This window comes from Myotis daubentonii, chromosome 5, assembly GCF_963259705.1.
Source record: "Myotis daubentonii chromosome 5, mMyoDau2.1, whole genome shotgun sequence".
Lineage (NCBI taxonomy): Eukaryota > Metazoa > Chordata > Mammalia > Chiroptera > Vespertilionidae > Myotis > Myotis daubentonii.
This window is the reverse complement of record NC_081844.1, coordinates 19,731,459-19,861,701: the sequence shown is the minus strand read 5'-3', so window position 1 is coordinate 19,861,701 and position 130,243 is coordinate 19,731,459. Positions and strand designations below refer to the sequence as shown.

Sequence of the window (130,243 nt, the reverse complement as noted above, 5' to 3'; positions counted from 1 at the left end):
AGTATCTCTATTCCTCTGTCTACGTCTCTGTCTCTGCCTCTGTTTTTCTATTTCTTGGTCTCCCTGGGTCTCTCTGTTTCTCTGAATCGTAGTCGCCATGTCTTTCTCCATCATGGTCTCCCTCTGAGCCTCTTTCTGTCGAGTCTCTGTGTCTCTGCCGCGGCCTAAGTCTCCCTCTGTGTGTCTGTTTCACTCTCTTTAAGCCACTCAGCCCGTGGATCTGTGCATACGCTCGGACTGGATCCCATCCTCACTCCCTTATATAACTGGAAAACTCCTATTCATCCATCAGTGGTGAGTTCGAACATACCCTCCACCAGGAAGCCTTCCCTGATTCGCCCAAACTGAGCCTTTACTTTCTGGATGACCCCAGACCCCAGCTTCTCCTGGTTGGGTCCTGTCCCTGGCACAGCTCTGATCACGATCCCTCCCTACACATCTCGCTGGGCAGTTCCATGTAGGTCAGTGCCCCCCGAAAACCTGTTTACTGTGTATTTCCTGTGCCTAGAACAGTGCCAGAGGTCGTGGGTGCAACATGCATTTTTCACTGCCATATAGTACTCATTCGAATAAGTACACCATTGATTATTCACCTATTCTTCAGTTGGTGGACATTAAAATTTCACTTTGGGTTTATTACAACCAAAGATTTTAGGACCATTCTCAGAAATACAGGCTGGTAAACATGGTAAGGGTGGCTGATCATAGGACACCCACATGCGCAGCTTCACAAGATAACATCCAATTGCTTTTCCATGTTGCTCCAGCAGTTTACATCGAACCACCACCATGTAAGCATTCGGTTGCTACACGTTCTTGCGAACACTTTGAATTGTCCAGGTTTTTTAATTGTGCCAAAGTGGGAGGGGTGAAGTGGTACTTCTTTTTGGTTTTGATTTGCTCTCTGATTGTTCATGAGGTGGAACTTTATATGTAATTATTGGTTTCTTCTTAGGGTGAAATAAATGCCTGTCCAAGTATTTCATCCATTTTTAAATTTTGACCCCTTTTCTATTTTTTTATTTATTTTTTGGTGATTCTTTATACATATTAGATACAAATCTTTTGTTGGTTTCATGTGTTGTAAAAATTCTTCAACTTTGGGGCTTTTTTTCATTCTATTAATGGTGTCATTTTCTGAACAGCAGCTCTTAACTTTTTAAAATCCTCACCCAAGGATATGCTTTCTTTTTGTTTTTACAGAGAGAGGGAGGGAGAGAAACATCTGTGTGAAAGAGAAACATTGAGTGATTGCCTCCCATTGGTGTTCCTACCAGGGATCGTACTTCCAACCTAGGTATGTGCCTTGGCCAGGAGTCGAACCTGCAATTTTTTTTGGTGTATGGGACAATGCTCCAGCCAACTGAGCCACCTGGCCAGGGCAGAAGCTCTTCATTTTTTAAAAAGTGATTTTAGCCCTGACCGGTTTGGCTCAGTGGATGGAGTGTCAGCCTGTGGACTGAGGGGTCCCAGGATCGATTCCGGTCAGGGGCATGTACCTTGGTTGCAGACACATCCCCAGTGGGAGGTGTGCAGGAGACAGCTGATTGATGTTTCTCTCTCATAGATGTTTCTAGCTCCCTGTCCCTCTCCCTTCCTCTCTGTAAAAAATCAATAAAATATATTTTTTAAAAAAATAAAAATAGTGATTTTATTGCCCAGCTGGTGTTGCTCAGTGGTTGAGGGTTGACCTATGAACCAGGTTCACTTCCCAGTCAGGGCACATGCCCGGGTTGCAGACTCGATCCTCAGTGTGGGGCATGCAGGAGGCAGCTTATCAATGATACCCCCTCATCATTGATGGTTCTACCTCTATCTTCCCCCTCCCTGCCTCTCTGAAATCAATAAAAACATATTTTAAAATATTTTTATTCATTTTTAGAGAGAGAAGAAGGGAGTGGGATAGAGAGATAGAAACATCAATGACAGAGAAACATCATTGATTGGCTACCTCCTGCACGCTCCCCAATAGGAATCGAGCCTGCAGTCCAGGTATGTGCCCTGACTGGAATCGAACCAGTGATCTCTTGGTTCCTGGGTCGAAGCTCAACCACTGTGCCACACCAGCTGGGCAGAAACTCTTAATTTTTTTTAAAATATATTTTATTGATTTTTTACAGAGAGGGGGGAGAGAGATAGAGAGTTGGAAACATCGATGAGAGAGAAACATCGATCAGCTGCCTCCTGCACATCTACTGGGGATGTGCCCGCAACCCAGGTACATGCCCTTGACCGGAATCGAACCCAGGACCCTTCAGTCCGCAGGCCGACACTCTATCCACTGAGCCAAACCGGTTTCGGCAGCTCTTAATTTTTAAAATAACTTTTTTATTGTGGGGAAAATGTTAGATATACAGAAAAGTTACAGAGTTGCAGAGCTGTAAAGGGATAGAACACTGCTATAAACCTGTCACCAGCTTCCCCTAATGTCAACATCTTACACGGGGGTTATATGTATCTATGTAAAGATGAAAACATTAGCATAGGCACTTATTATTAACTAAATAGCAGATTTTACATTTCACCAGTGTTTCATCTCTCTAGTCCAGGATCCGGTCCAGATCCTACATTGCATTTAGTCATCTTATCTTCTTGTCCCCACCTTGTGTTTCCCTATTTTTCTGTGTTTCCTTCTTTTTCATCCCCTGGACACTTTGAAGATACTGGTCAGGTATTTGTGGGAAGTTCCTTAATCTGGGTTTATCTGTTATCTTTTCATTATTAGACTGAGGTTATAAAGTTTGAGGGGAAGATCACAGAGATGGGGTTCCCTCCTTGTCACATCAAACCAGAGGTCCTGGTGCCCACAGGTGATGTTAACTTTGATCACCTGGGCAAAGTGCTGCCTGCCAGGTTTATCTAACGTAAGTTACTATTTTTTCCCTTGCCCTACCCTGTTCCTTGTTAGCAAATTGCTAAACCCAAGGAGAAGGAATTGTGCTCCACCTCCTAGAGTGGGAGTTTTTACAAAGCTCTTAATTTAATTTTTTTTTAAATATATTCCATTGATTTCCCACAGAGAAGAAGAGAGAGGGACAGAGAGTCAGAAACATCGATGAGAGAGAAACATCGATCAGCTGCCTCCTGCACACTCCCTCCTGGGGATGTGCCCACAACCGAGGTACATGCCCTTGACCGGAATCGAACCTGGGACCCCCTCAGTCCGCAGGCCGACGCTCTATCCACTGAGCCAAACCGGTTTCGGCATTAATTTAATTTTTTTAAGAATTTTTTTTATTATTGATTTCAGAGAGGAAGGGAGAGGGAGAGAGAGACAGAAACATCAATGACGAGAGAGAATCATTGATTGGTTGCCTCCTGCATGCAACCCAGGCATGTACCCTTGACCGGAATCGAACCTGGGACCCTTCAGTTCGCAGGCCGACGCTCTATCCACTGAGCCAAACCTGTTAGGGCTCTTAATTTAATTTTTTATTGCTGTAAAATGCACACAACAAAATTGACCATTTTAACGATTTTATTATTTTTTTAAATCTTTCCCTCTGAGGATATTTTTTCCATTCATTTTTAGAGAGAGTGGAAGGGAGAGAGGAGGTGAGAGAGAGAGAGAGAAACATCGTTGTATCTCACACTTGGCCCAGCTGGGCCTGGGAACGAACCTGCAACCCACGTACATGCCCAGGAATAGAACCCGCGATCTTTCGGTGCTCAGGCCGATGCTCTACCACTGAGCCACACTGACCAGGGCCATTGTAACCATTTTAAAGTATACAATTCAGTGGTATTTAGTACATTTACCAAATTGTGCAACCACCACTTGCATGTAGTACTAAAACATTTCCATCACCCCAGAAGGAAGACCTGTCCCCATGAATAGCCACTCCCCATCCCTTCTCCCCCAGTCCCTGGGCACTGCTAATCTGCTTTCCGTCTCTGGATTTATGTTAAATCTTTTCCTTTGCTGTACTCACACGGTGTCTTGTTCAAGGAATTCTTGTTTGCCCCAACTTCATCAAGATATTCTCATAGCATGTTTAGAGTTTTGTTATTTACAGTCAACTCTTGGCCTCTTAGGGGACTGATTGGGGAGTGTGGAGTGTGATAAAGTCAAATCGCATATTTTTTCCATGTGGACAACCCATCATCCCAATACCTTTAAAGGAAGTTTTCGCACATGCATACTTAATAGTGAACAGACCAGTTGTTAAGTCCACGGGCCAATGCTGTATCCACTGAGCCACGCCAGCTGGGGCACGATTACATTTTTAATCGGTAAGTTGCAGGAGCATAGAATGCAATTGGCTTCAGCATCTAAGAAGCTTTCTCAGTTTTTGTAAATCTGGTACATAATTATATTTGCAGATCCTTTGGGGTTTGCATTGTCTCCAGTGATATCATCTGTAAACAAAAACACTTTCTTTTTCTCTCTCTCTCCAGTCTTGGAACCGCTCATTGTTTTTTTCCTGTCTTCTTGCGCCAGCCAGGGCCATCAGTACGATCCCAGACACCATGACAACAGGCACCCTTGCTTTGTTCCCATCTTAAAAAGAGCATTTCAGTATTCACCGTTACATGTGACATCTGGTGTAGGTTTTAATAGAAAATCAAGTTAAGGAGGTCCACGTCTATTTCTGGTTTGCTAAGATTTTTTTTTCTTTTTTAAAAATATATATTTTATTGATTTTTTTAGAGAGAGAAAGGGAGAGGGATAGAGAGTTAGAAACATCGATGAGAGAGAAACATCGATCAGCTGCCTCCTGCACATCCCCCACTGGGGATATGCCCGCAACCAAGGTACATGCCCTTGACTGGAATCGAACCTGGGACCCTTCAGTCCGCAGGCTGATGCTCTATCCACTGAGCCAAACCGGTTAGGGCCTAAGATTTTCTTTTTCTTTTATCAAACATAAGTGGTGAATTTTAGCAAATGCATTTTCTGCATCGTTGGGACACCTAGATAACATTTCATTTTAATCTGTTAAGGTGAATTACATCTCTCACTATGCTTAACACACATTGGTCTCTGTTATTCTCTGTCTCTCTTATCCACACCTCATCTCCCTCCTGCCAAGGCCCTTGATAAATTGATCACTCAGATCCAATTAATTTTAAGTGCCAGTGCCCCATTTTACTCCTGTCAACAGCTCACCTTATTTCAAAACTATTTATTTGAGCTATCTCGTCTCTCTGCACGATCATGCCATGCTGCCTCGATCTTTCCCTTGCATTCCCTTCTCGTGGGTCCCTCTTTCCCTTGCTCTCCTCACTATGCATCTACATTCATATCTTTAGCAAACTCTCTCAGACTCTCTGACGTCCCATCTCTTTTCTCTCTTGGCTTCTGATGTCTTGCTCTCCCGCCACCATCTTGTTAAATCCACAGAGAAAACATCATTGAAAGATAAGTGATGGGAAATGGTGCACAACGGACGAAAAGTACAACACACATGCAGAGAGAGAGAAATACCACCCCCCCACCCCCCGCACCCCCCACCCCTCCACACACCCCCGCCATCACATGCACAAACTCTCCTCCCAGATGTCTGAGCTCCTGGCCATCCCCGGGGACCACACTCTTATCCAAATTTTCCCATCCGCTGTGCAAGAACAGCTATGGAGACATCTGGGCTTCAGACAAGAAGGTTTCTTTCCACAGCGTCTGCTGAGCTCAGCTTTGTAATGGAGAATGAGCAGAGCTTCGAGAAGTCTCAACACAGGGCAATCCTGCTTGGTCTTCAAGTAAGTTCCCAATCTTTCCTCGTGTGTTTGCTGTTTCTGGCACCGTGCAAGGCTCCGCAGAAGGGACAGACATGAATCAGATGTCCATCAGTTGTTCAGCAAACGTTTGTTGGGGTCAGAGTGTAGACAGAGGGTAAAGGGCCACGGGGCTTCCAGGGCCCAAACCAAGACATCAAACCCAGGGTCCGCCCTCCACGTGTTTGTTCACCCACCCCCGCCCCCAGCTCTAGTTGCTGTTACCCAGCAGCAAGTGATGGTGAGCACAGGGAACAGGATTCAGAGCCCTCGGGAGTGCCATATGCTCTCCTCCTCTTCTGGCCTTCTCCTCCTTGTCAATGGCCTTGCCCTGGATGCTGGGTGGGGTGGGGGTGGGGGAGTACTGAGAGGAAGTAGGACTTGAGGATCTCTGGACTGGACAGGGGAAGAGTGCCGGAAGCCAATTCCAGCTTCCAGCATGACAGCCGGGCTGAATCTGGAGGGGCTGAAGGGCATTTCCCCACACCTGAAAGGGATGCATACATTGATTGTTTGCTGCCAGACAGCTCAGGGCATCTTAATCTACATGTGATTGCCTCCTACTGGCCAAACACCTGAACAGCCTTAGGCTAATTCTTCCATTCTGACAATGGACTCGGTATATGAAACCTGACCCTTTGAAGTGTATATCTCCACCTCGCCTCAGGACAGTTTGTGTTAATGAAAAGCATGGGGCCCTGAGACCAGGAGATCTTCGTTTCTTTAGCTAGGCTCCTCTGACCCCCAAATGCCTTTCAAAATTATGCTTCGTCTCTGGACTCCTTATTAAGTTATGCACAGCCCCTTCTCCAGATTGCCGAACCCTTCTAGACGCTGGAACAAGAACCCCAGCAGAAGAGTACTCATGTGGTTCCTGAAGGCCTACTGTGTGCTTGGCAATGTGCGGAGTGACTGACATGTGCTATCTCCTTTAAACTCAACCTCTAAGGTCAGGGCTGGGGCAAAGGAAAGGAGAGGAACTGGGAGGTGGTGGAGGAGGCTCTGATTGGGATGTTGGGAAAGGATTCCAGGAAGAAAGAAGCTGGAGAGTGAGGAGGTTTGGTAAGCATGGTGGGGCTTGGGGGAAGGGCATTCCTGGCAGAAGGCATGGCAAGGGCAAATGCCACGCTGGCCGTCCTGATCAGCGTAGCTGCTGCCCTCAGGCCCACAGTGACAAAGAGAAAACAGTGAAGACAATCTTGGCTTATTGCCTATAAAGCAGGGATTAAAAAAAATAATTGTTTCCTGGAGAACTAATGGTCCGAGGACAGTGCCGACCCCTTGCAACGTTTGGGACCTGACCTGCAGGCCTGGAGAAAGTAAAGCAGTTGGATTGGCCTGGGGAGGGCTGGTAATAAAAGAGAGCAATTGTATTGGCCAGGAGGATGAGATGGGGCGAGATCTGTGAGAGGGGAGGGGGGCAGGGGGGAGGGGGGATAGGTCCAGAATGATTGGGATAGGAGCTCCCAGGCTCGAAGGTGGGGTCTCAGCCCACAGTCCCCAGAGTGATCAGCAGGGACAGCACTGTGCCAGTGGGTGATCCCATGGCTGGGGATGGCCTGGAGGCAGGGATCCTCCAAGCAAATTAACTCATTTAAAAAATGCCTGTCCTGTGCCAGACCCTGGGCAGAACTCTACAAATATTCACTTGCTTAATCCCCATAATCAATTTTACCTAGGGTGGGATTATCCTGGTATTTTTATTTGTTAATTGTATTCAGAAGTGGATACAACTATAACTCCACTGTTGCACCCACCCTGTAGATAGGGAGATTGAGAATAAAAACATTAAGTCAGGCACCCTAGGCCACACAGGAGGCAAATGTCAGAGCTGAGATTCAAACCCAGGCAGCCCAGCTGGGCCCCTTAACCCCTACATTCTACTGGCTCTGTTATGGGTTAGCTCAGCAAGATAGACCACCGACTCAGAATTTAAATTTTAAGAGCCTTTATTAAGCTGACCAGCTGACTGCCAGCCGTGTCCTTCCCGTAAGAGCCCACAGCTTGCAGTGCAGACCCAGAGTACAGCAAGACCTTTTATCTGCAACACTACAAAGTATTTTTTTAAAAAAAGAAAAAACAAACTGCAAAGCGGTTCATTAGCCGTTCCTGGTACTGGCAGGGTAAAAAGTTTACATAAAATTTATGAGCAGGGTCACACCTGGCTGGGTTCAATCATAACACATTGCTTTTTTAGCGAGATAATTAGCAATTTTTCTCTCCCATGGTCCCTGCCCCTCAGCCTACTTAGTAATTCTTTTTTGTCAGGCCCCTGCCCCTAGCACAGCTCTCATTCTCCCAAATCTCCTAAAATGATAGTTTTAAAAAACAAAAAAGCACGGCCTCCCTTGCAATTATTGAGATCTTGCTATGTACCTTTTATGCCATCTCTCCAAGCAGGTACAGTACAGTCATTTCCACTTTACAAATGAAGAAACTAAGGCACAAAGACATGACACTGGGAGCCAAGGTGGTGCTATATCCAACATGAGAATCCCAGGAGCATGTGAGACTCATCTACCATTAAGCCTGAGCTTACCTCAGGAGGGTGGCCAGTGGGAGCCCCAAGCCTCTGCTCTCTCCGACCTCCAGACCCTTGGTGCCACCACTGCCCCTAGCCAAGCTCCTCAGTGTGCCCCAACTCAGGGCTGCGCCTTCATTCATGCCACCCCTCTGAGTCCTCCTTCATCACCCTAGACCAGTGGTCGGCAAACTGCGGCTCGCGAGCCACATGCGGATCTTTGGCCCCCTTGAGTGTGGCTCTTCCACAAAATACCACGTGCAGGCGCGCATGTACAGAGCGATGGAAACTTCGTGGCCCATGCGCAGAAGTCGGTATTTTGTGGAAGAGCCACACTCAAGGGGCCAAAGAGCCGCGTGTGGCTCGCGAGCCGCAGTTTGCCGACCCCTGCCCTAGACTGACTGGAGATATCATGGACTCACACCCAGCCTGATGAGAGGGCTGAGAACCTTCACACAGGGCCTCCATGATGTTATCTTTGACAGGAGGGAAACCGACAGATCGGAGAAGCCAAGGCATTTGCCCAAACTGAGCAGGCAGTAAGAGGCACAGCTACACTTGAACCGCCTCTCAGGCCTCCAGGAATACCATTAAGTCACTGACAAGCAAGGCTGTGTGAGCCCATTGGTGTCTGGGGATCCCAAGCACCCCAGGGTCTCATAAAAAACGTTTGAGTCCTGACTGGTGCGGTTCAGTTGGTTGAGCATCGTCCTGTGCACCGAAAGGTCACTGGTTCAATTCCTGGTCAGGGCACATACCCAGCTTTTCGGTTCAATCCCAGTTGTGTTTCTCTCTCAATCCCTACCTTTCCTCTCTTTCTAAAATCAATAAAAACATATTTTTTAAAAACACAAACATTTGAGAACCCAAGATGCGTACACACTTTGGCTCCAGAATGCAAAAGGAGAAATGTCCAGGTGAATCCATGTTTAATTACATTCAGGAGCAGGCTGTCAGCTTTGGCGGATTAACACCATTGCATCTAGAAACAGGCCAGACAGCTACTCAAGAGAGTTACCTGTGGCCAGTTGATTTCTAAAACAAAATTATAAATTACAAGAATACCTAACTGGTGAGCAGTTAGTGTTAGGGGCAGAAATAGAATTGTGGGGACTAGCCATAATTATAAGAAACTAGAGGCCCCATGCACGAATTTGTGCACGGGTGGGGTCCGGCAGGCCCGCCCTGATGAAGGCCTATCGGTGCCTGGCTGGCAGGGGTGGGGGGGCAGGGGGGAATGGGGACGGAGGAGGTTGGCCAGCCAGCCCTGCCCCCAGTCATGGGGGGCAGGGGGAGGCGACCTGGGGCAGGTTGGCTGGGGGGGGGTGCGGGGGGGGGGGCGCAGGTGGTTGGAGGTGCCAAGCCATTGATTGGGCCTGATTGGGCTGGTTGGCCACCACAGTGCACGTCATAGCGACCGGTTGTTCAGGTCGCTTGGCTTTTATATATACAGATATTAATCATGCTCTGTTAGCCATGATTTCTGTTCTGATTAGAGGAAGCACATTCTAACCTGGCTGAGCGTTCTACGCCCCAGGACATGGGAGTTAACACCGGAATGCAGTCCATCCTCCTTTTCCAAGAACTGTACAATCTGGTCCTAGAGGTGCCTGCTCTTTGCAACACCCCCCCACCACCCCCACCAAGCTCACATTGCCTGTAACCTGTAACCGTTATACCTCGCCTACTTCCCCGCGCCTGTAATTCCTGCCTTCCCATGTAATCTTTTGTCCTTCTACCCAATACAAGCCGCTGGTTTATGGGGAGGAGTAGAGCAGATTTTTGTGGGTGACCCGCTGCTCTTGCATACTGCTGGCACTATTGGAATAAATGCTCGAATATGAGTCAACCCTGTCTCTGTTTAATTGGCTCAAGTTGTGACAGGCAGCCCGGGCCCAGTGGTTGTCTGGTTTCATTAGCACCTACAGGGGCTAGCTCATGCTCAGCATGCTTTTAATTCGGGTAAACCCCACAGCAACCCTAAGTGGGTGCTGTTCAAGCGATGGAGAAACTGAGGCACTGGGAGATCGCACAGCTCGAGAGAGACCTCAGCTCGGTTTGAACCCCTGTGTAGTCCTTAACCTTGTGTTTTACAGCCGGGACATCAGTGCGATGGGAGATGCGGGTACAGTGGTGACTTCTGGCTTGCTTTTCCGGTTTGGATGTGGGGAAATGGCACTCCCTGAGGCAGTGATGGCGAACCTTTTGAGCTCGGCGTGTCAGCATTTTGAAAAACCCTAACTTAACTCTGGTGCCGTGTCACATATAGAATTTTTTTTTGATATTTGCAACCATAGTAAAACAAAGACTTATATTTTTGATATTTATTTTATATATTTAAATGCCATTTAACAAAGAAAAATCAATCAAAAAAATGAGTTCGCGTGTCACCTCTGACAGGCGTGTCATAGGTTCGCCATCACTGCCCTAAGGGTGCAAATCTGGACGAGGGTGGGAAGCCGGGTTGGGTCGGGATCCATCTGGGTCTCCTCCAATCTCCACCCCAGGCAGGTCGTCTAAAGCTCAGACCCAGGAAGGGATGCAAGTCCTCCTCTGACCACGCCCCCGTGACCGCCTCTGATTGGACCAGCTGGCGGCCAATGAGAAGGCGCCTATCGAAAACTCTGCCCCCAGGGCCTTCTCCGCGGTGGTCGCGCCCTCCCCCTCGCCCCCCACCTTCCTCGCCTCCCTCTCCAGACTAGGCCTCCCTCGGTCTTTAGCTGCCCCGACCCAGCTCTCCAGCTGGCCTTTGCACGCGCTATGCCCACTGCCAGGAACACGCCTTCCTCTCTCTTCTGGACAAAGCTGCTTTCTTTCCTGCTTTCAGCTGAAATGGCCCCTCCTCTGCCCTGGCCGGGTGCTCAGTTGGTGAGATCGGTTCCCAATAAGCCAAGGCTGCGGGTTCATCTCCTGTCGGGGACATACAAGAATCAAACAATGAATGCACAAATAATTGGAACAACAAATCGATGTTTCTTTCTCCCTCTCTCAAAAAAATTTTTTAATTACATCTTTATTGTTGAAAGTATTACATTTGTCCCCTTGCCCCCCATTAACCCTTTCTAGCCCGACACGCCCCCCCCCCCCAGCCTTCACTACCCTATTGTATGTGTCCATGGGTTATGCATATTTGCATACAAGTTCTTTGGTTGATCACTTCCCACCCACCCACTCTCCCTCTGAGATTCCGCAGTCCATTCTGTCTCTGGATCTACTTTTGTTCATCAGTTCATTTTGTTCATTAGATTCCACATATGAGTGAGATCATGTGATACTTGTCTTTCTCTGACTGGCTTATTTTGCTTAGCACAATACTCTCCAGGTTCCTCCATGCTCTCTCAAAGGGTAAGATATCCTTTTTTTATTGTTGCATAGTATTCCATGGTATAAATGTACCACAGCTTTTTAATCCACTCATCTACTGTTGGGCACTTGGGCTGTCTCTAGATCTTAGCTATAATAAATTGTGTTGCTATGAACATAGGGGTGCATACATTCTTTCTGATTGGTGGTTCTGGTTTCTTAGGATATATTCCTAGAAGTGGGATCACCAGGTCAAATGGCAGTTCCATATTTAATTTTTTGAGGAAACTCCATACTGTTTTCCATAGTGGCTGCACCAGTCTGCATCCCCACCAGCAGTGTACTAGGGTTCCCTTTTCTCCACATCCTCTCCAGCACTTGTCATTTGTTGATTTGTTGATGGTATCCATTCTGACAGGTGTGAGGTCGTTTTAACTTGCATCTCTCTGATGATCAGTGACTTTGAGAATTTTTTTCATATATCTCTTGGCCATCTGTATGTCCTCTTTGGAGAAGTGTCTACTTAGGTCCTTTGCCCATTTTTAAATTGGATTGTTTGTCTCCCTTTTGTTAAGTTGTATGAATTCCTTGTATATTTTGGATATTAACCCTTCATCAGAGGTATCATTGCCAAATATGTTTTCCCATACAGTGGCTCCCTTTTCCTTTTTTTTTTTTTTTTTAAATATATTTTATTGATTTTTACAGAGAGGAAGGGAGAGAGATAGAGAGTTAGAAACATCGATGAGAGAGAAACATCAATCAGCTGCCTCCTGCACATCTCCTACTGGGGATATGCCCGCAACCCAGGTACATGCCCTTGACCGGAATCGAACCTGGGACCTTTCAGTCCGCAGGCCGACGCTCTATCCACTGAGCCAAACCGGTTTCGGCTCCCTTTTCCTTTTGTTGATGGTTTCTTTTGCTGTGCAGAAGCTTTTCATTTTGGTGTAGTCCCATTTGTTTATTTTCTCCTTAGTTTCCTTTGCCCTAGGAGATGTGACTGTAAACATATTGCTATGACAGATGTCTGATATTTTGCTGCCTATGGTTTCTTCTGGGATTTCTATGGTTTCACGACTTAACTACTTAACTAAAAAAAAATTTTTTTTAATGGTCCCTCCTCCTGCAAACCTGCCCTGACCTCCCAGGCTGGGTGGAGACCTCCCTCTGGGCCTCAGCGCCCCATGTTGTTGTTGTTGTTGTTGTTGTTGTTGTTGTTGTTGTTGTTCTTCTTCTTCTTCTTCTTCTTCTTCTTCTTCTTCTTCTTCTTCTTCTTCTTCTTCTTCAAAGAGAAAGTTTATTTAGAAAGTCACAGAGGTGGAAGTATGCTATAGAAGAAATGAGCTAATGGGTAAATTTTCTGATAAAAAAAAAAGAAGAAGAAAAGAAATGGGCTCAGGAAACAAGTTACAGAAGCAAAAGAAGGGCCGTTGGAGCTTAGGAGAGAGGAAGGTAAAGGACACACATGGGGGGGGGGGGTGCGAAGGGAAAGGCATGGGCTTGCTCCCCGGAGGGAGAGCGCATCCTGTGTTCTTTTCATACCCGTTTTCTTGTCTGTCTCCCAATCAGGCAGCAAGCTCCTGAGAAGCCATGACGGGGTCTCAGAAAACATTGTCTCCCCTATGCCTGGCACATAGTAAGTGCTCAAGAAATATGTGTGGAGTGGAATAATTCATGAATTTATCTGGTGTCAAAGACTAGAGAACCCTCAGCCCTCTGGAGAGGACTGAGGGCGGACCGACTCGCCGTAGCTGGCCCCACACAGGGTCTGCCACACAATGGCTGCTCTACAGACGAATGTGGAAAGGAGGAGGGAAGGGACGGCGTCATTTCTGAGAATGAGGTGCTCAATGGTGGCTCGTGGCACCACCTAATGGTCCGATGCAGCCCCCAAGGACAGAAACCGCTCTAGCCTGGTACCTCCCTGCCCACTCCGGGCCCATAGGCGGGGTTGGGGCGTGGCCTAAAGAAGAAAAAGGGGCGGGACTTGTGGCCTGAGCCTATTGGGCGTCCACAGTGCTCTTGTCCTATCCTCCCCTGTGGGTGGGACTTGACGGGACCCTGAGCCAGTGGGGGAAGAGGGGAGGGAATCGCCGTTTCTGTGGATGTCTTTGCACTATTTATTTTTATTTTTTTAAATATTTTATTGATTTTTTACAGAGAGGAAAGCAGAGAGATAGAGAGTCAGAAACATCGATGAGAGAGAGACATCGATCAGCTGCCTCCTGCACATCTCCTACTGGGGATGTGCCCGCAACCCAGGTACATGCCCTTGACCGGAATCGAACCTGGGACCCTTGAATCCGCAGGCCGACGCTCTATCCACCGAGCCAAACCGGTTTCGGCAAGAACTGCATTTTATTTTTTTAAAAATATATTTTATTGATTTTTTACAGAGAGGAAGGGAGAGAGATAGATAGCTAGAAACATCGATGAGAGAGAAACATCGATCAGCTGCCTCCTGCACATCTCCTACTGGGGATATGCCCGCAACCCAGGTACATGCCCTCAACCGGAATCGAACCTGGGACCTTTCAGTCCGCAGGCCGACGCTCTATCCACTGAGCCAAACCGGTTTCGGCAAGAACTGCATTTTAAATAAACAAATATAGCCTCACTCCACTCACCCCTCGCACCACATCCTGACGATTTTACTGAATGAACTAATTGCAAGCCGGTGCCCACGCGGGCCAGGCCTCTCCCTCCGCCCTTAAGAGTGATGTTTAGCCCTAACCGGTTTGGCTCAGTGGATAGAGCATCGGCCTGCGGACTGAAGGGTCCCAGGTTCGATTCCGGTCAAGGGCATGAACCTCGGTTGTGGGTGCATCCCCGCTGGGGGCTGTGCAGGAGGCAGCTGGTCAGTGTTTCTCTCTCATCGATGTTTCTAACTCTCTGTGCCTCTCCCTTCCTCTCTGTAAAAAAATCAATAAAATATATTTTTTAAAAAAAGAGTGATGTTTAAGAGCCAAACATCTAACACGGAGAGCATCTGGGTTCAAATCCAGGGTCTGCCTTGTGCTGTATGATCCTGGGCGCAAGACTTACCCTCTGTAGTCCTCAGTTTCCCCACCTGTGCAATAGGATGGGTACTTACCTGTGTTAATCTTGTAAAATGCTTGAAACCAGCTCATCGTAGTATTTGCAATTCAGTGCTCATGCCCTCTCTGCTCCCACACCTCCCATGGCTCCCCATGGCCCTCAGAGCAAAATCCACACCCTTTCCTGTGACCCAGGTGGCCCTGCATGGTCCAGCTCCGACCTCCCTGCATTTTCCCGTCGCACGGTGTAGCCGCTCAGCAGTCTTCTTGTCCTCAACCACGCCCAGCCTGATCTGGCTTCAGGGCCATTGCACACGCTGCTCCCTTCGCAGGTGAAGCTCTTGCTTTTCCAGATGCTCATCCTTGCGCCGTACACAATTCCCCCTCCTCCTCCAGGTCCGACTCAAGTGCTGCTTTCCCTGGAAAGTCCTCCTAGATCCCTCCAGATCTGGTTGGGACGCCCCTATTACATTCCCGGGTCCCTGTTTATTTCAATTGCAAGGACCTCCAGCCACAGGCAACAAATTGAAGTTCTCTATCACCACGCCACCCAGTTATCCTCCCATATATCTCACCCGCGGAAACGGAGGCTCCACTGCTGGGAGGAGGCGTGGGACAGGTCAGTGACAGGACAATGGCATCTTGGCCTCATTTAACCCAAGCAGTGCATTTCAAAGCAAAAACACTCAACATCAGCTCTGTCTGCTCTGGAATAGCAAATTGAAGCCACCTGCTCCTCCCAGGAGACCTCCTTCTGGTTCCCTGAAGATCCCCCCTGTTCCTCCATCCAGGAGCTCTCCAGCCCCTACCTTTCCTTCCATCCCATCCATGGGCCCTCGGAGAGTCTGTGTGTGTTCTCCTAGGGACCAGGTTGGAGTGAGGTTGGCACAGAGAATTTGGTTGGGAGGTGTTTGTCAAGTTAATGAATGCATCATATGCCTACCGAACTACTGTGTACCCTTGGAAAGCCCAACCCCAACATCCCTTTTTAAGGATACCTTCCTTCTCTCCCCAGAGAGACCTCCACTCCCCTACTCCCCATTCCTCCAGCTCCAGGACCCACTCTCTAGCCCAACCCTGACTTCACAGGATGCGTGCGCCTGTGGCCAGCTCTTCTTCCTGCAAGCTGGGCTCTTCTCGGGGCCCAGGACTTGGGTGTACAGGAAGATCGTCAGGAAGTGCTGAGTGAATGGGAATGGAACACCGGAAGTCACATGTCTTGGACTCACATCCTAGCCAAGTGCTAGACACTGAATCTGTCCTCGGACCTCTCTGACCTCACTTGCCCATTTATTAAATGTGTTTGTTCGGGGCCTGGGCCCAAGTTGTAGCAAGGATGAAATGAGTCAAAACACATAAGGCACATGGTTTTAGGGACCTCAGACTCCCTCTTGTCCCACACGGAGAGTGACTCAACCCAGGACCAGCAGCTATGTTCCCTCTCCGGCACCAAGAACTAGAGTGTTATCAACAGCATGTTCCATGAAAGTTGACCAACAGGGTTTGTGAGGCCACTTGGGGAAATAGCCTGGTCATTTCTCACCCATAACCCAGCCATTCCACCCATGAGCATTTACTGGGTGGAAAGGGGATATACTCATTAAAAGAAATGTGCAAAAAGACACAAAAAGCTTTATCCGTGATAGTAAAAACCTGGAAATAACCCAAATGCCCACCAACTGTTGAAATGGACAAATAGTGAATAATTGGTACCCAGTTGTTACAATAAGAAAAAACATACCCAAGTATTTGCAAGGATGTGGAGAGATTGGAACCCTCATACACTGCTGATGGGAATGTAAAATGGTGCAGCCGCTGTGGAAGCGTCTAGCAGTTCTTCAAAAAGCTAAACATGAGCCCTGACATGTGACTCAGTTTGTTGAGCATCGTCCTGTCCCATGCACCAAAACATTGCAGGTTTGAGTCCCAGTTGAGGCACATGCCCAGATTCTCTCTCACATGTATGCTTCTCTCTCTCTAAAAAAAGAAAGATCAATGAAAACATTTTTTTAAAGCTAAACATGTAATTACCACAAGACCCAGCAATTCCACTGCTAGGTATAGATCCAAGAGAATGGAGAGCTGGTACTCAAAGAAACTTATTCAGAGCAGCTCTATTCACAATAGCAAAATGGTGGAAACAACCCAAATATTCACTCATGGATGAATGGATAAACATCCTGTGTGGATAACCATCCATACAAAGGAATGAAATAAGCTACCACATGGATGAACCTTGAAAATATTATGCTACCTGGAGAGCATTATGCTAAGCAAAATAAGCCAGTCAGAGAAAGATAAATATCACATGATCTCACTCATTTGTGGAATATCATGAACAACATAAACTGATGAACAAAAATAGATCCAGAGACATAGAAGCATTGAACAGACCGTCAAACCTCAGAGGGAAGGCAGGGGAGGGTGGGGGGTGGGGGTGGGGGTGGAATAAGAGATTAACCAAAGGACTTGTATACCTGCATATAAGCATAACCAATGAACAGAGACAGTAGAGGGGTGAGGGCATGTGCTGGGGGTGGGAGCGGCCAGGGAGAGGTTAATGGGGGGGAAAAGGAGATATATGTAACACTTTAAACAATAAAGAATTTAAATTTTTTAAAAAAGAAAATATTATGCTGAATGAAGAAAGCCAGATAGAAATGGCCATACATTGCATGAAATGTCCAAGACAGGAAACCCATAGGGACAGAAAGTAGATTAGGGGCTGGAGGGAAGGGGGAGGGGAAGTGACTGCTGATGGGGACGAGGTCTCCTTTTTTCTTTTTTTTTAATCCTTACCCAAGGATATGCTTTTTTAAAAAAATATATTTTATTGAATTTTTTACAGAGAAGAAGGGAGAGGGATAGAGAGTTAGAAACATCGATGAGAGAGATTGATCAGCTGCCTCCTGCACGCCCCCCAGTAGGGATGTGCCCACAACCAAGGTACATGCCCTTGACCGGAATCGAACCTCGGACCCCTCAGTCCGCAGGCCGACGCTCTGCCCACTGAGCCAAACCGGTTCGGCCAAGGATATGCTTTTTAAAAACCTGATTTTAGAAAGAGAGGGAGAAGGAAAGAAAGAGAGAGAGGAACATTGATGTGAGAGAGAAACATCAATTGGTTGCCTCCCAATTGGGGTTCAAACCAATTGAACCCTGTTCTCTGACCAGGAATCAAACCCGGTGCACGGGATGACGCTCCAACCAACCGAGCCACCACCCACCAGGACGAGTCTCCTTTTAAGGGTAGATAAGTGTTATGCAGCTAGATATTCACACAACATTGTGAATGTGCTAAATGTAACTGAATTATACACTTTAAATGGCTAAAATGATGTTATATGCTATATGTAGTTTACCACAATATAAAAATAAAAAATAGTACCCGGGACTATTTTGATACCGGACACAACAGGTGTGAAGCTGCCTGTCGCTCCGTGAGTCAAATTAAGCAGAAGCAGGGTTAAATCATGTCTGAGCATTTATCCCAGTAAGGCCAGCAGCATATGGAGAGCAGTCAGCCAGTGTGGAAGTTCTGCTCTGACATTTCATTTTAAACAAGCTCTTATATAAAAATCTAAAGTTAGTGAGTTCCCCGGGGTCTGCCTCCTTTCATCGTCTTTGCAAAGATCAGCCCCAGAGAGCTGCAAAGATTAGCCGGGAACACCGTCTCCCTTCAGATAGCTTCTGTCCTTGACCTGGGCTTTGGGCTGCCTTATCTCCAGGGCCTGTTCTCCTTCTGGGAACACGTCGTCCAGTTTCCCAGGGTCTGTAAGAAAGTCTCTCATCGTTAGTTAGTGAGCTGAGTAATCATTGAACAATCGTGGTCTTACTCTTATATCGTGCCCTTCCCACCTATCAATTCCACAGCCATGAAAAGGTTCAAACACCTGCTCCTCGCCACAACAGGAGGAGCGAGTGCGACCCCATTTCTGTGAAGTTCAAAACCTGGTAAAATTCACCTGTAGTGACCGAGGTCATGGCAGTGGTCTCCGGAGAGAGAATCAACTGGAGGGTCCAAGCAACTGCCAGGGCTGGGAAATGTCCTAGATCCCACCCTGAGAGCCATCCCCTCACCAAGCCCCACTCCGGACACTGGTGAGCTTGACTAAGCCCATGTTAAAAACAAAAAATTTACCAGGAGGGAAAAATGAGAGTGTCCAGCAGTCATGAGGACCCAGGGTTCCATTTCTTCACAAATGCCATCACCTGACCCCTGGTGACTTTGAAACAGGCATGGAGCTGGGTGGGCATGGACAAAGGTAGGAGGGAAGTGACCTGCATCTGGTTCCTGGGATTTCAGAAATGATCCCCAGATGCCTCTTCATCTCTAGGGAGATGCCACTCCAGAGTCCCCAGCCTGGGAACAGGAAAACCTCAGGGCTCCAGGACGCTAGAAATATCAGAGGTCGCCTGGCTGGTGTGGCCTGGTTGGTTGGGTGTCGGCCCAGGCACCGAAAGGTTGCCCATTCAATTCCCAGTCAAGGCACATGCCCAGATTTTGGGCTCGACCCTTTCCTCTCTCTGTCTCTTTCTTAAAAGAAAAAAAAAAAATTTAAATTAAATATCCTATCTAATAAAAGAGTGATATGCAAATTAACCATCACCCCACAACAAATATGGCAGTGCCCATAGTGGCTGGGGTGGGACGCTGGCGGTGTTGCCCAGGCGACATGAGCCCAGCGTCTGCAACCCTGGCCGCGAGGAGGGAGGGGAGGGGCCTCGGGCCAGAGGCCGGGGTGAGGGACGCTGGCGTCGTTGCAGGCTGGGCTGAGGAACTCCCCCCACCCCCTGCCCTGTGCACAAATTTCATGCACCAGGCATCTAGTCTTAAAAATAAAAAGAATTCCAGAGGTCTGTGGGGGCACTCAGAGTCTCTGGTGGAGACACATCTTGACGACTCAGGGTCCTTTAAGGCCAACTAGCACAAATAACTCACAGTCTTGAGCAAAAGGAGGAATAGAGATTTCATCAGAAAGTCCTGCGTTTGTGTCCTGACCCAATCAATAAACACACATGAAGGAATAAATGAATGAATGATGAATGGTGGGCCAATGGGCTGTTCATCCCTGTCCCACAAGCCTTTCTCATACACTTCCTAGGTGCCCAGCCTTGTCCTGCAAAAGACCAGGGCCCCAGAGAGGCCTCAGCCTCGTCTGGCCTCCAACAAGCGCTCATCCCGGTGAAGAAGACAGAGCCTGACACAGAAAATCCCACTTTCATGATTGCTCAGAGCAATAATAATAATAATAATAATAATAATAATAATAATAATAATAAATCATGAGGGAGGTATCAGAATAGAGGAAGTACGCCAGGGCCAAAAAGAAAGAGAGAGGAAGTAGAGTGCCAGGACGTTAGATGGTATGTGACCAGTGACTGTTACCCACTGACCAGGGAGGAAGTTGGGGTGAACAACTCAAATAACGAAGAGTAAAGGCTGGCTGATCCTGCTTCCCAGGCCTTTTCACTTGATTTCTTTTGTAACCTCCAGAGACGGGAGCTCACTCCCAAGGTAGACAGCATGGCATGCACACCTGTCAGATGTTTAATGCAATGTGATTTTTCAAGTAGTGACCGCCATAGGTAAAAGGGCTGAATGAGATTGTTTGGGGTGTGTGGGTGTGTGTGGGGGGGAGATGCCCTGTGAACTGGGCAGTCAGTCCCTGCCACAGGCTGTATCTGGAATCAGACCCACCTGAGTTTGAATCGCTGACACCTATCGGCCAGATGACTTCATTTCTCCAAGGCTCGGTTTTCTCTTTCCTCTGAAGTGACCCGAACAGCAGCATCGACCCGTCGTGCATGTCCTCAGTGAGCTAACGGAACAAAACGCGGGCACACAGCAGGCGCAGAAGTGTTTTGCTCTGCTCCAGGCCAGAGGGCTCTGGAATGTGTCCCAAACACACTGTGCTTGGCTAACGCTAAAGCGTTGCACGTTCTCACTCCTGCACGTGCTCTTGCCCCGCCACCCACACCTGGCAAACTCGGATACATCCCTCAAAACCCTAGCCACAAGATACCTTTCTTTTTTCTTTCTTTCTTTCTTTCTTTCTTTCTTTCTTTCTTTCTTTCTTTCTTTCTTTCTTTCTTTCTTTCTTTCTTTCTTTCTTTCTTTCTTTCTTTCTTTCTTTCTTTCTTTCTTTCTTTCTTTCTTTCTTTCTTTCTTTCTTTCTTTCTTTCATTTCTTTCCTCTCTTTCTTTCTTTCTCTTTCTTTCTTTTTTTAAACTGTTAACACTATTACAGCTGTCCCCCGTTTCACAAAATACCTTTCTCTTCTCTGCTCAAGCCCAGACCCAGGGAGCCGGGAGCGTCAGGGCGCGGTTCTGATTGGACCTGCGCGGATGTGACTCCCGAGGGCAGAGGCAGGCAAGGGCGGGCGGACAGACTGAGGCATCCGTGCAGACCCAAAAGCCCGCACCAGCTCCCATGACTGCAAGGGGCCAGCAGGGGGCAGCCGTGGGCCGGAGGGGGACTTCCGGCGGGTGGTCAGCATTTCCGGGAAAGCCCCTTTAAGGGGCGGGCCGCGGGGCGGGCTCTGAGCCCAGGGCGGTGCGAAGATGGCGGAGGCGGCAGCGATAGCGGCCGGGCCCCGGGCGGCCGAGGCGCCGAGCTCGCTGCTGCTGGTGGTGGGCGGCGAGTGCAGCTGCCCGGGGCTGCTGAGCTACGTGCTGGGGGAGCTCGAACGAGGTGGGGCGGGGCGGGGCGGGGGGCGGCCAGGCCGGGGTGGGGGCCGCGGGGTGGGGCGGCTGGGGGCGGGAAGGGTTGAACCCGGGGTTTGGGGCCGGGAGCGCGGGGTGGGAGGCGGCAGAATCCCGGGGGCCGGCGGCCGGTGCGGCGAGATCCTCGGGCCGGGGGCTCGGGTCCCTCGGGGTGAGGCGGGCGGCCCGCTGCTCCGCCCCGACCCGACCCGGGTGCAGCCTGGAGGGGACGCGGCCTGGCTTTGCAACCGCGCGATTGGGCAACCCCGGCGGCGGCTCCGCTTCCCGCCCGCCGGGCCTGCCAAGGGGAGGGCGGGGTCGCCTGGAATCCCGGTCGCAGCCGCCGGGATGAGGCCGAGCCGGGAGCCCGGGCCCCGCTTTCCGTAGCTCCAGGGGGAGCTGCTAATGGGGGTGTGGGCGGTGGCGGCTGCCAGTGGGGTTTGGCACCAGCGGAGGTGAGTCATAGGTGCACCTGCAAGGTTCAGTTCACCTGCAGCTACTTGGCACCCTGGCCGGCGTGGTGCGCCCCACCTGTGGTTGGAGGGCGTTCATCTCTCCGAGGCGCAGGGCCGGGGCTCCATCGCCTGTGAAATGGGGCGGCAGCACACGCGGTTCTCATGCTTGGAGAGTGTTCCCCCGCAGGGCGCACGGTGGGGAAGACTGGAGGCTCAGCTCTGCTGTCACAGGGTTGACGGTGTGTGTGTGGGGGGGCGGGGGGGCATGGACCCAAGGTGAGTGAGGAGGAACCAGCTTTAAGCTTGCATGGTGTCAGCACGGTGCAGAAGGATGCAATGGTCCGTGCAGAAGGATGCAATGGGTAGAGGACCTGAGAGGGGGTGGTGCCCAGACAATGGGCACAGCTGGTGCCAAGGCCCAGAGGTGAAGATGGGCCTGGTAGTGGGAAGGAGCAATGAGACGGGTGGGGGTGGGGCAGGTGCTGAGGGAAGGAGGTGACTGAGATGAGCAAGAAGCAGGGGCCGTTGACGGGGGTGCTGACTTCCCCCCTCCCCCCTCCCCCTCCCCCCAGGCCTCCAGTCTTGGGACATTGACCCTGGCATCTGCAGCCTGGATGAGCAGCTCAAGATCTTTGTGTCCCGGCACTCGGCCACCTTCTCCAGCATCGTGAAAGGTGAGGCTGGGGACCCTGTGTGATCGTTGGCAAGTGTTCTCTGAACGCCTCGACCACAGTGACAATACACCCGACCTCCGCTGAGCATGGAGCGGGGGTGGGTCCTGGTCCAGACGTCTCTATACCTCGGTCCTCAACAGCCCACGACGCAGGTACTTGTGCTTCTGTTCCCATTTGACAGATGAAGCAGCTGAGGTGGCGGGGGGGGTGCAGGGAGCCCTCTGACGAGGGGGCTTTAGAGGCGACGCATCTGGGGCTGCTGTGCCGGGTGGAGGGAAGGGCCCTGGCAAAGGGACAAGGCATTTGGACAGTGAGGGGCTGCCGGGCAGGCCTGGAGGATGGTGTGTGGGCTTCGTGCGGCAGAGAATGCGTCTGGTTCGTGCCTGAGACCCCTGCACTGGGTCGGTACATAGTGGGTACCTGGTAGCTGTGGAGCCGATCAAGGAGCAGGGCCCAGGAGGGAGTGGAGATGCTTGAGCAAGACCCACAGCGCCTGTGGCTCCTTGGAGAGCCTGTGGTGATTGCAGGTCAACGGCCCACTGCTGGCGGGCCTGGTGTTGCCGGTAGCTTCCCCACCTCAGCCGGCCCTGCAGCCAGCCCCTTGAGTCACCTCCAGGCTGCTGTGGGAGGGGAAGGAAGTGACTCGCAGTCTCATTGTCCCGGCGGTGCTGGTGCTTCCTGACCCCTCGTGGGAAGGGGGGACTGGAAATCCTGCTGGCCCTGTGCGACCTCAGGGGCCCCTTCCCCTCTCCGTGCCTTGGTTTCCCCGCCTGAATGAGCCAATAGCCACGTGTGTGACCCTGGAGGCTCCTCGCCTCTCTCTCCTCCGGGCCGGGTGCTCCATATTGGAAGCACATCTGGACTCCATGGGGCAGTTTAGGGTTGGGATCCCGGAATTAACCCCACTCCTCTCTCGGCTCATGAGGCTTCTCTGTCCGGCTCCCCGCTGTTGCCCCGCATTCCAGCCCCAATTGCCACTTCCCCGTCCTCCTATAGTCCTGCGTCAGGGTCCATGTTCCCGCATGGCCCTCCCTGGGCTCGGCTCCTTGTCTATAAAATGGGGGTGACGATGGCGTCCCCCACAGCTGACAGCTGGGAATTGGGTGGCCTTGTCCCCGCTGTTTCCAGTGGGAGGCCGGCTGGGGGAGGCTTCCTGTTCTTGCCTCACCCTGACCTGGGGCACCACCACGTAGGCCAGCCCTGCCGGCTGGGATTCCCCGGAAACAGGTCCCGGAGGGACGTGTGGCTGCCTGGGGTCACACAGGGAGGCAGGGTTGACCCCGGACAGCCTGACTCTGCGCACGTGGCCCAGCTCCAAACTCACAGGGTCCAATTCCCACGCAGGCCAGCGCAGCCTGCACCTCCGAGGGGACGCCCTGGATATCCTGGTCCTCGTGAACCCGTCAGACAAGTCCCTGTGTGATGAGGTAGGGACCCGTCAGCTCCTGGGGGCGTGGGCGGCGGGGCTGACACCAGCCCCCATCCTGGCCCCCCGTGTCCTTGACTTCGTGCTGCCTGAAGTCCTCTTCCCAGCACCCAGCAGCAGCGCCCTCGCCCCCCGGAAGCCTTCCCCACCCCCATGGCTCCAGCTCTAATTTATCCTCTCCGCGTGGGCCATGATGGGAGCAGGTGGGATCAGAAAGGCTGGGGTTTGGGAGGAAGGAATGGGATAGGGAGGGTCTGGAGGCGGGGAGTGGGAAGGCAGGGCCTGATTGATGTTTGCACTTCGTGTTCCCTCTGGCTGGGCCCTAGTAGTTGTCTGAGTTGATTTCTTAGTACGTCTAACTCAGTGATGGCGAACCGTTTGAGCTCAGCGTGTCAGCATTTTGAAAAACCCTAACTTAACTCTGGTGCCGTGTCACATATAGAAATTTTTTGATATTTGCAACCATAGTAAAACAAAGACTTATATTTTTGATATTTATTTTATATATTTAAATGCCATTTAACAAAGAAAAATCAACCAAAAAAACGAGTTCGCGTGTCACCTCTGACCCGCGTGTCATAGGTTCGCCATCACTGGTCTAGCTCTTGGGTGTCTGTATCCTTCTCCCCAGTAGCTAGGAGGAGATGCACAAGATAGAGCCCAGGGCACTCCTGTAGAGACCCTCCCACAGGTTGATTCCTCTAATCAAAGATGCTCCCTCTAGGAAACAGCTAGCCCATGGCTTTGGGGCTGGACCATGGGGAGAGGTGGGCTTGAGGGAGCCCCAAAGGTTACAGAGGGCTTCTAGGAGGCGGCGGCACTGGAGCCAGGCTTTGTAGGATGAGCAGGAGTCTGGGGGGTGAGGAGGACATAGATTTAGGGTTGGTGGTCACCCATGGGGAGTGCTGGTTATGTCACTGTGCAGAATAGGGCCTTAACAGTCTCCCCGCTCCCTCAGCTCCGGAACCTTCTCCTAGACCCTGCCCCTCACAAGCTTCTGGTGCTGGCTGGGCCCTGCCTGGAGGAGACAGGAGAGCTGCTGCTCCAGACTGGGGGCTTCTCACCCCGCCACTTCCTCCAGGTTCTGAGGGACAAAGAGGTAAGCTGCCTCCTCCCCACCTTGCCTCCCCCAGCTCTGCATCCTGGCTTGTTCCCATTGGGCTGTGTGGCCCCCGTGACTTGCTGTCTGAAGCTCCATCCCCTCCTCTGGAAGAATGATGGTGACAAGTATCCCGCCTGTTGTCGGGGTGTGGTCCCATCACCCACTACAGTGTGCGGTTCAAGAGGGTGCCTGTGCATGAACAGGCATCCTGGAGGCCTCAAGTGGCACCCAGTTCCCTTCTGGAATCCTTAGTCTGGGTGGGGCATATAAGCAAAAAAACCTCCGAAAACTGTATGTTCACATTGTAGTGAGTGATGTAACCATGGTAAGAGAAGAGCCAGTGAGAGGGCAGGGAAGACCTCCCTGGAGGGAACAGCAAGTGCAAAGGCCCTGAGGCAAGGAGAGGCGGGAGGGATTAGGGGAGCAGGGTGAAAAAGGACTGGGGGAGGCCTGGGTTTTGTCTTGAGGGTGACAGGTGACCCTCACAACCCCAGAGGCAGGACAGTGGTGTCCTTGCTCAGTTTTCCCAAGGTACTGGGTGTTGCCTGGCTCCAGGTGGCCCTTTAACCACTTCCCCCTCTGCAGATCCGGGATCTCCTGGCTTCTGCACCCCCATCTGCAGACCCGCCCAAGCTCACCATCACCTGCCCTACCTTTGGCGACTGGGCCCAGCTGGCACCCGAAGTGCCTGGCCTCCAGGGCGGGCTGCGGCTGCGGCTGAACCCCCCAGTGCAGCGGCCGGCCTCCGAGGGCCTGCGTGAGTTCCTGGAGTATGTGGCCGAGTCGCTGGAGTTGCCGTCCCCCTTTGAGCTGCTGGAGCCACCAGCGTCCGTCGGCTTCCTCAGGCTCGCCCGGCCTTGCTGCTACATCTTCCCTGGCGGCCTCGGGGACGCCGCCTTCTTCGCCGTTAATGGCTTCACTATGTTGGTCAACGGCGGCTCGAACCCCAAGTCGAGCTTCTGGAAGCTGGTGCGGCACCTGGACCGGGTGGACGCGGTGCTGGTGACGCACGCGGGCGCCGACAGCCTTCCGGGCCTCAACAGCCTGCTGCGGCGCAAGCTGGCGGAGCAGGAGGAGGCCGCGACCGGCGGGGGCTCTGGGGACGACCGGCTGCGCAGGCTGGTCTCCCCCAGCCTGGGGGTGGTCTTCCTCAACGCCCGCGGGGCCACCTCCCGGCTGGTGCGCGGCGAGGATGAGGCGGCGGTGGCCCGGGGCCTTCTGGCTCGGCTGGGCATAGAGCCTCTGCCCCTGGGCGGGGGGCTGACGCCGACGGAGCCCACGGTGCTCTTCCAGAAAATGGGCGTCGGCCGGCTGGACATGTACGTGCTGCACCCGCCCTCCGCCGGCGCCGAGCGCACGCTGGCCTCCGTGTGTGCCCTGCTGGTGTGGCATCCCACGGGCCCCACTGAGAAGGTCGTGCGCGTGCTGTTCCCTGGCTGCACGCCTCCTGCTCGCCTCCTGGACGGCCTGGTCCGCCTGCAGCACTTGGGCTTTTTGCGGGAGCCCGTGGTGACCCCCCAAGACCTGACAGGGCCTCGGCGCACCGAGAGCAAGGAAAGTGTGGGCTCCCGGGACAGTGTGAGGAGAGAGGGCCGGACTACGGTGCCTGCCAGGCCTGCCCAGGAGCGCTCTGGGGTGGCCCGGAAGGAGCCACCACGATCCGAGGCCTCTCGCAGGGCTGAGAAGGAAGCGAGGCACCCCAGGGAGGTGAAGAAGGACCCCAAACCCAGTGTCCCCCGGACCCAGCCCAGGGAGTTGTCCCGGGCATCCTCTGCTGTGGTCAGTGGCAAGAAGGCAGGTGCCCAGGCAGCCCCCAAGCCCCGAAGAGCACCGGACAGTGACCGCCCGGCTGTCCCATTGGCGGGGAATGGGCCCCAGAGCCCCCCCACCTTCCGGTGTGGAGAGGCCAGTCCCTCCATAGAGGCCTGCAGCTCTCCTGTCCCCCAGCTGGCGGCCACCCCCACCCAAGGGAGCAGCCTGGAGCTGGTGCTGAGCCCCACAGGGGAGGACAGTAGCAGCCTGAAGACGCAGGAGCACCTGGCAGCCAGTGGCACCCCCCCGCCCTGCACCCCCTCGCCAGCTGGAGCTCCCCAGGGCCCAGCCGAGGGTAGCAGGCAGCTGTCGCTGAGCCCCCTGCGGGGTGGGGAGGCGGGGCCGGATGGCTCCCCCACGGTGACCACGCCTTCCCTGCCGGCTGAGGTGGGCTCCCCGCACTCCACAGAGGTGGACGAGTCGCTGTCCGTCTCCTTTGAGCAGGTGCTGCCACCACCCCCCGTTCCCATGAGCGAGGCAGGGCTCAGCCTCCCACTTCGAGGCCCCCGGGTGCGGCGCTCGGCCTCCCCCCATGACGTGGACCTGTGCCTAGTGTCGCCCTGTGAGTTTGAGCACCGCAAGATGGTGCCCATGGCGCCGGCCCCCACCTCCCCTGGGAGCTCCAATGACAGCAGCGCCCGGTCCCAGGAGCGGGCAGGTGCTCTGGGGGCTGAGGAAACGCCGCCTACATCTGTCAGCGAGTCCCTGCCCACGCTGTCCGACTCGGACCCCCTGCCCACTGCCCCTGGCACTGCAGACTCGGATGAGGACATGGAGGGCTTTGGAGTCCCTCGTCACAACCAGCTGCCCAACCCCCTCAAGGTTCCCCCACCGCTGCCAACCCCACCCAACATCTGCATGGTGGACCCAGAGCTGCTGCCCCCCGAACAGGCCCGGCTGAAAGAGAGCCTCAGCCATACCCGGAAGCCCCTGGCTCGCCCCACCTCCAGCACTGCCACCTCCAAATCCACTCCAGCGATCGCTGCCAAGACCAAGGGGCTGGCTGGTAGGGACCGCGCCAGTCGGCCGCTCAGCGCCCGGAGCGAGCCCAGTGACAAGGGCGGTCGGGCACCCCTGTCCAGAAAGCCCTCCGTCCCCAAGATGACCCCTCGGGGCCCAGCCGGTAAGTACCGGGGAGCTGGAAATCTGCATTGGGTTACCAGCCCAAGTTCTGTTCCTAAAGCTGTGTGGCCTTAGTCACACTTGCCACCCTCTCTGAGCCTGTTTCCTCTATAAAGTAGGGGTGCACTGGTGATCCCAGTTGCTCAGTGGAAACATACAGTGAGCACATACGTCATAGCTTTGCTAGTAGCCACAGTGCCACAGTGAGGGAAAAGAAACAGGTGAAGTTAGTAGTATATTTTACATAACCCTTTGTGTTGAGGTTCTTACGACCAGGCCCAGGTTGATGATTGGCTGGGAGGACACAGCTCGGCCGGCTACAATGTATGAGAGTTCACAGCACACAGAGCGGGAGCTGCAGAGGGAAAAGATGGGTTGGGGGCTGCTCCCCGCTCCCCCCTCCCCCGTCCATCCGCGACGCTGTCCACAGGCTTCCGGAGTCCCTTCCCAGTGGGGTCCCCTACCATGTGCTTAGCTCCCGAGAAGCAAGCTGTGATGACATGGGAGATGTGGCCGCCACTGGGAAGGCCCATCAGACTCAGCCGTGGGGTTTCAGTTGGGGGCTCATCCCATCAGCCTCCTTGTCTGGCTTGTACCGCAGTCCAGACTCCTCAGCCAGGGGAAAGCCAGTGTTCATCTTAAGCCACGTTGCTATAGGAACAGTGTTCGTTTACGGAATGTTGGAGCTCTTCGGAAATCTGTTCCCAGGTGCCAGCCCAGGCCGTCCCAAGGACATAAGTCTCGAGCCTGCTGTGCTAACCTTTTCCAGTTTTCTCTCATTGTGATGAGATACAGAACATGAAACTTCCCACCTTAACCATTTGGAAGTGTCCAGTTCAGTGGCAGTACGTGCATTCACACTGCTGTGCAGCCATCACCACCGTACCTTTCCAGAACTCCACCTTGCGAAACAGACTGTCCCCATTTAACACTAACTCCCCCTTCCCCAGCCCCTACATCCATTGTCCTGTCTGTGTCTGGATCTGACTCCATTAGGGATTTTATAGAAGTGGAATCAGTGTTTATCCTTTTGGTGACTGGCTTATTTCACTTAGCATAATGTCCTCATGGCTCATCCATGGTGTAGTATGTGTCAGAATTTCCTTTCCTTTTTTTGTTACTCTTCATTCAAGGACATTTTTTCCATTGCTTCTTTAGAGAGAGTGGAAGGGAAGGATGAAGGGGGAGGGAGAGAGAGAGAAACAGGATTGAACCCTGTTTCTGCAACTAGGGATGTGCCCTTAACCAGGAATCAAACCCACAGCCCTGTGGTTCTAACCACTGCAAAACATGGGCCAGGGCAGAATTTCCTTCCTTTTTAAGGCTGAGTAATATTCCATCGTACAGATGGACTGACCACATTTTGTTTACTTACCCGTTCATGGACACTTGGGTTGCATCCACTTTTGGCTGCTATAAATAATGCCGCTATGGACATAGATAAACATCTCTTCGAAGACCCTGCTTTAAATTCTTTGAGATAAATACAGAAGTGGAATTGCTGGATCATGTGATGATTCTGTTTAATTTTTTGAGGAACCTCCATATTGGTTTCCATAGAGGCTCCACCATTGTACATTTCCACTAACAGTATACAAGGGAGCCAGTTTCTTTCTTTGTTTTTGAACATATTTGTAAAGGGCCCAGCACAGCAGTTCTGGGCAGATAGCACTCCACAAAAATGCCCTCTTATTGTTTCAGATGGAGAAACATTGATTTGTTGTTCTGCTTATTTATGCATTCATTGGTTGCTTCTTGTATGTGCCCTGACCAGCGTTCAAACCCCCAATCTTGGTTTATTGGGATGACACCCCAACCAACTAAGCTACCCGGCCATGGCCACAAGGGTTCCAATTTTTCCACATTCTTATCAACACTTATTTTCTGCATTTAAGAAAAAAAAATTTTTAACTTGGATTGCACACAGCTCCCAATCGCCCACTGGGCAGGCTCCCTCCCCACAGGCCACTCTTTATTTATTTTTTATAACAATTTATTGTAGGAAGATTGGGTCAGAACGGAAAGTAACCCCACAGTCTGCACAGATAATCTCTGCTGCTAGACCGTTGTTACAGTAAATGTTTATAGTATAACCAAACTACTAATGATGGACAAGACAAAAGGACCATACCTTCTGGTGGTCTTACGATGGATGCTCGTTTACAGTTAACACCAGTTTGATATTTAGCTCGGTTGCTGTGCCATTCTGGCCTTTTGCTGCTGGGAATCTTTATGGTCACATTATATAAGCTTATCAAACTCGGCTGGTCATTAATGGTGAGGCTTTGGTGCTGGCTGAGTCTAGTTTGGTCAGGTTCAAAACATGGAAATTTGAAAAAAATCAGGGGCACACACAAAAATGAAGTCAGCTTTGTTTACATCTACATCTATAAAGATAAAGTTTTGGCCCTGACAGGTTTGGCTCAGTGGATAGAGCGTCGACCTGCGGACTGAGGGGTCCCAGGTTCAATTCTGGTCGGGGGCATGTACCTTGGTTGCGGGCACATCCCCAGTAGGAGGTGTGCAGGATGCAGCTGATCGATGTTTCTCTCTCGTCGATGTTTCTAACTCTCTACCCCTCTCCCTTCCTCTGTAAAAAAGTCAATAAAATATATTTTAAAAAAATAAAGAGAAAGTTTTGGAAGCTGCCTTAGGCACCAAATAGAGGATTTTATCTTTTTTTTTTTATTGATTTTTTACAGAGAGAAAGGGAGAGAGCTAGAGAGTTAGAAACATCGATGAGAGAGAAACATCGATCAGCTGCCTCCTGCACATCCCCCACTGGGGATGTGCCCGCAACCCAGGTACATGCCCTTGACCGGAATCAAACCTGGGACCTTTCAGTCCGCAGGCCGACGCTCTATCCACTGAGCCAAACTGGTTTCAGCCCAAATAGAGGATTTTAAACTCATGATGAAATTAATACAGAATCAGAACAGTTTACAGTCTGTACAATTAATATTTTATCACTTCAAGTAAAGTATAGCTCTACAGCTCTAGATCCTTTTATCCTCCTTTTATAGTATAGTTGAGGGGCCCTCAAACTCCGGCCCACGGGCCACATGCAAATACAAATATCGTATTTGTTCCCGTTTTGTTTTTTTACTTCAAAATAAGATATGTACAGTGTGCATAGGAATTTGTTCATAGTTTTTTTTTTAAACTATAGTCCGGCCCTCCAACGGTCTGAGGGACAGTGAACTGGCCCCCTGTTTAAAAAGTTTGAGGACCCCTGGTATAGTTGTTATATGAACTATGTCCATATGGTACATTGAAAACCTGACCAGATACTGTTACAGTTTTTGCTCTCAATAACATATATTTAAAAGAACTTAATGTTTCTCCTTCATTCCTTAAGTTTTCCTCTGCTATTATTTCCCTTCAGCCTAAAAACTTCCTTGAGCATTTCTCATAGCACAGGTGTGCTAACAGTTCTCTTCATTTCCTTCATCTGAGAATAGACTTTACCTTGCCTTCATCCCTGTGTATAGTTTCTCTAGATCAGCGGTTCTCAACCTGTGGGTCGCGACCCCTTTGGCGGTCGAACGACCCTTTCACAGGGGTCGCCTAAGACCAGCCTGCATATCAGATATTTACATTATGATTCATAACAGTAGCAACATTACAGTTATGAAGTAGCAACGAAAATAATTTTATGGTTGGGTCACAACGTGAGGAACCGTATTTAAAGGGCCAGAAGGTTGAGGACCACTGCTCTAGATGTAGTTATTTTCTTTCGGCACTTTGTTGTTTGTGTTTTGTTTTGTTTTTATAGTAGCCGTCCTGATGGTGTGAAGTGGTATCTCGTGGTTTGGGTTTGCACTTCCCTGATGATTAGCAGTGTTGAGCATCTTTTCATCTCTTGTTGGCTATGTATATATCTTCAGAGAAATGTCTACAAAGTCCTTTGCCCATTTTTTAATAGGGCTGTTTATATTTTTTTATTGGGTTCGGAGAATTCTTTTTGTATTCTTGATATGAATCCCTTATGAGATATGATTTACAATATTTTCTCCCATTCTGTGGGTTGCCTTTTGATTTCAGAGAGGAAGGAAGAGGGAGAGAGAGATAGAAACATCAATGATGAAAGAGAATCATTGCTTGGCTACCTTCTGCATGCCTCCTACTGGGGTTCAAGCCCGCAACCTAGGCTTGTGCCCTGACGGGGACCTGAACAGTGACCTCCTGGTTCATAGGTTGACGCTCAACCACTGAGCCATCATGGCCAGGCCTGTGAGTTGCCTTTTTACTCTGTTGGTAGTGTCCTTTGATGCACAAAAGTTTTTACTTTCTTTCCCTAACATAAAGTATAGTTTGTCTTTTTGTTTGTTGCCTTTGTTTTTGGTGTCAGATCCAAGAACTCATTGCCAAATCCAATGTCAGGAAGCTTTTGCCTTATGTTTTCTTCCAAGAGTTTTATAGTCTTAGCTCTTAAATTATCTATTTGATCAATTTTGAGTTAATTTATTAATTGGTTTTAGAGAGAGAGTGAGAAAGAAAGACATCGATATTTGTTCCTCCACTTATTTATGCATTCACATTGGTTGATTCTTGTATGCGTCCTGACTGGACAATTATCCACCAGGAGGTATGGTAGTTCAGCTATACCATAAAACCAACTGAGCTACCTGGCCAGGGCTGAGTTAATTTTTAAATACTAGTGGCCCGGTGCACGAAATTCGTGCACAGGTACAGTCCCTAGGCCTGGCCTGCCATCAGGGCCATCTTCCCAGGCTGCCGGCAGCTGGCCCCACCCCCTGCCGCCACCCACCCCCAGTTCCCCATTCGCCCTCAGAGGGTCCAAGAGGTTGGCTGTTCCTGCCCGCTTGACAGCCCTGCCGCTGGTGGCCCTCTGTGTGTGGGGCAGGGGCCTTAGCCTGGTGCCACCCACATCCACCACCACCCACCCCTGGTTCCTCGTTCCCCATTCGGCAATCGGACCCTGCCAGCTGGGGGCAGCTCCTGCATGGAGTGTCTGCCCCCTGGTGGTCAGTGCACGTCATAGCAACCGGTCGTTCCGCTGTTTGGTCAATTTGCATATTGGCCTTTTGTTATATAGGATGGTGCTAAACAAGGGTTCAGTTTCATTCTTTTGCATGTGGATATCCATGTTTTCCAGCACCATTTGTTGAAAAGCCTATTCTGTCCCCCCCTGAATAGTCTTGGCACCCTTATCAAAAATCATTTGATTATGCCCATCCGGTGTGACTCAGTGGTTGAACGTCAACCTGTGAACCAAGAGGCCTCTGATTCCCAGTCAGGACACATACCCAGTTGCGGGCTTGATCCCCAGTGGGGGGCATGCAGGAGGCAGCAGATAAATGATTCTCTCTTATCATTGATGTTTCTATCTCTCCCTCTCCCTTTCTGAACTCAATAAAAATAATATATTTTTTAAAAATTATTTGACCATATACGTGAGGGTTCATTATGAGCTGTTTATTCTATTCCATTGATTTTTTAAAAAAATATGTTTTTATTGATTTGAGAAAGGGAGGAGGGGGAGAGAGAGAGTAAAACAGTGTGAGAGAGAAACATCAATTGGTTGCTTCCTGTACACACCCCAACCAGGAATTGAACCCACAACCTGGGTACGTTCAACATACCAGTGACTTTTTGGTGCATGGGACAACACCCAACCAACTGGGCCACACTGGCCAGGGCTCCATTGATTATTTCTTATCTTACTCACTTGAGTCTTCTCTCTCTTTTGTTCTAAGCCCATCTAAAGATTTGTCAAATTTGGTCCTGGCTGGTGTGCTCAGTGGTTAGAGTGTTGGCCCGTGCACTGAAGGATTGTAGGTTCGATTCCTGGTCAACGGCACGTATCTGGGTTGCAGGTTCCATCTCCGGCCCCAGTTGGGGTGCATGCAAGAGGCAACCAATCCATATGTCTCTCTGCATTGGTTTCTCTCTGTCCCTCTTTTTGTTTCCCCCTCCCCCATTCTCTCTAAAAGTCAATGGAGAAATACCCTCAGGTGAGGCTTAACAAACAATTTTTTAAAATAAAGATTTCTCAATTTTTAAAATCTTTTCAGAGAACCAGCTTTTGGTTTCATTGCTTCTGCGTTGTTTTTATATTCTCTATTTTATTGCTCTCTGTTCTAATCTTTATTTTCTTTAGATTTACTTCGTTCTTTTTGTAGTTCTTTACGTTGTAAAGTAAGGTTGTTGATTTGATATGTATTTTTTTAAATATACTTTTTATTGATTTCAGAGAGAGGAAAGGAGAGGGATGGAGAGATAGAAACATCAGTGATGAGAGAGAATCATCACTTGGCTGCCTCCTGCATGCCCCATACTGGGAATCGAGCCTGCAACTTGGGCATGTGACCAGGAATCGAACTGTGACTTCCTGGTTCATAGGTTAATGCTCAACCACTGAGCCATGCCAGCCTTACATATGCCTTCTTTCTCCGTTCCCCACCCCCCCCCCATTGACCCCTTCTAGAGCACCCCCACCCTGAGCCTTCACCACCCTATTGTCTGTGTCCATGGGTTATGCATATATGCATGCAAGTTCTTTGGTTGATATCTTCCCTCCTACCCACCCCTGTCTTCCCTCTGAGAAATGGAGCATTTAATCCATTTACATTTAAGATTATTATTGATAGGTACTTATTTATCACCATTTAAATTCTTTATGCCTGCCCTAACTGGTTTGGCTCAGTGGACAGAGCGTCGGCCTGCGGACTGAAGGGTCCCGGGTGCAATTCCAGTCAAGGGCATGTACCTTGGTTGCGGGCATATCCCCAGTAGGGGGTGTGCAGCAGGCAGCTGATCGATGTTTCTCTCTCATCGATGTTTCTAACTCTCTATCCCTCTCCCTTCCTCTCTGTAAAACATCAATAACATATATTTTAAAAAATAATTCTTTGTGCCTGTTTCTCTATTCTTCTCATTACAACAGTCCTTTAGCATTTCTTGCTGTGCTGTTTTTTTGTGTGTTTTTTTAAATATATGTTATTGATTTTTTTACAGAGAGGAAGGGAGAGGGATAGAGAGTTAGAAACATCAATGAGAGAGAAACATCGACCAGCCGCCTCCTGCACATCCCCTCCTGGGGATGTGCCCGCAACCAAGGTACATGCCCTTGACCGGAATCGAACCTGGGACCCTTCAGTCCGCAGGCTGATGCGCTATCCACTGAGCCAAACCGGTCTGGCTTGCTGTGCTGTTTTGATGGTGATAGGCTCCTTTAGCCTTTTTTTGGCTGGGAAGCTCTTTATTTCACCATCTATTTTGAATGATAGCCTTGCTGGGTATAGTAATCTTGGTTTCAGTTCCTTGCTTATTAATACCTTGAATATTTCATGCCATTCCCTTCTGGCCTATAGAGTTTCTGATGAAGAAAATTAGCTGATAGCCTTATGGGAGCTTCTTTGTAGGTAACATTGCTTTTCTCTTGCTGCCTTTAAGATTCTTTTTTTTGTTTTTAATTTTTGGCATTTTAATTATGATGTGTCTGGGTGGGTCTGTTTGGGTTCTTGCTTGGGATTCTCTGTGCCTCCTGGACTTGTGTGACTTTTTCCTTTACCATTTTAGGGAAGTTTTTTGCCATTATTTCTTCAAACACCTTCTATCCCTTGCTCATTTTTTTCACCTTCTGGTACTCCTATGACAGTGGTTCTCAACCTTCTGGCCCTTTAAATACAGTTCCTCATGTTGTGACCCAACCATAAAATTATTTTCGTTGCTACTTCATAACTGTAATGTTGCTACTGTTATAAATTGTAATATAAATATCTGATATGCAGGATGGTCTTAGGCGACCCCTGTGAAAGGGTCGTTCGACCGTCAAAGGGGTTGCGACCCACAGGTGGAGAACCGCTGTCCTATGATGTGAATATAGTTACATTTCATATTGTCCCACAGCTCCCTTAAGCTGTCCTCCGGTTTTTTAATTTTTTTTTTTCTTTTTGGTTCTCTGATTGATTTTTTTCTACCCTGTCTTCTAATTCACTGATCTGATTCTTAGCTTCCCCTAATCTGCTGTGTATTACTTCCAATGTGTTCTTTATTAGTGCTGTGTCATACTTCATTTTCATCTGGTCCTTTTTCATAGTTACTATATCTTTTCTCACACTGTTGAGCATCCTTGCCATCATTATTCTGAACTCTATATCTGATAAATTTCTTATCTCCATTTCATTTAGTTCCTCTTCTGGAGAATTCTCTTGTTCTTTCACTTGGGGGTTATTTTTTTGTCTTCCCATTTTGGCTGCCTGTTTGGGTTTGTGTCTGTGTAGTAGGTAGATCTGTGAGAACTCCCAGTCTCTAGTGTAGGACAATGTCAGATGCTCTTTGTACCCTGTTTGGAGCTGTCAGCAATCCACAGTGTGTGGCTCCCTCTGCTGGAGCTGGGTGCCTTTGGAAAGGACCAAGATATGCACCAAGGTCTGCTTTTCCTAGCCCCAGGTCCAGAATTAGATCAGGCAAAGACTCAAAGCCTCCAGGGACTCATCTCTGCCTGCATTCTGATTATTATCAGTCTTTTTTTTTTTAATATATTTTATTGATTTTTTTACAGAGAAGAAGGGAGAGGGATAGAGAGTTAGAAACATCAATGTGAGAAGAGAGATCGATCAGCTGCCTCCTGCACACCCCCCAGTGGGGATGTGCCCGCAACCAAGATACATGCCCTTGACCAGAATCGAACCTGGGACCCTTGAGTCCGCAGGCTGATGCTCTATCCACTGAGCCAAACCGGTTCGGCTATTATTAGTCTTGATTAGCCTCAGAGTAGAGTGAGAGGTTTTTCTACATCATGGGGCAATTGCTCCCTCCCCACCGGGAAAAAGCTACCTGGATGATAAAGGTCTGCTGGAGAGAAATGTCCTCTGCAGTATGAGGGAATGACTCAGCACAGGAAACTGGGGCAGCTGCCTTCTGAGCTCAAATCCCAGAGCCCACAACCCTGGATTCTGCTCACACAGCTCTAGTCCACTCTACCCTCCCTCTGTCAGAGCCCAGTGTGAGTGGCTGCACACAAAATTTTGTGTTGGCCCTTTAAGAAGGTACCTGCATTTCCAGCCATCTCTCCTAGGCAGACAACCGTCCTGCTGCTTTTCACAGCCAGGTGCTGTGTAGGCACCTTTCTCAGTTCTCTGCTCTGGGCTGGTGGGCCCAGCTTGGGGTTTAGATCCCAGAGTTCTCAGTGGGAACCACCCACAGCTGAGACATCCCTCGGAACTTCAGGTGCCGTCTGTGGCAGCTCAGCCAGCCCCGTGCACCTCTGCCCTTCCTGCCAGTCTCTATGAGGTCCCACTTCCCATCCTTGGCTACCAGGGTTCTCTCCAGCGAGTCTTCAGCTGATTATTCAGGATGATTTTCTGTATTTTAGTTGTTATTCCATTTTGGTCCTGGGAGCATGTCAGTGTAGCTTCCACTTACTCTGCTGCCATTTTGGAATCTCCGAGATCTTATTTTTCAATACAAGCTTTTGAAATGTAAGATTATAGCTATAAAAGTCCCTTTGAACAGCACTTTCTTTCAGATTCTCTCTCTGTCTTTGCTTTCAAGAGTTTGATCATGTGTCTCAGTGTGGGTCTCTGAGTTCATTAAGCTTCTTGGATGCTTATGTTTGTGTCTTTCATCAAATATGGGAAGTTTTGGGCTATTTCCCCCTATATAATCTTTCTGCCCCTCCCTTCTCTCTCCTCTTTCTGGGAATTCCATCATATATATGTTGTTTCTTTTTTTATTATTATTATTATTATATTTTTTAATGTTTATTTTTATTTTTAGACAGGAAGGAAGAGGGAGAGAGAGAGATAGGAACATCAATGATGAGAGAGAATCATTGATCGGCTGCCTCCTGCACGCCTCACACTGGGGATCGAGCCTGAAACCTGGGCATTTGCCCTGACTGTGAATCAAACCGTGACCTCCTGGTTCATAGGTCGATGCTCAACCACTGAACGAACCATGCTGGCCAGACTATGTTGGTCCTCTTGATGGTGTTCCAGAGGTTTCTTAGACTCTATTCGCTTTCTTGAATCTTTTTTCTTTCTGTTCCTCAGATTTGGTAATTTCCACGGTTCTATCATCAAGATCACTGCTTTATTTATTTATTTATTTATTTATTGCCAGTTCAGATCTTGAACAGAATCCCTCTCATGAAATTTCACTTCAGCTGTTACACTTCTTCTCAGCTGTAGAATTTCTTTTTGGTTTGCTTTTTTGTTTTCTATCTCCTTATTGATTTTCCATTTTGTTCCTACACTGTGTTCTTGATTTTCTCTATGTCTTTAGTTCTTTGAGGATCTTTCACACGGTTGTTTTGAAGTCTTCATCAGTGTTGATTTTTGTTGATTTATTGTTTTTCCTCTAAATGGTCCATACTTTCCTCTTTCTTTGTGTGCCCTCTGATTTTTTTTTTAACTGGATGTTTGAATGTAATAATGCGATAACTCTAGGAATCCAGTGTTTCTCCTTCCTGGGGTTTGCTGTGGCTTTTAGTGGTTTCATTATTGTGGGCTGTCTCTCTGACGGGGATCAGTCTGGGTGTAAAGCACAGTGCTGTCAGGTCTTTTCTCAGCCTCTTCCTTTCTCTGGGCTTGTGTGGCGACTTTCTCAGTTCTCCTGTATATGTAGTTGCTTAAGTGTCTGGCTCCCAGACTGAGGGGGGTGTGGGGCGTTGTGCAGTCCTTTAAAGCCCATGGAAGCCGCTTCAACTTGAGGCTACAATTCGGTTGTCCTCTGGGTGGGAAGAGGAATTCCTGGTGCTTCCTACCGCCCCGTCTTCCTAGAATCCTCCAACTGTGTTAAAACTCTTTCCTGCATAGCACTGTGTAAAGGTGATGCTTCCACGTGTAATCAACCAAATAAGGTATTTGATAGTTCCTCTTCTCTGTTCTACTCTTAAGTTTTGGGAGCCTGGCATACAGTTGGCACTCCCAGCTCGTGTTGGCTCACGCCCGCCACTTTGCAGTACTTGGTAGCCACTGCGTTGGTTAGCACAGGCTAGGTCACCTAGGGAGGTTGGTGAGAGAGCAATGATAGGACAACAGTAATAACTGTAGCTGCGTTTACTGAGCACTTGCTTGTGGGCTGGGCCCCATTCCAGGTGCCTGGGGTCGTCCCCTCCAGGAGCTGAGGGGTGTCCTTGGCTGCTGGACACCCTGGTCTCTTGAGGCTCTTCAGGCCTCAGCACCCACCTGAGCTGTCACCTCTTGTCTTTGGGCAGGTTCCAAGGGAGGCACCTGATGGGCCCTGTGACCTTTGGCAGGTCCGGGGTTCCCGGCACAGGGAGAGGGTGGCCCCCTCCGGTCCGTGGGCACCGAGAGGCTGGGGGTCACCTGGGGCTCTGTCCGCCAGGGCATTTGGCCTCTTTGGGAGGCCACAGTGTTGGCCACTCAGGGTTCTGCCCCTCCATGCTGCGTCAGCAAACAGTGTCTTAAAGGGCCAGAGGGTAAACCTCAGCTTTGCAGACCAGACCATCTCTGTCTCAAACTCAGGGCATCTCAGTCAGTACCTGAACAGATATTCCAGTCAAACCATCTTTATAAAAGAAGATGCCATATTTAGCCTATAGGTCATCGCTTGCCCGGTCCCTCCTCTGTCCCTATCCCCCTGCCTATGATCCCCCTCATCTTCTCCTTGCCCCCCAGCTCTCCTGCGCCTGTCTCCCTTGCGCTTTCCATGGCCACAGCAGCTTTCTCCTCCTAAGGCTCCATGCGGGATCCTCACCACCACAATCCCCAGCTTCGAGTGACAGGTGCCTTTTGCCCAAAGCCAGGAGTTTCATTTATTTGCAACTGCCCTGCAGCCCTTTGGGCCACACCCTGAGCTGCGCAACATTTATGTTCCTGACATCGAGCATCTGGTAGGCTTCCTGTGCCCAAGACCTCAACCGGGTGTTAGAATTCACTCACCCCAAAGCGGCAGCCCTGTCCCCCTTGCACGGCTCCGGGTTCAGGGCCGCGGACAAGGCTCCGAGCACAGCTGCCCCAGTTCCATCCAGGCCTCCCTGTCCTGGGTCTCCTTCTTGCAACACGATCCCTCCCACACCAGCTCTTGCTCTCTGTTGCCCCTGTGGGCAGCGATTTTTGTCTGTCTCGGTCACTGCCATGTCTCCAGGACGTGGGGCCCAGGAGGGCTTGACAAATGTCCCTTGAGTAATTGAACAGATGAATGCAGGAGCAGCAAACCTTCCAGGCATCAGCTGCTTTTAGGGCTCAAGTGCCAAAAGCCTCCTCTTCCAGGAAGCCCTCCACAGTTGCCCCCTCCTTCTGGCCTGAAGAATGTCTATGTCTGGGGACTGGCAAGGGAGGGTCCAGGCACTGAGGAGGCAGCCAGGGATGTTTACAGAGTTCAATGAGTAACTGTCCATGCCAGGGAGGGCTTGTCAACCAACCATAAAACAGAGATCAGGCCTCCTGTTGAGGAGAAGCATTCAGGGAGGTGCACATAGAGCTGGAAGCCTGGTCCCAAGCCCTGAGACTCAGCCCCTTCCCAGGCCCAGAAGCTCATGACTGACGCCATCCTTCCTGCCCACAGGGTCAGCCAGCAGCCGGCCAGGTGGGTTGGAGGCCTCACCTGGCTCCCCTGTCTACCTTGACCTGGCCTACTTGCCCAGCGGGGGCAGCGTCTGCCTGTTAAATGAGGAGTTCTTTCGGCGGGTGCGCTCACTCTGCTATGTCATCAGCGGCCAGGACCAGCACAAGGAAGAGGGCATGCGGGCCGTCCTGGACGCACTGCTGGCCGGCAAGCAGCAGTGGGACCGTGACCTACAGGCGAGTGACCACCCTACGGCCTTAGACAGTCTTGACACAGGGCGAGGTCAGTGCCTCCCAGTATGTTCCTGTTGAACCCACACAGGTGGGACTGGGGCTCAGAGATCCACCTGCATCCCCAAGGCCACAAGCAAAGGAGGCAGGAGCCCTCCCCATCTCTCAGGTTGCTGTTCCTGTCACATCGTTTCCTCATTCCTCTGCTGCAACCTGACTGGGGACGCAGGGCAGGGCTGGTTTGGTCACCTCTCCTGAACCCCAGTTCTTAGCCTCCCCGCTGTCATGAGGCTCTGCCAGGAGGAGCAGGTGGGGCGTGTGGCATCTACACAGTTGAGAAAGAGGACGGGGGTCATCCCCAAAGGAAGCCTTGAAACAGCATTGAAGGGTGGGGCAAGTTTGGGTAGAGGGAGAGCTTAGGTACCTGGCTGCCCACTCAGTATGTGAGTGTGAGACCCCTGACCTTGCACACAGCTTACAAAGCAGCCAGGAGGGAGAGTCTGGGTGAAGGGCACGACATGGGCAAAGGCCTGGAGGTGGGAGTGAGCCAGTTGTGTTCAAGGAGCTGCAGGGAGGCCCGGGTGAGCCTAGATTGGGAGGCACAGAGAGGGGTTCACAGAGCCCTGGCCCAGTCTCCGGGTTGTAAGAGGATCCCGTGGGTGCTGTGGGATCAGAGGGACTTCCGGGACAGGCTGGCTGCTGGGGAGGCGGAGCACATGTGGTCAGAGAAGGGCACCTCAGCTGCCCAGGGGCTGGGACACGAGCAGAGCGCTCTCCCCTTCACTGCTCATCCATTTTTCCTGCCCACAGGTGACCCTGATCCCCACCTTCGACTCAATGGCCATGCACGAGTGGTATGAGGAGACGCATGCCCAGCACCAGGCGCTAGGCATCACGGTGCTGGGCAGTAACAGCACAGTGTCCATGCAGGACGAGGCCTTCCCTGCCTGCAAGGTGGAGTTCTAGTCCTGCCTCACCCCTACACCTACCCCACCCCTCAGCCCAGCTCTGCCACCATCCTGAGAATCACTGCATCAGAAATAAACCAAGTGCCCCGCTCCACTGTGGCCTCGGTTCCTTCTGCCGACGGGTGGCGCCTGGGACAGTCATCGCTACCATGTGGGTCCCCGGGTCAGGCACAGACGGGGCATGGCTCCCCAGTAATGCCTCCCCAGACCCAGTGGCACTCTGTTAACTGCAGCCCTCCAGCCCACCCTGGCCATTTTACAGACAAGGGAGGCAGCCGCTGGAGCCCTGCCATGGAGACCAATCATGGCCGAGGTGAGGTGTGCGCCCCAGTCTCTGCTCCAAAGCCATGAAACAAAAGCTGCCCTCTGTTCCTGGAGAAAACCGGTGCTTGTGCCTGGAGTCACAGCTGCAGGAAGGTCCTAAAGGAGAATCTGAATCCCAAAGGTGCAGACAGCAGCTTCTTGATGAGCCCCTGCCCTTGTCACTGCATGTGCAGAAGCTCCTAGATAAAATCCTATATAATAAAAGACTAATATGCGAATTGTCCCCTTGACCGGGCATTCAACTAGGGGGTGGGGCCAGCCAGCCAACCGCCCAGACCCCCCCCCTCCGCAGCTGCCCCTGCCCCTGATCACCCCCCACCCCCACCCCGATCAGGGCAGGGCCGGCTGGACCCAACCCGTGCATGAATTGATGCACCAGGCCTCTCTAGTTTTAGATAAGACATCATCTGTAACTAGAGCCCGATGCACAAAGATTTGAGCAAGGATAGGCCTTCCTTCCCCTGGCTGCCAGCACTGCCTTCACTCCAGCCAGAGCCGCCTTCCACCTCTCACCTTGTCACGTCAATTTGCATATTCCCTCCTTATTGGCTGTGGGCGCCACCATCTTTGTTGCAAAGTTATGGTCAATTTGCATATTCCATCTGTATTAGATAGGATGGTTGAATGGTGACTCAAAAAAACACGTCAGAATCCTGGCTCTGATACCTGTGAATGTGACTGGATGTGGAAAACGGACTTTGCAGATGTAATTAAGTAAAGGATCTTGAGATGAGATCATCCTAGATTCGGGTCGTTCTAAAGCCAATGACAAGTGTCCTTATCAAGGACAGAGGGAGGCCCGGACCCAGAGGAGGAAACCGAGTGCAGGTGGAAGCAGAGACTGGAGTGACGCAGCCGTAAGCTGAGGACACCAGAGCCCCAGAAGCTGGAAGAGGTGAGGAGGGCTGCTCCCCTGGAACCTCCTGAAGAAAGCAGCCCTCCTCCCATCTGTTTCTTTAAGCCCCCGGTTTGTGATACTTTGTAACAGCAGCCCATGCATTTCTGCCTGAATCGCTGTGTGTGGCTGCGTATTACATGGAACAGATTCCTTCTTGGGGCTGTCTCAGTGTCTCCGTTTGTTCAGGCTCCTATAACGATACCATGGATTGGGCAGTTTAAACAACAGACACAGTTCTCACGGTCCGGAGGCTGGCGGTCAGATCAGGGTGCCAGCATAATGGGGTCCTGGCTTGCAGACAGTTGCCTCCTTGCTGTGTCCTCACATGGCAGAGGAGAGAGCAAATGCTCCTGGGTCCCTTAGAAAGGCGCCAATCCCATCACAAGGGCTCCACCCTCATGGCCTCGTCGAACACTAGTGACCTCCCAAAGGCCCTCCCTCCTAACCATGTCACTGGGGATGTGGGCTACACCATAGGAATTAAGGGGGACACATCGGTCTATAGCAGTCAGGGATCAGAGTCAGGGCGACTGGCAGGTGTTGACAGCTCTACTTTGATTCTATTTTTATTTTCATAAGCTGGGGGGCAGGAGGCATTTGGGCTCTGGCCCTGAATACGTGGTGGGTCTTTCCCTCCTCCCACATTTCTGACGTTGCTGTTTCTCATCACCCTCACTCAGCATCCCAACTTGACAACTTGCACCACCTCCAACATCGGGTGGCGAGACAGGAAGGGTCACATGGCGGTGAGTCGGGACCATCTCCTAAATCAGGGGTCCTCAAACTTTTTAAACAGGGGGCCAGTTCACTGTCCCTCAGACCGTTGGAGGGCCGGACTATAGTTGAAAAAAACACTGAACAAATTCCTATGCACTCAGCGGCGGCAGAAACACCCGGCGGGCCGTAGTTTGAGGACCCCTGTCCTAAAGGCTTGCCCAGGAAGCATTTCATTGACTAAGGCAAGTCACATGACTGCCTAATTCTGGAGCTGAGCGACACTAAGTCCTCCCTTGTACCTGGAAGGAGGAGAATCAGAAATAGTGGGGAAAATCATCTAGTAACCACTACCAAGTCTCCCCTCTCTCCCGCAAAGAGAGTTTTTTGCCCTGGCACTTTCTATAAAAAAAAAAAAAAAAAAAGCCAGGTAGATTTTTGGCATCATGGGCCATACAGTCTGTCCACACCACCCAGCTCTGCTGTTGTAACTGAACAGATGGATATGGCTGCATTCCAATAAAACTTTATTTACACCACAAGGCTGAGGCTGAGAGGTCCAGGGCATAGCTCTGGCCCTTTCCCATCTACATGCTAGAACAGCTTGCACCCTTCTGCATTCTCTCTCCCAATCTCTCCTGACAGCTGTCTGGCTCAGCCCCTGCAGGAGCAGCCACTAAAAATACCCCTGCAGCAGTGAAGCACCTGAGGGTGCCGGGCCTGCGCAGGAGCCAGATGTGTGCTCTTGGCCCAGGCACCCACTGCACCGCCTGCCCACCGGCAGCCCCTCCCTGATACCCTACCCCTCAGCTGCCTGAGCCGAAACCACCCTCCTGGGGTTTCTCGTGTTGCTTCAACAACCAGATCCCGCCTCCAGGCCTTTGCACTTCCCGTGTCCTCTGCTTGGAATGCCACCAGGCAGCCCGTCATCATCCAGCAGATGCTGTCCTCACAGGCCACACAGTATGGAGAGGGGAGCCAGACACGGGATCACCACCCACAGGGGTGGGGTGGAGGGGTGGCATGCCGTGCCCAGAGGAGGCCCCCATGCCGCCCAGGATAAGGATGTAAAGGATCGAGCCACATTAGGGGGAAGGAGCACGCCTGGGGAGGCACCCGCAGAGGCAGAGGAACTGAGAGGAGACTGGTGACACTGAGGGCCCAGAACAAGGGCAGCTGCTGTGGGCCTGCAGCTGCCTGCATGGCCCACTGAGCAGTTGCAAGTTCCCCTTCTTGGGGCTGAGGGCGGGCCAAGCTGGGGAGCAGTGAGAAGACCAGGTTTGGGGCTCACAGATTTGGAGGCACTGAGGAGGAGGGGAGGGCATGGGCTGGGGACCCAGGTCCCTAGTGGGGTGGGATTGAAGCACTTTTCTGGGAAGATGTGAGCTCTTGGGAGACAGTGAGGGAGAAGGGAAGAGAGGATTCTCCTGGGAAAAGCAGCACAATCACCTCTCCTCTTCCAAGCCCCACCTGCTAGGGCCCCTCTTCCAGGAAGCCCTCCCTGCTCTCTCATCCCACCTCCACCTCCACCCCCAGCCCAGGCACCCCTCTGGCTCTACCTGACCTACTCCTTTTTCAATGCCGCCCTGTCCACCCTCTTGTGTTTCCTTCTAGTCCGTAGCCTGGATTGCTGCCGGGACAGGCACCTGCCTACACACAGTAGGTAGCTTCACCTGCCTGGCACGTAGGTGCTCAGGAAGTGGTGGTTATATCCAGCTTGGCAACACTGCTGGGCGATCTGGTGAACGTTATTTAACCTCTCCGGGCACCCCGCCCCCATCTCAGAAATAAAAGCATTGGCCCGTAACCTCCGGCTGAGGTGGTCTTGGGCTGTAGGGGCGTTGACGGGACCTCGAGTGTCCTCCGGCCAGCTTCGCTCCAGGCACCCGACACGGACCTGTCCTGCATCCTGTCCTCATCACCACAGAACCTGCTGGGATCCGAGATCAGGGCAGGTGAGAGCTTTGCCTCTAGTGCTCCTGGATCAAGTCAAACTTCTGACACTCGGGGGCTTCAGAGAGTGTCCTCTTGTCCAGGAGCCAAGGTCTTGCCTGTGAAACAAGAGTTCTCTCCCTCTTCCCTACCTTGCCCCTGGCCCGGGCTTCAGACCCCACCTGGCTGGTGTGGATGGTGCCAGGGCCCCCACGGAGCGCCCCAGCATGTCGGGGGAGAGGGCTGAGCCTGACACAACACCCCAAGTCGGTCCTGGAGTGGGAGGGGGCGTCAGCTTCCAGATAGGATTTCAGAGCTGAGTTACCAGTCAGATGTGGAGCTGGGAGGAGACCACTCCAGGCAGAGGGAACAGCAGGAGCAAAGGTCCTGGGGTCGGGCTGCTTCTGTTCAGACTGCAAAGAGGGGCAAAGCTGGACTGCACAGGCACGCAGGGCTATGGGGAGGGGCTGGAGTTTTGACAGGGTCCTGGGCAGTCAGGAGAGGTTTTTGAACTGGAGAAGCAGATAAAGGGTTTCTATTAAAAAAACAAGTCCTAGCTGGTTTGGCTCAGTGGCTAGAGCATCGGCCTGTGAACTGTAGGGTCCCAGGTTCGATTCTGGTCAAGGGCTCATGCCTGGGTTATGGGCTTGATCCCCAGCGGGTGGCGTGCAGGATGCAGCCGATCAATGATTCTCTCTCATCATTGATCTTTCTATCTCTCCTTCTCCCTTCCTCTCTGAAATCAATAAACATATATTTAAAACAACAACAACAACAACAAAACCCCGAGTCTTGGGGTTAACCTCCTAAAGCCACTCCCTGCACCTGGAATGGAACTATGAAGCAAATGGAGCGGGGAGGGCAGAAGGAGGTTTCTCATTGGAGACATCTACACGAACTCATGTTTATATAGATGCAGGCAGTTACATGTGGAAATACTTACAGGTTTGTGTACACACACAGGTTAGCACACACACATGTATGTCCTGCTCTGTTAGCCGAGCGGGCCTGGAAGCAGTGAACTCCAGGAGCAGTGAGCACCCCTGCAGCCCCGGTCTTGGTTCCTAGCACCATTCTCCAGGTAAGGGCACGAGGGCTGCTCCTCGGAGAAAAGGCGGATTCTCGGCTGGGGCTGGAAACAGAGGAGGTGAGCTTGGAGCACCCTGTAGTGACAGTTAGGAAGGGCTAAGAGAAAAACACCAGGATACACGCGACAGGGACACGAGAGCCAAATGAGCAGGCTCCCCATGGCCGAAGGGGGGACAGTTTGAGCAAGGAAATCAGCAAAGTAGTATTAGATTGTAACCCAACGTGTAAAATAAATATCCACGGGTCCGTGGATTCACTGCATGAATAATTGGACAGATAGATAAAGGGGGGAGGAGAGAGATTTCCCAAGCAGAGGAATCCCAAATAATCTATGCGGATGCTCTGCCCTCAAGGGGAAGCAGGACTCCCCACCCCTGGGTGTGGGCTGTAAATAATTACTTCCTTCCAAGGGATACGGCACGGGAAGGGGGATGAGAGAAGCTTTACAGAGGAGGCACCTAACAGCACCGCCTCAACAAGGTGGTTGAGGTCAACATCACAGTGAAAAGTCATGTTGATGGCATGCGCCCTGGTCTCAGTGTGATGAGACGAGCTCATCTCTTCACACCCGTTCTCCTCCCCACGCGCATCACCCCAGTCCAACCATGAGAAAAACACCACAAATCCCAATGGTGGCAATCATACAGTAATACATGTAAATATCAAATCAACATGTACACCTTAAATTTGCACAATATTGTATGTCAAGTATATTTCAACATATTTAAATATGTTCTTATTGATTTTAGAGAGCAAGGAAAGGAGAGGGAGAGAGAGAGAGAGAGGGAGAGAGAGAGAGAGAGAAACATCAATGTAAGAGCAACATCCATCAATTGCCTCTTGTATGCACCCTGACCAGAGATCAAACCCACAACCTGGACATGTGCCTTAATTGGGAATTGAACCAGCAACTGGTACATGGAATGATGCTCAACCAACTGAGCAACACCAGCCAGGGCCAATCCTATATAATAAAACCCTAATATGCAAATTGACCAAACAGCTGAATGACCGGTCCCTATGATGTGCACTGACCATCAGGGGGCAGACGCTCAATGCAGGAGCTGCCCCGGGTGGTCAGTGCACTCCCACAGGGGGAACGCAGCTCAGCCAGAAGCTGGGCTCACGGCTGGCGAGCGCGGTTGTGGTGGTGGTGGGTGGCAGGGGCAGGGGCCTCTCCCGCCTCAGCAGCAGGGCTAAGGAGCAGCGAGCTGAGTGGTGAGGAGCAGTGAGCAGGTGAGCGGTAAGGAGCAAGGGGTCCCAGATTGCAAGAGGGATCCCAGTCTGTGAGAGGGGGATTGGGCCTAAGCCAGCAAGTTGGACATCCCCCGAAGTGTCCCGGACTGTGAGAGGGCACAGGCCAGGCTGAGGGACTCCCCTACTTCAGTGCACAAATTTTGTGCACTGGGCCTCTAAAATCAATAAAAACATTTAAATTAATAAATTCCCATTAATTTTTAGAGAGAGTGGGAGGGAGGGAGGGAGGGAGATGGAGAGAGAGAGAGAGAGAGAGAAACATCAATGTGAGAGACATTGATTTGGTTGCCTCCCGCACATGCCCTCTTCTTGTGTTTCCTGGGATTAAACTTGCAATCCAGGTACTAGATATGAAACCCAGACACGTGCCCCTGACCGGGAATCAAACCCGTGACCCTTCAGTTTTCGGACCTATGCGCTAACCACGGAGAACACCGGCCAGGACCCAATATATATGTGTTTAAATCAAAACTCCTGACCGGTTCTCAAAACTGTAAAGGTCCTCAAAACCAAGGAAGTCTGAGAAACTGTCTCAGCCCAAAGGAGCCTCAGGAGATGCGGCAACTAAATGTCACATAGGATCCTGGGACAGCAGAAGGACATTAGTGAGAACAGGAAATCTGAGTAAACTATGGGCTTCAGTTAACGTCTCAATGTTGGTTCAGTAATTGTGACAAATGTACTACATTCATGTAAGATGTTAGTAATAGGGAAACTGGGTGTGGGACACACAGGAACTTTCTATACCATCTTCACAATAATACTGTAGATTGAAAACTGCTCAAAACAAAACATTTAATTTTAAAAAAGATAGTTGCTATGGGGAACAGAGGTTGTCTGAGGCAGGGGTGGAGGCAACAAGAGGCCCAGGTAGGAAACGGAGGCAGCATCCAGCCTGGAGAGCACTGGGCCTGGACCGGGGCCACTCCCGGGTACAGGAAAAGCCGAAAGTCCAGCGTTTCAGAGACACAGGGCCGGCAGGACCAATGTGGATGATGAAGGGAGAAGACCCTCAGGGACTCCAGGCCTCTGGGGCTGGCGGAGGAGCAGGCTGGGTTGGTACCAGGTGTGTGTGTGGGGGTGGGGGGGGGGGTGGGGGGAGAGAAGAGATCAGCAGGGTATTGAAGTGGAAGGTTGAATGGGGTACAGGGAGGCACTAAGTCTCATTTTGGGGGGTCCCAGATGAGAGGGGCAGGAGCCTTTCAGATCTGTGACATGACAGCATTCTTGGAGATAGTTTCCCCCACCCGTGGGGCCCACCCGGGGGCAGCCCTCATAATGAGGATCGATAACGTCCCGCTCACAGACTTGTGGGGGCATCGCATGAGCCCTGCTCAGTGCCTGGCACACAGCGGGCGCTCAAATCAATTGGTCGTCCCTTCCCCCTCCCACCGGGTCTCGGATGGGGCGACGCCTGTGGCTTTAAATTATGCAGATGACCTGCAGGTGGTGGAAGGGGTGGGGGGAGATTAAAGGAGCCTGACTCGTCCAATCAGGGCGCGGGCTGGCGGAGCTGGATGCCCACACGGCCCAATGGCTGGCTGCGTGGAGAGCCCGCCCTGCCTCCGGAGCCGGCGCGGCCTCGGGGTACTCTCGTGGCCACGCCCCGGAGGCGGAGCCACCCGGCGGCCCCGCTGCAGCGGCGGAGGGAGGGGCGGGGCGGGCTCGGGTGTCAGAGACCGAGCCGCAGGTGGCGGCGGGCGCGAGGCTCGGCCCGAGCTCGGAGGTGAGTGGATTCCCACCCATGCCCCTGGCCCGCGCGGCCCCGCGAGCGCACGCACCGTGCCCCGCAGTCCCGGTGGCCACGGGGGCGCAAAGGTGCGGCGGGACTTGGAGGGATGGCGAGCAGGGATTCGGGGGGAGGCTGCAGGGTGGGCTCCCTGCCTCCCCCAGGTGATAATCAGGGGCCCACGGAGGGAGACATGGACCTCTGTCCTAATGCCCCGTCTCCTGGCCGAGAACCGGGGCGCACAGGGGAACAGCTATGATGCGAGACCCCTCCTCAAATCCCTTTATTCTAAGCCTGTATCTGGGTCTAGGTTCTGGGGCTGCAAAGATGGGGGCGCCGCCCCCCCTCCAGCCTGGGACCCAGGATAGATGAAGTGGAGACCACCCCCAATTTCCCTCTTCCCATCTGGGACCTGCAGACCCTCCGGGGGCCGAGATAAGGAACCTCCTTCCTTTTTTCTCCGATGGGAATCCAGATCCAGTCCTAGTGGAGGAACTGGGGGTCCTCTGGGCCCCTCCTGTAGATTGTCCTATAGCGGCCCCTGCCACAAGGATGGGGTGGGGGCCTTCCATTGGCATCCTCTTCATGGACCCCGAGGTGGAATTCTGGGGAGTGGGTTGGTGTGGGGTGCCTTGCCTGGCCGGTCAGGCCTGGCCCGGAAGGGCCTGGAGTAGATAGACTTGGGAGTGGTCCCTGCCTTGGTGGGGGTTGGGCAGTGAGCATCTGTTCCTGGGTATTAAAATAAATCGAGGTAAATTGGGATCCTGCTGGAGGCTGACTGTGAGGGGGTGTGGAGGAGGGTGGGTGGCCCCTCCATCTGCCTCGGATCTTAGGAGTCATCTGCCCGAGTCGCAGTGGGGACCAGGAGGCGGCTCTGGATGGACCTGTCTCTGGTGACCTTGGGCAAGTGGCAGCCCTTTCCTGAGCCCCAGTTTTCTCCTTTGAAAATGGGGCGGGGGGCTTCAGAGCCTGTATTCTATAAATTCTGACGCCCCCCGCCCCCCATCTTTTGCCAGATCTTGATCCCACCCTTTTGCTTAAGATGTTGGTGGTTTGGGAGTGAGAGAGCAATGGGTTTGAAGACACACGTACCCCCACCCCTGACATGCCTTGCTGGCCTCTGAGCCTCAGTTTACTGCACTGCAAAATGGGTTGATGGTCACACTGTGGCATTGCTGGAGGGGCTAGTCTGCCATGCAGTACATTATATCACCAGGCTGCAATCACTGGAACAGGAGCTCCACCACCCAGGTTTCACCAGCAGGACCGCCCAGGGCACACCCTGACCCACATACCATCACCCACACCAGGGGCAAGACAGTGCCTGGGCAGGATCCTGGGCAGGAGGAGGTGCCGGGCCTGCCTGTCCCCTTTCCCGTGAAGCTCTGTGCCTGTATGGACATAGGGGTGAGCACTGGGCTGGGAGTCTGATGCCCCCAGGTTCAAATCTGGTTCTTCCGTACATGGCTTTGGCCCTCTGCACCTCAGTGTGTTTTTCTGTGAAATGGGCTGAATCCCTCTTGGAAGATCAAAGGAGACTGTGGGAGGATGGGAGTGCTGTAAATATAGACATGGTCATTATAATACTAATTGCGCTATTACCGATTATAAATGGGGTCACAGCTGACCAGGAGTGGAGAGAAGAGAAGGGAGCCTGCAAGGGTGTTGCCTGCTGTGTCTCCAGCCTGGAGTCAGGTGGAGTTGGGGGCTCAGTGTTTGACCAGAAAGGTGATGAAGGGGGGGGGCCATCAGTGGGGAGGACTGAAAAATTCCTGTGTGAGTTCAGATGCCCACTCAATGGCCCAATCGCTGTGTAACATGGGCCTGTGCCTCAGTTTCCCCATTTGGGGTGATGGCCCGGGTGAGATACTGTCTCTGATGCAATTGTGGGGATGCAGCCGGAGTGTGTAAGTGGCCGCAGCTCTGATGGACGAGCCTGCAGGGAGGAAGCCCTTGACAGCTGGCCATCGACACAGCATGGCCGCGAGGTGGACAGCGAAGAGGAGAGGAAAGCCCTGAACTGGCCCTACTGTGAGCAAACGCACTGAGGGGAGCAAAACGACAGGTCCTGTTTCACAAAGCTCAGGACACCCAGAGAGGTCAGGGGCATCCCAAGGTCGCCCAGCCGGAGGCCAGCAGCCAAAGTCTGACCTTCTTTGCTGACTGGGCTCCGACCTGGGCCCGGCCTCACACCAGGCCAGGCACAGAGCCCCAGGCCTGGGGGAGTTGGTGCTGGGGAGGCAGGATTCATCTCCAGGAGGTGCCAGGGCTCATGTCAGACATCCCCAGGGAGGACTCTGTTCCCTGCTTCTAGCAGCCAGAAGTTGGGGGCATCCCGGTCAGCTGACTACCTGCTGTTTGACCTTGGGCAAGTCCCTGCCTGTCTCTGGGCTTTGCACGGGCATTACCGAGGCCAGGAGACCTGGGTTCCAGCAGATGCCGTGACCACCGTGTCTCTCTCGGGTGTATTACTTTCAGGGGTCCCTGAAGATGTTTTAACTTCTTTTAAAATCAGGAGGGGGAAAAAATAAGCTGTGGGATCAAAGAAAACCTTTAAATATATGATATCAATATATTTGTCTTTATGCCAATGTAGCTGTAAAATACAGTACAAATTATTTTCTTTCTTTAAATTTTTTTTTTTTTTAATTTCAGAGAGGAAAGGAAAGGGAGAAAGAGATAGAAACATCAATGACGAGTGATAATCACTTATGGGCCGCCCCCTGCGTGACCCCTAGGGGTTGGGCCCACAACCTGGGCATGTGCCCTGACCGGGAATCGAACCATGATCGCCTGGTTCATAGGTGCATGCTCAACCACTGAGCCACGCTGGCTGGGCTACATTATTTTCTGAATGGAGCCTGGGGCCCAGGGAGGCAAGATTGCCCCAAGCCTGTGAAAGTCCTAATGAGACCCTGGGTTGAGTCTCTCTCAGCACTGCCATTCGTTAGCTGTGCAAGTTTGGACATGGGGGCTGCCCTCTCTGAGCCTCGGTTTCTCCATCTCTGAGCAGGCGTCACTGGCCCACCTCCGGATGGTGAGCTGTGGAATGCTTAGCCCAGGATCGGTACTCACTTTGTGGGTTCTGTTATTTCACAATCGTCATGATTACGATTTGTTGGTTAATAGCCCTCAGCTGAGGGCTGTAGATCCAGGGGCCTCCGTTTGCCGATCTGTGGCCTGCTCCGGTCCAGAGAGGTCCCAGGGGTGCTGCTCTGGGAGGGGAAGGTGAGGTGGCAGTTGGGCGGCGGGCGGGGCGGGTGCGCTTCCTGTCCCCCACACCCACGGCCTCGGCTTGGCGGAAGTGGCAGGGGCTGCGTGTGTCTGGGGCCTGCCCTGTCTGACTGGAGCCAAGCCCCCTGGCTGCGCTGTCGGGTGAGTCTGAGCCCCGCCGGAGGCCCTGAGACCCCTCTTTACCCCCCTCAGGGACAGAAAGGGCACCCCTCTGCCTCCTGGGTTTCAGAAACAGCAGGTGTCACTTCCTGGGCCTGGCCGAGCCTGCGGGCTGCCTGCTGTTACTGTTCCGAGTGCTGTGGTGGGGGGCCGGGCAGTAGTGGGGACGTGGAGGCCCAGAGCCACCCGTGAGGGTTCTGAACAGGAGCCCTTTGGCAGACAGGCCACGGACAAAATCACCGTGACCTGGGGACAGCGAGTGACCGCTCTGTGCCTCGATTTCCTCCTATGTCGCGCTGGGATTGCACCCCCCGTGGGGTTGCGAAGGTTGAATGAACTGGGACCTGTGAGAGTTGAGCACAGCGTCGCGCACACACTGGCACTCACTGCAGGGGGAGGAATCTAATCGGAGTTGGCAAAACAGTATCGCGACTTTTGGTTTCTGTGGAACTTGGGCCTGGTGGCTCCCGGGATCCTCGAGAACAGCACTCACGGATGTCTCTACCTGTGCCGTCCTACATGGCAGCTGCCAGCCTGTGTGGCTGCTGAGCCCTGGGAGCAAGGCTGGCACAGATGAGGGGATTCATGTAAAAGTTACTTAGTTTAAAATTAAGTGGCTAGCCCTGGCCGGTGCGCTCAGTGGTTCGAGCGTTGGCCTGCACACCACAGGGCTTGGGTTTGATCCTGGTCGGGAGCATATGCCTGGGTTGTAGGTTCTATCCCAGCCCGTTGGGGCATGTGCTAGAGGCAGCCAATTCCTCGGGTAAAGATTAACAACAGCAACAACAAAAGTAAAATGAGGTGGCTACAGCCCTGGCTGGTATGGCTCAGTTGGTTAGAGCATTGTCCTGTACACCAAAGGGTCGTAGGTTCGATTCCTGGCCAGGGCACATACCCAAGTGGGTCAGAGCACATAATGCACAGGAGGCAACTGATCAATGTTTCTCTCTCACATCGGTGTTTCTCTCTCTCTCCCTCTCCGTCCCTCTCTCTCTAGAATCAATGAAAAACACATCCTCTGGTAAGGATTAAAAATAAAAAATAAAAAAGCTGCTACATGAGGCTAGTGGTTCCTATGTCAGTCAGCCTAGCTCTAAGGGATTTAGAGATGCTCAGAGTCTAGATCATGGCCAGAAACTAAGAAATGAGATAGACATTTAAGGCTTTTCCTTTTAGGGATGTCAGCCTAGCGTGACAGGCTGGGTTCCTCAGGGGATGCACTGGGCACTGAAGGTTCTCAAAAGTCCCAGCGTCACAAGGGTGGCGGTTGGGAATGTTTGTTGAATCAGTTGTGTGTGTGTGTGTGTGTGTGTGTGTGTGTGTGCCTGGACTCCTATTCATGCTTTAAAACCCCAGCACCTGCCCAGCTGATGTGACTCGGGTTGAGCATTGACCTATAAAACAGGAGGTCATAGTTGGATTCTGGTCAAGGGCATATGACCTGGTGGCAGGCTTGGTCCTCAGGAAGGGACACGCAGGAGGCAGCCGATCAATGATTCTCTCTCATCATTGATGTTTCTATCTCTCTCTCCCTCTCCCTTCCTCTCTGAAATCAATAAAAATATATATGTTTTTAAAAAACCAACACCCGCCCTAGCTGGTTTGGCTCAGTGGATAGAGCGTCAGACTGCGGACCAAAGGGTGCCAGGTTCGATTCCGGTCAAGGGCACATGCCTGGATTGCGGGCTCTATCCCCAGTTGGGGGTGTGCAGGAGGCCGCTGATCAATGATTCTCTCATCATTGATGTTTCTATCTCTCTCTCCCTCTCCCTTCCTCTCTGAGATCAATAAAAATATATTAAAAAAAACAAACAAACCCAACACCCATGCTTCCCTTCTTCAGTCCAGGCTTCCCCAGTTCTTGTTCCTCCATTTGGCCCAGCGTGGCCCTGCAGGACCAGGTGTCTGTAACCAGTTCTGTTCCCCTAGACTGGGGGGCTCCTCGGGGAGCAGGCCCAGGGCTGAATCATCTCACAGATCCTGGTATTGTCCTGGCCATGTGGGCACAGGGTGGGTGCTGGGTGCAGTCAAGGGGCTGGGGCTAGATGGTAATGGATCAAGCTAAACTCACTTTCAAGATTGGGTAAACTGAGGTCCAGCAAGGGGAAGCCTTGTCCAAGGTCCTTGCTCAGCCCTTTCCTGGTAAGGCCCAGGGAGCGCTCCAGTCCTGCGGTCACCAGCCCCGTCTCTGTTGCCACTGTGCGTGCTGGGCTCCCAGCTGCTGCTGAGCTGCCTTCGGAGTCATGAATTATGAATGGGGCAGCAGGCTCCAGTGACAAGCCCGGCCTGGAGAACATGCCAAGGACACCGAGTGTCCCTCCGTCGCCAGCTGGCCTGACCCACCCCCTCTTCAGGGAGGCCTGGGTCCCCCCGGCAAGACCCCATCTCGGCATTCTCTCTTGTTTTGCAGATGGGGAAACTGAGGCATAGAGCCGGACAGTGACTCAGATACCAGGTGAACACTGGCTTCCGGGGGTAGGGTTAGGACTCCTGGAGGCGCCAATAGCACCTGGGTGAGGGGTGAGCACTCCATTCCAGGAGCATGCGTGACATGGGGGCTGTTGTAGAGGGACTCAGGAGATCCCAAGGGACCCCAACACCCATGCTGCTAATCACAGCCCCAGTGTCCATTTCTCACCAAACCCTTTTCCCGCAGGAGCTGCCCAGTGTGGAGCTGAGTGCTCAGGACTGGACTCGGCGGGCTCAGAGTGCGAATCTATCCATTCCTCACTGTGTGACTTGGGCAAGTGGCTTCCCCTCAGGGATGGGGCCTGTTCCCCCATCGATAAAATGGCCAAAGCCCAGCCAGTGTGGCTCAGGGGTTGAGCATCGACCCAGGAACCAAGAGGTCACTGGTTCAATTCCCGGTCAGGGTACATGTCCAGGCTGTAGACTCGATCCCCGGTAGGGGTGCATGCAGGAGGCAGCCGATCAATGATGTTCCTCTGATCAATATTTCTCTTTCTCTCTCCTCCCTTCCGCTTTTTCTAAAAATCTATTTTAAAGCATATTTAAGCCCTAACTGGTTTGGCTCAGTGGATAGAGCGTCAGCCTGTAGACTGAAAGGTCCCAGGTTCAATTCTGGTCAAGGGCATGTACCTTGGTTGCGGGCACATCCCCAGTAGGGAGTGTGCAGGAGGCAGCTGATCGATGTTTCTCTCTCATTGATGTTTATAACTCTCTATCCATCTCCTTTCCTCTCTGTAAAAAAAATCAATAAAATATATATTTTTTAAAAAACATATTTAAAAATAAAATGGCCAAGAACTTTTCTCCCCAGTCTAGGGCTCATCCAATAACCTTCTCAACAGTGAACTCCTATTTGTGCTTAAGAACCCCAGATCCCTTGCCCCTTCCTCTAGTCTAGGTTCCCCTAGCCCCTAGCCCTCTATCTAACCCCGCAGAACTTGGGGCATCTGTATCCAGCTTTGTCCTCCTAGACTGGGGCTACTTGGCCTAGGACTGAGTCACCTCAGGAGCCCTGGCATGCTCCCAGCTTTTGGTTCCTCCACTGTCTGCTCTCTCTCCTCCACAGGGTGGACAGTTGGAATATCCCCTCCTTGGGCCCAAGACAGCTGTGACTTTGCAGCTCAAACTTGCCTCTCTCTTCAGACAGGCACTAGACAGGAGTCTGCAGGGGTCTCCACAGAAGGCATCAGGATGTCGTATTTTGGAGAGCATTTTTGGGTAAGTATGACCCACTCTTATTTTGGTGGGTTCTCCTAAAAGGGCTTTTATGGAGGTGGGGGGACCTGGCAACTTGTGGGCAGAATCTTGGGCAAGTGGAGAGTCTGTAAGGAATAGAAGTTAAAGGCTGGGCTTGAATCTACACCCCCAGACCAAATAGGCCTTGTGACCTTGGGCAAGTCACAGCTTGAAAAACAGAGAGACTGAGGCTCAGAGTAGAACTCTTTTACCTGAGGTTGCCCAGTGAGAAAGTGCAGGATCAGGGCTCAAACCCAGGGCCAGACAGAACTTCCTGGATCCAGCATTATTCCAACCAGAGGATTTCCCTGTCTTTCCCATCCTGGAGAGTTGGGGCTGGGGGGCAGTTCATGGCCACCCCACCCATTTGCCCTCCAAGCTGGGGACTACTTACTGTAACCCAGGGGGCCAAGTGAAATGGACTTGTTTTCATTTATTCGTTCATTCACACTCTCCATCCTGGCCACCAACATCGCACACCCAGCCAATTCCGGGGAATGCTTCCCCCCAAGAGACTCCACCCCAACTCTGACCCAGGGAGCCCCCAGTCTGGAGGACACAGAGCCAGCCTGACACTTCCAGCCCTATCGTACCTTGGAGGCACCCAGAGGAGGAGCCAGGACAGAGCCATGTTTGCTGTGGGCTTTGAAGGCTGAGATTTTCCAGGCATTCCAGGCACGGGAACAGCCTGGACAAAAGCCCAGAGGTGTGACACTGGCTGGCTAGTAGAGGGCACAGGGCTCCTCCTGCAGGGCCAGGCCCGTGGGGAGCAACAGAGGATGTGTGACCAGGAGAGTCTTGGAAGGACCAGGGCAGAAAGCCCCTTCCCCAGTTGCTGGCCCTGAGCTAGCAGAGAGGAAGTCTGTTGCTAGGCAACTGGTTGCCCCTAGCAACTGGCCCCGCTCCCTTCCTTTCTCCCTCCCCAGTTGGGGCTCTTCTTACTGGCCTTGCTTTCTTAAAGGGGCCACACCCCCTTGCCACCTGTGGGGACCTGACCTGTCCCCCTCCCCAAAGGCCAGTCTCCAGATTTGCCTCTGAAGAGCTGTGTGACCCCCATAGGGGCTGCCTCTCTCTGAGACCCTGTTGGCAACTCTGTGTACGGGTACTGACCGGTTGAGGATCAGTCCTGTTGCCCACGCATTGGAACCCTGACAACGGCACCTACATTTATTTAACATTTCTTTTTAATTGCATGAGGCAGGCAGGCTCCCTGGAAAAAATCAGATCGGCAAAGAGAAAATAGAAGCCACCCCCGACCCCTCCCCCCCACCAAAGGATAGTCTCATGCACAGAGAATAAGCGCTCTGAGTGTGTGATCTGAAGTGGGCTCGGCTGGGAGCTCTTGGCAAGGTGACTTGGCCTCTTGGGGCCTCAGTTTCCCAATCTTTATTCCCAGCGGGGGATGAAATTCCCCCTTCCTGGGACCCAGGAGAGGCTTCTGGGATGTCCGTTTTGCTAAATCTGTTGTTTGTAGTGGTGGCTCTTTGCGGGATGACATTGGGGCTCTGGCTGGCTGGCTGGAAGGAGGCTCCGGTCAGGGGAGATCAAGCCAGACAGGGATGCTGTCGCCCCCCTGGGCCAGAGCAGGGCTGGAGGCCTAGAGGGCACCAGGGAGCCATGGAGGGAGTGTGAGCCGGAAAGGGACATCATTAATCTGTGTTAGAAATACCCTCTGAGACAGCCCCTCCTCAGACGGACCCTCGGCTGCCAGCCCGGCCTGAGGGAGGCAGACACTGCTGGGGGCTTTGCCAGGTCTGGGAAATGGGCCAGCACTTGGCTCCGAGTGAGCCCCAGATGCTGGCCTGGTCAGCGGTGCCTGGTGCAGCCTCACCCGGGGATCCCCTGGCCGGTGCCGGTGGGGCTGTTTGGGCTGTTTGCCGAGCACCCCTACCGGGCAGGGAGCCCTGTGTGCAGCTCTGTACTAACCCCATGTCCCCAAAACTCTTGGCAGGTAGGTGCTGTCGTTGTCCCCATTTGTCAGATGAGGAAACTGAGGCCCAGAGAGGCGAAGTCACTGGCCCAAAGTGAATCAGTGCCTAAAAGGAGCATTTGACTCATGAACCTTGAAAGTACAACTGTAGATGTGGAAAAAGAGGAAACAGATTCCTGGGGAGCTGGAGGGATCAACCGTGAACCTCAGGGAAGTGAGAGTTTGAGGAGGGTCTGAGAAGGTTCTGGAAGGAGGGAGGTCTGGCAGTGATCCTTGAGAGGTGGAAGTTTTGGATGGGTGGAAAGAAATGTAGGCTATGTCCTGACCAGTTTGGCTCAGTGGCTAGAGCGTCGGCCTGTGGACTGAAGAGTCCCAGGTTCGATTCCGGTCAAGGGCATGTACCTTGGTTGCAGGCACATCCCCAGTAGCGGGTGTGCAGGAGGCAGCTGATGGATGTTTCTCTCTCATCGATGTTCCTAACTCTCTATCCCTCTCCCTTCCTCTCTGTAAAAAAATCAATAAAATATATTATAAAATTAAAAAAAAAGAAATGTAGGCTGGTAGCCAGGTGGTGGACTGTGCAATGGCGGGAAGGTGTAGCAGGTCATCGCCTTGTCTGCTGTTTTGCGGGCGAGGCAGAGAGGAAGCTGAGAGGTGAGTGTGGAAGGCAATCCCAGGCCAAGGGCTTTGGGCCACGGCAGCTGGTGGCTAACAGGGCGCCATCAATGGGTCTGAGCAGGGACTGAGAATTGGGCTTGAGCCTGTCCTGGGTCTGCCCCAGTCCTGGCTTCAGTTTCTCCATTTGTGCAGCCAGAGGGCTCATCTGATAGTGACTTCTGGCCTTCAAGCTTCCGGGTAACTAGGAAGGCGAACCCCACAAATTGGAGGAGGAAAGGCCTGTAAAATGCTGCCAAAGGGGTTGCTTTGGTGATTGGTATTGGCAGCGAAATAACATCGGATCCCTCCACAAGCCTCTTCTCTCTGTCGGAATTATAAGCCCCATTTGGTGCTAAAATGTCTCCAGTTCCCTTGGACCCCAGCTGATCTCCCATTTTTACGAGCAGCTCGGTGTTCAGACATGATGCACTGACATGTGCAGGGTCTGGCGGCATAAAAACATAGCTGTTGCCTTATTCTCTCCCCTGTTCCCTTCATTATGGCGTGGGGTCCTGGTTGTCCACTTAGAATAGTGGTAAAAGTTTCCCTTTTCAATAAAAAGTGTGTCTGGAAAAGAAACATGAGCAAAATTAAAGCAAACATTAACTAACGCCTCGCATTAGCAAAACCTAGGGTTGCCTTGGGCGCTGGGGGGCCCTAGTCGTCTTGGTGTTTATTCGTCCTCATTGAGAGGTTGAGGACTCCTGTCCCGTCTTAGGAGGGTCACTACAGAGGGACAGCGATTTGACAGACCACACAGCACAGCCCTGGCCGTCCTCCCCCCCCCCCCGTGGTGACCCCAGAACTGGGACGTAAGGGGTTTTGTTCAGCGCACCGGCAGGCAGCAGGGTGGGAGCTCCGTTCCCACCAGCACCGGCTAACAGAAGAATAGCTCTAGGTTTTGCTAAGTCGAGGCATTAGTCAATGTTTGCTTTAATTTTGCTCACTTGTTCATTTATTTAACAAACTCCAGTGCCCGTCCTGTGTCCCATCCTTAACTGGACACTGCTAGGTGCTGAGAGGGTCAGACCCAGACCTCAGACAAGGAGTTTCCATGATAAAGAGAAAGAAAAGGAACTGCAGTGACTTACAGGGCAGTGGTCGTGTTGGTTCACAAAACTGAAATGCTGGGGGGCAACGAGGCTTTCAGAGCTGGTTTGATCCAGCAACTGGACTCAATACACTTGTTACTGGGACTCTCCGATTCAGCTTTTTTCCAAAGTTCGTGGTTTCCTCTCGGCTTCCAATCTTTCCCGTGCCCACAGAATTCCTCATTTACCGAAAAATGCAGACGGAAAAGCAGGGGGAGAAGAGACGGGTGGAGGCAGAGAGACGGAGGGAGAGATGGAGAAACACCCACAGAAAGATTCAAATAGAGAGAGCCAACCAGTGAATGAGGACGTATCTTCTTCAGCTGTGGGACAAAAAGCCCAAGCTTCTCTCTGATTAGGCCAAGTTAAGGCCCATGCACCAATGCACGCACGTGTGTGTGCGTGTGCGTGCGTGTGCGTGTGCGTGTGCGCGCGGTGTGTGTGCATGTGCATGTGTGCATGTGTGTGTGTGTGCGTGTGCGGTGTGCGTGTGTGTGGTGTGATGTGTGTGCGTGCATGTGTGTGGTGCACGCGTGTGTGCGTGTGCGTGTGCATGTGTGTGTGTGTGTGTGTGTGTGTGTGTGGTGTGATGTGTGTGTGTGTGTGTGTGTGGTGTGTGTAAATGAACCCATCCCTGGAGCCAAGGGGATGGACTCTGCCTGTTGGGTCCTCCGTTTAAGTCCTTGTTGCTGGACAACACTGATATTTTTTCTGCATCCTTTCTCAGTCTCCGCTTCATCTTTGCAGGGCGAGAAGAACCACGGCTTTGAGGTTCTGTACCACAACATGAAGCAGGGACCCATCTCCACCAAGGAGCTGGCAGAATTCATCCGGGAGAGGTGAGGTTCCCACACCCACCTACACACGGCCGTGCCCCACAGTCCACCCAGCCTGGCCTACCTCGTGCCCCCGCCCATCTCGGCTCACAGCCACCCCAGGCCCCGCCCCATCAGGTCCAGATCCCTGTGGGCTCCAGGGACCACACTTGCTTGAAGACCCTCAAAACTAGTCTTCTCAACACTCTCAGCCCCATGATCTGTAAACAACCTTCCCCAGGTGTCTCACGCCTCCTGGAAAGACATATGACCTACCTAAAGGGGAATTTGAAAATGCAATCTTGTGCCCTAAGCATGCTAAAACACATATGATAAAATAGTCTACATTTCCGCATGTAAGTGTTCTGCTGTTAATATCCCAGAAAACACAATAAATCAGATTGCAAAGCAGCTCCCTGGTCACCCAGCAGTGAGTGCCAATTACATGCGGGCAGAGTTCAAAGGATTATAACCAAGCATTTCTCTTCATAGCTGTCAAGTGGGACTTGCCATACAGGACAGAGGCCACTCTCTATTTTGTGGGTCTTCCGCCCTGTGGTACTCCACGGATGCCTCTCTCCTAAGATGCCCCATGGGCAATTGGTTTTAACTGGGCTCATTGCTGCCCCAAACAAAAGTAAGGTTCTATTAATCCAGATGAAAATGTGAGTGGAGCCCTGACTGGGTTGGCTCAGTGGATAGAGCGTCGGCCGGCGGACTGAAGGGTCCCAGGTTCGATTCCGGTCAAGGGCATGTACCTGGGTTGTGGGCACATCCCCAGTGGGGGGGTGTGCAGGAGGCAGCTGATCGATGTTTCTCTCTCATTGATGTTTCTAATTCTCTATCCCTCTCCATTCCTCTCTGTAAAAAATCAATAAAAATATATATATATATTTTTAAAAAATATATATATGGGTTTTTTCTCATTTATATTATTCAGCATTTATAATATGTGCTCAAAAATTTTTTGACCTGCTGCTGCTATTGTTGCTACTACTACCGCTACTATTGTAAAATGTATTATTTAAGGATAAAAACCTCTCCCTTGAATTTCCTGGTACTGTCCTCACTAAGAGCCACTGCTCAGATGTTTGAGGTGGGAAAACTGAGGCTCGGGGGGGCCAGGGTATCTCCCATGGGTGCCCAGAACCTTCCCTAGCTTTTCCCTGTCCTCCTATCCAGGGCCACTATCGAGGAGACCTACTCGAAAGCGATGGCAAAACTTTCCAAGCTGGCCAGCAACGGGACCCCCGTGGGGTGAGTGGGCCATGGGTGGGGTAGGGGTCCCCAAGGTTGTGGGGCCCTGGGGTCATCAGGAGCCTTCCCTGGGGTGGACATCTTTTCACAGGTGTGTTGTGTAGGATAGGGAGTCATACCCCCACTTATGGGGCTAATCAGACAGAGGAAGGTATATCATTCATTCATTCATTCATTCATTCATTCATTCATTCACTATCTCATTCACTCATTTAGCACATACTTACTGTGTGCCTACTGTGTGCCAGGTACTGTTCGAGGCACTAGTAACCCAGTGGCCACCAAGATGGATAAAATCTTCAATTACCTTCAGGCTATGTTCATGCCATGTACATCTAGGATGTGTGACAAGACAGATGTTAACTACAAACATGAACAGTCCTTTCCTGGGGCTAAGAGTGCTAGGAAGGCAATGAAATAAGAGCGTGAGAGGTTGGGCACCTCCTCCGGGGTGGACTCCGGTTCTATGAGCTGAGACCTTAATAATGGGAAGGAGTCAGCCCTGGGAATGAGTGTCTGGGGGACAGAGACCCAGGCCGGCAGTTCGACCGGGTAGAGGCCCTGACGCAGCCAGGAGGAGCAAAGAGGCTGGTATGCTGCAGGGCCTGGGTGAGCGGGAGATGAGACGGGGGGTTGGACACGGGGCCCGACGCACAGGTGACTTTAAACAAGGATGCGATGTGGTCCCACTGACATTTGCAAAGTTCCCCGTGGCTGCTGTGGGGCAAAAGTTCTGTCAGGGGCGGAAATGGAGGCCGAGGGAAGGAAGGCGGGGGAAGCGGGAGGGGAATTCTGCTGAGGCAGGGAGGCCCCGTGAACTTGGTTGGGGCTGGTTGGGTCCCTGCTGCCTTTGCGCATCAGGTGGGGCCTGGAGCGAGGACTCTGGGCCTCAGGGCCTGAATTTACCTCCCAGCTCTGATGGTCATTCGCTGTGGGGCCTCGCATGAGTCACGGAGCCCCCTATTCCTCAGTTTCCCCATCTGTCACAAGCCTGCCTTATATGGTTGCCGTGGGGATTAAATGAGTTAATGTGTGTTGATGCTTAGCAGGGCCTGGCACACAGTAGGTGCCGGAGCCAATGCCAGTTATGCTGTCTGAGGGGACCCAGGGGTGCTGGGCCTGCTGGGCCCGCGTGTGACGGTGCCCGTCTCCAGGACCTTTGCCCCGCTCTGGGAGGTCTTCCGTGTCTCCTCGGACAAGCTGGCGCTCTGCCACCTGGAGCTGACCCGGAAGCTGCAGGACCTCATCAAGGACGTGCTCCGCTACAGCGAGGAGCAGCTCAAGATGCACAAGAAGGTGTGTGCCTGGGGGGCACTGCCCGGTGGGGTGGGCAGGGGGCGCCGGCAGCTGAAAGGAGCCCAGGCTTTCTGAGGCCTGCAAACCTCCAGCCTCCTCCACTTGTGCCGCTGAGGATGCTGGGAATTCTGAAATTTCGAACCCAGAACCCCGCAGACCAGGGAACTGTCCAGACATTTCAGACTAGATCCTGGAGCAGAGTCTGTGCGCTGCAGCCTGGGGCCCGATCCAGCGCCACCGAGTTCTGTCCAGCCCACGAACTCGAATGGTTATTACATTTTTATTTTTATTTTTTTAAATATATTTTTATTGATTTTAGAGAGGAAGGGAGAGGGATAGAGAGATAGAAACTTCAATGATGAGAGAGAATCATTGATCGGCTGCCTCCTGCACGCCCCCTAATGGGGATCGAGCCGCAACCCAGGCATGTGCCCTTGGCCGGAATCAAACCTGGGGCCCTTCAGTCCGCAGGCTGACGCTCAATCCACTGAGCCAAGCCGGCGAGGGCTGGTTATTACGTTTTTAAATGGTGATGGTGGGATCCGGAGAAGAAGAATATTTTGTGAAACATGAAAACGACATGACACTCAGGTTTCAGTGCCAGTAAATCGAGTTTCATTGGCACACACCCATGTCCACTTGTGTACAATAGTCTGACTTTTTCTGAGTTGAGAGCCCATGACAGGCAAACCCATTTGCTGTCTGTCCCTTCACTGAAAAAGCTTGCTAACCTCTCATCTCGACGGTTAGCACCTACAGATGTTATTATCTGACATGTCTAGACGCTTTCAAACCTAGAATCTTGAAAGCGTCAAGCCTTAGACTCTCAGGATCCCAAAATAGTAGCGTCTGATAATTCATAGGTGCTCGGCATTTACAGAGCCCAAATCTGTATTTTTAACTCTGTTAAATAGGGGAGTTGGTAGTAGTACTCAATACTGTATACTTATAAATGATTAATATAGTAAATCTTATATTATGTGTATTTTATCAAAAATTTTTTAAAAATTGGGCACAAGGAAGTTTCCTGTGGGCTGATGTGAAACAATCTTAGGACTGGACTATGAAGTAGAAAAACCAGTGGGAAAAACAGCACAGGCTGCTGCAATTTGTCATTAAAAAATGGGCGAAAACAAGCATATTTACTCGTCCATGTGCTGATTAATTCTGGAGACCCATGATGGTAATAATGGGGGCCCCCTGGCAGAGGCCTGGGAGGCTGGGGATCAGGGAATGGAAGGCTTTTTATTTTATTATTGATTTTTATTTTTTTTAAATATATTTTATTTTTATTGATTTCAGAGAGGGAGCGGGAGATAGAGATAGGAACATCACTGATGAGAGAGAATCATGGATCTCTCTCTGCTGCCTCCTAGAGGCCCCACACTGGGGATTGAGCCTGTAACCCAGGCATGTGCCCTGACCCGGAATTGAACCCTGACCTCCTAGTTCATAGGTCAATGCTCCACCACTGAGCCACACCAGTCAGGCTATTATTGATTTTTTAGAGACAGAGTAGAAAGGAGAGAGAGAGAGAGAGAGAGAGAGAGAGAGAGAGAGAGAGAGAGAGAGAGATATTTGTTGTCCCACTTATTTATATATTCATTAGGTCTTGTATGTGCCCTGACCTGGGATCAAACCCACAACCTTGCTGTATCAGGACGATGCTCTCACCAACTGAGCTATTCAGCCAGGGCAGGGTATGGGAGGTTTTAGGGAGCTCACCCCTTAAAACTTTTTGAATTATGTGTAAATATTACCTACTTTAAACATGACAATTTTTTGTATTAAAATAATACTCAGAGAATCCCACAATGTTTGGGAAGCTGGGAACTTCACGGTCTGCACCTGAGGTCTGCCCAGGTCCTGCGCCCATGGGTGTCAGGTGGCACCCATGCTCCCCTTCCCCTCCCTCGCAGCTGAAAGAGGAAGCAGGGGGCACCCTGGACGCTGTGCAGGTCCTCGCGGGCGTCAGCCAGCTCCTGCCCAAGTCCCGAGAAAACTACCTGAACCGGTGCATGGACCAGGAGCGGCTGCGAAGGGAGAGCACGAGCCAGAAGGAGCTGGACAAGGTGAGCCCACCGCTGCACGTCTCCAGCCCACACCAGCCCACATCCGCAGGTCCGGGGAGCTTGCCGAGGCGCGAGGGCTGCCTGATGGGAGAGCGAAAACCTGTCACAGAGCTATGGTTATCGAACCTGAGTGTGGTCCCCAGGCCCTGGGCACCCCAAGAAGTCCAGCAGCTGGGGGAGCGGTGGGGGGAAGCTCCCTGGGTGTCCTCGCCCAACCCCGTCCCCTCTCCGTGCCTCCCAGGCAGAGACCAAGACCAAGAAGGCGGCGGACAGCCTGCGGCGCTCCGTGGAGAAGTACAACTCCGCCCGCGCCGACTTCGAGCAGAAGATGCTGGACTCCGCTCTGGTAAGGACCGAGGTCTGTGCCTGAGAGACCACACATCCCCGGCCATAAGCCTCAGAAGCCCAGAACCTCCCGCACCCTCAACTCCCAGGAGCCTCCGCCACAGGGATAAAGCCATCAAATGCTAGAGCCAGTTAGCTAGCGTTATTGTTGTTGACGTTATTATTATTATTATTTCAAAAGTCAAATACTTTTTATTTTAATTTTTTGTTCATCCTCATCTGAGGATATTTTTCATTGATTTTTAGAGAGAGTGGAAGGGAGGGGTAGAGATCGAGAGGAACATAGATATGAAAGCTACACATCGATTGGTTGCCTCCCATACGTACCCTGATAAGGGCCAGGGATTGAGTCTGCAACCAAAGTACGACCCTTGACCGGAAGCCGGGACCCTTCAGTCCAAGGGCCGATGGTCTATTCACTGAGCCAAACCAGCTAGGGCTCAAATAATTTTTGTGCCTTGGTTTTCCTACCTGTAAAATGGGAACAGTAATAGTACCTGCCTCATAGAGTTGTTGTGAAGATTAAATGAGTCACTGTATTTGAAGTTTTCAGACTAGTACCAGGTGCATAGAAACCATTCTATGAGGTACAACTTTTATTTATATTATTATTGACTAGAGACCTGGTACACAAAAATTCATGCACTGGGGCAGGGGGTGTCCCTCAGCCTGGCCTGTGCCCTCTCACAGTCCAGGACCCCTCAGGGGATGTCCATCTGCCAGTTTAGGCCCGGCCCTGTGTCCCTGCCACCTGGGTGGTCATGATGCGACCTGTCCCTGTCTGGCTCACAAGTCATGCGCCACCTGCCTGGAAGCCACTTTTATAACCCTCAAACAAAGTGAGGTCGACCAGATGGCTGGGTTGGTCCATTGTCATCACAGGATGGAGGCAATTGGTAATCCCAGGGATAGGGCACGTGCAGCCGGCAAAGGGGAGTGAATGGCAGGCCTAAGCTGCAGTCGGACATCCTCAGTGCTGCCGAGGAGGCGGGAGAGGCTCCCTCCAACACTGCTGTACTTGCAGCCATCAGTCAGCCCGGCTTGTGGCTGAGCGGAGCTCCCCCTGTGGGAGCGCACTGACCACCAGGGGGCAGCTCCTGCATTGAGCGTCTGCCCCCTGGTTTCAGTGCGCGTCATAGCGCCCGGTCATTCTGGTCATTCCGCAGTTAGGGTCAATTTGCATATTACCCTTTTATTATACAGAATAGGATGAGGTTTTTTGTTTTTGTTTTTTTAACAAGATAGGGCAGGATTTAGACTCTAAGAGTCTCCTGACATTTCATGGTGGCTGAGAGGCCTGGGTTCTGGTCCAGCCTCCATTCCTCACCAGCTAAGTCACTTTTTACAAGATCCTGTATCTCTCTGGGTCTCTGTCCATCCAAATGTGTGAAAAGCAGGTTGGAATCTCAGGATTAGGAATCAGATTTTTTTTTTTCTGATTTTGCAAATGATAGAAAGTTACAAATGATAGGGACCTTCATTCAAACTGACAAAGATTTATAGGCTCACGGGACAGAAAAGTTGGAGGGGAGGGCTCCAGGCATGGCTGGATCCAGGTGCTCGAATGGTGTTGGCAGGAAGTTGTGCCTCTCTCCTTTTCAAGACTGTTTTTCTCTCTGGGGCTTCATTCTCAAGCAAACACGCCCCCATCTGTGTGTGTGTGTGTGTGTGTGTGTGTGTGTGTGTCCGTCCGGCAAAGTGGCCACCAGCAGCTTCCACATGCATCCCACCAATTCATTGACTCGGGATAAGAAAATGTCCTTTCCCTATAGTCCCAGCAAAAGACCTAGGGCAGGCTCTCCTTGGCTCTTCCCCAAACCGATCACTGGGCCTAGGGGGTTGAGATATTCTGACTGATCGGGCTGAGTCACAGGGCACCTCCTGGTGGCCTCCCCCTTTCTGCTGGCCCCTCCCCTGCCGCCTCAGCACTTCCAGACCATGGAGGAGACCCACCTCCGGCACATGAAGACGCTGCTGGGCTCCTATGCCCACTCGGTGGAGGACACCCACGTGCAGATCGGGCAGGTGAGTGGGGCCGGGGGTGGGGCATGGGGTGGAGGTGCTGAATGAGAGGTCCCTGGCCTTGCCCAGTTACACACCCCACCCACTCTGCCCAGGTTCACGAGGAGTTTAAGCAAAATATAGAGAACATCAGCGTGGAAATGCTGCTGAGAAAGTTTGCAGAAAGCAAGGGCACGGGCCGGGAGAAGCCTGGTGAGTCGGGGCACCTGGGGGTCAGGCTGCGTGGAAAGGACCGGGCTCAAGAGGCAGGAGGCTTCCCTGGGTCGCAGTTTCCTCATCAGTAAAATGGGCTGATGACAAGTCTAACTCTACAGCCCACGGAGGAAGGGGATTTGATGCCTGATTTTTTTTAAAAAATATATTTTATTGATTTTTTACAGAGAGGAAGGGAGAGAGACAGAGAGTCAGAAACATCGATGAGAGAGAAACATTGATCAGCTGCCTCCTGCACATCTCCTACTGGGGATGTGCCCGCAACCCAGGTACATGCCCTTGACCGGAATCGAACCTGGGACCTTCCAGTCCCCAGGCCGACGCTCTATCCACTGAGCCAAACCGGTTTTGGCTGATGCCTGATCTTATGTGTAAATCTAATACAACCAGATACCGGAGGGCCATGAATGCCGGACTCAGTTGTTCAAACTTTACCCACAAGGGCCAAGGGAGGCCTTACGAGCTGTTGAGCAAAAGACCAATTGGAAACTGCCCAGGTGCAGGGTCGGGGAGACGTGGAGAGCAAGAGCTTGGGGCCAGACCTGGGTGTGAGCCTTTTCCTCACTGCTTTCTGCTGTGAGGACTCGGATGTGGGTCTTGACTTCTCTGAGCCTCAGTTTCTTCATCTGTAAAGTGAGGATGATACTGATCCCCAACTGATGGCGTGTGAATGTTCAGTAATTTGATGCAGGTAATAGGCCAAGTGTAAGCCTGGCACACAGTAGGAATTCAGTAGGTGCTGGTGCACAGTCTGTCCCCAAGTCCAGTCGAGCACGAAGGCCTGTCCTTTCTCCCTCCTGGCTACACAGCTCAGCCCGCCCCTCCTTGCGTAGGCCCTTACTCTAGCCCTTCGCTGGCCCCAGATCAGTCATGTCCTGCTCCTGCCCACACACCCTCCCTGGCTCCCATCTCCCTGAGGAGAGCCCCAGCTCCTCTTCCGGGCACTTGCAGCCCAGCCCATGGCATAGACTTGTGGTCCATCCCTGACCCACCCAAGGTCCATCCAGAAAAGCTGGACGTAGAAATGACTCAGGCATCACCCCTCCCCCGAGTCCGTCCCAAGGTGGGAGCAGAACCTGTGGCCCATCCCCTCAGGACCAGCTCCGGGACGGGTGCGTGTGCATGCGTGTGTGTGTGTGTGTGTGTGTGTGTGTGTGTGTGTGGCCAGGGGTGTACTGCTACCCTCCTGGGGCCCAGGCGCCCTCTCTGCTGAGTGTCCCAATCCCTTCTGTCTCAGGGCCGTTGGACTTTGAGGCGTACAGCGCAGCCGCCCTGCAGGAAGGCAAGTACGTCTGGACCTGGATGCCCAGGCTGGACTGTAGGGAAAAGGGAGGCAGAGCTGCATGGGAAGGGGGCACCCCCAGGGCTCAGCTGCACCCATCATCCGTCCTCAGCAATGAAACGTCTGCGGGGAGCCAAGGCCTTTCGCCTCCCAGGACTGAGCCGGCGGGAGCGGGAGCCACCTGCAGCTGTGTGAGGAAGCACCCCGCCCCCCCCCACCCCCGCCCCGCATCCCCACCCCCCGCCCTGGCCCGGGACACCTCCTCCTGCCAGGCTGTCCCAGAAGTCCCCCGGTTAGGCTAGCCCAGGAGCAGTCTCACTCCAGGCTGGGCACGGAGTTCCCTGACCCAGGCTAGCTCAGGGCTACCTGCCCGACCTAGTCCAGAAGTCTTCCTCCTGCCACGGCTAGACCAGGGCTGCCGCCCCGACTACCCAGGATTGCCCTGCCCAGGGTGGTCCAGGATTCCTCCCCTGATCCAGGTTAGTCCTGCTAGTTCCTCACTTGACCTGTCCCAGCCGTTCCTACTCGGCCCAGATGAGCCCGGGAGTCTCCCTGCCCAAACTAGTACCCACTCCTTCTGTGCCCAGTCCCCTGACTGGCCCAGGTTGACCCTGCCCAGGCTGGCCCCGATCCTTTCTTTCCAAGACTAGCCCCTACGTTCCGTGTTTCAGACGAGCTCCAGGGTTCCTCCCCTTCCAGCTGTTTGAGAACACCCCTTGCTTTGCCAACCCCAGACTCATTGTCCCTCACCCCAGGCCAGCCCCGGGGGTTCCCCTACCTGCAGGGCCAGCTCCGGACATTATCGCAATCCAGGCCCACCCCCTCAGTTGCCATTTCCAGTGTTGGGGGCCAAGGGCAGGGCAGATGGGGCGGGAGGGCTGGTACCAATGTCTCTTTTTTTTATCTGCAGAGATTCTCTGGAGCCTGACCCACGGGTGAGTGTCCTCAGGGTTGTTTTTAGGTCTGGGAGGCGGGGGGGGGGGGGGGGGGGGGAGCGGGTGCAGGGGTACAGGGTGGAAATCGAGGTTTGGTAGGGGAGGGCCTGACTCCCGCTTGTCCTCCAGGCCTGTGCAGAAGTGGATGAAGAAGGTTTCACTGTCCGGCCTGATGTGACCCAGAACAATATCCTCGTGGCGCCCTCTGGGGGCGGCTGTTGGCATAGCAATGAGAAAGCTCTGCCCGCAGTGATTTCGCTGCCATTAGCACCCTTCTCTGCGTACACCCTGTGGGGAGCCTCTAGTGAGGACCAAGCAAAGACCCCTGCCCTGTGGGGTCAGGGCTGGTCAAGAGGGAGAGAGGAGGGGCTGGGTCACAAGAGAGGGGGTCCAAGAGGGCTTCCTGAAAGAGGGGGTAGCCGTGTTGGGGCTTGACAGTTGAATGGGCTAGGCGTTCACTACTTAGGGCAGGTCATACTTGTGCAAAGGCTTGGATGGGGGGGGGGGGGGTAAAACGGTGTCGGGGCCAAGGGTGGCAGGCGAGAGAGAATGCTGCAGGGCCTCCAAGGGTTTGAACGGGAGGGATGTGGTCAGTTTGAGGGCTGCCTGGAGGGAGGCCCTGCATCGGCATCTGCTTGGCCCCTTGACCCAGGCGCACGCACAGCTGAGCCCTCCCGCTTCTCATCCAGCGACTCAGACTTTGACGACGAAGAGCCCCGCAAGTTCTACGTGCACATCAAGCCCGCCCCCGCCCGGGCCCCGGCCTGCAGCCCCGAGGCGGCCGCCGCACAGCTCAGGGCCACGGCGGGCAGCCTCATCCTCCCTCCAGGCCCCGGGGTGAGGCTGGGACAGGTGTTCCAGGTGGGCCCGGGGGCTGGCTAGAGGCAGCCCGCCTGACCCCACCCCTTTGTCCACAGGGCACCATGAAACGCCACTCCTCGCGTGAGTACCTGTTCAGGAGTCTCTTTTTTAAATATGTTTTTTAATTGATTTTTTAGAGAGAGGGGGAGAGAGAGAGAAACATCAATCGGCTGCCTCCTGCACGCTCTCCACTGGGGATGGAGCCCGTAAGCCGGGCATGTGCCCTGACCAGGAATCAAACCGGTGACCTCTGAGCCACATCGGCCGGTATTCAGGGGTCTTTGGTTTTGGGGTGTTGGGGGGGCGAGAGGAGAACATGGAGGGAGGACTAAGCCTAAAGTGTTGGGTGGGTTTGAATGCCAGCTCTGCGTGTGACTTGGGCAGGCTGCTTACCCATGCCGACACGCATTCTCCTCTTCTGAGAAATGAGGTCATGAAGAGAATTAGCTGAGACCCAAGAGGGGTTTCTGGGAAAGAAGCCAAAACCTGGAGACAGCACGGCTCAGGTCCAAAGCCCTCTCTGTCTGATCTGGCCTCTCCAGCCAGCGGCGAGGCAGCCCCGAGCCTTGGCCTCCTGGTCTGTGGAGTGGGGAGCAGGCAGGGTGACAGGACGGCTCAGAGGGAGAGGCCCTTCTCTTGCAGGGGATGCTGCTGGGAAGCCACAGAGGCCTCGGTCTGCCCCGAGGGCCAGCAGGTGAGTTCCACGGGTGGGACATCGCGTCCACACAGTGGGCCGGTGGGCCATCCCCCTCGTGTCTCCCCACCTCCCCGGCTCCCTCCCCGTGTCTCTGTGTCCCTTCCTCTCATCAGGCAGGGAGTTGAGCCTGTGCTGTATTTTGAGAGACCACTTTCTAGCAGTGAGTCATTTGGTAAACATTTATTGAGTGCCTACTGTGTACTCATGCCATTCTGGGTTCTGAGGATATGGGAGCAAGATAGGTCCTCCTTCTCAGAGTTACATCCTAGCGGCTCAGGTTTTATGAATAACGAATAAGTTCCAGCATATTCACTACTTCCACGTGTTCTGACGAAACCGAAGAGGTGATGTGATGGAAGAGAGAAGTGGCGACTTCAGTCGGGCTGGTAGTGGGGGGCCTCTGGGCTTGTGGGGAGGACGACTTTGTGCTGAGCCCTGAGGAGAAGCAGGAGTGGCCAGAGGGAGAACTGGGAGGACGGAGGCCAAACTCAGCAGCATGTGCAAAGGCCCTGGGGTGAGAGGAGGCACAGAGACAACAGAACAGCTCCTCTTGTCCATCTGGTCCCCAGCTGCACAGAGAAGCTGCAATCCGATGAGCTGGCCTCCAAGACCCTCTTTGGGCCACCCCTAGAGTCAGCCTTTGACCACGAAGACTTTACAGGTAATGGGGGTAAGGGCTTCCGGGAGCGTGGGTGTGGCCGGCGGGTGGACGGATGGAGCCATTGCAGGCGTAGGTGGTGCAGTGGGCAGGAGGGCGAGGGCAGACGCTGGGGTCCTTTGTGAGCCAGGGGAAGATCAGTGGGGCCAGGTCAGTGTGAGGGTGGGCGGGGCCACAGTGTGCGTAGGAAGAGCCAGAGAGAAGGTGGAGCCCCTTGATAGTGGGGGTGGCAGTGGGGGGGTGGGTGAGGTGTCAGTGGAGAGAGAAGGAACCAGCGGGAGTGGCCTGGAGTGGTCTGTGAGCACTGGCTTTGAATGGCCCGGACCCCCGCGTGGGCAGGGTCTGGAGCTAGTTGCCCCGTCTCCCCCCAGGTTCCAGCAGCCTCGGCTTCACCTCCAGCCCCTCGCCTTTCTCCTCCTCATCGCCGGAGAACGTGGAAGACTCCGGCCTGGACTCACCATCCCACGCGGCACCTGGCCCCTTCCCAGATTCCTGGGCCCTCCGCCCGGGCACCCCGCAGAGCCCACCTACCTGTAGGCCGCAGCCACCCGAGTCCAGGGGAACGCGGTCCCTGCTGTCATCAGACTCGCCGCTGCCCCTTGCGGCATCCCCAGGCCCCTGGGGGCGGGAGGCTGTGGCTGGAGGCGGTAAGTCCCGCAGCCAGGAACTGTATGGGAGCTGTGGGGAGGATGGGGCATCTCCCATGATCAGTGCCGGGGGCTGGGGACAGAGCTGAGATGGGGGCTGGCGGAAACCTCACCCTCACAGGAGAGGGTGTTTAATGAGATGGGTAATTAACGAGGCAGGAGGTGGCAGGTGCCGGTGAGGGCTCCCAAGCATAGGGGCCTCTCTGAGGAGGGTCATCTGAGCTGTGACATGATGGAGGTGAGGTGACGCCATATGGATGTGGGGGCAGGGCTCCCAGCAGAGGGATAGAGCCTACACAGAGGCAATGGGGTGGGAGCCCGCTAGGCCCCCTGAGGAACAGCGGGGAGGCTGGTGTGGCCAGATCAGAGTGATGGTGAGGGGGGGGTTTGGGGGGGGGACGTCAGCAAGGAGATGGGCCAGGCACTGGCACCTGGGGCCGGAGAGGAAGGAGAGGGTCCGAGGCTGAGCTGAGGCAGGGCTGGGGCAGGGAGGAGGCGAGCGGGCAGGAGTGGGTGCCTGGAGGTCACAGGAGGGGAGTGGAGTCCCCTTTGCATTTAGAGAAACGGCTGTGACCACTGAGGTCCCCAGCAGTGGTAAGGGGGTGCCAGGCAGAGGCCATGGTTAGAGAAAGACCCTGATTGGAGCGGCTTCAAGGGAGGGCCCTCGGGAGGGAGGGAGGGAGTGGAGACGGTGAGTGGAGACGAGCTGAGTAGTCAGAGCTTCGCTGCAGAACAGGGATTCTCAGCCAGCCGGCTGTGCGGCCCAGGGCACACTCAGCAACGTCACTGGTGTGGGATTGTCACCCTGGGGGACGGGCACGACCAAGGCAGGGGTGCAGTTCCACACCCGGCAGCCCAGGAGATGGCAGCACCTCAGGAAACGGGAAACGGTCCCCAGCGTCAGCAACGGGAGGGAGAGGAACGTGGCCTGGGCGGGTGGGAGGGGGCTGCGTGGGCAAGCGGTTCAGCTGGAGCAGAGCAGGGGCTGCTGGGGAGGCAGGAGAGCGAGGGGACCCTGGGTGGGACACCGTGACTAGAAGGGTGAGACTCAGATGTGGGCCAGGGGACGAGGCCACTGCTACCCTCTCAGAAAGGGTGACAGTCATGGAATTGCTGAACGTCAGGGAAAAGCCCTCTTCCAACCCCCTCCCCCCGCCCCCCGCCCCCCGCCCCTCGCCGTAGCGTGCCTGCCTCCTGAGCACCCAGGCCCCGGGGCAGGGAGCTCCCCTCTTATGAGGCCACAGTAAGGTGTCAGGGCTGTGGGTGGCGTCCGCAGAGCTGTCTGGCACCTTCTCTGAAGCCCCAGGACTTCAGACCACCCAGGGGTCTCCCCACAGTCAGTCTGACTCCCGGGTTGTGACTGAGTTCCTCCCCTGGGGAGCCTCTCAGCACGTCTTTCTCACACTCGCTCCCCAGACCCAACGCCCGGACCTGCTGACCTTCCGGCCACGGAGGGCCTGGCAGCCCCGCCCCGGAGGCCCCGCTCCCGGAAGGTGTCCTGCCCCCTCGTGAGCAGCAACGGGGACCTGGTAGGCTGAGGGGCATGGCCTCGCTGGGCTGGGGCGCCTCTGGTGGGCAGCAGGACACTGCTCCTGGCGTGTCCACAGCCCGGCCTGTCTCCTTCCCTTCCAGCCTCATTCTCTGAGCTCCTCCCCGCTGGGCTCCTCCGTCCCCGGCACCGCCCCCGAGCGCTCCAGCGTCTCCTCCCAGACGGGACAGGGTACCTGTGGGCTTCACCTTCTCTGGCCGGGGTGGGTGGGGGCTGTGATACCATAGACACCCTATTGGCAGAGGGCAGGTTCTGGAGCCTGAAACCTGTCCTCACGCTCTCGTCTGTCCTTCATTCTCCCCCCCTCAACCCCCCCCCCCCAGGCATCTCCCGGGGCCCAAGCCCTGTGGTCCTGGGCTCCCAGGACGCCCTGCCCGTGGCCACCGTCTTCACCGAGTATGTCCACGCCTACTTCCGTGGCCACAGCCCTAGGTATGCAGTGCCTGGGAGAGTGCGGACGGTGAGGGGCAACGGGGCTCCCTGGGGCTTGTGTCTGGGTTCTAGCAGGGACAGCTTCCCGGTGGGTTTTGTGACCGGCTTTCCCACAGAAGGGCCTTAACCATTGGGCTGAGCCTCCAGGCCCCTCTCCTGAAGGGCAGTGGGAGCGACGGAGGGCATGGGAACAGGGCTGGCGTCATTGCTGCCACTGTGTAGAGGCCTCAACCTGAAGGCAGGAACTCCAGAGGCCAGGCCTGTGGAGGAGGTGGGTAAAGGGTGAATTGAGGGGCCAGGGGTCGTCTTGGGTGGTGCCCAGAAGAAAAGAACTTCACGTCAAACCAAAGAGAGGAAGAGAGCGTTAGACCCCACGCCCAACATGAAGACAATTCTAAAGCTGAATTTTTGCTGTGAGCTTCCTGGCGGCCGAGGGGAAAAGAGAACCAGGGCAGGAGCTGTTCCTGCCTCCTCAGCCCAGTGTGGCTTCTTCCTGGAGCCTGGATTGCTATGCAGGCGGGGACACAATTGGGGGGAGGTTGGGGTGTAGCCAGGGCCTTGCTGCTTCTGCAGACCCAGGGAGCCCCAGGAAAGAGGGGAGGATGAGGTGCGGGCAGAGCCCTGAGCCAAAGCCCAGTCCCCTCCCCTCTCACCCAGCTGCCTGGCTCGCGTAACTGGGGAGCTGACCATGACCTTCCCAGCTGGCATTGTGCGTGTGTTCAGCGGGACCCCACCCCCACCGGTCCTCAGCTTCCGTCTTGTACACACCACCCCCATCGAGCACTTCCAGCCCAATGCCGACCTGCTCTTCAGGTACTGCTGGGAGGAGGGAGGCAGGAGCAGGGGGTCCCAGCGCTAGGCTAGTGGGGGCCAGGAGCTCCCCCGCTGTAAACTCCTCCTCTGCCTCCCAGGATTTGCCATGTGTCCCTGGGCCAGTCCCTCCCTCTCTCTGGACTTCACTTTCCTTTGCTTCCTTCCCCGCCTCTCCCCCCTGCAAATGCTCTTTGCGGGGCCAAGGTGGCCTGGGAAATCAGCATCTTTAGGAAGCCCTTGGGGACCCTGAGAGGCTTCTTCCGAGGGTGGGGGTGATTATTCCGGGTCTCCGCAGCGACCCCTCCCAGAGCGACCCTGAGACCAAAGACTTCTGGCTCAACATGACAGCCCTGACGGAGGCCCTGCAGCGCCAGGCAGAGCAGAATCCAGCCGTCTCCTACTACAATGTGGTGCTGCTGCGGTACCAGGTGGCCTAGGTGGATGGGGTGGGCAGAGGGGTAGGGAGGGGATGGGGGACACGGAGGGGATGGGGGACACGGAGGGGATGGGGGATACGGAGGGGATGGGGATACGGAGGGGATGGGGGATACGGAGGGGATGGGGGATACGGAGGGAACGGGCAGGGCAGAGGGAGCAGGGAAGGGATGGTGGGAGTATAGGGAGGGCAGAGTAAATGGTGGCCAGAAAGGCATTGTAGGGAGCCAGGCTTCCACGGTGCAGATGGTATCATTATGCAAATTAGAAGTGCCCCTCCCAGGCCCCTGCGGGGGTGCCTGTCCACAGACTGTACTAGAATGAGGCCCTCTCCTGCCCTCTGCTGGACGTGTGGTGTAATGCAGACTCCTATCTGCAAAGCCTCCGAGGACCGGTCTCTCTTGGGGCGGTGTGTGCAACACAGACTCCAGCCGGCTGCAGTGCGCCGTGTGGTAGGACTGGATGGCCCAAGCTCTGTCCTCTCTCTTCCAGTTCTCCCGCCCGGGTCCCCAGTCTGTGCCGCTGCAGCTGAGCGCCCACTGGCAGTGTGAGGCGACCCTCACTCAGGTCTCGGTGGAGTACAGCTACCGGCCCGGTGCCACGGCCGTGCCCACGCCACTCACCAATGTCCAGATCCTGCTGCCTGTGGGGGAGCCTGTGACCAATGTCCGCCTGCAGCCGGCTGCCACCTGGTGAGGGCATGTGGACGGCCAAGAGGGGCTCAGCGGTGCCCCTGACCCCCCAACCCTCCCCTTGATGAAGCAACTAAGGCAGTAGTTCTCATCCTTGGCTGCACATTAGAATCACCTTGGGAATCTTTTTAAAATCCTGATTTCTGGGCCTCATCCTCCGGAAATTCTGTTTCTTTCTTATGGGGTGAGGCCACAACATTAGTAACAAAGAAACAGAATTTCCGGAGGATGAGGCCCAGAAATCAGGATTTTAAAAAGATTCCCAGGTGATTCTAATGTGCAGCCAAGGTTGAGAACCACTGAACTAAAGGGTCCACCCTGCACCTGACTGGCCGGTGTGGGCTCGAACCGCTTACAGCTGAGGGTGCTGTTATCAAACAGGGATAATATCTGACACAGCTTCCTCCGTGCCAGGTGTGTTCCATGGGCTCAGCACGCACTGGTTGGCTTACGGCTCTTAGCAATCCCTCCGGGTGTAGACTGCCATCGTCCCTATGTATGGATGGGGAAACTGAGGCAAAGGGAGGCTAAATTGCTTATCTAAGATCACATCAGGATCTGAATCCAGCTCCAGTGTTGCCTTGGTTCTGTATAAAGGATAGAACCTGTCAGGAAGAAGCCAGGCTTACGGGACCAAATGCATCCTCTAAAAATGCTGCAAAGCCGAAACCGGTTTGGCTCAGTGGATAGAGCATCGGCCTGAGGACTGAAAGGTCCCAGGTTCGATTCCGGTCAAGGGCATGTACCTGGGTTGCAGGCACATCCCCAGTAGGAGATGTGCAGGAGGCAGCTGATCGATGTTTCTCTCTCATCGATGTTTCTAACTCTCTATCTCTCTCCCTTCCTCTCTGTAAAAAATCAATAAAATATATTTTAAAAAAAATGCTGCAAGGCTGTGGGCCCTCGGGACCAGCTGCTCCACATCCCACCCCTGCTTCCCTGGTGGGGAAACTGAAGCAAGGGAGCGGCCTGGCTTGCTCCGGTCATATAGCTGAGAGGAAACTGAGCTGGGACCCTGGGTTCTAAGTGTTCTCTCTGGGGTTGACCTGACCGAGCTTCTCTTGATGCCAGGAACCTGGAGGAGAAGCGGTTCCTATGGAAACTTCCAGATGTGTCCGAGGCAGGGGGTGAGTTGTGGCTGTACATCAGGACTCAGGGGTCTCAGGTGGGAGAATCGGGGATGTGCTTGGGGTAGGGGAGTGTGGCCAGGCTTGGAAGGGCTTTGACAAAGCTGGAGGAGAGGCATCCTGGGAGTGGGCACAGCAGGTGCAAAGGCCCTGAGGCAGGACCCCTTTACAAACCACACCCAGTCTTGTGGAGCCAAAGAAAACGGGTGCAGGGGCACAAGAGGAGGTCAGAGGGGTAGAGAGGCCACAAATCAAAGCAGGGCCAGGGAAGAGTCTGGGTCACTGTGGGCCTGGGGCCAGGGATGGGACACAGCTGACCTCAGGCCTCCCCAGGCTCTGGCCGCCTGTCTGCCAGCTGGGAGCCGTGCTCAGGGCCCAGCACGCCCAGCCCCGTGGCCGCTCAGTTCACCAGCGAAGGGGCCACTCTGTCCGGCGTGGACGTGGAGCTGGTGGGCAGCGGCTACCGCATGTCGCTGGTAAAGAGAAGGTTTGCCACAGGTATGTACCCACTCTCCTGCCCCCACCTTCCTGGGAGCCAGGCCTCTGCTCTGGCCAAGCCCCACCCCCTGCTTCTGCCAGGATGCAGGGGTGAGGGAGGCATTTGAGGTATTTGGGGAGGATAGGTAGGTGTCAGGTCTGGAAACCCAGTGTGGGGTGGTCACAGACAGGGAGGGTGGCCAGGGTCCAGGGGGAGGGGTCAGGAAGGAAGATGAATGTGTCTGGGCCATCCCCCGGAGGGTGGGTGTCCTTGCAAGGATCCAAGGCCCGCAGCCAGAAACACCACGGCACCAGCACCCTCACCCTGTTCTCCTGCCCCCACAGGGGGCTGCTGGGGTCCATGGGGCAGTGAGTTAAGGGGCATTTTGAGAAGGATTGGGGGATCCGAGGGTAGGGACAAGCGACCCTCCTCCCACTCACGGCCCCACCCCCACAGGGATGTACGTGGTGAGCTGCTGAGTCGGGAGGCTGACCAGCCCACTGGCCCCAGCTCTGCCGAGTCCTGGTGCTTGGTGACTGCTCCCTGCCTGCCCGCCGGGTCCTGGGGTCCCAGCCTGGCCTCCCCCGAGGCCCCTGACTCTGGAGAGGAGCCCCACGCCCAGCCTGGCTGAGCCTGAGACTCACTTCCGCTCATACCAGCTCCCACACAGGCCCTTGGACTTTTAATGTTCTTTGAATAAACACTTTATTTTCTAATAAAATAATTTTCCTGCTCCTGGAAGTTTCCTTTCCAGCGCCAGAGAGGAGAGGAAGAGAAGACAGATGCGTGGGGGAGATCTAACCTCCCTAATGTTCCCCGTCCCCCACCCACCCGCTTACTCCCACTCAGAGCAGAAAAAGCCAAACATGGACACCCCAGCCCCATGGACACCTCCAGTTCCATGGACTCAGAGCTGGGCTGGTGGAAGGAATGAGGACTAGAGGAACACAGACTAGAGTGGGAGTGTCAGGAAGACTTCCTAAGGAGTGGATATTCTAAATGGGGCTTTGAGGTATGAGTAGGAGTTTGCAAGATGGGGATGGACACCCCAGGCAGAGAGATACAGAGTTGTGAGTTCCATGAGAAAGCAATTAGTCAATCTACGAATATCAATTGAGTACCTACTGTGTGTCAGGCAGTAAGGACCCAACAGTGAGCAGGAGAAAGCTCTCGGGAGCCATGCAGCTATGAGCCGAGGTTTAGAGCGTGCAAGTGGCTTGACCTGCCTGGGCCTCAGTTTCCTCATCTGGTGGCTGAGGGGAGGTCGCACACTTTGACAGGAAGCACCCCAACAGTGCCAGCAGCTTTTCTTTGATGGGAGGTAGGGAGGGGGTGGGCCTCAGTGCAGGAGGGGAAGAAGCGGCCTGATTGGGGCCAGGACAGGCATGGTAACCAGCACACTTTGGTGGGGAGCAGATCTGAGCTCAGTGGAAAGTCCTGGGTCCTGATGGCCATGTGAGGACCCAGCGTACCTGACCTTGAGGCTGTGCAGATCCCAGGGACCCAGCCAGGCCAGGTGGAGCTCAGCAAGCAGGAAGTGGGGTTTGGCCTATGGTCTCTGATCCTCCCACCCTGTCTTCCAAAGAGAGCAGGGGGTTCGGCTGTGCCTCAGTTTCCTCATCTGCGAAGTGGGGGGAAATCCTCTAGTTGGGAGCAATGTGTGTCCTCTCGGTTGCCTCAGTCCCTGCAGAATGGCCTCTTTGCTGGTCCTATGTGGCTGAGGGGCCAGAGTGCCATCTCCCCCTGCGAGAGGGGACACCGTTCATCACCTCCTGGTGGGTCACAAGTGAGGTCAGGTATCTTTTGAAACATGATGGAGCCCTATTGTTTGGCTCAGTGGTTAGAGCATCGGCCTGCAGTCTTTGCACACACACATGTGCACACACGTGTGTGTGCAAAGACTTGGGGCGGAGGGGAAACACCCATAGGATCAGATGTTTGACTCTGGCTCCTTGATGGGGCTCAGGCCTCGCAAGGGGGCAAGGACCCCTCAACCGGCTCCAAAGTCCTGTTCTAGGGTCACAGGTTCGATTCCGGTCAAGGGCACATACCTTGGTTGCAGGCTCTATTGGGGGCTCCGGTTGGGGCACGTAAGGGAGGCAACCAGTCGGTGTGAGACATCAATGTTTCTCTCTCTGTGTCTCTCCCCCTCCTTTCCATTCTCTCTCTAAAAAAAAAAAAAAAAAAAAAAAAAAAAATCAATGGAAGCAATGTCCTCTGGTGAGGATTAACAACAACAACAAAAAGAAATTTGCCCAAACCGGTTTGGCTCAGTGGATAGAGCATCGGCCTGCAGACTGAAAGGTCCCGGGTTCGATTCCGGTTAAGGGCATGTTGCGGGCACTTCCCCAGTGGGGGATGTGCAGGAGGCAGCTGATCGATGTTTCTCTCTCATCGATGTTTCTAACTCTCTATCTCTCTCCCTTCCTCTCTGTAAAAAATCAATAAAATATATTTTAAAAAAAACAACAAACAAACAAAAAGAAATTTAGCCCGGCCTGCATAACTCAGTGGTTGAGCCTCGACCTACGAACCAGGACTTATGAACGGTTCGATTCCTGATCAGGGTACATGCCCAGGCTGCAGACTCAATCCCCCGTGTGAGGTGTGCGGGAGGCAGCTGATAAATGATTCTCTCATCATTGATGTTTCTATCTCTCTCCCTTCCTCTCTGAAATCAATAAAAATCAAATAAATAAATAAATAAATAAATAAATAAATAAATAAATAAAACAGAAGGCATTTCCCACGTGTGGCCTTTCAGCTGCCTGGCGATCCAGAACTGGTGTGGCATGTGCCAGGAAGGAGGGTGGGACGCCTGTTTAACTTGCCAACCCAGGGCGGGCAGGTTGGCATTGTTTGATACCCCGGTTTCCTGTGCCTGGGAAGCCCAAAACCTCGGGGGGGGGGGGGGCGGGCACAAAGTGGCTGGGTCACTCGCCAGAGGCCACCCCAGTTGGTGAGCGGCCTGGTTGGGGATATTTTTTTAAATTAAGGTGAAATTCACATAATAAAATTAATCATTTACAGTGAACAATTCAGTAGCATTTAGCACATTCACAATCAATGTTGCACAACCAACCACCTTGATAAAGACTGACTGGAACTTTTTTTTTTATTGATTTCAGAGAGGAAGGGAGAGGAAGCGAGAGATAATAAATTTTATGGTTAACTTCCTTTCCCTGATGTCAGGACTCCTCCGTCTCGGCGCACAGGCCGGACTGCGCACCTGGCTTGCCGTACCTGCATGCGCTTTGCAAACCTTTCTTTCTTCCAAATAAACCCTTTGGTGACAAAACAACCAGTCGATACTATTTTTTCAGTTGACAACCTCTGGGTCCAGAACGTTCCATCACCCTCCAAGAAGACCCCAAGCCCATGAGCAGTCCCTCCCTATTCACCCCCCCTCCCCCCCAGCTCCCCTACCCCTGGCAACCACTAACCGGGCTTCCTATCTCTATGGATTTGCCCGTTCTGGGCATTTCATATAAATGGAGTCATACATGTGGCCTTTTTTGTCTGGCTTCTCTCACTCAGCATGTTTTGAGGTTTGTCCACGAAAACCTGTGTCCGTGCTTCAGTCCTCCTTATGACTAATGGCCCACTGAGTGTGTGTGAGCTACGTTTTGTTCCTCCTTCACCAGCTGAGGGACATCTGGGTTGTTGTTGAAAAATCAGGCAGAGGCCGAAAACCAGGACTACAGGCTTTATTAGAGGAGAAGCACCTGCCGGGCTGTCGTCTCGCAAAGGGAGGACAGCGGCACGTGCAGGGTGGGCACGCCTTTTGAGGGGCGGAATGGGAAGGGGGCGGGGCTTAGTGTACTCGGCGCACACTGATTGGCGGCTTACTGCACTGTCCATATAGGACAAGGGCTTAGGGTATTTGGCAGGTGTGGATTGGTGGTTCAGTGTATAGTCCATATAAGGTGCCTGGTTAGTCACTCAGGTATTTCCGGGCTGCAGGTTACCTCATACCCCGCCCACCAGTTGGGGGAAGGGAGGATCTATCAGTTTTCGCCTTTTGGTGATCATGACTGGTGCTGCTATGAACATGCATGTGCAAGGGTTGGTGTGAACACCTATGTGGGGTGGTTACCTAGGTGTGTAATTGCTGAGTCATATGATAACAATATCAATATGATAACAACAGTTCAGTTTTGAACTGGGGCCCTTCAGTGTCGGAATCTGCCCTGGGATCTCTGGAGCCGCTCTCGATGGGAGGGAAACTGAATTTTTGGACTGGAACCCGGATTCTTTGGCCACTGGAGTCGAAGAATGAATCCCCGGACAGAGGGTAGTATAGCAAAGGTGGAGAATTATTGAAGAACAAGTACAGACTCCCACGTGGGGGTGGGGAGAAAGGGTCCCACCCACTTTCTGTTTCCAGGGCTTATAAAGGCTGCAGGTCCTGTGTCCTGATATCCCCTCTGATTGGTCAATATTCCCTTCCCAGTTGGTTACTATCGTAACTCCTGAGGCCCTCCTCCCTCGTTGTCCTCTTATTCCCTCTGGGCTTTCTTCCTCCTTTATTTTGTAAATGTAGACCTATTTTTGGCTACTTCCAGTTCCCTTGTCTTAAGGAAATGTAGCTGCGCTTGGCTTCCTTGTGTGATGGAAATGTACCTTCTCCCAGTCTGTAGCCCTGTTTTTCCATGGACCCCAATTCTAAAAATCCCCTAAACCTGCCTATATTCCCCTAAAATTCCTGTTTCAGGGGACAGGGGTGGGGGGGGACGGGGAGGGGGTGTCTCCTTTCCTCAATCCCTGACTGTTAGGTTGGAGAGAGCCCAGGATCGGATACATGCAGATGTGTGACGAGATAATGGACTCCCCCTGGCATTTCTAACTGATCAGCGTGCCAGACACAGATACTGGCTTCTCCCTGAATCAACACGACCCCCAGACAGATACTGACTCCTTCCTGAATACCTGGCTGACCCCCTGCAGCGGGAACTTCCTCAGCTGAATACCTCAGCTCACCCAACCGCAGTATAAAAAAGCGCCCCCCTCCCTGTTGGCGTGAATCCACGTGCCCTGTCTTTGGGGTACCTGGGTCTCCCTGGGGCGCAATAAACCCTTTCCTTTTCTTTCTTTTTCTGATTCACTGGACTCTCTATTTCCTACGCCGCCTCCTGAGCCACCTAACCTCACACTGACAAGGCCAAGCCTCAGGTTCCTGGGGCGCAGGGCTGGTTGTACACAGAACCCACTTCCTCCGCCCTGAGTGCCGGCTTAGATCTGTTAACGTAAAAAAACCATTGAAACCTGTAAAGAATTTTTGTGAGTTTATTTGAGCCAAACTGTGGACATATGCCGGGAAGCAGAACCTCAATGAATTGAGATAGTGCTCCGGAGAATGGCAGGGTTACATCTGTATTTATACATGAAATTCATAGGTGACAGATTTAAGGAGGTGGGATTAAGTGAAGCGGGGAAACCTCTGTGATAGGATAAAAAGTAAAATGATGGACACATACTTAGGTGGGTGCAGGATCAATCAACATGATAATGAAGAAATTGGTAGTATCTGCCCTGGCGCCCAGAGCATTTGGTTATGCCCCAGGGGTTCCAGAAAAAGGGAAGTTACAAGTTACCCAGACACTTCAAAGGAATGTTATCTTAGAGGCAAAAAGGCAAATGGGCTCAGTAAGGATCAAAGTTGATTTTGTCAGTGAAGATGTTACAGAAAAAAACCGGACCAGAACCAAACAACGCTCTGAGAGTTTGGAGTTACACTTTATTCACTGCGGCGGGCTCAGGGAAATGAATTCAAATCTAAGCACCGCTACAAGCAGAACTTCCCTTTTTATAGAAGAGCCAGCCCTTTGTGTGCTCGCTGGCGGCGGCCTTGAAAACTATACAGTTCTATCCAATTAAAAAATGCACCTGGCATGGCATTGGGTGTATCTAGTCTCTGGCCTACAAGGTCAGACAGCTAATTTATCTCCCCCATTATTCAAGCAGGCTAGAAAGCAAAGTTACTTTTTCAGAATAAGAGGCCATCTAGAGAATAGCAGAGAATTCCAAACAGTAGTTTTACAGAATAGGGGTTTTCCTTCACACGCCCCCCCCCCCCCCCCCTTGTTCCACAAGCTTTCCAGCCTTGTGGTACAACAACCACAGGATGTTAAGGTGAACAGGGGCATTGACCGATCTTTTACTACTTCCTGCTGAAAAAGGGCGACGTCCAAGGGGTTAACATCCTGTTTCTTCCTCTTGGAGAGGTTAGTAGGGAATTCTTCTGGCTTGTAGGACCATTTGAAGTTTAAAGGCATCTAAATGGGATGAGATAAGGCAAGTTAACAGAATTAGAAGACATGGTCCTAGGATTATGGCCATGAGGAGCATTAACAGTTGTCCTGTCAATGGAAGGAGCTATTTCCAGACCCCCCCCCCCCCCCTGCTTGCAGCCCAGGTCTCAGATAACTCCTGTTTTATTCATCTTATTTCTTTTTTATGTAGGAAGCAGTAATTTTATGGTGCTTCTGTATTCCAGCAAGGGCAGAAGAGTTCTCCTCCTGGGACTAGCCTCCGGTTCCTGCAGTACTCATAAAAAGATAAAATGAGAATTACTAGAAAGATAAGAGATAATGATTATCCAGAAATACCAGAGCATTTTGCCTTTAAGAGAAAATAAGAAACAAAGTGTAAGGAAGAATTCAGCAGAGTGTTCTCTGAATCCTTTGGAGCAGGTTGATTAGCCAGGTCCGCTGTCTTCTTGAGGGTGATCTGCAGCAGGTGTGTCTGGTCAGAGGTCACCTTCCAGTCAGGCTCCTTGCTGTCCTGGGCACAGAAGGAGCTGGGCTTGTGATCTGGCAGAGACAAACTATAACAAATGGTCCGGTGGAAGGGAAGGAAAAGATTTCAATTTTAACAACCTCTCTTGAAATAGGATTTTTCTCCTTAAAATTCCTCCATGGTTATCAAAAAGCCAAATCAAGACTAATTTATCTACTGTATTCAATTTGGCCTGATGTTTGCATAAACACAACAAGAATGGTAATTGACTAACTTTGCTGGAATTTCATGATTGAATTTTAATGTGCCCCATAGGGCCAGGAAGCCAAGCCATCCAGCTGCCATCAGGCCTGCCTGCAGTATCTGCTGAGTTAGGTGAATCCCTCACCTGTAGCAACTCCTCCTGAGCCCACGCTCTAGGCTTTAAGGCCCATCTCAGTAGCCCTCCTACTCGTTGCAGCCCAGAGTGAGTGGGGGTTCCGCAGGGACGCAGAGGCGTCCTTATTGCTCCCCTTTACTCTGACCAACTGCCAGTGATGGTAGGGCATGGGCCTGACACTCCAGCACCAGCCATCTTCAGGGCTCCCAAGCAGGATACCAGGCTTTTCCCGTGGCATTCTTAGTGGCTTCAAGTCTTCAGAGTCCAGATAGGTCTCTTTAAAACACGATACTCCAGTCAAAGTTTTCCGTTAATAAAATCACTATTAGGAACCAGTCTTATTGAATCTATGCAAAGAAATGTATTGCCATGATTTATTAAGCATTGCCAAATTTCAGAGGAATTATATAAGGAGAAAAACATACTGACCTGATATGCTCCAAGATTTTCTGATTTTCCTTGCCAGTCCCTTTTCATGGACTCTTCAGAGTAATATAACTGTCTTCAAATGGCAAGAAGAAATTTACAGTATGTCTATATTCAAATAGATAGTTATAGCTCCCCCTGTAGTAGGGCTCCCCTCACTTGATTTGTTTTCGCAGAACGGACTAACGGAGCTCTATTTCCTTACAGGGTCTCACATGTCACAGGACTTCATAGGGTCTGTAATTCCTGTAACAGAGGGCTACTATTTACCCCTTTACTACTTCCTTCTGTTCTAAACAGGCCTTCCCCAGTTTCTTATAGTTGAGGTTTGTACCACCCCTGACATGGGCATGGTCACACAGGCCTGAAAGACAGTATACAGGCTGCCAACTGTTAACTGTCTCTTAATAGAGACCAAAACCTGATGGGTATTCTTTTTTTTTGCCCAGTTGGGCACCTGCCCTCTTGGCAGCTAGACATCCTTTACTTTTGGGGTTCACCCCACATAGTCCCTTTACAGGACAGTTAACATATGGCCATAACAATGGCCTTTAGTATGGGAGACTGAACACTTGCCAGTTACTCCCAAAGACTACCAAGGACTGTAGACCAACACAGGTCTACAGCAACTGCTGACAGCTACATTCAAACCTGCAAGAGAATTAAAGGTTAATACAACATATTAATACAATGAAGCATAATATTGGCAGCATGGCCGCTTCAGGCAGCTAAATCCTCCGCTACTAACCATGAGATATGGCAGGGCTATACAAACATTTTAGGGAGGTGACTAAAGTCCACTCTTTGACCTTTCTATATAAGGTAAAATCGTCCTTGTCGTTCTGAAGCCATGTCTATGAAGATGCAGGCATCATCTGAGCCTATTATACAATTTTCTGCAGGTATAGTCCTTTTCAAGTTGGGGTGAGTCCTGGGGTCGTGAACTTCTTTACCCACACTGAGTCCCCAGGCTGGAAAGGATGTACAGAGTCCGAGGTGGCACTGGCAGGGCATCTCGAACAAGCTTATGGATGGCTTGTAATTTCTGTAAGAGATCATGTCCGAATAAGGGGTACAGGCATTCTGGCATGACTAGAAACAAATGAGTTACCATGTTCTTTCTGAGGTCCACAGTCCTCTTTGATGTCCAAGGAAATAAAACACATAATCACAAAGACAACAGACCACACGAGACACACAATCAGGGGTTAACGGGGTCTATAGACAGTTAATAATAACTTCAGCCTTAGGGTCAGGGCCAGTAAATCTCTCCGTCCTGCGGAGCTGCAAGCCCCTCCCCCCTGCCCCCCCCCCCCTGTGTCTACCAAAGAGATAGGAAAACCATAAATAATAAGTTATTTGAAATTTACTACTTTGTTAATTTGCTAAGCAAATAGTTAACTTGAAAAGACTTCTCTCTTGCTTTTTACAAGCAATCTTAGAACTAAGCAATCTTGGAACCTAGCCACCCTTTATTTTAGCCTTTAAATCTACCCTAGCATTTCAAAATTTCAATTTAATACAGCGAATTTACAACCCAGGTAAGAGCAACTGATAGAAGTTTTTGTTAGCGAAGTGGGCTGATTCCTTTTGTAATGGCGAGCAAAAGGCTCTGAGGACTGCTAGAGATTCTTGCAGCCCACCACGGGTCCAGTCCAAACGTTCAGCCAGATGAATTAACAGAAATGCAAAATAAATCAAAGTAGCTTTCACTTTACACAGACGAGTTAATAAGCAGTCAAACACTCGTATTCACACTCTCTCAGTAGACTAGCCCAGACTGGAGCTGAGCAGATAAACAAAACAATGCCCAACTCCCTAAATGGGCGTGGGGGCACTCCTGGCACCCATATCCCAGAACAGAATTCTCAACCAACGTCTTGGTGAGAACGTACCAGAGGAGTTAAGACTGCGTCCAGTCCCCCTTCTCGGCAGCAAATTGGCTAGTCCCACACAAACAAACAGCTGTTCACTCAGAGCTCAAACAAATTCCCAAATGCTAAACAAATTCCCAAGTTCAAATAAATTCCAAATTCCAAACAAATTCCAAATTCTAACAAATTCCAAATTCAAAACAGATTCCCAATTCCTGAGGGATTCCCAATTCCTGACAGATTCCAGATTCCTGAGGGATTCCCAAAACCTGGGGGAGCTCTATGGCTCCCCGGGAGGTGATCAAACTCCCCTTCCACTCATTCCGAGTGGGCCAGACGGTAGGGGATTGGGGCCCCTACCTTACAGATTCTGCAGACAGGCCAGAAGTGTCCGTCCACGCTCTCCAGATGCCGGGCGGGTCCTGGGCTGAGGTCCGGGAGTACCCGGAGTTCCCCCGGTTCAATTCTGCTAAATCAGCAGAGCGGCGCCTCCCGGGGGCCTATCCGGCTCCCCCGGTCCTCAAACCCAGTCCACACCGGAGGCCAAGAGGCCACGATGGGTGGTTCCCCGGTCTTCCCTAAATGTCAGGGAACCAATTATGTTACAGAAAAAAACCGGACCAGAACCAAACAACGCTCTGAGAGTTTGGAGTTACACTTTATTCACCGCGGCGGGCTCAGGGAAATGAATTCAAATCTAAGCACCGCTACAAGCAGAACTTCCCTTTTTATAGAAGAGCCAGCCCTTTGTGTGCTCGCTGGCGGCGGCCTTGAAAACTATACAGTTCTATCCAATTAAAAAATGCACCTGGCATGGCATTGGGTGTATCTAGTCTCTGGCCTACAAGGTCAGATAGCTAAGTTTATCTCCCCCACTATTCAAGCAGGCTAGAAAGCAAAGTTACTTTTTCAGAATAAGAGGCCGTCTAGAGAATAGCAGAGAATTCCAAACAGTAGTTTTACAGAATAGGGGTTTTCCTTTACAAAGATACCGGCCTAGGACATAACTGCCCACCATAACTGCTTTTAGTCCAAGTTTAATCTCAGACCATCCTTTGTGGTTACTCTAGGTCTCTGAGTCTGCTAGGCTGCCACGCAGGCCTCCCCTGAGCTTGTCAGGCCAGCGTGTGGCCCCTTTCGTCCACACATCCCCCTTTTGGTCATAAATCAATCCAAAGGATGCATTTGATGACCAACCTTTTGGTTGGATAACGGAGTCCCACGGTGCTAGGAAGGCTCATTCCTAGGATATCTCAGTGTCAGCATGTCTTGCTGAACAGGTGGACCACTGGGGATGGGGCAAGACCATAACCTTAGATGGCATTTAAGGTCGAATTATTATTATTAAAAAAAGGGCAGGTAAATGGGAGGCAGTCAGGTCCTATATGTCCTTGTTAAAAAATATTCTGGATCATTTCTAATTTTTGAGCCATCATGATCCGAGTCTTTTTGCTGTTTGTCTTAAGTTTTGCTTTTCTGCATCTAGTATAAAACTTACCATTTACATATCATGAACACAAAAATCACAAAGGTATTGGTTACATCCCAGGGTTTGGAATGAGGAACCTGATCCGCAAAAAAAAAAAAACAGTTTACGAAGCAGAATTAAGCATGTTAATTATAGTTCTGGGTCTCGGGGTCACTGAATTGACAGAAACACCTTATCCAGAGCCCTCGGGTCTTGAGACCACTGAGTTGCCAGGAATTTATTAAATTTAGAGTAATTGCGCTGCCCTGGCCTTGGGACCACTGAGTCAACTGGAATGCATTATCTGTGGTCACTAAAATGACCTAGGATAATTGTGCTGTCCTGTTTCCCAGGTACAGAAGAATGTGCTTTCCAAAACCAGTAAGACAACAATCAATGGGATGGTCATTCAATCGAATGGGATGATGTATACAATTCAGAAAATCAAAATAACTTTTCCACTGTTAAGCTAAGCAAATAGGTACCATACTTCATTCCCCACTGGTTTTATGTACATGAGTCAAATCATGGACTCATCTTTACTAGTTAGGGGATTGTACTGCCCCCTAACTACAAGTAGTTTGACCGAATTAATTTTTCTAAACTGCCAGTTTGGCACATTTAATTTTCATTTACTCACCCCACTTATTTTAGGGGCATTCTCTATTCTGTTCCTGCTCTTCTGTCCCCTTGTGCATCTAGCCCCACTTGTCCCTGGACTTTCTCACTGGCTAGAAAAAAATGTTCTTACAGTTACCAAGTGCCCTTGCGCCACGGTCCACATACAAAACCTTCACAAATTTCATACTTTCAAATTAGCCTTCAAACCTTCTTTCTATGTCCTTCAAAAATGCATAACCATGCCTCAGACCTTCCATTAAGTATTTCTCTTTACCTTCCTCCATCACACCTAAGCCATACTTTCCAGCTAGTTAGAACTCTTAGCCTTAATTTTTAGGTGACATGTAAATAATTACCATTCCTCAGATTAGCAATACATTCATATTTTTTTTAAGAGACACAAACAGAAATTTTACTAGCTAAATAATTTTAAACAAAGACACATACTTAAACAATAAAGACAGATAACATTCCCCATTAAAACTTTGAATCACCACGGGTGGCAGTATCAGTTTGTGAGTATACAGGCCTTTTTGACGTCATCTTGGGATAGCTATCTGCCTTCGTGGTCAGCAACTTCTCATCCTTGAAAGACCTCTGCTGTTTCTCGTCCTTAAAAAGTCTTTGATCTCCGCTGGTAAGGTCCTCTCCAATGAGGTTGGAGAGAGTCTTTCATTTGGTGTCTTTTCCAACACACCAAATCTCCTGGTTGTAAGCCATGATCTTTGAAATCTTCGTCGCCCGGGAGTGCACTGTGAAATGAATCTGTTACCAATTTTGTTAGTTCCTACAATGCAGAATGTCTGCTCTTTACTTTTCCTTATATTTGGGAAACAAAAGATTTAAAAGTCAACAATATTTTAAACAGTCATAAGAATAATTATCCTTAATTCATTTAGTCCCATAGTTATTTTTGTTTATCCCGATTATTTGCCAGTAGGTTTTGAATTCAGTTATTCCTTGAAGTTCTATAAATCTTCATCCAGTTCAAAAATATGACCTGCTTACAAACCTGCAATTTAGATTAAGTCAGAGTCCTTTTCATGGGTTTTTCTAAACATATAATATACCTACAAATGCATCAGAATAAAGCTGTCCACAAATGACAAAATTTAAGTGGCATGGTTATAGATTTGATAAAAACTTTGCTTTTAACATTCCAAGACAACAATTTTGGTAAGTAATAATCTCTGTAAAATGACATAGAGAATATAAAATTTGTATACCTTTAGACTCCATTATAATTAATAAATAATATGTAGGATTTTAAAACGAGGCACATGGCTTATTGCAAGCAGCGTATTCAGCATTGAAAATACTTTGTAAACTCCCAATCTGTGAAAAGCAAACACCAGAGCATCACTGGCAGACGCCCCCATGGGGATCCTGACTCTTGGCTGTCCAGTCCCTAACGGGACACAAGCTACCCTACCCCATTGAGAGCCTCCTGTCTGAACCTGGCCCTGCAAGTTCTTTCCGATGCAGATGCCTTAACAACCCAGTGACCATCCCTTACTCCTGACTAGAACTCAGGCGCATGGTCTCTCCCGATTGGCTAATTCAAAGGGATGGGTTGGCCTTTGCTGTTTCAAGATGGCAGCCCCCAGGGGAGGGGCAAGCCATGTGGCCATCATGGCGGCTGCCAAATCACGCAGCCCAAAGTGATGGCTATCTGCACTGTTCTTTGCAATTAAATTTAAACTGGTTTTTGTATTAAGAATTTCAGGAGGAGGAGAAGATGGCGGCAATATAGGCAGACGCGTCCCAGGTCGTCTCCCGGAGCAAATGGAGTAAGCAGCTGAAACTAATAACACCCACCCCAAATTGGCGAAACTACTCAGCTGGTGAGACAGTTTGCAGCGGGAAGGGCAGAGCTCCCCTGGAAAGGTAAAAAACCAGGGATCTGGGCAGGAAAGTTTGCCAGACCTCTGAGCCCAGAGGGTTAGAGGGAGACCGCGTGGCAGATAGCAACGTCCCTTGGGACAGGCACAGCCCCTGACTGGGGAAAGGAGATCCGCAGGACTCCTGGCACTGCCGGGGGATTTGAGAGCTGGGTTCTGTGAGCATGGAGGACTGAGCCTATGGGGGAGCAGCTTGAAGAGCTGACCAGAGCATGCAGTGCCGGTAATAGAAGAGCTTGTAGAAAGTCAGCCTTCCCCATTTCCGCGGCTGGCTTTTACTTGTTTATTTTCACTGAATCCTGTTCATAAGATATTTCGGATACAGACACTCACCTGTGCTGAAGAGAGGGAGAAGGTGCGGACAAGTGGAATCTGGGGAGAGACTGAGGAGAGAAGGGGGGCCGGGAGAGGTGGCAGCTGATTGAGTGCTGAGACACCCCTGGGCCCAGGATTGGGGCAGCCATTCTTTCCAGAGGGTGGGACTCCCCTACTTAGCCCCCAGGCAAGGAGCACAACCACACCCAGATTCCACCCTGAACAAGATCAAGGATTAAAATAATCTGATCACTCCCTGGGAGTTAACAGGGTCTGGCCTATAGAGGGATTTTCAATCCCAGCAACAACACACAGTGGTGCCTGGTACACGGTGCCTTGTTGTGTTGTATTTTGTGCCTTTAAATCAATGCAGCAGATCCAAACAACAGCAGCCTCCTGAGCACCACACCCTCTATCTGAGGAACAGTAGCTGTACGTGAAACCTCCCCCTACCAGCCAGAAGAGCTACCGCAGCTGTGAACAGCACCCACCAGAGGAGCTGCTGCCAACTGAGAAGCAGCTGCTACCGCAACCGCCCGAAGAGCAACCACGGCCCAAGGAGTCACTGCCACCAAGGGAGCAGCCACTGAACGACTCAACGTCTAGATATGTCAGTGAGATCAAACATGGGTAGACAAAGAAACCCCCAAAGGAAAGAAAAAGAGGACTCGCCAGAAAAGCAGCTAAGTAATACAGAGGCATGCAACATGACCGAAAAAGAATTCAGAATAAGGGTCCTAGAGTTCATAAACTGGACGGAGGAAAAAATCAATAACATATGCAAGAAGCTAGAAGAAACAGATGAAAAAATCAACAACTTAAGTAAGACCCAAGAAGAAATGAAGAGTGATATAGCTGCAATAAAAAAAACCATTGAAAGTATCAACAGTAGACTAGGAGAAGCGGAGGACCGAATTAGTGAATTAGAAGACAAGGAAGCAAAACACACCCAAACTGTACTGCAATTGGAGAAAAAAATTAAAAGACAGGAGGAGAGCCTAAGGGAGCTTTGGGACAACATGAAACGAAACAACATACGAATAATAGGGGTGCCAGAACAACAGAAAGAGCAACAAGGATTAGAAAACCTACTCGAAGAAATAATATCAGAAAACTTCCCTGAGGTGGGGAAGAAAAAAGTCACACAAGCCCAGAGAGTCCCAAACAAGGTGAACCCGAAAAGACCCACACCAAGACACATCATAATTACCATGGCAAATGTTCAGGACAAAGAGAGAATCTTACAAGCTGCAAGAGAGAGACGGAAAGTTACATACAAGGGATCTCCCATTAGATTATCAAATGACTTCTCAACAGAAACACATCAGGCCAGAAAAGAATGGACAGAAATTTACAAAGTGATGCAAAGCAAAGGACTGAATCCAAGAATACTCTATCCAGCAAGGCTATCATTCAAAATTGAAGGGGAAATAAGAAGCTTCACAGACAAAAAAAGACTAAGGGAGTTTATCACCACCAAGCCAGCAATGCAAGAAATGCTAAAGGGACTGGTGTAAAAAGAAGAAATAAAAAGCTCAGAAAGAAAACAGCCACACAAAAAAAGAAATGGCTACAAACAAGTACCTTTCAATAATAACTTTAAACGTAAACGGACTAAATGCTCCAACCAAAAGACATCGAGTGGCTGAATGGATAAAAAAAACATGACCCATACATCTGCTGTCTACAAGAGACCCACCTCATTAGAAGGGACTCACACAGACTGAAAGTGAAGGGATGGAAAAATATCCTTCAGGCAAATGGAAAGGAAAAGAAAGCTGGGGTAGCAATACTTATATCGGACAAAATAGACCTCAAAGTGAAGGCCATAACAAGAGATAAGGAAGGCCACTTCATAATACTAAAGGGATCAATACAACAAGAAGATATAACCCTGGTAAACATATATGCACCCAATGCAGGAGCACCCAAATTCATAAAAAAAACTCCTGGAAGATATCAAAGGAGAGATCAACAACAATACAATCATAGTAGGGGACTTAAATACACCACTGACAGCACTGGATAAGTCCTCTAGACAAACAATCAGCAAAGATACAGCAATCCTAAATGACTCACTAGATCAGATGGACTTAATAGACATCTTCAGAACACTTCACCCCAATGCCACGGAATATACATTCTACTCAAGTGCTCATAACACATATTCAAAAATAGACCATATATTGGGTCACAAGCAAAGTATCCCCAAATTCAAGAAGATTGAAATCATAAAAAGCATCTTCGCAGACCATGATGGCATAATATTAGAAATAAACTACAATAAAAACAAACCAAAATACTCAAACACCTGGAAGCTGAATAGCATGCTATTAAATATTGATTGGGTTACCAATGAAATCAAAGAAGAAATTCAAAACATCCTGGAAACTAATTACAATGAAAACACAACAATCCAAAACCTATGGGACACAATGAAAGCAGTCCTGAGAGGGAAGTTTATAGCTCTACAGGCCTATCTCAAAAAACAAGAAAAAATGGTAGTAAATCATCTAACTCTACAACTCAAAGAATTAGAAAGACAGCAACAAGAAAACCCCAGAGTGAGCAGAAGGAAGGAGATCATAAAGATTAGAGCAGAAATAAATGACATAGAGACCAAAAAAACAATACAGAAAATCAATGAAACCAAGAGCTGGTTCTTTGAAAGGATAAACAAAATTGACAAATCTCTAGCCAGACTCACCAAGAAGCAAAGAGAGAGGACCCAAATAAACAAAATCAGAAACGATAGAGGCGAAATAACAACAGACCCCACAGAAATACAAATGATTGTTAAAAAATACTATGGACAGCTCTACTCCAACAAACTAGACAACATGGAGGAAATGGACAAATTCCTAGAAAAATACAACATTCCAAAACTCAATCAGGAAGAATCTAAAAATCTCAACAGACCAATAACTATGGAAGAAATTGAAGCAGTCATCAAAAAGCTTCCATCAAACAAAAGCCCAGGACCAGACGGCTTCACAGGGGAGTTTTACCAAACATTCAAGGAAGAACTAAAACCTATCCTCCTCAGACTACTACAAAAAATTCAAGAGGAAGGAACACTTCCAAGCTCATTCTATGAAGCCAGCATCACCCTAATACCAAAACCAGGTAAAGACAACACAATGAAAGAGAATTACAGGCCAATATCCCTCATGAACATAGATGCCAAAATCCTCACCAAAATCCTAGCAAATCGGATCCAGCAGTACATCAGAAAGATCATACACCATGACCAAGTAGGATTTATCCCAGGGATGCAAGGATGGTACAATATCCGCAAATCAATAAACGTGATACATCACATAAACAAATTGAAAGAAAAAAACCACATGGTCATATCAATTGATGCAGAAAAAGCATTTGACAAAATTCAACACCCATTTTTGATAAAAACTCTCAGCAAGGTGGGAGTAGAAGGATCATACCTCAACATAATAAAAGCCATATATGACAGGCCCACAGCCAACATCATACTCAATGGACAAAAACTAACACCATTTCCCCTAAGAACAGGAACAAGACAGGGATGCCCACTCTCTCCACTCCTGTTCAACATAGTACTGGAAGTGTTAGCCATTGCAATTTGGCAAGAAGAAGAAATAAAAGGCATCCAAATTGGAAAAGAGGAAGTAAAACTGTCCTTATTTGCAGACGACATGATATTATACATACAAAACCCTAGAGATTCCATCAAAAAGCTACTAGACTTAATACATGAATTTGGCAATGTAGCAGGATACAAAATTAACCCCAAGAAATCTGAGGCATTTCTATACACCAATAGTGAACTTTCAGAAAGAGAGATTATAAAAACAATCCCGTTTACCATCGCACCAAAAAAATTAAGCTACCTAGGAATAAACTTAACTAAAGAGGTAAAAGACCTCTACTCAGAAAACTACAGGACGTTGAAAAAAGATATAGAGGAAGACATAAACAGATGGAAGAACATACCGTGTTCATGGATTGGTAGAATCAACATCATTAAAATGTCCATACTACCCAAAGCAATCTATAAATTCAACGCACTTCCCATTAAAATACCAACGGCATACTTCAGAGATCTAGAACGAACTCTCCAAAAATTCATCTGGAATAAAAAAAGACCCCAAATAGCTGCAGCAATCCTGAAAAAGAACAAAGTAGGTGGGATCTCAATACCAGATATCAAGTTGTATTACAAAGCCACTATTCTCAAAACTGCCTGGTACTGGCACAAGAATAGGCATATAGATCAATGGAATAGAATAGAGAGCCCAGAAATCGGCCCGAACCAATATGCTCAATTAATATTTGACAAAGGAGGCAAGAACATACAATGGAGCCAAAATAGTCTCTTCAATAAATGGTGTTGGGAAAATTGGACAGTTATATGCAAGAAAATGAAACTAGACCACCAACTTACACCATACACAAAAATAAACTCAAAATGGATAAAGGATTTAAATGTACGACAGGAAACCATAAAAATTCTAGAAGAATCCAAAGGCAACAAAATCTCAGACATATGCCAAAGCAATTTCTTCACTGATACAGCTCCTAGGGCACTTGGAACTAAAGAAAAAATGAACAAATGGGACTACATCAAAATAAAAAGCTTCTGCACACCAAAAGAAACCATCAACAAAACAACGAGAAAACCCACTGTGTGGGAAAACATATTTGCCAATGTCATATCTGATAAGGGCCTAATCTCCAAAATTTATAGGGAAATCATACAACTTAACAAAAGGAAGATAAACAATCCAATCAAAAAATGGGCAAAGGACCTAAATAGACACCTTTCAAAAGAGGACATTCAGAAAGCCATGAGACATATGAAAACATGCTCAAAGTCACTAATCATCCGAGAGATGCAAATCAAAACAACAATGAGGTACCATCTCACACCTGTCAGACTGGCTATCATCAAAAATCAACAAACGACAAGTGCTGGAGAGGATGTGGAGAAAAAGGAACACTCGTGCACTGCTGGTGGGAATGCAGACTGGTGCAGCCACTATGGAAGACAGTATGGAGTTTCCTTAAAAAACTGAAAATGGAACTCCCATTTGACCCTGTGATCCCACTTCTAGGAATATATCCCAAGAAACCAGAAACACCAATCAGAAAGGATATATGCACCCCTATGCTCATAGCAGCACAATTCCCCATAGCTAAGATCTGGAAACAGCCTAAGTGCCCATCAATAGATGAATGGATTAGAAAACTGTGGTACATCTACATGATGGAATACTATGCTGCTCTAAAAAGGAAGGAACTCTTACCATTTGCAACATCATGGATGGAACTGGAGAGCATTATGCTAAGTGAAATAAGCCAGTCAATGAAGGAAAAATACCACATGATCTCACTCATTCATGGATAATAGAGACCATTATAAACTTTTGAACAATAATAGATACAGAGGCAGAGCTGCCTCAAACAGATTGTCAAACTGCAGCGGGAAGGCCTGGAGGGTTGGGGGGCAGGAGGTAGGGGGGTAAGAGATCAACTAAAGGACTTGTATGCATGCATATAAGCATAACCAATGGACATAAGACACTGGGGGGATAGGGGAGGCTAGGGGACTGTCTCGGGCGGGGGGATAAAATGGACACATATGTAATACCCTTTGTAATACTTTAAGCAATAAATAATAAAAAAAAAAGCCGAAACTGGTTTGGCTCAGTGGATAGAGCGTCGGCTTGCGGACTGAAAGGTCCCGGGTTCGATTCCAGTCAAGGGCATGTACTTGGGTTGTGGGCACATCCCCAGTAGGAGATGTGCAGGAGGCAGCTGATCGATGTTTCTCTCTCATCGATGTTTCTGACTCTCTATCTCTCTCCCTTCCTCTCTGTAAAAAATCAATAAAATATATTTAAAAAATAAATAAATAAATAAATAAATAAATAAATAAATAAATAAAAAAGAAAAAGAAAAACAGTAAAAAAAAATGACATACTGACAACACATAGGCTAAATTTATTGAGATGTTACTGGAAATATAAAATGTGTATTAAATTCATTATCTTCTTCAGACTTTTGCTTTCACTTAGAAAGAAAAGTGCATTACTATTCATTTTAGGCACTTATTAGTACATTTAAACTAAAAATAAAAATTAACATAAATTAAATTATCAATCAAGAAGAATGCCATTTGGTGGGAATCCTTGAACAGCTTTCATTTCAACCATCATCCCAAATTTTCAGATATTACTTTTGATCTGACGATGTACCAAATGAATAAGAAGGCAAATTCTTTTTATATTTTCCACCATAATAAATTTCATAGCACAAAGCCTTTGGAAATAGATAAAATAAAATTTTTATTTCAATTACATCTATAATGTTCATACATTTGTAGATATTTAGACTTACTTGAGTAAAAATCATAATACATTTTTTAAAAAAGAATCTAACCAACTCTTTGCATGCTCCTCTAAGCTCCCTCTTTAGATTTTAAAAAAATTAAGTATGGAGAATAAGAAGCTACTAGTATATAATAATTAATCCCACATATGCAGTGATTCTTTTAAGAACTCACATTTTGTCAACAAGAATAGAAATTATGTATTTGTTCAACAATATGTGCATATTCATAATTTATATTCATCATTTTCTGTTCTCTAGAATGATTTCCTACCTTACAAAATAAAATATTAAAAATGTGTACTTTTAAAATTATGAGAGTTTATTTTAATCTTTAGTCATCCTAAGTTTTTCTGTAATTTCTGGGTCAGCATTGTTTAATACAAAGTGAGCCACACATGTAAATTTAATTGTTTAATATTCATTTTTGTAAAGTTTAAAAGAAATAAGTACAAAATAAATTTAATAATATATTTTTTAATTCAACATATAAAATATTATCATTTCAAAATTTTATAAATATTAAACTAATATCACTGAGATATTTTACATTATTTTGTATAATATTATTTACCTTATGTTTCAAGAATAAAAGGTTAAAAATTAAAAAAAAAAAAGAATTTCAGTTGAGATCATAGAGTTAATCCTCTTTCTTTCTTTTTTTCAGACCAATAAGCAGCATATTTTGAATTCCTAATTATTTCAGAGAAAGCAAAAATTATTTTCTCAAAAATTTCTACATTTTAGGCATCTAGCTACCACAACTACACATTTCTCCCAATTCAATCCGAACCTTAAACTTTTAGCTGGCAAGTCAAATATTTAGCATTTCTTAATCAGTAACATTTTTAAGAATAAACTTCAAAATTATAAGACACAATCGACCAACAGATTCAATTCTACCTCTAGATTTCATACGAGGCACACTCAGATCAATATTATGTATTATGTCACTTCAAAATACCTAGACATAAGTTTTTATCATTTGATTCAGTAAACTTTAAGGTCTCAAGTTCCCAGCAGCTCTGGAAAACCATACCTGAGGCTGGCAAACAGGCCTGGCCCAGCCCTTGACTTTAAAACGACCATTTTTCTCTGGGGAAAGTCAAGAAGCAAATTTGTAGCTACATAATTTCTTGAGATTCAAATCCAATTATTATTATTAAGGCATTTACTTTGGCAAATTTTTGTAACAGAGACAATTTTACTGAATTTTCTTTTGGAGGCTTGTTGCTAGAACAAGCCTGCATTTCTTCCCTGGGTAAAATTCGCCATTTTCTTTAGGAAATAATCAGTCTTGGGTTTTATTCTGTACATTGTGAAGAGAGTCCAGTTCAAAACTCTATCTAAATGTCCAAAAACAGGACAATTGCGCGCATTAGTTTTAAACCAGCTTTTCTCTTTACACGTGAACAGAAGTACCAGACGCATTTTTAAATTTTGTAAAACTTTTCAAAGGAGACTTTAAATTAGAATACTTGGGGAGGAGGCATCTATATTGGATCACCATGTGTTCCCTTCTCCCCTTACCCACATCCTGCTTTGGGGAAGTTTCAGCAAATGACTCAAATGGCGTATTTTTCCCAAAGTCATGATTAATAGAAAGTTATTTTTAAATTTTTTCCTATTTCACTACAAAAAGACATAAGCCGAAACCGGTTTGGCTAAGTGGATAGAGCGTCGGCCTGAGGACTGAAAGGTCCCAGGTTCGATTCCGGTCAAGGGCATGTACCTGGGTTGCGGGCACATCCCCAGTGGGAGATGTGCAGGAGGCAGCTGATCGATGTTTCTCTCTCATCGATGTTTCTAACTCTCTATCTCTCTCCCTTCCTCTCTGTAAAAAATCAATAAAATATATTTTTAAAAAAAGACACAAAAACATCAACACTCTTATATAGGCGCACAGAACACACTAAAAGTTTACACCAGAGAATGTCCAGCATTAAAAATTACCAAAGCAGTGTCTTTTGTCCCTGATTAGGGAACTTTCCCTTTCTAGAATTTCAGTATATTCCCAATGGACTATTCAAAAAACAAACAAACAATGGGCTTAGGGAAAAACAGGGTGTAGACATTAATTAACTTCAAAATAGTTCTGAGACAGACTCTAAAATTTTATTAATTTCCATCTTATTAGAAAAAATTTTTCCTATGCTTTTCTCTAGAAGCTTCTAATTTCCAAATTAAGATATGCTTCCCATGTACTCATTCAGTTTAATTTCAGAGCCGGCATTTTCTAATTTCTGCATGCAAAATATTAACATAGGTACCCCAAACAAACTGCATTTTGGCCATTTCTCAGTTAATATTTTAAAGTACTTGCAAGTAAAGGCTTCCTATCAGGAGTATTAAATGAGGGCTGGTGTCTCGGGAGTTTCTGTCCTTGGAGGCACAATTTCCCATGTTAATTTTTTATTATTATTGAATATCTGTAGTCTGAGCAAACTTTCTAGACATGTTATGCAGTGGGTCAAATGTGGCCTCAGTTTCTCTCCCAGCTGTCTAAAACCACAGGAAAGGTTTAGGGCCCGGGAAGACCAAGCCTTAAGGTGGCCCCCTAGATAAGCCATTTATACAGTGAAGGTTTTCTTTTTTTTGCTCAGACTCTCAGAAAGCCGTTTTAATTTAAAAAGCCGAAATCAAACCCAGCCTCCCATTTTTTCCTCCAATCCTGCCTTACCCTGGGTTCTGCTCTGAACCCTTAACCTGGGGTCTTATCAACCCTGGTTCCACCTCGAGGATTTAAAACAGCTCAAATAAAGTCCGACCTTCGACCAAAGGAAGGGAAGGTTCTGGATCAAAGAGAAACTCACCCATGTTCACCCAATGGGCGGAGAACCGTTGGGCTCAATGGGCCCTTTGCTGGATCCTAGCACCGAGTCAAAGTCCAAGGGATGGTCCTGGGTGAGCTGCTTTGGAATCCTGCCACGACTACGCCAATTAATGTTAACGTAAAAAAACCATTGAAACCTGTAAAGAATTTTTGTGAGTTTATTTGAGCCAAACTGTGGACATATGCCGGGAAGCAGAACCTCAATGAATTGAGATAGTGCTCCGGAGAATGGCAGGGTTACATCCGTATTTATACATGAAATTCATTGGTGACAGATTTAAGGAGGTGGGATTAAGCGAAGGGGGGGGGGGAACCTCTGTGATAGGATAAAAAGTAAAATGATGGACACATACTTAGGTGGGTGCAGGATCAATCAACATGATAATGAAGGAATTTGTAGTATCTGCCCTGGCGCCCAGAACATTTGGTTATGCCCCAGGGGTTCCAGAAAAAGGGAAGTTACAAGTTACCCAGACACTTCAAAGGAATGTTATCTTAGAGGCAAAAAGGCAAATGGGCTCAGTAAGGATCAAAGTTGATCTTGTCAGTGAAGATACCGGCCTAGGACGTAACTGCCCACCATAACTGCTTTTAGTCAAAGTTTAATCTCAGACTGAAAGAATAAAAGAATCTTACAAACTGCACAGGCCCAGCTGCCAGGCCTAGCTGCCTGTTTTATCTCAACTCCCTAGGCTTCCCCCACTAGAGATAGGAACAGAGGGAATGACGCCCTCCCCAAGGCTATTACAGGAGATAGCCCCAACAAAGGATGGGTTGAGTAAACCCAGCTTCAATCAACCTTGAGAGGAACAGGCTGTAAAACACCAGGAAGGAGTGCCTTATCCCTATCAAGCTCCTCTTACCCTCCTGCATGCAACCCCTCCCTGATGTGTGATTTTAGCATATAATTAGCTGAAAAACTCCTTGCTGGGCGCACAACTCCTCTGCTCTTGTGTGAGTACGGGTTGGGCCCCAGCGCGCTGGAATAAAGAATAAAGCCTCTTGCGTTTTGCATCAAGTGACGTCTCCTGCGGTTGATTGGGGTCGCCGTCGATCTGTGGGACAGAGTGAGGGTCCCGCTTCGGGGGTCTCACATTTGGGGGCTCGTCCGGGATTAGACGACCACCCCTCATCCGCGGAGCCGACCTTGGAGGTAAGAAGGGGTTGTTTGTCTCTGTCTTGTGTTTGTCAAGTGGTCTGGATTTGAGTGCGCGCTTTCGGTTTGGCAGCCGTTCGGCAACTCGTGAGAGTGGCCGAACAGTGGTCGGTAGTCGTGCCTGGAGGACCACAGGTTGCAGCCCTGGGGGACGCCCCAAGGGTAGAGGAGGAGTCAAGGGATGCCTTGAGCCCCCATTTGGGGGGGTGTAAAAGCCCCCATTTGCTTTGTTTTCAGTTTTTCTTCCGCGGGGTCGGAAGGCTGTTCTTAGGTGTCTTTGTTTGTTTGGTGTCTGTGTTCTTTTGTTTGATTTTGTGGACTCCCTGGACGGACGCTATGGGACAGACTCAAACTACTCCTTTAAGCATTATGGTCATTTTAAAGTCAAGGGCTGGGTCAAACCTGCTTGCCAGCCTCAGGTGTGGTTTTCCAGAACTGCTGAGAACTTGGGACCTTGAAGCTTAAAAATGTTACTGATTGAGAAAAACTGTGTGTTGTGATAGCTAAATGCCTTTGCTGAATGAATGTCTGGTGAAAGTGTGCGAGTGTGGAGGGAGGGGGCCTGCCCTCTCCTCTCCTTTGTGTGGCTCCAAAACTTTGGTCAGGCGGGTACCTGAGTGAAAATCTAGGAGGGAGAGCAGCTGAGGAAATGGTTAATACAGAAAAGAGGGGGGCCGTCGGCAGGGAAAGCAGACCAGAAGTTTTGTTGATTTTTACTTATCTGCTGGACTCAAGGCCGCAAGCTGCTAAGCTCAGTAAGTTTCTCTCTGCCCCGTTTTGTTCTCTTTAACCCTTCCAAGACTAAATTAGACGAATACAGTATACTTGAAATTGCATAAGGATGGAAGCACCTGGTTTTAGTAATCTAAGAAATACTGGCTGTTTACTTTATGGTAATCATTAAAGGATTGAGGTTTCTAAGAATAAGGAATTACTGAGTAGAAGGTCTGAGGCATGGTTATGCATTTTTTAAGGACATAGAAAGAAGGTTTAAAGGATAATTTGAAAGTATAAAATTTAGAAAGGTTGTGTATGTGATAAGAAGGAGAAGAGAAATGTTGAAAGGAAATTAATCAAATGATACAGGCCAGTAGGTCAGAAAGAGTAAATAATTTACATTCTGCCTCCCTAAACAGAGGGTAAATAGTTATGCCAAAGTACTTAGGGAGAATGATAAAAGAAATCTAACAGTTACAAGGAAAATCAGAAGATCTTAAGGCAGGTCAGTGGCTTTTTCTCCTCATGTAATTCCTCTGAAATTTGGCAATGCTTAATAAGTCATGGCAATACATTTCTTTGCATAAATTCAATAAGACCAGTTTCCAGTAGTGGTTTTATTTAATGAAAACTTTGACTGGAGTATCATGTTTTAAAGAAACCTGTCTGACCTCTGACGACTTGAAGCCAAAAAAAGGTGCCACAGGAAAAGCCTGGTATCCTGCTTGGGAGCCCTGGAGATGGCTGGCGCTGGAGCGTCAGGCCCATGCCCTACCATCACTGGCGGTTGGTAAGAGTAGAAGGGGAGCAATAAGGATGCCTCTGCATCCCTGCGAAACCCCCACACACTCTGGGCCACAACGAGTAGGAGGGCTACTGAGATGGGCCTTAAAGCCTAGAGCGTGGGCTCAGGTGGAGTTGCTACAGGTGAGGGATTCACCTAACGCAGCAGATACAGCAGGCAGGCCTGATGGCAGCTGGATGGCTTGGCTTCCTGGCCCTACGGGGCACATTAAGATTCAACCATGAGATTCCAGCACAGGTAGTCAGTTACCATTCTTGTTGTATTTATGCAAACATCAGGCCAAATTGAATACAGTAGATAAATTGGTCTTGATTTGGCTTTTTGATAGCCATAGAGGAGTTTTAAGGAGAAAAATCCTATTTCAACAGAGGTTATTAAAACTGAAATGTTTTCTTTCCCTCCCACCAGACCATTTGTTACAGTTTGTCTCTGCCAGGTCACAAGCCTACCTCCTTCTGTGCCCAGGCCTCATCGTCCCTCTGACAGATAGCAAGGATCTCTTGGCTCTGAGAGAAACTTCTGTCCCTCCTCAGCACGAAGCAGCTACAGAAGAGAATTCAACGCCCATTTTCCCTGAAAGAATTCAGAGCCAGGATCCTTGAGGTAATATAATAAGCAGTTAGACAGACATGAGCAGAGCAAGGACAATGGGTCAACTGGCACTGACTCCCCAGAAGCAGGAGGGAACTAGGCTGCAGACAAAGCAGCCCAGGAGGCTGCCCTAAAACCAGTGGGGCCTTTACAGATTCTAGTGACTCTTCCAGACCCTGTACTACTCATCTCACCAGTTTACTCAAGTTCTTTCAGGTTTTACAGTCTACCCAGCAAGCAGACCAGAAGCACGTCCAAGATGATCTGCCTGTATCCGGTTCATCCCTTCCAACCTGGTGACACTGTTTGGGTAAAGAAATTTGCCACCCAAGGACTGAAAGGACCACCCCCACGGCGGTCAGGTCGACGGGATCCCGACTTGGCTTCATCACACCTGGCTTAAGACAGCCCAGGCAAAACAGAGAAGTCTAGGACTCAGTGGACCCTCATATCCACCCTTATGGGTCCTCTTATTATATTGCTTTTAATTCTTACTTTTGGGCCCTGTATCTTAAACCGACTGGTCACCTTTCAAGTACTAGTGCTCAGGCAGCAATACCAGTCTCTCCGCCATAGAGATAGTTTCGAAGAGGAATGTCTAGAGACAGAAGTTCCATGATTAGAACTTACCAAAAAGCAAATGGGGGAATGAAAGAATAAAAGAATCTTACAAACTGCACAGGCCCAGCTGCCAGGCCTAGCTGCCTGTTTTATCTCAACTCCCTAGGCTTCCCCCACTAGAGATAGGAACAGAGGGAATGACGCCCTCCCCAAGGCTATTACAGGAGATAGCCCCAACAAAGGATGGGTTGAGTAAACCCAGCTTCAATCAACCTTGAGAGGAACAGGCTGTAAAACACCAGGAAGGAGTGCCTTATCCCTATCAAGCTCCTCTTACCCTCCTGCATGCAACCCCTCCCTGATGTGTGATTTTAGCATATAATTAGCTGAAAAACTCCTTGCTGGGCGCACAACTCCTCTGCTCTTGTGTGAGTACGGGTTGGGCCCCAGCGCGCTGGAATAAAGAATAAAGCCTCTTGCGTTTTGCATCAAGTGACGTCTCCTGCGGTTGATTGGGGTCGCCGTCGATCTGTGGGACAGAGTGAGGGTCCCGCTTCGGGGGTCTCACAAGACCATCCTTTGTGGTTACTCTAGGTCTCTGAGCCTGCTAGGCTGCCACGCAGGCCGTCCCTGAGCTTGTCCACAGATCTGTGGACCCAGATCTCCTGACCCCATCCTGTCAAGATTAGAAACTTCTGACTCAGACAGACACAGCTCCGGGTTGGGGTGAGGAGGTTTCAAATCTTCACTAGCCTCAACCCCAAGAATCTTCCAATCGGGCTTGCAACTTCCGGACTCTTTCCGAATGCTAGACCGTAGCCTCTGAGGTATGGGGTCTCCGTTTTTAGGGCTCACAACTTCCCACGCGCTTACAGAGACCCGAGGAACCACTGGGTTCTGTTGGATCGCAAATCAGCGAGCTGGACAAGACGCCTACGGAGCCAGTTGGTTAGGAGTCATCTTTATTGCGCGCAGGTTCAGAGCAGATTGCTGGTAGGTTAGGTGGCTCCGGAGGCGGCGTAGGAAATAAAGAGAGTCCAGTGAATCAGAAAAGAAAGAAAGGAAAGGCTTTATTCTGCCTCCCCGGGGGGCCCCAAAGACAGGGCACGTGGATCCGCGCCAACAGGGAGGGGGGCGCTTTTTTTATACAGCTGTTCAGTGAGGGCGGGGGAGCATGCGCGGTGGGAGTTCCCGCCGCGGGGTGGGGGGGGGGGGGGGGCGTCGCGGTTTCCAGGTGTCGGCATCTTCCCGGTAGCTGACCTGTTAGGAATTCCAGGGCTGACCGGTATCTGCGTCACCATCTACCTGGTGCACTGGCCTGTTACGGATTCTAGGAAGGGTCTACGTCACCATCTGCCTGGCGGAGGCATGCATCAGCTCCTGGACCCCCTTTCCACCTAACAATTACCTCGGTCAAATCATGAGCAAACTCAGGAGGGAGTATTTCCTTTTTTATTTCCTTCTCCTTCTTTGTTTAAGACAGCTTGTAACCTTGAGTACATATCGTATTTAATCAAACACCTGTCATATCTACACAGACAGCTTGTAACTTTGAGTACATATCATATCTATACAGACGCCTGTAACCTGGGATGAACAAACACTTGGAGGGAAATGTGAGTTAATATCAGTATCAGTGTATCAGCCCCTTTCGATGGCTAGCTTGCAAGGTCAGTTTATCTTTTCTATTATTCGAGCTAAAAACCAAAGTTATAAACCTGGCTGGAGAACCTAGCAAGGGAACATGGCTACAGAACCTGGCTGGAGAACCTGGAGAACCTGGCTGGAGAACCTAGGAAGAGAACATGGACACAGAACCTGGCTGGAGATCCTAACCAGAACTTGGCTGGAGATCCTAACCAGAACTTGGCTAGAGATCCGGGCTAGGCTGCTGATCAACTGAACGCTGTCTTCGTGTCATTCCTTCTTCGCCGACTCCGTCCACACCTTTGGGGACCCCTGGACCTGCTGGGGTCGGACCCCAGCATATTTTATAGAATAAGAGATTATAAAAAAATAACAGAGTAGCCCTGGCCAGTTTGGCTCGGTGGATAGAGCATCAGCCTGCGGACTGAAGGGTCCCAGGTTCGATTGCGGTCAAGGGCACATGTCTGGGTTGCGGGCTTGGTCCAACCTGCAGGAGGCAGCCCATCAATGATTCCCTCTCATCATTGATGTTTCTCTCTCTCTCTTCCCCTCCCTTCCTCTCTGAAATCAATAAAAATATTTTAAAAAATAAAAGTAACAGAGTAGTTCAAACAGCAGTTTTAAACATCCGTTTTTCCAAAGGAGAGACCACTGTGCTTCAGTTCAAACTACCTCCCGCCCTCTTTCAATCCTCTCTTCACTGGACACACGTTGGACCAGCGCTGGGCGGGCCCTGGGCCCGGGACTGACAAGGCGCGGCTTGCACACCACCAGCGGCGGGGGGCTCACTACCCGCTGTGGTTGGACTCCAGGAGCGCTGTGAGCCCTGGGGGACCGGGAGGCCAGGAGAAGGCCGGCGGGGGAAACAGCCGGCCGCAGAGGGGAAGGGGCGGGGCCGGGGAGGGAAGAAGGCGGGGCCGGCGGGGCGATCTCGACCGGGCCACCAGGAAACTCGGCCCAGCTGGGGCTCGGGTGCGGGTGCGGGGAGGGATGTGCTGGCGGGAGGCGAGGCCCGCGGGGAGGCGGGAAGGCGCCTGGCACCGGAGCGCACGCCCAGGTGGAGCTCTTCCTCCTGGTCGACAGCGGAGAGGAGCAGCGGTCGGAGACCGGTCCGTGTCTGGGGGTGAGTGTTGGGGTTCCCCCGGGGTGGAGCCCCCATGGTGGAAGGGAGGAAGTGGGACATTGGGGAACCTCGGGCAGGTACCTGGGGTCAGATCTCCGCGCGCGTTGACCGTGGACCTGCGAGGAGATCCCGGAGCCTCTCCTCCGCCCCCCCCCCCCCCCCCCCCGGTCCTCACTCATCCCTGCTAACCCCGGCTTCTCCAAGGCTGGCTGGGCAGGAAGTCTCCCCCACGCCAGCGGAGAGGGGAGGCCGAGGCCACCCGGGACTCTGACATCCCCGAGCCCTGCACTGTCCCGATGGACAAGCGAGGTGGCCCCGGACCCCTGCCCCCCCTGCCCTCCTCCCAGGATCGGGCGGGACCTGAAGCGGGAGTGGAGGGCTCTGGCCGTTACTATTACTGTTGTCTCATTGTTGAGGTTGTTAGGGGCACTGGTTGGGAGGGTTTGGGCAGGAAGAACACCTGGGGCCCAGGTGGGGCTTATTACTGTTACGTGCGGGAATTGCTGCCCCCCCCCCCCGCCTCGTCCATGGCCCCCGCCATGCCAGGCCCTGGGCCGCATTTAGACCTGGGGGCCCCAGCCACGACTTCCCCTGGGGGTCAGATCTCTGCTCGGCCAGTGCCTTGCCGTGTGGTTTGAGCAGGTTGCTGCTGGCGCCTAGACGTGACTCGGTTTCTCCTCTGTGAGGCAGGACAAGACCCAGCTCCCAGGAGGACTACAAGGTGTTCAGCAGGCAGAGGCTTTATGATTAGGGTACTTCTGGCCACGGGGGGGGGCCTCAAGTGAGTGACCTTAGGTCTCTGAGTTTCACTTTCCCTAGGACAGTGATGGCCAACCTATGAACTCATTTTTTTGGTTGATTTTTCTTTGTTAAATGGCATTTAAATATATAAAATAAATATCAAAAATATAAGTCTTTGTTTTACTCTGGTTGCAAATATCAAAACATGTCTCTGTGTGACGCGGCACCAGAGTTAAGTTGGGGTTTTTCAAAATGCTGACACGCTGAGCTCAAAGGTTCGCCATCGCTGCTCTAGGAGGTCATGGTGCAGGTGAAAGCGGTGAAGGGGAGATCAGCCAGTGAGCCCGATGGTTACGACGTGGGTGCCCGGGAACTTCAACCGTCACCATCACTATCGGAATAATAACTATTATTAGTATAATCACAATTACATCATTAGCTAGTTCCCAACCAACTTTTCCTCCGGATTGGACTTTTTTTTCATGGCCACTTTCCAGGTGGGTAAACTGAGGATCCTCCACCCTACCCAGGCCAGGGTTTCCTGTGGCCCAGATCTGGGGTTCAGGGTCCAGGGGGAACTGGTCAGGTTTGGAGCCAGCCCTGGGACCACCATTTCCTGCCACTGCCCTTTGAGCTTCCACGGCGTGGAGGCTGCTGCCACACCAGACACGGCGGAGGAAGTCATAGGGACAGGTGCGGCCTCAGTGTCAAACAATTATTAGGCCCCAAGGCTAGGCCCCAATCCGGCCTAGATAAGTGGCTGGTATTTAACCAGCCCAGGCTGACACCTGTTCTTCCTTCCTCTCATCCCAAAGTGTGTGATGACCCCAAGAGTGTGGGGAAACCAAGAAGGGGCCTCAGAGATGATCTGCTCCAGGGCAGACGCGGGGAATCCAGACAAGCCAGTTTGGCCCCAAGAGGTAGAATGCCACTGGGTGACTTCCTGCCACTGCATCTAAGGTCCAGATTGGAGCAGCGAGCAACATGCCCCCACTCTTCCCCCCCACCGTGAACCAGGAAGGATGCCCATTGTCATCCCTCCTGATGGGAGTCTGGCTGGGCTTGATTGCTCCCAATGATGAGGAACTCACCACCAACATAGCAGACTAAAGGAGGTCCCATCAGGTGGTGGTTAAAGGCAGGACTGACCTTTCTTGAATGAGTTCTTTGACCTCTCTGGCCTCAGTTTCCCTATCCATAGAATCGAGGCCACCTCGGCCTTCCCTTTCAGTGTAGGTGTGAGTATGTATGAGCACCTGGTGGGGAGGCCGCACGCAGGACCTGGTGTGTCACCTCTAATCCTGACTAGGCTGCTCATTGTGTTCTCATTCATGACATTGATCTCTTGGTGACAAAGAATAATGTGAAGATTGCAGGGCTCTAAGCACAAGGCCTTGCTTAGAGGAGGGTCCTGACCAACACGAAGGCGTGGGGGTCCTTCAGGAGGTTCCCACAGGACGGCACCAAGAGGCCTCAGTTTCCCCAACTGGGAAATAAGCCGAGAAATGAGGCTCAGCCGGGGCAGGGCTGGCATTGAATCAGGAGCCTCAGATTCCTTCCTGGACTCCTCCCAGGAAGGCTGGTTTGCTATAGGGGAGGACCAGCTCCGTCAGTGAGTCACTGTGTTAGCTTTGGGACTAGAAGCAGAGAATGTGAAGGTCTAAAGGGTGCGTGTCACCCTACCTCGTCACCCAGGTGTTCATCAGTGTTTGCATAAATCCACCTGCACACATGGTTTTACTAAAGCAGAGTCTGCATAACACACCTTTTAAAAGAATTACCTTGCCGAAACCGGTTTGGCTCAGTGGATAGAGCGTTGGCTTGCGGACTGAAGGGTCCCAGGTTCGATTCCGGTCAAGGGCATGTACCTGGGTTGTGGGCACATCCCCGGTGGGAGATGTGCAGGGGGCGGCTGATCGATGTTTCTCTCTCATCGATGTTTCTAACTCTCTATCTCTCTCCCTTCCTCTCTGTAAAAAATCAATAAAATATATTTTTTAAAAAAAAGAATTACCTTGCCCTGGCTGGTTTGGCTCAATGGATGGAACATTGGCCTGGGGACTGAGGGGTCCCGGGTTCAATTCCGGTCAGGGGCGCATGCCCGGGTTGCAGGGTTGAGGGCTCAGTCCCCACTGGGGAGCGTGCAGGAGCGGCCAATCGATGATTCTTTCTCATCCTTGATGTTTCTCTCTCTCTCTCCCCCTTCCTTTCTGAAATCAATAAAAATACATATTTAAAAAAGAAGAATTATCTTTACTGGGGAATTTTCTTCTTTCTTTTTTTCTTTTCTTTTCTGTTTACAAAAGCCACGCATGCTCCTTGTGAATAGAGACCAGCCCATCACCACTAGAGGCCAAGCCGGTAAAAAAAATGGTGAGGGGTCACCCACGGATTCGCAGGCCAGAGTCCAAATCCCACCAACCCCTTGGCCTCGGTTGGCTGTGTGAGCTCTGGTAGGTGGGCGCCCTCTCTGTGCCCCAGTTCACTCCCGGGGAACTGGAACCTAGAGGCCCCGTAGATGGCTCAGTGAGAGCCACAGGGACCCATCCACGGGCGAGGGGTTAAACCCTCCCCTGCAGGTGCCCTGATTCTCATTCTTTTTTTTTTTTTAATTAAATCTTTATTGTTCAGATTATTACAGTTGTTCCTCTTTTTACCCCCCACAACTCCCCTCCACCCAGTTCCCACCCCACCTTCCGCCCTCACTCACCACCCACTGTCCTCATCCATAGGTGCACGATTTTTGTCCAGTCTCTTCCCGCATCCCCCACACCCCCTTCCCCCCCAAGAATAGTCAGTCCATTCCCTTTCTATGCCCCTGATTCTATTATAATCACCAGTTCATTCTGTTCATCAGATTATGTATTCCCTTGATTTTTAGATTCACTTGTTGATAGATGTGAATTTGTTGTTCATAATTTGTATCTTTACCTTTTTCTTCTTCTTCCTCTTCTTCTTAAAGGATACCTTTCAGCATTTCATATAATACTGGTTTGGTGGTGATGAACTCCTTTAGCTGTTCCTTATCTGTGAAGCTCTTTATCTGACTTTCAATTCTGAATGATAGCTTTGCTGGATAAAGTAGTCTTGGTTGTAGGTTCTTGGTATTCATCACTTTGAATATTTCTTGCCACTCCCTTCTGGCCTGCAAAGTTTCTGTTGAGAAATCAGTTGACAGTCGTATGGGTATTCCCTTGTAGGTAACTGACTTTCTTTCTCTTGCTGCTTTTAAGATTCTCTCTCTTTGTCTTTTGCTCTTGGCATTTTAATTATGATGTGTCTTGGTGTGGTCCTCTTTGGATTCCTTTTGCTTGGGGTTCTCTGCGCTTCCTGGACTTGTAAGTCTATTTCTTTCACCAGGTAGAGGAAGTTTTCTGTCATTATTTCTTCAAATAGGTTTTCAATATCTTGCTCTCTCTCATCTTCTGGCACCCCTATAATTCTGATGTTGGTACGCTTGAAGCTGTCTCAGAGGCTCCTTACACAATCTTCGTATTTTCAGATTCTTTTTTCATTTTGCTTTTCCGGTTGGGTGTTTTTTGCTTCTTCATATTTCAAATCTTTGACTTGATTCTTGCGCTCCTCTGGTCTGCTGTTGGGAGTCTGTATAATATTCTTTATTTCAGTCAGTGTATGCTTAATTTCTAGTTGGTCCTTTATCACAACATCGAGGGTCTCACTAGATTTCTTGAGGATCTCACTACATTTATCGGCGGTCTCACCAGTCTTTTTGAGGGTCTTACTAAATTTATCAGCGGCTTCTAGACAGTTCTTGAAACACCTTAAAAGTGTGGTTTTGAACTCTATATCCAGCAGTTTGCTTTCCTCCATTTCTGTCATTTGTGTCCTGTTTCTTTGTCTCCACATTTTTTATGCTTTCTGGGTGCACCCCCTTGTGGTCTTTGTGCACAGTCTTGTTGTAGTTAAGCCTTGATTGTTGTAGGTAACACTGGGGGGGATTTGACCTCCAGGCCAACTGGCTGTGAGAATCCGCTGTGTCTGCAGTGGGAGAACTTCTGTCCTGATCTCTAGGGAGGTGCTAATCTAGCCTCTGCCTGAGGCTATTCAGCAAATGCCTCTGTGCAAGGCTTGGGTGTGGCGGGTCCCAGGGGATCAACAGGGCGGGCGGAGCGAGCAGTTATGGCTGCTCTCAGTCCTGCCTTCAGAGGCTCTGCTTCTCAGTGTCCCAGCAATTGCTGCAAGTACCTCGGAGAGAAAGCTGCCCTCGAGTTCCAACCGATGCCAGACAGTCCTGCTTCTCCTGTTTGAGTCTGGGTCCCCAGAGACTCGCCCGGAACTGGAGCTCAGAGCCTGAGACTCCCTCCCAATTGAAAACGACAACAGTGCCCTCAGCCGCCAGCCTGCTCTGCACGCACCTCCGCACCTTAGTATTTTACTTCCGCACTGCGCCTCCTCTGAGTCTCGGTATGCTTTTCTCTTTCCTTCTAGTTGTAGAATTTCCACTCAGCCAGACTTCCTGTGGTTCTGGATGATGTCCGTTCCGTCTTTTAGCTGTATTTTTGAAGTGGTTGTGTGAAGCAGCAATCTCCGGTGTTTACCTATGCCGCCATCTTGGTTTCTCCCCCCTGATTCTCATTCTTGAGTCCCCAGAAAATGGTCTTGTTCATGGCCTCTCTGCCCCCATTAGCACATCAGCCCTGTGAGCACAGCATGTCTCTGTCAAGTGGTCTGCGTGCCCAGAACCTAGACCAGGGCATGGCTCAGACCAGATGCTCAGAGCAGTCATGAGTGTACATGTGATCGTGGTGACTGATGGTGATATTGCCACTTCATAAGCAAATGGCAGAGTAAAGGCCACTGCTTGGCCTCCAGCCTGTCCCAGGATGTAGGTCATTAGGCACACAAGTACAGTTCTTCCAGTTGCTTCTGTCACCCCCACCCTTCACCTCTCCTTTCAGCAGCCCAGAAACGTCCCACACCCCCATCCAAACCCCAGGGGACTGTTGGTGACGTGCGGGAGCAAGGACCATGCAGTGAGGCTGATACTGAGCGCCTGTTGGGGGCTAATCGTGAGTTGGCAGCTGACACCCTCCAACTTTGCAGGCAAGGATTCCAAAGCCCAGGGGTACCAGGATGTCCTTCCCCAGGGGCACCAGGCTGCTTCAAGGGCACCAGCTGCTGGACAAGGAGGGCATGAGCTGTTGTTTTCCTGGTTTGGAAGCTGGAGGCACTCAGGCCTGTGGGTCCCTGGAGCTGGAGCGAGGGTGGGAAGGGGGACGAGCATGTGTCTGATGGGCCTGGAGAGGGACCCAAGACTCACCTCCAAGCCTTCGTTTCCTCATTTGGGAAGTGGGAGCGTCTTGTTGGGGTCACCTTGAGGCCTCCAAGTCAGGCAGGTCCCCATGGTCTTGAATAGCACAGGGTGCGGAGGGAGCAGGGCCAGGCCCCGAGGGTGTGAGCACTGGGGTCCTTGCCACCTGGTGTCTTTCGCACACACCCCATGTATCTTAGCCTCCCTGCCTTTCCGGCCTCCCCCATGACAGTGACGACGACAAGGTGAGGAGCCCTAGCTGGTTGGCTCAGTGGATAGAGCGTAGGCCTTTGGACTGGAGACTGTTGGTGAACTGCAGGAGCAACGACTGTCTATATTGGTGCCTCAGGGCTGTTCAGTGGCTTGTCCCTATTCATTGTGACAGTATTAATACTTCTTGGTGCATCATGAATGTGCCTGGCAACTATTCGTCGTCGCTTTACAACTGTGTCATGTATTGAAAATACGGGGTGCCCCCTGCATATTTAGCGAGTCATTAATATTCAGCCCTTCCCTAACAGTCACACTTCTTGCTCATTAAAAACTTCCTGAATATTTCAGTGTTGTGACTATGGGGCCCGTTAGCACATGAGGAATATTTAGAGTGGGGAATATTCAGTGCCTCTCGGTCCTGCCCCCTGAATCCAATGCATTCTTCGAGGCCACCCCACCCTCACCCCCCAGGGCAGCTGTCACCTTCAGCTGAACCAGGCTGAAGTGAGGCACTAAATGGCTAGCATGTGGGTCATTATATCCTTGCCTCTGGCAACAAACACCAGTGAGCATCAAGTGGGGGCACCGCTGTTGGGATAAGACCCCCGGCCCACCTCTGGGGTCCAGGCTGGTTGGGGAGATGGACAGGAGAGAAGTGAGTAGATTTGTCCAGCAGTGGCGAGAGCTGCAGAGAGAGGCAAAGCCAGAGTGTGGTATGTTAGCTGGGAGGGTCAGCCTCCCAGGAAGTGACCGGGCTGAGTCCGAAGACTAAGGGCAAGAGCAGGAAGGCAGGGCTTCCAGGAATAGCAGTGCAAAGGGCTGGCCCGGGCGGTTGAGGAGCCGTAAAGAGGTTAGTGTGGCTGGACCAAATGAGAGGCGGCTGAGTTCCTGGTGGTGGGGAGATAACAGGGGAGGCGGGTGCCTGAGAGGACCCACACCTGGCAGAGGCAGCCCCAGAGGTTCTTGGCCAATGGAAACACATGGCTGTTTTGTTGGAGGAAGTGGGTTCTGGTGAAATCCTACCAGTGCATTGAGGGCAATCAGCCCAGAGCAGGATGGCCTGTCCCAGCCACGCCCTTTGATGCACAATCGCAAGTGACGGGTATCTCAGCTCTCCCACGTCCTCATGGGAAAACAGACTCCCGAGGCGAAGCAACTTGCCGAGGTCAACTCGGGGCAAAGAGGCAGCACACAACAACGAATCTAAATCTGAGTTTTCTGCTGCCTGCTCACACACCCTCCATGGTTCCCCCCCACCCCCCAGGAGACAGTCCCACTTCTCAGCATGGCATTCAAGGTCTTTACAGGGTCTGGCCACACATCCCCTAGCCTCAGAAATCACCCCTTCTCCAAATTCTACTTTTCAGCAAAATATACTGTTTGCAATTCCTTGAATATGCCTTATTTTCCATGCCCTTAGTGAACTCCTATTCATCCTTCAAAGCCTCAGCTTCAGTATCCTGGTACCTTCTTCTGGCCCAGCCCTGATCCCACCGGTGTCTGGATTTATCTCCCCTAAAGTAAGGGTTTCCAAGGGGCCAGGCTCAGGGTTGAGGCTTCTTGGGTTCCTCAGATCCTATTTGTTAAATAAATGAACGATTTTCATGTGTGTGTTTTGGGATAAGAGCTGCTGAGACCCTTAGGGCTGAAGTACCTGGAGACAAAATGGGTTGTTTCTGTGGTAATGTGAAGCAAGCACTTGGGACAACCCCTTGAGTCCATTTCCCCATTTATAAAGTGGGGGTGAAGGCTCCCCCAGAGTTGTTCAGACCCTGTGAACTTCAGACTAAACAGCTATTTGGGCTTCAACAATGCTAGTCGTTTTGTTTTATAATGAGACCTGGAGAGGATGGGCAGCAGGATCTTGGGTGGGGATTGGGGACTCGAACCCAAGCCCGAGAGGAGCTTCTTGTGGGCCTAGAGTTGCTGCCCAGAAGTAATACCAAGAGGCATCCCTTCCTTGGCGAAGCCAAGCCTTGAGTCCCAAGGTCTCCCACGGCAGGTGTGGGTCCCCAGCCCCTTCAGACAGTGAGGCCCTTGAGGACAGGTTAATGACTACCTGGGGCACAGCCCACAGAGGCACCTGGCAAGGTTCACTGGGCCAGCAAATCGTCAGCACTCTCAGGCCTCCCGAAAGGGAGGCCCCGGGGTTCTTTCTCAAGCCAACCTAGCTGTGCGATATCGTGAGGTTGGCATCATTTCCTGATTGAGGTTTTAAGAGACCATGAGTTAGCAGAGGCCCTTGGTGGATGGAAAAGGGAAGCAGATCTTGGGTGCATTAATGGAGGTCTTAGTGCAGGGGAGAGGAGAAGCCAGCCTCTGACGAGTTCTTCACTCCATCAGGAACCTCATGGGGGCCTGCAGGGTGGAAGAGCCCTGGGACCCCTCCGTTTAGAGAAAGGACAGACAGACAAGGTGAGAAAAAGTTGAGAATGCAGACAGCCAACAAAGGGTGTTCCATATGCAAAGAGTTCTGACAAATAAAAAAGAAAAAAAAAAGAATGCAAGGAAAGGAACAGGCATTAATGGAAATAATTGAGGTTCTATTTTGCCCTAACTCTCTGATCCCCGTCATACGAGCCATTATATACGTAATTGTGCTACCTCCTCTCAGGCTTTTCCCCTCCCCAGCCCTCAGGTTTGGCTGAGTTGTAACTATTTGTATTTGCAGAGGTGTCTTCCTTTGCTTCAGAGCCCTTGTTTAGAACTTACAGAATGCATTGGCCATTTAGGTTTGATTTTTTTTTTATTGAATAAATGTTTAATAAACATATAAATAATATATAAATAAGCAGTAGTAAATCTCATAAGTAGTCCATATGGTGAATTTATATAAACCTATATTAAGATTCTTTGCTCAGCCCTAGCCGGTTTGGCTCAGTGGATAGAGCGTCGGCCTGTGGACTGAAAGGTACCGGGTTCGATTCCGGCCAAGGGCACATGCCCGGATTGCAGGCTTGATCCCCAGTAGGGGCCGTGCAGAAGGCAGCCAATCAATGATTCTCTCTCATCATTGATGTTTCTATCTCTTCCTCCCTCTCCCTTCCTCTCTTAAATCAATAAAGAAATATATATATTTTTTTAAAAAGATTCTTTGCTCACTCCCAAATTCTCCTTTTCTGACCACCCTTCATCTTGAGTTCTCCATCCTGGTTTCTGTTGGTTTAGACCAGGGTTTCTCAATGCTGCCAATGTTGACATTTGGGGCTTTTATGTAGCAGGGCCGCATAATGTGAAGCAGCAGCCCTGGCCTCCCACACCGCCACCCCGCCCCACCCACGCCATGATAACCAAAATGTCTGCAGACATTGCCACGCGTCCCTGAGGGCAAACTCCTCTAATGGCTTGGGAGGTGGGTTTTTAGGCGCGTCCTTGTCTCCCAGCCTTTGGGGTCTCCAGCACCCCTGTGGCCAGGAGATGCTGTGGCATCTCTCGCCTGACTTACTATTTGGTGGCTCCGTCTTTGTGCTGTGGCTTGTCAGGGCCAGCCTGACAGGTTGAGCCGGGCTGAGGTAGGGAGGTGGGAATTGAGAAAAGAAAGAAAGACAGGAGAGTGGGATGGGGAAGACTCCAGCTCCATCGAGGAACCAGCAGCTTTATTAACCACACAATGCTTTTTATACAAAACACACTGAATAGGAGGTCTGTCAAGAGGTATCTATTCTTTGTTTCTCTTCATCTCTAAGGGAAGACAGAGCAGGACAAGTTCTCAGTACAGCATATCTCAGTAAATAGTTACAAACTTCTTGGTAAGCCATGAAAGGCTGTTCTCATTCTACAACGGTTGCCCTCATTCTACTGATAACCGCCATCCAAACAAGTCTGGGAAAACTGTGTGGGTAAGGGTCCCAGCCTTGCTAGCCCCTGCAGGTGCAAGGACCGTGTCAGCTTACACCCGGTCTCCAACAGTAGCTCATGAGGTCTTCCCCATCCTTGGAGCTCAGGGACCTGCCCCGTCTTCCCAGAGGGCTCCTTGGTCATCGCCTACCTGGACGTGGGCCACTCTTCAGCGCGGGAAGACGTCCTTGTAGGGATTCAGTTCCTTCTTGTGTCTCATTCATCAGTTCACAGTCTCATCCCCAGATGGTTTGTTTTTTTGGGTCTCCCAAGTCTGCCTGCCGGAAGCTGAACCCCGGGGAACTGGCAGCCGCTCCGGGGATGCCACGGCAACAAGACAGGCTCTGTGCCCCCTGCAGGCAGGCTCTCCAGCTGGTTCCCACCTCAGGGCCTTTGCACCTGTTGTTCCCTCCCCTGGGGCACCTCCCCCCAAACCTCAGTCCTGCTGGCTCCTCCACACGCTCACATCCCAGCTTCAATGTCATCCAGCCCTCAAAATCCAGACCTGCCACCAGACCCCGTTTTCTCCCTTGCCTCTTGTTGCCTCGTCTCATTTCTTTTTTTTTTTTTTAATACATTTTTATTGATTTCAGAGAGGAAGAGAGAGATAGAAACATCAGTGATGAGAGAGACTCATTGATCGGCTGCCTCCTGCACGCCTCCTACTGGGGATGGAGCCTGCAACCCAGGCATGTGTTCTCGACCGGAATCGAACCCACGACCCTTCAGTCCACAGGCGGACGCTCTATACACTGAGCCAAGCCAGCCAGGGCACCTTGTATCATTTCATCAAGGTTTTTAATTTAGTGATTGTCCCCCTTGAGAGTATTGGTTCCATAGCGGCAGAGACTTGTAGGTACTTGGTGCCTGTTCACCATTGTGTCCCTAGCTCCCAGGAGGCGGAGTACAGACACAATAAATATTGACTTCAATGAATGTTTTAATCCTCACTCGAGGATATTTTTTTCACTGATTTCTAGAGAGAGTGGAAGGGGGGAGGAGGAGGAGAGAGAGAGACAGAGGAAAACATCAATGTGAGAGACACATCGATTGGTTGCCTTCTGCATGTACCCCTACCAGGGCTGGGGAACCTGCAACCCAGGTACATACTCTTGACCAGGAATCGAACCCGAGACCCTTTGGTCTGCAGTTGGCTGCTCCAGCCACAGAGCAAACCGGCCAGGGCAGTCTACACATTTAAACCCAAGAGTCACCGCTCTTAAACAATGTCCCAGGCATGATTAGAATCACATTGCGCGGTAATTGGTTCTTTTGTGCATGAATGACTTTCTGCAGCAGTTTTAATGCCAACTGGCTCAGTTTCCCACGTGCACTTTTGTTTACTTACAGTGACTGGTGAGTGCACGCATCTACGACACCTATTTAGTATAAATTTAAAATTACAGCAATACATATTAAAACCCTTTCTGTGAAATTAAACTTTCATACATACTTTTTTTTTAAATCCTCACCCGAGGATATTTTTTCCATTGGTTTCCAGAGCGAGTGGAAGGGGGCAGGCAGAAAAGAGAGAGAGAGAGAGAAACATCGACATGCATCACTTGGCTGCCTCCAGCATGAGCCCCCACCCGGGCTGGGGAACCTGCAACCGAGGCACATGCCCTTGACCAGGAATCCAACCTACAACCCTCAGGTCCACCTGTCAATGCTCTAACCACTGAGCAACCGGCCTGGACCATACATACTTAATTTTATTTATTTTATTTTTTTAAATATATTTCTTTATTGATTTCAGTGAGGAAGGAAGAGGGAGAGAGAGATAGAAACATCAATGATGAGAGAGAAACATTGGTCAACTGCCTCCTGCACGCCCCCTACTGGGGATCGAGCCCGCAACCCAGGTATGGGCCCTTGGTCTGAATCGAACCTGGGACCCTTAAGTCCGCAGGCTGACGCTCTATCCATTGAGTCAAACTGGCTAGGGCACATACTTAATTACACAAACATGTCTACATAAGTAAAAACAGATAAACTAATCTATTAATTTTTTAAATTTTTTATTGATTTTTTACAGAGAATAAGGGAGAGGGATAGAGAGTTAGAAACTTCCATGAGAGAGAAACATCGATCAGCTGCCTCCTGCACACTCCGTGCTGGGGATGTGCCCGCAACCAAGGTGCATGCCCTTGACCGGAATCGCACCTGGGACTCTTCAGTCCGCAGGCCGAAGCTTTATCCACTGAGCCAAACCGATTAGGGCAAATCTATTAATTTTTTAACATATGCATTTGGAAAACCTTTATTATATAACTAGAGGCCCAGCGCACAAAATCGTGCACAGGTAGGGTCCCTAGGCCTAGCCTGCGATCAGGGCCATACCCCCCTCCCCCGCCCCCCGCTTGCCAGTCCCCAGTCCCGCCACCCACCCCAGTTCCTGTGGTTCCTCATTCGCCATCCTGCAATCGGAGCCTGCAGGCCGGGGGGAGGGACCAAGAGGTCTGGCTGTCCAGCCCCACCACCACCCACCCCGGTTCCCCCACTCACCATCCAGCAATCGGAGCCTCTGGGCTGGCGGAGGGGGGGGGGGGAGGGGGTGCGGCCAGAGGTGAGTAGGGACGGAGAGGTGGTTAATGCACCTCATAGCAACTGGTTGAGCAGTCGTTCTGTTCTGGTAGTTACACCATTATGGTCGCTGGGCCTTTATTGTATAGGATAGGCTTACAGATTTAACAGGCACTGCTCGATTGGTCCGTTGTATAGAGAGAAGAACGGAATGGTTGTATCAGAATCCCAGAGCTCAGAGCTTCCTAGAGGGGCAGGTGAAAGGGAAGCCATAAGGATCCCAGCAGCTCTCAACTGGTAGAAAGGGAGTTCTCTGCCCCCCACCCCGCATCTGGGAGGCTCCTGGGCCATCCCTGGGCAGGGACGTGAGGGGGACCAGGTTGGATATGGAGGGGCGGATTCTGGGCAGGCTGAGCCTGGCGCTCTCTCTGTTACATTCCCGTGCCTCGGCTTCCTTTGTAAACACAGAATCCCCAGCAACTGTCAGAGCCAACCTGGGCTGGGGCGCTAGAGGAGATGGGGTGCGGGGGACTCGATGGGGTGGATGTCAGAATGTTACTAACCTGAGCACCTGTTCACTGCAACAGGTGTTGGGGCCCGCAGGTGTCTCAGGCTAAGTGCTTGGCCCATCCCGGATCGGGATCGTCAGTGAATGGTATTCTCCCCAGGAGCCGCCCCGGGCGTCCCCTTGGACCAATGCCAAACCTGAAGACCATGATGAGGTGTTTCGGGTCCTTGCGGACAGAGACGGTCCTGGCCGTGGTCCTCTGCACCTTCTCGCTCCTCTTCCTCCTCCTCAGTCTGCACACGGCACCGGCGCCGGCCGCGTGCCCCCGCGGGCGCCTGGAGGAGCCGCCGGACCCCCGGGGGGCAGTGACCTGGCCGCCTCTGCCCGCCCGGCCCCCGCCCGCCCCCTGCCGGGCCAACGCCTCGGTGGCCCAGCTGCCCGACTTCGCGGAGCAGCCGCAGCACGTGCGCGACTTCCTGCTGCACAGACACTGCCGCGACTTCCCGCTGCTGCAGGACGCGCCGCTGAGCAAGTGCGCGCAGCCCGTCTTCCTGCTGCTGGTCATCAAGTCCTCGCCCAGCAATTACGAGCGCCGCGAGCTGGTGCGGCGCACGTGGGGCCGCGAGCGGGAGGTGCACGGCGTCCTGTTGCGGCGTCTCTTCCTGGTGGGCACGGCCCCGGACCCGAAGGAGGCCCGCAAGGTCAACCAGCTGCTGGCGATGGAGGCCAGGGTGCACGGGGACATCCTGCAGTGGGACTTCCACGACTCCTTCTTCAACCTCACGCTCAAGCAGGTAGCTGGCGGGGCGGCCCCTGTCCTTCCGGCTCAGGTCCCCCGCATCTCCTCCGAGAGCGCCGTGGGGACCAGCAGACCCGTCCCCCCACCCGACCCCTTCTACTGTCTACATGGCGCCCGAAGTCCATTTCCTCTCGGGGGTCGGGGTGACCCAGGCTTAAACTCAGGCTCCGTGTTGCCCTTAATGATGGCTCACCCCTCTGTGCCTCAGTTTCCTCATCAGGGAACTTGGGGTATTAATTGGACTCATCCACCTCTTCGGGCTGCTGTAAGGATTACATGAGATGAGATTAGGCACCTGGACCAGTGCCAGGCTCTCAAGTAATATTGGCAGTGGTGTGGGGGGAGGCGGGTACTGGACAGAACGTGTCTTGTTTATTTGGTCTGGTTCTGTCTCCCCATGAGGTCTAGTCTGTGCAGTGAGTACTCAATAAAGACTTTTTTTAAAAAAAAATCCTCATCCCAGGGCATGCTTCGAGAGAAGAAGTGAGAGAGGGAGAAACTTTGATTGGTTGCCTTTCGTATACTCCCCAACTGGGGATAAACCCACAACCCAAGTATGTGCCCTGACCAGGAATTGAACTGGCAACCTTTGGGTGCCTGGGACAATGCTCAATTAACTGAGCCACTCTGGCCGGGCAATAGAGACATTTTTGATGGACAAGAACCCATGGCAGGTAGAGAGAATCCGCATGCAGAGCAGGAGGCGGCGGCTCCAAGGATCGAGCAGGTTGGGGGTGGGGTGGAGCAAGCTGAGTGGAGATCCAGTTCAGGTTCCTGCTCTTCGTAGGTACAGACAGGTCTGGGTTCAGATCTCAAGGAGCTACTTCTGTGTTATGTGACCTTGCTCAGGGCATCGTCACTGGACAGCTTGTTTCCTCATTTGCAAATGGGACTGAAGACCACATGTACCGCTTGTGGTTGCATTAGGGATTCAAAGCAGGGCAGGCCCTGAGGACATGACTTGGCAGGCAGCAAAGGTTATGATGGAGGAAACGGAAGCCAAAGTAAGCAGAGGGCCGGAACCCCTCAACATGCCACGATCTTAACACAAAACACCCAAGGGCATGGTAAACATTAACTTAGACATGAATCTAGCCCCCATGAGGCATTGAGCCCACAGTGACTGCCGGGAACATGGCCCGGGTAGGAGACACAGCCCCCACCCAGGGGGAAGCCAGAGTCTGGCAGGGGAGGTAGATGTTCAGTGACAACCACACAAGTAATTATATAACAGCAGCACTCGACCAGGCAGAGGGGGAAGGAATGGCAACAAACATAAATGTGACAATTCTCTTGGCGCTTTAGCCAACATCATCTCCATGGATCCCCCACAATCCTGCAGGCAGGCCCTGAGACGAGGCCTGAATGGAAAGTTGGAAACTGAGGCACAGAGACGAGCAGTTGGTGGTTGAGGTCACCCCACGGGTGGGGGAGGGGGGCCTGGAACCCAGGCTGGGTTGACTGGGGGACACATCCTCCCCTGGTCTCAATGGGCCGAGGAGGCTGATGGCCCCAGCCCTTCAGCCCACATGCCCTGCCCACCCCCCTGCAGGTGCTCTTCCTACAGTGGCAGGAGACCCGGTGCACCAACGCCAGCTTCATCCTCAACGGGGACGATGACGTCTTTGCACACACGGACAACATGGTCTCCTACCTGCAGGACCACGACCCTGACCACCACCTCTTTGTGGGGCAGCTCATCCAGTACGTGGGCCCCATCCGGGTCTCCTGGAGCAAGTACTATGTGCCCAAGATAGTGACGGAGGACGAGCACTACCCGCCCTACTGTGGAGGGGGGGGCTTCCTGCTGTCCCGCTTCACGGCGGCGGCCGTGCGCCGGGCTGCCCCCGCCCTCGACCTCTTCCCCATCGATGATGTCTTCCTGGGCATGTGCCTAAGGCACGAGGGCCTGCAGCCCGCCTCGCACAGTGGCATCCGCACTGCCGGCATCTGGGCCCCCTCGGCACGGCTGTCCACCTTTGACCCCTGCTTCTACCGGGACCTGCTGCTGGTGCACCGCTTCCTGCCGTACGAGATGTGGCTCATGTGGGAGGCACTGAGCCAGCCCGGCCTCACCTGTGGCAAGCGCAGGCAGATCTTCGGAGCGGGGTCGGGGCCCTAGCCCCTGGGCGCCTGTCTCCGCCCCGCAGGAGGGGGCGGCATTTTCTTCCCAGGAAGAGACCTTTGTCCTCCTGGGGCATAGGGAAGTGCCAGGGAGGGTGTGATGAGTGAATAGTTTTGTTTGTTTGCTTTTTTAAAAAATACGTATAAGCTTTTATTTATTTTAGGGAGAGAGAGAGAAAGGGAGAGGGAGAGAGAGAGAAACATTGATTAGCTGGCTCCAGCGTGCCCCCACTGGGGATTGAGCCCGAAACCCAGCATGTGCCCTGACCAGGAGTCAAACCGGCGACCTCTTGGTGCACGCGACAGTGCTCAACTAACTGAGCCACACTGGCCAGGGCTGATTAGTGAATAGTTTTGTGGCAAATTCCTACACATCCTTCAAAACTCACCCAGTACTGCTGAGACCAGGTTCGTCATACTTCCTGGACTCTCAGCTACTGGCAGAAGCACTTCGGCCAGGGTTCCAGCTGTTGTTGCTGCTGCTGCTTCCAGCCCATTTGAGTCCAAGTCCCACATCCCAGCCCTAGGCGGTCTGGTTCAGTGGATAGAGCATCAGCCTGTGGACTGAAGGGTCCCAGGTTCGATTCCAGTCAAGGGCACATGCCTGGATTGCAGGCTCAATCCCCAGTAGGGGGTGTGCAGGAGGCAGCCAATCAATGATTCTCTCTCATCATTGATGTTTCTACCCCTCTCTTCCTCTCCCTTCCTCTAAAAGCAATAAAAAAATGAAGTCCCACATCCCAGCCCCAACCTTGATCATGGGCTGGCCCCTAAATAGTGGCCACATGCCTGGATTGCAGGTAATTGTGGGTGAGGTCTGGCCATGGTTCACGACCAATGGGGAATTCCCGAGGTCGCATGCAGCTGAAGGGAGAAGCACTTTTCAGCTAGGGGAAGGGCCTTGGACCCTCAGATGGTAGGAGGGGTCAGAGAGGCCATGAATGGGACCACCCCTCCCTGCCTGTGGTATTAAGTGCTCTGGTGGTGGAAATAGTGGCCAGAGGAGGGAGGCAGTGGTCTGTCTCAGGCTATGAAGACTCGGTCTGGAGTACCCAGCAGGCCCCAGGCCCCACACCTGGGATCCCCAAGAACTCAGGAAACAGTACTGGGACCAGAGGAGTCTTCACTGGGCTCAAGGCCACACAAACACTCACCCCAGTGCCCTGAGAAGGAGGAGGTTCAGATCCTCGAGTGGCCCTGAGCTCTTGGGACCCAGACTACCCACCCCCACCCCCGACCAGTGTCTTTCTGATTAGGGAGATCTAAGCGAACTGGTGAACCCCAATCCTGCTGGCCTTGACAGGTGTCTGGGACTTGGGACTCCCAGGCATTGGGGTGGTGGCGGTACACCTCAGGCAGCAGAGTACAGACGGGGGAGTGGGTCCTCAGGGAATAAAATGTTTGTTGAAGACCTGGGGTCTTTTTTTTTTTAAGTTATTTACAAGTTTTAACTCAGGTCAATCTACATTTATTTATAAAAATCTCATTTCCAATAGAAAATATACACCTGCAGGAGTCTCATTCATGCTGATCTGACCTTACCTCATCCCTGCTCACACACCCACCATGGCTCCCACTTGCCCTAAGCTTATATAACCCAAGTCTGACTCTCACTACCAGCTTGGTGACAGTCTCGGGAGAGAAAGGCACGGGTTGAATCTGCTCCTGTCTGCAAGGGACACTGGGCCCACCTCAGGCTCCTGCTTCTGGCAAGGCCCCTGCCCAATCCCACCCAACCTCCTCTCCTCCCGTGAGGACTGTGCCTCTGCTGTCCTCTATCCTGCCTCCTCTCCCTTTAAGTATTGTGCACCTATTGTGTGTTGCACACCTTGCCCGGTACTCTTTCTCCCAGACCCATGGGAAGGGTCAGCAGATACAGACCCACCTTATAGCAAGGAGGTTATATCATAGGATACCCATCTCAGGATGAAGGGAGGATGTAAGTTAGAAGAATGGTCAGAATTGAATCAATAAATATCCACTGTGACTAACTTAGGTGTGTGTGTGTGTGTGTGTGTGTGTGTGTGTATTTACCGTTAAGTGGGCGTTAAATGACATTAAGGCCCTCCCAGGATTTGAATCCTGCACCTGGCCATTCCTACCTTGTCTGATCTTGGCAAGCAATCATCTCGCTGGGCCTTAATTTCCCCATTTTTTCTTGTGATGAATCAAGTTGTCAGACTCCTAGAAGTGTTGGTGGGCCTATGGCTGCCAGGGGCCAAGCCCACGTGAGGGCTGACCTAGGCTGGTCCCTTTTTCTTGAGAAAATGCCATAAAGCTGCTTTGAATTCTGCAGGAGTTTTATTTATTTATTATTGGGGAGACAGCAAGATGGGGTTTTACAAGTGCAGAGAGGGCTCCTTGGAGGTGAGAACATTTGACCCTCCGTGTCTGACACTGTAAAATCAAGGATTCTCCAAGCCAGGGTGGTAGGGTGCCCCTCCCCCCTGAGTTGACCCCATAGAAGTTTGGTGACCTAGGGTAGGTGGTGAGTCCCCTGTCCCAGGATGTAATCCACAATCCCCCAGATAGGGGGCTTTATGGTGCTGTATGGCTTCAGGAGGTCACCAAACCAGAACTTCTGGGCCTCTGACTCCCCAAGGCCCTGCCCTAGGAGGGCTCAGTGGGGACAGAGGGTCAGTAGGTCTTGCCAGGTGCAGCCGCTAAGGCAGCAGTGGCGGGCAGGGTTGGTGGCAGTTGCCCGGCGATGGTGGTGGTGGTGGTGGTGGTGATGGTGAGAGGCCTGGGGCAGGGGCTGTGGGTCGAGTACCAGCATTTGGTCCTCGGCCACCAGGCCATGGAGGAGATGTCGTCCTTCCAGCCATTGCAGCAGCTCACCTGGGGACAGGGTAGAGTTCAGCACAGATAGGGGACACCAGAAGACACCCCCACTCTGCGTGCACACCCCTGCATGCTCACACATCCTGCTAAGTGCCCCCCCCCCCAACACTCATCATGCACACAAATAGTGAGCACTTATTAAGTAACTACTGTATACCGGGCACAGATTTCATCAACCATCCAGGTGTGTGCACGCTTGACCCACACTCAAGCCCCTCGCAGTGCACACACACATGTGCCACCCATCACATGGACGCACAGGCACTTCCCAGAGTAGCAGACAGCAGAGGTGGCATGTGACACACTTATGTGCATGGGTGTGCAGACAGTGGGTACACATGGACACAAGCACACCCCTGGATGGGCACACACAAGTAGCATGCCCCCAAACCCCCTCCCACTGCCCCCACCTGCCATGTGCACCTCTACACACCTGTCTGCACCCACGTCACACAGACACACGCACGCAGAACACACGTGTGTGACACACGTGCACACAAACCTGTGTTGCGCCCTCTGTACCAGGGCCAGGGCTAGGGGAGGAGAGTGAGCACTGGTAGCGCCAAACAATCAAAATGAATCCTATTTTAATGCAGTATTTTTAAAAAATCAAAAGTAATACAAAAATGCATGAAGATCACAGTCCTGAAGTGGTAGAGGATCTGACTGCACTTGCAAGACTCTTCCGCTCGGCCTCACGCCGGTTCCGCCCAGCGGGGAGAGCATCCTCTAAGCTACGGACTTGCACCCGCCAGCGGCCGGCAGGTGGACCCCGGTCCGCCCCGCGCGCGTACCAACCCGCCCGCGCCCGAAGCCCACAAGCGCCCCGTGCCCACTGAGAAACCCAGGAACACGGCCCCCGCCCGCCCCACTTACGGTCTCCGCCAGCCACTGGCCGCCCGGTCTCCGGGGACCAGCGCGGGCCCCCACACACTCGCACCAGCGCGCGGACGAAATGGTGGCCACACAGCTTCTCCGGCCCCTCCGGGGTGGGCGCGCGGCCCAGCGTCACGACCAGGGCCGAACTCAGCAGCACCAGCGCCCAGGGGAGCAGGCGGGGGTCCATGGCGGCGGGAAGCGCCTGAGCCCAGCGGGCACCCGGCTTATAGGCTCCCCGCCGGCCCCAGCTGGGGGCCTTGGAGGAGGGGGAGGCATGTGAGAGGGTCAGGGTCAGGGTCAGGGTGAATCCAGCGTGAGCCCTGACGCTGTGTTCTCTGTTGTAATGCTAGCGCCTGACTCCACGAAGCGTTGATTGTGGAGGCAGCCGCCCCCATGATGGCCATCTCCACCCAGCAGCTAGATGAGGCGGAAGCACCCTTCCCTTCCCACGAGGCTCCTGTCTGAGAGATCGTGGTTGATTCTGGTAACTGGCCATTTAGGCCCCTTGCTTTTCCTCTTTGATGCTTTAAATGACCACTCTTACGTTAGGCCCCAATCCTCAGCGCCAATCAAAGCAGAACCCCAGACCTGACCATGCTCTCCCTCCACCTGCCACTGGGCTCTGTGGCCCCACGTGTGTTGTGTCATTTCCAGGTTCTAAGTAAGTAAATAATATTTTCTCAGAGTTCCCGGATGGGGACTGATGGCGTCTTGTACTCGTAATGAGCTCAGGGGCTGGTCCAGCCACCGCGCTGTTATTGATTGGCTGAGAGGGACACGAAACGGCAAGGGTCTCTCTCCCTGGGCAGGGCCTTGGGTGTCCCCACCTCAAGTGGACTGCTGGCTGAGGAGTCTTTATTATCAGTCTTAACTATTTGAAAGAAGTGAAATAGATAAACTGAGAACTAATGTCATGGGGTGGGTGTGGCGCTCAGCCAGCTGAGACCGGGGATATCTGGAGTCTTGTTAGGAGGGCGCACATAAGGAAACAGGCTCGAGAGCGGACCCCACACTTGCCCAAGGTCGCAGGAGGCTGGGCCCCGGGATGGGGGTGCTGGCTTGCTCTGCCTCTCTCACATTAGGGTCCCCTTGGGCTGGGCAGGGACTGAAGGGCCCAGACAAGTGTGGCTGCATTTGCTCAGCACCTACTGGGTGGCACCCTGGTGCCCGGAAGGCTGTAGGACCCTGTTTTACCAAGAACGGAAGCTAAGGCAGAGAGAGCCTGAGCCAAAGAGCTGGTCTTGCTCAGGTTTAAAGCAGCCCTGCAACCCCAACTCACTACTTTTCACCAAAGCAGGTGGCTCTTCCTGGGCTGAGAGGGCTCCGTCTTTGTCTCCCTCCCTCCCTCTCCCTCTCTCTGTCATTCTCCATGTCTTTCCAGCAGTCCTGAGGAGCACACAGGGGACTAGCTTGGCCCTCCTGACGTCGAACCCCTCCCCACAGCCTAGCTCTTCCAACCGGGCCTTCCCCTCTGACCCATGCAGAACAGCCTGTTCCCTCCACCCTCCAAAAGCCTGTAATCAGCTCCCAGGACAGAGCCGAGGCCAGCAGCTGGGGCTGGGGGAGGGCTTCTGTCCTCCAGGGCCCCAGCCAATGCCCTACCCTGCTGTGTCTCCTCCTGCAGCCGATCCCAAGGCCCCCGCTGGGCCCTTCAGGAGTCTCTATCCCCCAGCCCTAACCACACTTCTCCCCTGATAGTCCCTCCTCAAGTTCCCCATCACCCAAGTCCAGCAACAAACCATCCCTTCCACTGAACTCCTTTACTCAGTCAACAAACACATCCCAGAGTCCCCTCTGTGTCCACCCTACCCAGCCCCCATGGAGCCTCCAGGTCAGAAGAGACAGCTGGACACAGTCGGCACCCCGGCCCTATGGTCAGAAGGAAGGACAGGCCTTGCGGGGTGTGGCGGGAGCACACCAAGGAGGGCTACAGGGAGGTGATTGATAGCTGGGGTTTGAGAGATGGATGCAAGTTTTCCAGGGGGGCTAAGTGGCAGGGAAGCCTTGCAGGCAGGTGAGGTTTGGTGGGGCTTAACCGGCACAAGCCTCCACAAGTTGACTC

At 51.3% G+C, this 130,243-nt stretch overlaps 4 protein-coding genes and 1 long non-coding RNA gene across 6 annotated transcripts; 3 read left to right on the top strand and 2 right to left on the bottom strand.

Moving 5' to 3' along the window:
• Positions 1-17,614: 17,614 nt before the first annotated feature.
• On the bottom strand, positions 17,615-21,033 carry LOC132234828 (uncharacterized). Its single transcript, XR_009452943.1, has 3 exons — positions 20,854-21,033; positions 20,282-20,351; positions 17,615-18,352 (listed from the first exon to the last, which is right to left on the bottom strand). It is a non-coding gene; the product is annotated as an uncharacterized LOC132234828 (long non-coding RNA).
• Positions 21,034-21,106: 73 nt separating this feature from the next.
• On the top strand, positions 21,107-41,669 carry MAP1S (microtubule associated protein 1S). Its single transcript, XM_059696260.1, has 7 exons — positions 21,107-21,274; positions 22,313-22,414; positions 23,759-23,841; positions 24,799-24,939; positions 25,528-27,877; positions 40,378-40,613; positions 41,418-41,669. Exons 1-7 carry the CDS (start codon positions 21,145-21,147, stop codon positions 41,571-41,573), a joined length of 3,198 nt encoding a protein of 1,065 aa, XP_059552243.1. The 5' UTR covers positions 21,107-21,144; the 3' UTR covers positions 41,574-41,669.
• A 14,835-nt stretch (positions 41,670-56,504) lies between these two features.
• FCHO1 (FCH and mu domain containing endocytic adaptor 1) lies at positions 56,505-79,551 on the top strand. The gene is given in 29 exon segments (XM_059695443.1): positions 56,505-56,598; positions 61,042-61,133; positions 62,292-62,366; positions 63,521-63,662; positions 65,582-65,734; positions 65,976-66,080; positions 68,006-68,104; positions 68,197-68,293; positions 69,552-69,596; positions 69,709-69,787; positions 70,507-70,531; positions 70,661-70,718; positions 71,190-71,368; positions 71,449-71,473; positions 72,035-72,086; positions 72,659-72,750; positions 73,119-73,394; positions 74,811-74,923; positions 75,027-75,114; positions 75,267-75,375; positions 76,033-76,188; positions 76,484-76,616; positions 77,116-77,315; positions 78,387-78,442; positions 78,776-78,960; positions 78,963-79,003; positions 79,005-79,030; positions 79,198-79,288; positions 79,377-79,551. Coding segments are annotated over 29 exon segments (2,994 nt in total). The 5' UTR covers positions 56,505-56,571.
• Positions 79,552-108,289: 28,738 nt separating this feature from the next.
• On the top strand, positions 108,290-125,872 carry B3GNT3 (UDP-GlcNAc:betaGal beta-1,3-N-acetylglucosaminyltransferase 3). Of its 2 annotated transcripts, XM_059696257.1 has the most exons (4): positions 108,295-108,444; positions 110,001-110,105; positions 121,618-122,332; positions 123,890-125,872. In XM_059696257.1, exons 3-4 carry the CDS (start codon positions 121,727-121,729, stop codon positions 124,457-124,459), a joined length of 1,176 nt encoding a protein of 391 aa, XP_059552240.1. In that variant the 5' UTR covers positions 108,295-108,444; positions 110,001-110,105; positions 121,618-121,726; the 3' UTR covers positions 124,460-125,872. The 2 variants fall into 2 exon arrangements, with proteins under 2 accessions (XP_059552239.1, XP_059552240.1); XM_059696256.1 differs by lacking the exon at positions 110,001-110,105 and having other exon boundaries at positions 108,290-108,444.
• Positions 125,873-126,690: 818 nt separating this feature from the next.
• On the bottom strand, positions 126,691-128,650 carry INSL3 (insulin like 3). The gene is made up of 2 exons (XM_059696258.1): positions 128,179-128,650; positions 126,691-127,299 (listed from the first exon to the last, which is right to left on the bottom strand). The coding sequence occupies exons 1-2, from the start codon at positions 128,366-128,368 to the stop codon at positions 127,082-127,084; spliced, it is 408 nt and encodes a 135-aa protein (XP_059552241.1). The 5' UTR covers positions 128,369-128,650; the 3' UTR covers positions 126,691-127,081.
• Positions 128,651-130,243: the final 1,593 nt, after the last annotated feature.

Bases quoted from the DNA above. Each gene is read 5' to 3' on its own strand.
- MAP1S (XM_059696260.1), top strand. From the start codon at position 21,145: ATGGCGGAGGCGGCAGCGATAGCGGCCGGGCCCCGGGCGGCCGAGGCG. The intron at 22,415-23,758 runs GTGAGGCTGGGG...ATTCCCACGCAG, and splicing joins CTTCTCCAGCATCGTGAAAG to GCCAGCGCAGCCTGCACCTC. The intron at 40,614-41,417 runs GCGAGTGACCAC...TCCTGCCCACAG, and splicing joins AGTGGGACCGTGACCTACAG to GTGACCCTGATCCCCACCTT.
- B3GNT3 (XM_059696256.1), top strand. From the start codon at position 121,727: ATGCCAAACCTGAAGACCATGATGAGGTGTTTCGGGTCCTTGCGGACA. The intron at 122,333-123,889 runs GTAGCTGGCGGG...ACCCCCCTGCAG, and splicing joins TCAACCTCACGCTCAAGCAG to GTGCTCTTCCTACAGTGGCA.
- INSL3 (XM_059696258.1), bottom strand. From the start codon at position 128,368: ATGGACCCCCGCCTGCTCCCCTGGGCGCTGGTGCTGCTGAGTTCGGCC. The intron at 127,300-128,178 runs GTAAGTGGGGCG...CCCTGTCCCCAG, and splicing joins GCCAGTGGCTGGCGGAGACC to GTGAGCTGCTGCAATGGCTG.